The sequence below is a fragment of the Xenopus laevis genome, chromosome 4L (genome assembly GCF_017654675.1).
Source record: "Xenopus laevis strain J_2021 chromosome 4L, Xenopus_laevis_v10.1, whole genome shotgun sequence".
NCBI classification, from domain to species: domain Eukaryota; kingdom Metazoa; phylum Chordata; class Amphibia; order Anura; family Pipidae; genus Xenopus; species Xenopus laevis.
Genome location: NC_054377.1, coordinates 23,083,920 through 23,228,098, shown reverse-complemented (window position 1 = coordinate 23,228,098; position 144,179 = coordinate 23,083,920). Strand labels below are relative to the sequence as shown.

The 144,179-nt window shown below is 40.5% G+C and overlaps 5 protein-coding genes and 1 long non-coding RNA gene across 11 annotated transcripts in view; 2 read left to right on the top strand and 4 right to left on the bottom strand.

Moving 5' to 3' along the window:
* The window catches only part of LOC108713867, a 14,268-nt gene extending 3,852 nt beyond the window's left edge, over positions 1-10,416 (top strand). The window contains exons 2-5 of the mRNA XM_018257542.2: positions 4,594-4,946; positions 7,113-7,215; positions 8,248-8,419; positions 9,581-10,416. Of these exons, the coding sequence (XP_018113031.1) occupies positions 4,594-4,946; positions 7,113-7,215; positions 8,248-8,419; positions 9,581-9,708 (756 nt within the window). The 3' untranslated portion in view covers positions 9,709-10,416. The remainder of the gene's footprint in view (positions 1-4,593; positions 4,947-7,112; positions 7,216-8,247; positions 8,420-9,580) is intronic.
* A 1,530-nt stretch (positions 10,417-11,946) lies between these two features.
* Positions 11,947-22,436, bottom strand: gatd1.L (glutamine amidotransferase like class 1 domain containing 1 L homeolog). Its single transcript, NM_001096427.1, has 8 exons — positions 22,344-22,436; positions 20,140-20,216; positions 19,181-19,286; positions 17,576-17,683; positions 15,503-15,597; positions 14,799-14,892; positions 14,477-14,588; positions 11,947-12,493 (listed from the first exon to the last, which is right to left on the bottom strand). Exons 1-8 carry the CDS (start codon positions 22,432-22,434, stop codon positions 12,487-12,489), a joined length of 690 nt encoding a protein of 229 aa, NP_001089896.1. The 5' UTR covers positions 22,435-22,436; the 3' UTR covers positions 11,947-12,486.
* Positions 22,437-33,742: 11,306 nt separating this feature from the next.
* On the bottom strand, positions 33,743-41,876 carry LOC121402965. The gene is made up of 2 exons (XR_005966905.1): positions 41,331-41,876; positions 33,743-37,356 (listed from the first exon to the last, which is right to left on the bottom strand). It is a non-coding gene; the product is annotated as an uncharacterized LOC121402965 (long non-coding RNA).
* Positions 41,877-52,469: 10,593 nt separating this feature from the next.
* Positions 52,470-93,834, bottom strand: slc25a22.L (solute carrier family 25 (mitochondrial carrier: glutamate), member 22 L homeolog). The gene is made up of 10 exons (XM_041589972.1): positions 93,701-93,834; positions 75,953-76,054; positions 74,302-74,427; positions 71,757-71,812; positions 71,332-71,422; positions 58,703-58,821; positions 58,283-58,439; positions 56,782-56,936; positions 55,990-56,065; positions 52,470-54,008 (listed from the first exon to the last, which is right to left on the bottom strand). Exons 2-10 carry the CDS (start codon positions 75,970-75,972, stop codon positions 53,855-53,857), a joined length of 954 nt encoding a protein of 317 aa, XP_041445906.1. The 5' UTR covers positions 75,973-76,054; positions 93,701-93,834; the 3' UTR covers positions 52,470-53,854.
* A 9,874-nt stretch (positions 93,835-103,708) lies between these two features.
* On the bottom strand, positions 103,709-127,605 carry pidd1.L (p53-induced death domain protein 1 L homeolog). Of its 5 annotated transcripts, none has more exons than XM_018257537.2 (17): positions 127,267-127,605; positions 123,917-124,237; positions 121,693-122,106; positions 121,216-121,422; positions 120,288-120,342; positions 119,839-120,040; positions 118,772-118,858; positions 118,244-118,369; positions 117,787-117,963; positions 115,658-115,805; positions 114,075-114,210; positions 113,829-113,979; positions 110,291-110,414; positions 109,101-109,219; positions 108,313-108,420; positions 107,194-107,399; positions 103,709-106,285 (listed from the first exon to the last, which is right to left on the bottom strand). In XM_018257537.2, exons 2-17 carry the CDS (start codon positions 124,173-124,175, stop codon positions 106,042-106,044), a joined length of 2,763 nt encoding a protein of 920 aa, XP_018113026.1. In that variant the 5' UTR covers positions 124,176-124,237; positions 127,267-127,605; the 3' UTR covers positions 103,709-106,041. The 5 variants fall into 5 exon arrangements, with proteins under 5 accessions (XP_018113026.1, XP_018113028.1, XP_018113027.1 ...); XM_018257539.2 differs by having other exon boundaries at positions 118,244-118,366; XM_018257538.2 differs by having other exon boundaries at positions 127,281-127,605.
* Positions 127,606-132,057: 4,452 nt separating this feature from the next.
* rplp2.L (ribosomal protein lateral stalk subunit P2 L homeolog) lies at positions 132,058-139,543 on the top strand. 2 transcript variants are annotated; one of them, NM_001096852.1, is given in 5 exon segments: positions 132,058-132,109; positions 135,227-135,350; positions 135,732-135,780; positions 138,054-138,152; positions 139,424-139,539. In NM_001096852.1, coding segments are annotated over 4 exon segments (348 nt in total). In that variant the 5' UTR covers positions 132,058-132,109; position 135,227; the 3' UTR covers positions 139,501-139,539.
* Positions 139,544-144,179: the final 4,636 nt, after the last annotated feature.

Sequence of the window (144,179 nt, the reverse complement as noted above, 5' to 3'; positions counted from 1 at the left end):
TGTAGATAGGTAGAAAGAGAGAGGGGAAGCAGGAATAGTAGGGAAAGATGGCAATAGGATGGCACAGCGTTAGTTAGTGTTACCCAACCTGAGACCCTACAACTGCCAACAACAGCAGACAGGAACCGCCATGGGCCGCACCACCACTAAATAAAATACCATTTTCTTCAGTTGCTGTTGCTAGCTTTCCTAGAAACTATTGGGCCCTAAGCAGGAGCCGAGAAATCTTCTTGCATAATACTGCTTGGGGGCCCAGTATGTTCTGGTTATACATTCTACCCAACCTATTTCTGCATGCATTTGACAAGCGTATAAAACCAGAAAATCACCACTTTCATGGTGGCAGGTGCAGTGTAATTCAAGCCCACAAATAGCTACCAATTAGTGTGAAATAAAGCTGAAACCCTAATGGCTCATCGCCTCAGTTAATTGCCCCTAAGTGATGTTTGTTATGGAGAAGAAAAGCAGTTTGGTCAGCTAATATCAAACAGTGATGGGGTTAATCTCAAGAGAATAGACACAACGCCTACATACAAACTGATGCCTCCTCTTAATATTATTCCTTATATATTTCTAAATCAATATTGCCCCAATATGTTACACAAATAATTCATATCAGACCCCTGGCCCAGTGGAACTTACAATATAACGCCCCACCAAAAGAATGTGCACTGCCTACCCGTGAACATCTTATGCTGTCCTAGTCTGCGCCCACCACACCCATACTCCTGGCTGACCACTTGCAGTGAATCGCTAGGGGCAAAAGGTAGCCATACAGCAGACCCCAAGACTGTCCAGGCCCCTCTCTCTTCCAGGGTCTGGTTTGGATATAAAGACTTGGCTTGGCTGAACTTAGTGTTTAGTGTGCATTGTTCTGCACCCATAGAGACTTTCAATTTGGATACAATTTGGATGCAATTTAGCCCTGTAATACAACAGCCAAAAACATTCTGCATGTACACACAGCTTTTTGCTCCAAGACTTGTACCCCATGATTGGTCAAGTATTATTAGGCCTCATTAAACAGACACATGCATGCATCACATATGCATAATATCCTTGTGACCTGTCTTTCTGGCTTACTTTGCGTATTACTCTGTATTGAGGCACAAATGAAAACTTTGTGGGGTTATGTAATAAAAAGCAGGAAGTTTGCCCAGGGGCAGGAAGCATTTACTGGTCAACTGTTTAAAGGAGAACTAAACCCCTTTGCTACCCCCTACCCTACATAGCCCCCCTCTCTGCTCCCTCCAGCCTAGGTGTTACCTTCTATAATTGCCCCTAATTCTTTACTTAACTCTCCTTGCAGATACAGCGCAGCGGAGCTCACAGGTGCCATCTTCTGGCTCTTCATTCTTCTTCGGGTCTTCTTTCTTCCCTTGTGCAATTTCCATCACTTACAGCACCTGCGCACAAACTGGAAAACTGCTTGAACTGCGCATGCACCGATATGCCGTTCAGTTCCCAAAGAAGACCGAAAAGGTGAAGATGGCGCCCGTGAGCTCTGCTGCGCTGACTCTGCAAGGACAGTTAAGTAAAGAATTAGGGGCAATTACAGGAGGTAACACCTAGGCTGGGGGGGAGCAGAGAGGGAGGCTGTAGGGTAAAGGAGAACTTTAAAAGCAAACATCTTATTGGTTGCTATGGGTTACTGCTCCTGGGCAAACTTACAGCCTTATATTACATACAGTATGGGGGGTTTATATATATATATTAAGGATAATCACACAAATGCCCATTAAAATACAACATTGTCATGAGTGGCAACCAAAAAACTATTGGGTGAAAAATGGTAAGGTTGGAATTTTAGACTGAAGGCACAGAAGAGACATTGGTGAAACAGAAGAGAGATCAGATACCTGGACTAAGAGAGGAGCAGGACAAGAACCAGACAAAAAGCAAGAGGTAAGACAGGACTGGCATCAGGATAAGGAACAATGTATGTCTGTATAACGTTATTTGTAAAGCGTTGTTAAGGAGCCACAGTGCTGTACAGTGCATAAAAGTACAATATATACGTATATATAAAAGTATACAGAGGGAAGACAAATCACATCTTCACACCATCCACCTCCACTGCCAACTCTCGTCTCAAACCCTTCTATCTAGCTGCTCCTTACCTCGGGAATTCCATCCATGAATTCCTCCATAAGGAATCCTCTCTCAATCTCTTCAAGAAAAAACGAAGAATCTACCTTTTGGAGCACTAGAACATTAGTCTAACCCTGGTACCTACTGGACAATGCCTTCACCTCATGCACTTTTTCATCTCCAAATATTTAGTATTTTTTTCATTAAAGGTTAGTTTTCAGTTTATTAGCCAACAATTGATTCCGTTCATCTGTTCAAATGTGAATCAGACGAAAACGCTTTCATTTGGAACAAATAGATTGCCGGGAACATAAAGTGAGACAAGAAGAAATCTAGTGAGGAGCAGAGGATTGATGGGCTATGAATGTTAGAAGAAGGGTTGGGGTTGAGAAGTTTCCCTTTTAGGACAGAGCAGAAGGATCCTGGTAGCAGAGTTTAACATTGATTGGAGGGGAGAGAGATGGGAGTCAGGAAGTTAGTACAGACACAGGAACAGGACACAAAAGAGCTGGGCCAGGGACATCCAAGGCAATGCTACTTGGCCTGGTGCCCCAGTCACCCACCACCCTGTGTGTTCTTGGCCTCACCCTTCAAATCAATCCTTAATAGGTTGCACCCAAGCCCAAATAGAGACACAAGCCGCACAGGACAGACCCAGGAGCATACAATCGGTAGCACAGAAATTAGCTAGAGAACCACTGGGCACCATACCCTGAATTCAATCCCAGTGCATGTTACACAGTATACTTATTATAGATTCCTAATGAAACACAAGAATCTGATCTATGAAATAAATACAGGTCCCATCTGCCTTGCAGCCACAATCTCCACTAATAATGGCCCGGGAATACTAATTTGCAATTCTGAGCGAGTCAAAAAGTCATATGATAATCCCTCATCTAATTTGGTTTCCATAAATAGCAGCTCATATTATCATGCGCGGCCTAAAGAGCTTGCATTTATCAACTGAAAATCTAATCTTGTAAATCAGATTTTTTGCATGCAAGTTAATAAGTATGGTTTTGTGCAGTAATGGTCTCTGGAATATTGATCCGTGGTGTTTCCTCCATATACTATCTTTATAATATTCTGTGTATAGCCAATCAATTACAGTCAAATATGCAAATATATAGCGATGGCTTTAAGCACCAGAGTTGCCCCCTTTTTTTGGGGGGGGACGATTGTTGCACAAGGTAGTTAAGACATAGATTGTATAGTTATTCTTAGATATTTCAGTACATACTGTATGTCTAACCTGCAACCCTCCCACTACTGTTCAATTACAACCCCCAGAATCAATTGCATACAAGGGAATTTTGATGTGGTCATCTGAACACTTTTTCCATTTACATTATTGTTTTTTCAGCATTTCCCAAAGCTTCCATGCTCACTGACTGATAGAACTGATCAGGGAGGCACCACGAGACGCCAGGGGGATGCTAGATTTCCGCATTTGTGACATTAGCAGTGTAAAACTGATAATATTCTGAAAACAAAAAAAAATTAAAATGTTTACTGTACAGTGCTCAGAAGAGCTTGTGTAGGGTACATGTTCCCTTTAATTGCTACATGGAGACTTAAAGGGACCAGGCAAATCATTGAGATAACTAGAATGCAGTAACAATGGACTTCCTGATCATACACATGTAACCTGGTGCAGATGGGGGATGCTACAAAGTGGGTCAGGCAAGTGCTGGAAATGAACAGCCATTTTCCAACTGTCAGGCAGAACTAGTCAGGGCTTATAGAAATCCAAGTATATGTAAAATGACCTAAACACTGACCTACATAACAGCACCTTTCAGAATAAAGCAGCAATTTGCAACTGGGGGATCCCAAACTGTTTCCAAATCACAGTTGTTAAGGGTGTCAAGGGAATGCAGGGAGAGAAGCGGGTGGTGGTGCTGGGTATAAATCAGAAAGCGTATGGAATATGTCTAACTGACTTTTCCTTCCATGAGCAAATCTCTGTACCTTAGGACAAGTGTCACTTGGTCAGGCTATTAGTCAGGATATCAGTGTGACTGTTCTATTAGGAGATTATGGAAAAGAACAGGCGAAAGAGATGGGCAGTAGGTGCTAGGCTTGGTCTGGCAATCTGTGGGTTCTGGCAAATGCCAGAGGGGGGGGGTCTGATGCCATAGACAGTCACTATTAAGAGGGTTGGTTGAGGGCTATTTGGCCCTCTGTGTACTTGGAATGCCAAGGCCTATTTTGAATTCCAGTCCAGACCTGGTAGGACCAGTGCTTCAGCATCTTGGGGGTGGGCAAAACTAAGACCAGGTAAAGGACATTTGCAGTTAGTCTTCATTTTTCATTGTTATTTGGCTTCTACGGAATCCCAGTCCTGACCCTAGCAACCGGGCAATGTCATAAATAAGCATGAATAAGATAGCTTCAAGAATGGAAAGATAAGCAAAAACATTATTGTTGTGATACCAGCTCACGATTGGTTTGATTTTTTTTACATAGCTAATTAGCTTCTCTTTGTTCCTCTCTAAGGAACTTTACTCCAGAGCTGCGAACACCAACACAACCAGTGACTGCAATATCCAAAACCAGACTGTAAATCCTGTGTACCATTATCTCCAGCAACCCAGCTTTGTTTGGACAACATACAAGAGGGACAAGCAGTTTGGCACTTTCAGATTCGGCATTGGCATCAGTAAAAATGGCAGACAGGTGGGCAAGACTGTAAGGGACACAATGGTTCCTGCTGTACAAGTCAGAGGTAACGAGCAGGTAAATGTGACAGTGGCCGTAGAGACCAACAAGACTGAGACCTCCCTGATAATCATCTCATGTCAGCTTGTGAATCAGCAGAGTGGGACCAGAACCTTCTTCATCCATGATGGGTAAGAGCTGTATGGAATTTCACTTTTAAAGGGCAGAGTATCTGATGTTGGATAGTGCACTCAGTGTTTCAGCTCCAAGGAGAGTGATTATGTTGGTCAGCTTGGTCAGGAGGTTGTACTTTGCTATTGCAAACCCTAAAAGGAAATCATCCTCCATATTTATAGCGCCAGCAAGTTATGCAGCTCTTTACATTACATTACATCAAAAATTGTTCTTCTATGAACGTTTGCAGCTTGCATTATTGATTAGTTGATTTAGTAAAATATAGCATGCTCTATTCCTAGCAACTTTGCAGTTGGGTTTCTTTCTTTTTTTTTTTTACATTATTTACCTTTCTCTTCCATCTCTTTCCAGTTTGCAAATGCGGGTCACTGACCACAGCAACCAATAACCATTGCTCTGTGAGGTAGAACAATAAGTTATTGTTATTCTTATATTTCTATGAAGGTCCTCTTCTATTCACATTCCAGTCTCTTATTCAAACCACTGCCTGGTTTCTAGGGTAATTTGAACCCTAGCTACCAGATAGCTTCTAAAACACCAAACTGCAGAGCTGCTAATCAAAAAAACTAAATAGCTGAAAACCATCATACTTAGGGGCAAATTCACTAAGATCCGAAGTTGTGCCGGCAATAGCTTCGGCACACTCTGCCGCACTTCGCCAGGCGTAGTTTCGCCAGCGCTATGCAAATTCACTAAAATGTGAAGTTGCACTCAGGGAGGCGAACGGTAGCGAAGTTGTGCTAGCGTTAATTTGGCAAGCAAAGCGAAGTTACGCTAGCGATGCCTAATTTGCATAAGGTGCCAAGTTAAAGTACAATGGACGTATATGTAGCAGCAAATACATTACACTACACAAGCCTGGGAAAGCTTCATAAAATAAAATAGAGTTGTTATTTTGCCCTATACATGTGCCCACTGTATAGTTTAGGTGCCATATGTTAGGAAATGTAGGGGGAAAAGAGGGTGCCCCCAAAAAAATTTACAATCTTTTTCAGCCTATCACCCTTAAAAAAGGAAAAGACGCCAGTGTTTTTTGGGAAAATTTCAACTTTTTTTTGAAGCAATCCCTATCTACTCTATTGCACTTCGCCTGGTCTGAGGTGGCGAAGGCAAGTCTGGCGCAAGAAGTAACGTTCAGTAAAATGCAGAAGTTAGTGAATTAGCGTAGTTACGTCCATTCACCATAGCGCAACTTCACCTGGCGTAAGGGTGCGAAGTAGCACTAGAGTAGGTCCACTTCGCTAGCGAATTTACGCCAGCGCCCGTTAGTAAATCGGCAAAGTAACGAAATGAAGTCACGCTGGCGAATTTGCGCTAGCCACTTCGCGCTTTAGTGAATTTGCCCCTAAAAGTTCATTTAAAAGTGAACCTTTTATTGTTTTATCATTTTCAAGTTATTAGCAGTTTTTAAACTCATATAATATAAAATATTGTGATGTTGCTCTGCTTAGAATATTAAGTTAGTGAGCAGAAAAGAGTCATCTGGTGTCAGTTCTAAGCAGAGCAACATAAAAAAGATCCTTTTCTCAGCAAATTCATTTTTCGGATGACTGTAGGCAGTCGACTGCAATGACTAGCAGGTTCCTGCTAATATCTTGAAAACTAGGAAAATATTATATATATTATAATTTTATGTAAATCACAAGTGTTTAGAACCCATTGAGCAATCTGTAATAAGGGTTTACATGTTTCTTTAAGGCAAAGATAAATGCATTAGCAACTTCAAAGTTCAATTAAGAAGGACTACCACCCTCTCATATTCACAATATCACAGTTAAATATTTAATATCTATTACTTTTAAATCTCTGTGATATTGACCACATAATTACAAACATTGATACAGGAAGGAAAGATGCCCTGAATGGATTACTATGTCAAACCAAGTAGAAATTAAAAATGACTCATGAATACTGAATTAATCTTCTGCTTTAAAGGGAAACTATACCCCTGAAAATTGCAATGCGATTTGTGTGAGGCTTACAGTGAATCCTTCTTTTGTAGAGTCTTGCTAGATATTCTCTTTGCCATCAAAAAAACATGAACTCTGGTATGTTGAAGTACATATAGGATTACATTTCTGGTCACATTTGAATTTGCTTAATGTATGTCCTCATCATAAGAGAAGCAGATGACCGTACCTGTGCCCTGCATTTTACTGTAGATGCCTTGATGAAAATATTGCAGAAGAAATAAGGAGAGAAGACAGTGAAGTCAAATTCGGCTTACGCCTCTACGGTCTCCACTTATCAAGTGGCACCTCATCAGTAGGTATTGCCTCTCCCCATGCTAATCTTGCTTCATGCTGTTCATGGCAACTCACCAGCAGATTATTTATAAGTTAGTAGCACTGGGAACCAGAAGCTTGTTTAGAGCATGCACTGGATGCACATATGAAGCTCTTATATGGGCTCTAGTTAAGGACAAACTCTTTCTAAACGAACATAAAAAATATGTTTTACTTACACAACTTACTCTGCACCCAGATATATTATAATGGGACTACTGTTCTGACCAGCTTTATTCTTCAATGTCCAGTAATATTTTGCGTGCCTACTTAAATTGCTCTGCAGCCCATTACAATGCTCAGTGGCCAACTCCTGCCTTCAAAGTGGCTTCCAAGTCTGCTCCTTTCAGAGTCCTTATTCCCTGCCTGTCTCACTTGGACCACATCTCTGTCCTTTTGCAACTCCACATTGCACTCTCATTTCTCCATCTTATCAGAAGGTCCTCTGTTTTTAGGGTTTCTCCTGATGGGCCAAGGTTCCTTCTAATGTCTATGAAGTGGTCCAAGTCCATATTCACTCTACTTTCAGAGTGCTTCTCACATGGACCACATCTCTGCAGACGATTCGTCCTTGTGAATACTTTTCCAGTCTTGGGATTGGTTCTAACTTCACACTGCACAGTCCTCCATCTTATCAGATGGTCCTCTGTTTTTAGGGGTACTCCTGATAGGCAAAGGTTCCCTTTAATATCTTTTTGGTGGTCCACATTCACACTCACTCTCCCATTGTGACCTAAAGCAAATGAGCATCTTGGTGCTTTCTATACACCAGCTTGCATGACATTTGCTAGTTATATCTTATCAGTCTGGACTGGTTCACAGTGAGAGATACTTCATTCCATACCCGACTTACATACAACTCTTACTTCCATACAGATGCTATTACAAAATAGTGGATTGGGTGCATCCCTAATTATTATTACTACTTACATCATACTAAAGAGTAATTACCTCACCATAAACACTCTTCAGCCCCCCTACTTGACAGTGTTTTTTTTTAATCTTTTCCCAGGTACTAATAACCTGTGAAGTAAAGCTATGCCAGAGCATCAACCAATCACAACCTTGTCCCTCTAGCTGTCCATTGACGCAGCTGGTAGAGGAAACAATCATCTCAGTGCGGGAGACAGGAATTTACCACGTGACTACAAAACTCATCTATGCAGCGAAGGAATTCAGGCGAGGTTAGTATTGTCCATCTGTCACTATGAAGAGGATTGACCCTCCCTTACATGTTATGAGCTTACAGTTGTAGTAATACAAAATAAATCCTATTGTTCAAACCTGTAATAGAATAAAAGATAATGGTCCTTTGGCACGTATCAATATGCAGTTCCAATGGCTATCATGAAAGAGAAGCAAAATATCAAAATATTTGATTCTTTGGAAATGTACTTCCATAGAACCAAGAAGGCAATTTGGCTGATTTATAAGTATGACTTGCTATACGTACATTTTATCCCACTTGTTGCAGAATATTCCTTATATATAGCACATTGGAGGGGGGGTTACAAGATGATGACAGGTGCCTTTATTGGAAGTAAAAAAAGAAAAGGGGGCAACCTACCTAGGGCACTTCCCTATAGAAGCTTTGTACAAGTATAGGATCTATTATGCAGAATGCTTGGGACCTCGGGTTTTTCAAGATAAGAGATATTTCTGTAATTTAAACATTAAATAAACATTGCTTCTGGTATGGGTTCACGCAGCTTAGTTCCTATCAGGTACAAAATACTGTTTTATTATTACAGAGAAAAAGTCAATCATTTTTAAAAATTAGAACTATTTGCTTAAAATCGACTCTATGGGAGAATGGCTTTCCAGTAATTCAGCGTTATCTGGATAACAGGTTTCCAAATAAGGGATCCCATACCCTCTTAAATGTATTACATTTCTGGTGACTATTTTTGTAAAGCTGATTTCCCCATTTTCAACCTGATTTTTTTAAAATGTATTGTATTACAAATGTATTTTATTGTAGGTAGGGATGCACCGAACCCACTATTTTAGATTTGGCGGACCCGCAAATCGTTTGTGAAAGATTCGGCCGTATAACGAACCGAATCCAAATCCGAATTTGCATATGCAAATTAGGGGTGGGAAGGGGAAAACATTTTTTACTTCCTTGTTTTATGACAAAAAGTCATGAAATTTCATTACTGCCCCGAATTTGCATATGTAAATTAGGATTCTGTTCAGCCGGGCGGAAGGATTTGGCTGAATCCGAATCCTGCTGAAAAAGGCCGAATCCTGAACCGAATCCTGGATTCAGTGCATCCCTAATTGTAGGAAACCAAACTCATCCTTTTACTAAATGGCTTTTTTTTTTGTGTTTGATCTGGCAGCTTCTACCAATTACACAGCAGTAGTTGTCGGACTCGTCCTGGGGGGTACCGTTCTGGCAGTGGTGGTGCTGTTGGTGAGAAAATCATTTTCCGGAGTTCGCCATCAGAATGCCACAGTGGATCTCTAACTCCTATTCGAACATATTACTTATCCCAGAGACAGGGCTCCTAACATTACTTAAACTTTTTTGAGGAAGGTTTTATTATGCTATTATTATGTTAACATAATAATTTTTTTATTGCCCTTAATACTACGCGTCATTAACTAGAGGACTGAAAAAGCTCATTGAATAAACAATATTGCGTATGTTGAATATATTGCAGATGAGCTGTTCTCAACAACAAATGAACTGCAGGTTATTTCCTGCTGGGAAATGATTTGAAAATAGGCTAGTATGTGGCCTGTTGAGCATGCCATGGAAATGATTACCCTGTCCTACACGTGTAAATATGGAATGGCCAACAATACCTTTTCCTCTTGTAGAAGATCTGGTTACAGAAATGTTAAACATTGCATTTAGCTTTCTGCATAGGTTAACAACTACAAGCTCAGTTCCAGGAACAAAATGGTTGTGCCACTGCACCTGCCCGGAAAATAATATGATGGGAATAGTGCAAATGACTGATTTAGGGAAGTAAAATGGGTAATAAAGCAAAGACTCCATACTACACCTTGATCTGAGCTTAAACACGAGGGATGCCAATGGCGTGCCACGTATTCCTGAATGACATGGGTCTTTCTTGCAGAGCAATGTGCTACTAACTACCAGTTCGCCAGGTCTAAGGTGGCGAAGGAAACTTTAGCGAAAGAGGTAACATACTGTAAAATTAGTAGTTTAGTGAATTTGTAGAATAACGACAGTTCGTCCAAGCGAAAATGTGCCTGGCGATAGGGCACGAAACTGCGATATCTACGGTCTTGTTCGCTAGGGAATAGTCCTCTATGCTGGTTAGTAAATTGGCGATGTTCCTGCAGATGAGATTTCTGGTGAATTTTTGCTAGCAACGGCCACTTCACCCTTTAGTAAATCTGCCAACAAACAATGACTAGCAATCAGGCAATGCCATGTTTTTTTCCATGGTCAAAGATTGTTAATTCAATGGGATTTAAGTAAGGTGCAAAATGTGATTTTGTTGTGATCTTGGAAACGCAAACTCGTGAGTGACATTTCAACATTTCTGATTCTCCTGAATGTCATGGGTCTTTCACGCAGAACAATGTGCTCCTAACAACTGCTTCCTGCAGACACTCTGTTTCCTTTTCAAGCAGACAACATTCAGGCAATGTCCAAGTACTATGTTGGCACGCTTGAGTGCCACTTTTTTTCCCCGTCAACGTCAAGACACCACAACTCACTAGAGATCCCCAAGTGCAATCAATAGGAATTATGTGAAAAGGGCAAACATTTATCTTATTCAAATCAATGCATGGTTTGCTAGGGTTACCCTAGCAATCAAATTGCTGAAATTGCAAACTGGAGAGCTGCTGAATAACTAATAATAAAAAATTTAAAAAAATTGCAAATTGTCTCAAAATGTCACTCTCTACATCATACTACAAGTTAATTTAAATTTTAAATGTTGTTTTCTTTTTAATACTGATATGTGATTGCCAGGTAAAATCCTTGGAGGAAGGCTGGGAAAGTAGAATCCAAAAAGTAGGTAACGTCTTTACAGATTCCAGCACTGTATAAATTTCAATTTTCCTACCAGCAACAGCCACAAGCATTCTATAGCCCAGCAACCTGCACAAGCCAAAAAAAAAGGTGCTTCATTTTTGATCACTCTGGCATCAGTTCTTCGTTTCTGACCATTTGCTGGATATTTACTAATCTGTAAACTGATGCAATGTACGGTTGATCGAGAAGCAGGTCTGCCGTGGTTTAAGCTTGAGGAGGTGGTATAGGCCTTTGTAAAAATGAGTTCAATGAATAAGGTTTGTGCTGAACAACTTGTTCAGTTTCCATTCAGCACTTCCTAGATGTCACTGCTCTCCACACATTCCCCCGTTGTCTAAATAACAGTGTCCACAAAATGGCACCTGCCTGCTTGCTGTAATTATGAATTCCCAGATTGAAGGAAACAAGATTCAAATAATTTATATAGTGTAATTTATTTTGCTTGACTAATGTGATAAAAAAAGATTTTAAATATTTTTTGGGTGATGGGTCCCCTTTAAGAGCACAATCACAACTCAGTCCACTGTGAATCACTTTGTATAAACAAACTCCTCCATTCCCCCAGCTACAGCCTGTAAGACTTTCAGATAAGAAGCAGCTCACTATACAGAGGGATTATCTGTGGACACTCAGTGTTTAAGGCTACTCAAACGGTTCTATAAACCTCAAAAATCCAACACTGAAATATTTTTTCAGGCACACGTAAGCTTTATTTTGAAGATGGAGTCTCATAAATCTCGATTGACGTATTCAGTTGTTCAAGAACTATCAAATTCATAGCTACCAACAGTTGGTCCAGACTCCATTCAGAAATGTATGTGTTCAGGAATATCAATAGCCCCCAGTTGTTGTGAACTAAACTTCAGCTGAGGATGCTGGGAGTTATAGTACCAAACAGCTACTACACATAGTTTGATATATCTGATGCAGTGCACGTATGTACATTCAGTCTCATCTTCTAACTTAAGCAGAAAAGATGGTGCATATAAGGAACATAACCTTGTTCCCTGCTCAGAACTGCTGTTTAGACAAGATGAGATGGCAGATAATGCTTACACCAGTGAGACAAAGTGCTGGGCAGCCATTAAAAGGGAGCAGATGGGATACTGAAATGGACATTAGAAATGAATGTTCTTGTTTTTTCTCTCTAATTACACATTACTTCTTGGCTTGTAATTGGTCCTCTGTGAATGGTATGAGTGCTGCTCTGCTTGCTCTCTCCCACCTTTATTTCCTGCATAAAAGAACATAGTATTTGTGATATCACTCCTAAAACACTGTGACACTTACAAACACTTCTTGTGTTTCTGCCCCTATCCACCCCTTCCATTATTTGTCAATAAACCCTTAGGGTGTATCCGTTTTCCCCATTTGAAACAATGGCACATGGGGTTGTTTGCTGCAATTATTACTCTCCAGGAGAAGCAGCAACAGTACAGGGAATCATTGCAGATCATACTGCGTAGTCTGCAGCTTACAAATTTTAAGCCTTGGACTATTGCCAGAAATTGTGTTGATTCCAATGTTAAGCATGTCATGGTCATTCCCAGCGCTGGTTATTCAGGGAAAGGTTTAGTGCCTAAAAGCCATATGACTGCTTAATTTACTATATTAAAAATATACTCTCTCTTTATACGTGTGAATTGCCATTCTGCATACCATGACTGCCACCTCACCTCCTTCTTAACTTACTGTCAGAACACTGATTATCTGAGTATCCCTGCTTACCTGCTCTAATCCTATTAGTCACTAAGGCCAAGGGCAGACTGAGAGGCACATTTATCAAGGGTCGAATTTCGAATTCATGTGGAGTTTTTTTAAACTTCCCTAAACTTCCATGAATTTGACTATGTATTAATAAAATCCAATTTTTAAAACTCAAACAAATTTAAATGGCCCTGAAACTCGAATTGATTTGAATGATAAAAACTCGATTTGACTCGGTTCTTTCCTTATGGTCAGTCATTTTCAAATCTGGACTATTGCCAGGTATTCTTTTTCTGTCAATAAGAAGCAACCCATGGCACTTATTAAGGGAACGGTGGTGGTGACAAAAGTATGACTGCATAACTTAATGGATTTAAAAATATACTTTCTCTATATATAATTGCATTTTTATATGCTGCTGGCACCAATTCTTTCCAGTTATAAACCTGTTGTTCCCTTTCTTTAAGTACCCTTACTATCCAAGTTTCCCTGCTTACCTGCTATAATTCTATTCTTCCCCTACTCCCATTACACTGATTATCCTTGCTTACCTGCTATAATACTATTCTTCCTTTCCTGCCAGTACCCTAATTATCCTAGTAACCTTACTTACCTGCTATATTGTTCTTCCCTTACTCCCAGTACTGAGCATCTCTGTTACCTGCTACAATCCTATTCTTCCACTACTCCCAGTACACTGATTATCCGACTATCCCTGCTTACCTGCTATAATTCTATTCTTCTTTTCCTTCCAGTACCCTGATTATCCTAGGAACCTTACTTACCTGCTCTAATATTGTTCTTCCCTTACTCCCAGTATTGAGTATCCCTGTTACCTGCTACAATTCTATTCTTCCCCTACTCCCAGTACACTGATTATCCGATTATCCCTTCTTACCTGCTATTATTTGATTCTTCCTTTCCTGCCAGTACCCTGATTATCCTAGGAAACATACTTACCTGCTCTAATATTGTTCTTCCCTTACTCCCAGTATTGAGTATCCCTGTTACCTGCTACAATTCTATTCTTCCCCTACTCCCAGTACACTGATTATCCGATTATCCCTGCTTACCTGCTATTATTTGATTCTTCCTTTCCTGCCAGTACCCTGATTATCCTAGGAAACATACTTACCTGCTCTAATATTGTTCTTCCCTTACTCCCAGTACCGAGTATCCCTGTTACCTGCTACAATTCTATTCTTCCCCTACTCCCAGTACACTGATTATCTGATTATCCCTGTTTACCTGCTTTAATATCATTCTTCTCCCTGCCAGTACCCTGAATATCTGAATATCCCTGCCAATACCCCTGGCTGTATATATGCTCTAATGTTATTCTTTCCATGCTGCCAACATGGAAATATAAGAAAACACCTGCTTACCTGCTCTGATATTGTTCTTACTGTCGGTACGCTGATTATCTGAGTATCCTTGTTTACCTGCTATAATACTATTCTTCCCTTACTCCTCCTAAATTTAGCATAGCCACAATGAGTCTTGCACAAACCTTCCATTGCAGAGTAGGATCAGATTCTGGACTGCAGGCATTGTGGAGTTATCGTTCTGTCCAGTGATAAGATGTCTGTCCAGTACAACATGGATGGCATCAGGTTCACTGGCTAAAGGCATGGTTTCAAAAAAAAAAAAAAAAAAAAAATTATGGATTCACACTAATAAGATGAATTAAAAGGAAGACTGATTCAACATGATCCAAGTTTACATCACAAATAAAGACTGATTTCTCTGCATGAAGACAACATGTATCTTTTATCTATACCCTCCTGGCAGATGCAGGTGCTCTATGGCTATGCCCATTCTTATACACTTACCACTGAACGTTGCCCCAGAATCCTTTGCATAGTCTTCTAAAATTAATGGCAAACTAGCATATTCTGGCCGACGCACTAGTTCATACACAGATGGCTGTAGGCAAAAGGTAAGAGTGAATAGCCAGACTCCCTGGAGAACATGTTCACAGCATTTGATTAATGTTTGATTACATAATTCCCAATCAACTCTAACAAAGCTGTCAGGTATAACTTTAGGCATACATTAGAGAATTATAGCACATCGTTTTTGGCACCAAGAAATGCTCAGCAATTTATGGGTAAATATCTGGGGTATTATATAAACAATAGATTCCCATTCCAAGACAGAAATCAAGTACCAGATTTCACCACGAGGATATTGGAGATTAGGACAGAACAAATTATACATTCACCTTTGACCACATTACAATTGCCCTCTTATGTGAGAATCAGAAAGCACCAATAAAGTGATATTAAGTTAGAGTGACACCTATACTATCTCACAATACTAAAAAGAAAAGGTTGAGATACAAAAATCTTGCTGGCTTTCTATTGTGACTGATGATTTAACCCTACAGCAACACATGTTTATTTTCCTGGGGTCCCTGTTATATGTGACTATAGGTTGATTTCAGAATCCATTCATTTGATAAATGAGAGACATTTTCATTGGGTCATTTGAATTTGTCAATCATAGGCAATCACGCATAGTGCCACTGACTCACCCCAGTGAGACTGTAGTTCTGAAATACCCAAGACTTATCTTGATTAGTTGCACAGCATAATGCCGTCACTCCATGTCCAATGGCACAGATGGGCTCTGCAGAGAAAGAAAATGCTGGTAGTAAGGCCTAGGCTTCTTAAAGTAAACAACAAAACAAAAACTGTGGTACCGTGTTAGCCAGTAGCAAAAATAACAAATAAAAAAAACAAACAAATACAAAAAGTATTGTAGAAGTGATACCTATATTGGCTAACAATAAAAATACATTGCAAGCTTTCGGAGAACCAAGGCCCCTTCGTCAGGCAAAATACAAATGAAAGCTAGAACGGCACAGCATATATTCTGTTAGATCACTGAAAGGCATCCATGGGCAATAAATTAGGAAGTTACAGATAGATAGAGATCAAATGTAGAGATAATACAATGAATTAGGGTGGGTTGTAAATAGTCCAGGAGTCTGGATTCAGTCAGGTCACATAGTGTGACATGAAACCTAAAGTAAACTGGAAAGTTATACATTTTGTAGCACAATCAAAGTCACTGGCAACAAATGCCAGTGAAAATGGGATTTGCTTCCTTAGCCAGTGGAATAATATTGGATGTCAATCAGGTTATAAATGCAGCCCCAGGACATTCACAGCAGTATCCCTTTAACACCCACAGTATTTGTGAGACGATAAAAAGCCTTAATAAACACATAGCATTCTGGAAACGAAAACAGAAAATACAAGAATAAGGAAGTCTATCATTTAAAATGTGAGGCATTATGGGTAAGTTCACATACATGTTTACCGTCGGCCACTATTCAGTCTTTATTGTTTATGTCTACGTTAGTGATGTGCGGGCCGGCCCGAACTTGCACCCCCCTTTCTGGGTCGCGGACGGGTCCGAGTTGAGCTCTTCTACCTGCTCTCCCTGCCCACCACCTTACACCACCACCTGGCTTCCGACTCCAACTTTTATAGACGCCCCCCCCCCTTTTGTGACATCATCGATGGGGCAGCGAGGGTCTATAAAAGCAACACGGAAGTAGTGCTTGGGAGGGTTCAGATGGAGGAAGGGCGGATATCGGGCGGGTGCAGGTCGGGAAAAACCCAACCCACACATCACTAGTCTACGTCTGACATCAAGAAGCCATTGGGGATTTGATAAGCCAGCTCATGGGTGAATATCATCAACAAGGTCTACCTGAATAGTTAAAAGCTGAAGGTTATATTAAATGGGCTGAGCTATAGTATATATATAGAAAACTAGATATACAGGTATGGGATCCATTATTCGGAAACCCGTTATCCAAAAAAGATCCAAATGACAGAAAGGCTGTCTCACATAGACTCCATTTTATACAAATAATCCAGATTTTTAAAATGTTTTACCTTTTTCTCTATAATAATGAAACACTACCTTGTACTTAATTCTTGTGGAGTTGGACAATATTTGACTACACTAAAATATAGTTTATACCTAGGGGCAGATTTCATAGGGTCGAATATCGAGGGTTAATTAACCCTCGACATTCGACTGCCGAATATAAATCCTTCGACTTCAAATATCGGAGTCGAAGGATTTACCGCAATTCCTACGATCGAAGGAAAAATCGTTTAAACGATTCGAAGGATTTTAATCCATCGATCAGAAAATTGTTAGGAAGCCTATGGGGGACCTTCCCCATAGCCTAACATTGGCCTCAGTAGGTTTTAGCTGGCGAACTAGGGGGTCGAAGTATTTTTTAAAGAGACAGTACTTCGACTATCGAATGGTCGAATGATTTTTAGTTCAAATCGTTAGATTCGAAGGTCGAAGTAGCTTATTGGATGGTCGAAGTAGCCATATTCGACCATTCGAAATTCGAAGTATTTTTTCTTCTATTCCTTCACTCGAGCTAAGTAAATGGGCCCCCTAGAGTATGATTTGCAATACATCCAAAGACCCTTATTAGATTGATAAAGTACATTGGTCTGAGGAGTATGATGGGAAATATAAGGTTTATTGCATTGTAACTTGTTTGCAGAACAGAGTAGGCAGGCACTAGATCTTTAATGGGCTAAATTACAATGTAGCTCGTTCCCCTTACTCTTTTCTGCTGTGAAATGCTGCAGGATCCTCGCTAGGTAGCCGCTGTTTGCTAAATCAGTCAGAGCTCCAGGACAATGTGGGATAAGCAATGCATGATACCGGGACCCTAAGGGAGAGGAGACAGAAGCAAATTACTCAGCATACACATTACATAATGAACTTGAAATTCCTTACTCATTTATATTATTCTTAAAAGGGGCAACAGAAAGTATTTAAAAGGGTTTTCCTAAACAAAACAAACCTCACAAATCACAAAATATTATAAAACAGAGTGTGGATATTGCAAGTTGTAGTTTTGTTTCTGTGTGGGGTGCTGCATGGGTTGCCTTCTACATTCCCAAAATATACACTTTATAGAAATGCAGTGTGCAGCCTATTTCTTTCCACTAGAATAGGAAGTCACCGCTGTCAACAAGAGTAATATGATGCGCCACAGCCATTAGAACTGCGGCAATAAAAAGGCCCTGTATTTACCAAACATTATGGGGATTATTTATCAAAGGTCGAGTTTGTAAGGTTTTGTATATCTCGAAACAAACTCCCAAATCAAATGTTTTCTGATTTAAGAAAAAACTTGAATGGAAAAAAACTCAAATCAGTAAATTTGTGGATGAAAAACCCCAAAACACAAATGAATCGAGTTTTCTGCAAAAAAAACTCTTGAATCGTTCAAATTCATCGAGCTTTCAAGTGAAACCCGCAGAAAAAACCCCCCCGAGCAACTTTAAAGGGGACCCGCCATCCAAAAAAATTATTCAAAATACTATTTTAACACATTAGTCAAGCAAAATTAACTTTAATTACACTGTATACATTATTTGAATCTTGTTTCCTTCAGTCTGGGAATTCATAATTATAACAAGTAGGCAGGAGCCATTTTGTGGACACTGTTATTAAGGCAAGTCTTGCATCATCTCAGAATCTGGTTTCTGCACCAGAATGGGGGACCTGATGTCCATCCCCATGCACTGGTTACACAATTAAATGGTTATGAGAACGGGGGAATGTAGGGAGAGCAGTGACATCTAGGAAATGCTGAATGGAAAGTGAAGTGAGATTTTTAAATGAGTTTACAACAGCTATGAATGCTTTAATAAAAAATAAAATTTGGATTTCATGTTTAATTTGAAAAGGACATTTATTATACAGATTTTTGTGTCTGGATGACAGGTCCACTTTAAGGCTGCAAACATCTTCAAATGGTTGGAAATGGAAGGGACCTATGCCACGGACTTCTACATGACCTCAACAGATTGTAGCCGGAGTATTTTCAGATTCATGCTATTTCCAGCTTCGTGGTATAATAATCTTGAAAAATGTGAGGTTTTTTTTTTTTTTTATTTAAACCCAAACAATTTGCGTTTTGACTGAAAAACACCCTTGAAAACTCAAATTTTTTGGGTAAAAACCTACTCAACCTTAATAAATAACCCTTAAGAGTTTCCACTGAAGTTTTGCTAAGAATGGAACAGGCATAAGTTTTGTAATTGTCTTAGCAACTTTAGGCCCAAAATAATAATGTCAACAAGCAACAATTCACAACCAGTCCATGTGATTCCCTCTGAAATTTGGCTATTCCCTTACGCCATTGATTGTGCCTCACCATCTATTGATTCTAATCTGGCAGGATTGGAGTACGGCTTGAGTTGAAAATCCTGGAACCACCTTGAGTCTGTTTCACTGATGCCCACAAAATCCAGAGCCTTTCCCTAAAGAATTAAAAGGAAAGAAACATGTAAGTATGTAAAACATACTAAGTGCTCAGTGATGCCGTAAGGATTGACCCCAGCTAATTGCAACTTTATTCTGTCAGCAGAGAATCGCAACTCGTGCTGCCAATATTGAAATGAATGGCTACTTCTAGTTAATGACAGGCAGAAGAAGCGTTTTCCAACACATTTGGCTAATGCTAATGTCACACAAGTTTTTCACTGGCAGAATAAAGTCTAATTTCCCCAATGCAGAGTGCTATTAACATTAATGGCAACTCCCTGTAACAGTGTTTGACTTTGGTAGAAATGTGGCACCAATGCTCTCGTTTGATGGGATTTTTAATCCTTTTTTTTTGCCACAGATCTGCCAGATATCTAAAGAGCAGGTTTGAAAATCCTGTTGGAAGAGGAACACAGCAAAGTGGAACATTGGAATTTTCAAGCATGCCTGATAAATACCTGTACAATTTCTGCCCAGATATCTGAAAGGTCCCTTACACAAGCAGATAAGCTGCCAACTCGGGGAAAAACATTAACCCCCTTATGTAATAAAAAGGTATGTTTGCCCTGTACAGTAACCCACAGCACAAAACAAGAGGTTTGTTTTTAAACAGGATACCAGTAAATACCACCTGCTGCTTGTTTGCTATAGGGGACTAGACCTGTTGCAAAGTTTGCACATAAAAGTGATATTTTCTTTTTAAGTACACCTACCCAAGAACAAAATAATATTACTTTTTAAATTAACTAATTGGGATCACTTCTCTGTGCATCTGGGTGGAAACCACCCAAAGTGGACAAGGCTAGAACTAACCCTTAGCCAATCAAAACTTAGAACCTTTTCACTTACCCCTGGAGTCGCCACCTGTAGGTTGAAAGCTGAACTAGCGAGAGTGAAGGAGTGAAGGAAAGACTGAGCTGAGACACCTAGATGAAAAGCATGATGGGAGACAAGAAAAAACAAAGAAGATGTGTTACATTTAGAGACATTTGTCACTCATCAAGATCATAAGTGAATGGCTAAAACAGGTAACTTGTCCCATGAAACTTCATGCAGTACACACATGGTCTGTCACATGGCAGTACGCCTATCACCTTAGGATTTCTAACTGTACAGTCTTCCTTAAAACTGATGGAACCCTGAGAAATCTCTCCACTCAAACCCTAGTGTAAAAACCCTAATAATCCCTCCCTTCTCTTCCACTTCCTGCTCCCTGAATTCCCAAGCTGTGCAGGGGAGCCGGTGACACTCAGCTCACTGCACTGTAGGACAGGAACCAATCAGCAGGTAGCAGGACCTGATAGGGAACTGACGCCTGTCTGTGCTTTTGTGACTGCAGGGCTGTGATTGGCTGCCCCCCTCCTACTGTGCTTCTGGAAGGGACCATTAGGACACACCCACTCCTCATTTGAAACATGGGGGACCAGAGAACATCTATAGGGGTTATTTTAAAGATAATATTAATTTTTATCACCATGTAAAAGCAACATAACTGCCTACAAAATTAGTGTTTTTTTCATTCATCCTATATGTCTCCTTTAACGATTTGCCAACTAGCAAGTTTAATGTAAGACTACAATATCCAGCATGCAATGGGACTGACTTTTGAAGAATTCGGGAGTTACCAGATTTTGGGATCTGTACCCCAGTCTCCAGTCTTGCATTTTCTGGTGACGTTACTCAATTTCAGACAATTTTGGGGCAAAAATCAGCTGGCCACCAAAATGTATAGAGATTATCCTGCTTTACCAAGGTTTATTGAAATTGTATATGTATTTGGGCCTCATGGGGCCCCTATACCTCCTGCCCTCTGATGATGGGTGAATCTGTCCCATTTTGCTTCATGGAAAAATGTAAAAAAGGCATATTTTCATATATATTCATTTATTTTTTAGACTTTTTTCATATTTTTGGGCTACTTTTAGGATTGCCATCTTTTCTGGAAAAAAATACCGCCTTCCTATATTAAATGGTTTTCCCCCTATAAATAACATTGAGCAACATCTTTACAGGCCAGGCTGGTAAAATACCGGCCAGGTGGCAACCCTAGCTGCTTTTGAAGTGAATCTTGGCTAGTTTTGAGCTGGTTTTGTAGCTGACTTTCGCTGGTTTTGAAAATGAGACCTGGCGACTCTGATTGGTACCAGAAGAAGCCAGCTCTTATTATTTGATCTCAGCAGTCTGTATAATTTGGAGATAGAGTGGCTGCAAATGCTACTTGTGCCCCATTTCTAAGAATAATAGCATACCTCCCAACATTTTGGAAATAAAAAGAGGGACAAAAAAGTTGCCGCACGTAGCGCTGTGAATTTTTTTTGACCCCTTAATTACCATGTTCATTTTACAAAATTTGGCAGGTTATAAAAGTTTAAACATATTTCTGTGTTTTTTTCAAGTTATTACAGTTTTGCTAATGAAGGTGAATTGTCTTTTAAGGTGTGAGTCTAACTTTTCCCAAGGGACCTGTTATCTTATATTGTTACAATTACTTATTTGCTGATCTAGATACATTTGAATTGTTACAGATGTATCTTATCTGCTGCTCTGGCTGTTGTGGACTCTCTGCCAAAAGCCAATTAAGTTAGAAACTTCATTTCTTTTGCTGGCTGTTCAGTGCAGAGAGAAAGGGATTTTCCAGTACAAAAGAGGGACTGCGGGTTGAGCTGTCGAAAGAGGGACTGTAACTCTAAAAACAGGACAGTTGGGAGGTATGTAATAGCCAATAACTAAGAAAATCCTTTGAATTCGCCAATCCTGTTGATCCACAACAGGATGAGAAATGGAAGTGAAACATCGGCTTTACTACAGCTACTGAGAGCCCAAAACAAGCAATAATGAATTGGTTGCTATGGGTTACTGCCCAAGCTGCAGACATGCCCATCGCTTATAGAAACAAAGAGTTGAACCAAAGGAATTATAATAGCGGTCACATGAAAATCCCGGATGTATGAGTCACGTGATACTCCCGCCTACATTATAATCCGACGCATATTAACTGGTCTGTGACGTTCTGTGTTCTGTCAGGCGTCCTGTAACCCTTCCTACCGACTTACCTTCCGCTACCGCGCTGCCCACCATAAGGCAGCTGGGCTTGGTGAGCCGCTCAGTGCCGCCGCCACTCACGGGAGCTCCCTGCTTCTTCATTGGGAAAGGAGTCTTCACAGCAGTTTCAGTGCGCATGCGCTTTCAATAAAGCTGCACTTTCAATTATTTGGCATGTGATGGCTGCTTTTAACTTTAGCTTTAGGGAATTTGTTTTAGAGCTCACTGGGACTTTAAGAGACTGGAGCAGGTGTAGGAGTGATGTCATACATGAAATGATAGAAAGGCTTTACTGGCCATATTTGTCAGGGCTGGCAGGCTGATTTTTAAAGGGGTTGTTCACGTTTGAGCAAACTTTTAGTATGAGGTTGAGAGCGCTATTCTGAGACAATTTGCAATTTGTCTTTATTAATTGTGGTTTTTGTAGCTTTTTGTTCAGCAGCTCTCCAGTTTGCAATTTCAGCAGTCTGGTTGCTAGGGTCCATATTACCCTAGCAACCAGGCATGGATTTGAATAAGAGACTGGAATATGAATAGGAAAGGCCTGAATAGAGAGTGGCAATAACAATAAATTTGTAGCGACCCCCATTGGAAAGCTTGAAAGGGTCAGAAGAAGGCAAATAATTCAAAAACGATAAAAAGGCCAACTGAAGGCCGTTTGAAAAGTTGCTTAGAATGAGGCATTCTATGACATAATAAAGGTTAACTTAAAGGTGACCCACCCCTTTAAAGGAAAACTATACCCCCCAAAATGAATATTTAAGAAACAGTTTGTATCATATTAAGTGGCATATTAAAGAATCTTACCAAACTGGTATATATGTATATTTAAGTAAATCTTGCCCTTTTATATCTCTTGCCTTGAACCACCATTTTCTGATGGTCTGTGTGCTGCCTCAGAGATCACCTGACCAGAAATACTACAAATCTAAGGGGCACATTAACTTAGCTCGAGTGAAGGATTAGAATAAAAAAACGTAGTTTTTTATGGCTACTTCGACCATCGAATTGGCTACTTCGACTTCGAATCGAACGATTCGAACTAAAAATCGTTCAATTATTCGACCATTCAATAGTCGAAGAACTGTCTCTTTAAAAAAAACTTCGACCTCCTACTTCGCCACCTAAAACCTACTGACCAATGTTAGCCTATGGGGAAGGTCCCCATAGGCTTTCTAGGCAATTTTTGATTGACGGAAAATCGTTTGATCGATGTATCGAACAATTTTTCCTTCGATCGTTTGATCGAAAGAATTGCGGTAAATCCTTCGACTTCGATATTCAAAGTCGAAGGATTTAACTTCGATGGTCGAATATCGAGGGTTAATTAATTGATTACCCAATGGCACATACTGCTAACAAAGTATATTATTATGAAAATGGTTTATTTACATGAAGCAGGGTTTTACATATGAGCTGTTTTATGCATTATATATTTATGGAGACCTACATTGTTTGGGGGTTATAGTTTTCCATTAACCCTTTAACCGCCAAGCACGTACGGCGTACGTGCTGGCGGTTCAGGGCTCAGGCTGCCAAGAACGTACCTCGTACGTTCTTTTGCAGCTGAGCCCTTCTCTCTGCATCGGCGGCTTTTGCCGCCTCTGCAGAGAGTCAGGAGGGTAGACAGCCCCCTGGGCAACGTGGCTGGGGGGCTGTCAAGTCGGATCTGCGACGCGATTGTCGCAGATCCGACTTCAAAGTAGCAGAAGCGCAATGTAAGCGCTGCTGCTGCTGGCTTACCTCCTCCTCGTCGCACCACGCGCCCAGTCACTTCCTGCTGCGCAGTAACTCTGCAGACACGCTGCCAGGAGTCGTCCTTCGGTTCCAGCGATCCTCCTGCTACAAAAACGGTAAGTGCACTTTTTTTTACACACTTACCTGCACTTACACATACCTACAGTACATTTATACACTTACATGAACATTTTAGTAAAAATTTGTGTTTTTTTATTTTTTATTTTTTTATTTTAGCACACTTAGTCGATTTTGTACACTTATTTACACTTAATTACATGTATTTGCACACTCAGACAACTTTTATTAGTGCACAAATATGTATACACAAAAACTCACAAACAGGGTTTTTTTTTTTTTTTTTACTTATTCATTGTACTGTTTGTTTTGCCTAAAAGCATGTTATTTTGACAGCGTGACTATTGGATAATCGATTTCGGCCACTAATTACGCTGCCGGATCAATTATTTTGTTATTTCATTGATTTACGCTATTTTTGTGGTTTTATTGCAATTTTATCCATGCATTATTGTTCCTTATGTATCTTTAGTATAGTTTTGCTGTTTGGTGCTTTGGTATAGAAAGATTTATTTTACTTAGTTTGATTCGCCAGAATATATGCTTTCCAAAAATATATGGGTTTCTGGGGGTCTTTTTACAGTTTTGGGGTCTTATGGCACATAACGCACAGTTGGGGCTCTCTTTTCTGCAGCTTAGTTGGCTAGCGTGAAAATTCATAGGCATGTTTTTCATTTGGGGTCTGTACACGCCACATACTTTGGTAAATCTATGCATATTGGGCATCAAACTATTTAGTAGACCTCTGACGTCCATATTTAGGGTGATTTTTCTTTATACGTAAAACAGTGTGTGTGATAAATGCGGCAAACTGCAACAATTTTAGGCGATTTTCAGAAATGTAAAAACCTCTGCGTTTAGAAAAGCTTTGCAGTTTGGTGTAGAAAGACGTCTTTATCTTTTTTGGATTCGTCAGAATGTGTACTTTCCAAAAATATATGGTTTTGGGGGGGTCTTTGCTGTTAGGAGGGTCTTGAGGCATATAATATGAAGTCAAGGGTCTATGTTCACAGAAGGCGAATCGGCAGCAGAGAAAAATCATATGCACTATTTTCATTTTGGGTCCGCACATGCCAGCTGCCTTGGTATATCAATGCATATTGGGCATCAAACGGTTCAATTGACCCTTGGCATCAGTATTTATGGTGTTTTAGAATTGTATGTAAGAAATTGGGTGAGATAAATGCGGCCAATTGCAATATTTTTAGGCAATTTTCAAAAATGTAAAAACTGTTGCTTTTATCGCCAAATTTAGGAAAGGCTTGCGGCTTGGTACTTTGGAGTACAAGGACATGCATACCCAATTTGGATTCGTGGGAATGTGTACTTTCCGAAAATATATGGTTTTCTGGGGTGAATGCACTTTTTTTTACCTTTGCTCCCCCCAAAACTATGTATATGTGTTGATTTTGCAGTACCTGAAATGACAGACCATATGGGGGTCTTCCTTTTGGGGCCCCTTTATGCCACGTGCTTGGGTACATCTATACATATTGGGCATCAAACTGTTCAGAGGACCCTAGGCTTTCATATTTGGGGTGATTTGTCTTGATACCTAAAAGTATGTGGGTAATACGATGCTGCAGGGTAGATATTTTGAGGTGATTTTTGGAAATGTCACCTAAATCACCAAATTTAGGAATGATTTGTGGCTTGGTACTTTGGCGTAGAAAGACATGCATACCCAATTTGGATTCGTTGGAATGTGTACTTTCCGAAAATATATGGTTTTCTGGGGTGAACTTACTGTTTTCTACTTTTGCCCCCCCCCAAAACGATGTAAATGTGTTGATTTTGCAGTACCTGAAATGACAACTATATGGGGGTCTTCCTTTTGGGGCCCCTGTATGCCACGTGCTTGGGTACACCTATACATATCGGGCATCAAACTGTTCAGAGCACCCTAGGCTTTCATATTTGGGGTGATTTCTCTTGATACCTAAAAGTATGTGGGTAATACGATGCTTCAGGGTAGATATTTTGAGGTGATTTTTGGAAATGTCACCTAAATCACCAAATTTAGGAATGATTTGCGGCTTGGTACTTTGGCGTAGAAAGACATGCATACCCAATTTGAATTCGTGGGAATGTGTACTTTCCAAAAATATATGGTTTTCTGGGGTGAACTTACTTTTTTCTACATTTGCCCCCCTCAAAACAATGTAAATGTGTTGATTTTGCAGTACCTGAAATGACAGACCATATGGGGGTCTTCGTTTTGCGGCCCCTATACGCCACGTGCTTGGGTACACCTATACATATTGGGCATCAAACTGTTCAGAGGACCCCAGGCTTTCATATTTGGGGTGATTTGTCTTGATACCTAAAAGTATGTGGGTAATACGATGCTGCAGGGTCGAAATTTTGAAGTCATTTTTGGAAATGTCCCCAAAATCACCAAATTTAGGAATGGTTTGCGGCTTGGTACTTTGTAGTAGAAAGACATGCATACCCAATTTAGATTCGTGGGAATGTGTACTTTCCGAAAATATATGGTTTTCTGGGGTGAACTTACTTTTTTCTACCTTTGCCCCCCCAAAACGATGTAAATGTGTTGATTTTGCAGTACCTGAAATGACAGAACATACAAGGAGGGGTCTTCATTTTAGGGCCCCTATATGCCACGTGCTTGGGTACACCTATACATATCGGGCATCAAACTGTTCAGAGGACCCTAGGCTTTCATATTTGGGGTGATTTCTCTTGATACCTAAAAGTATGTGGGTAATACGATGCTGCAGAGTAGATATTTTGAGGTCATTTTTGGAAATGTCACCAAAATCACCAGATTTAGGAATGATTTGCGGCTTGGTACTTTGGCGTAGAAAGACATGCATACCCAATTTGGATTCGTTGGAATGTGTACTTTCCGAAAATATATGGTTTTCTGGGGTGAACTTACTGTTTTCTACTTTTGCCCCCCCCCCCAAAACGATGTAAATGTGTTGATTTTGCAGTACCTGAAATGACAGACTATATGGGGGTCTTCCTTTTGGGGCCCCTGTATGCCACGTGCTGGGATACACCTATACATATCGGGCATCAAACTGTTCAGAGGACCCTAGGCTTTCATATTTGGGGTGATTTCTCTTGATACCTAAAAGTATGTGGGTAATACGATGCTGCAGGGTAGATATTTTGAGGTGATTTTTGGAAATGTCACCTAAATCACCACATTTAGGAATGATTTGCGGCTTGGTACTTTGGCGTAGAAAGACATGCATACCCAATTTGGATTCGTTGGAATGTGTACTTTCCGAAAATATATGGTTTTCTGGGGTGAACTTACTGTTTTCTACTTTTGCCCCCCCCAAAACGATGTAAATGTGTTGATTTTGCAGTACCTGAAATGACAGACTATATGGGGTCTTCCTTTTGGGGCCCCTGTATGCCACGTGCTTGGGTACAACTATACATATCGGGCATCAAACTGTTCAGAGGACCCTAGGCTTTCATATTTGGGGTGATTTGTCTTGATACCTAAAAGTATGTGGGTAATACGATGCTGCAGGGTAGATATTTTGAGGTGATTTTTGGAAATGTCACCTAAATCACCAAATTTAGGAATGATTTGCGGCTTGGTACTTTGGCGTAGAAAGACATGCATACCCAATTTGAATTCGTGGGAATGTGTACTTTCCGAAAATATATGGTTTTCTGGGGTGAACTTACTGTTTTCTACTTTTGCCCCCCCAAAACAATGTAAATGTGTTGATTTTGCAGTACCTGAAATGTCAGACTATATGGGGGTCTTCCTTTTAGGGCCCCTATATGCCACATGCTTCGGTACACCTATACATATTGGGCATCAAACTGTTCAGAGGACCCTAGGCTTTCATATTTGGGGTGATTTGTCTTGATACCTAAAAGTATGTGGGTAATACGATGCTGCAGGGTAGATATTTTGAGGTGATTTTTGGAAATGTCACCTAAATCACCAAATTTAGGAATGATTTGCGGCTTGGTACTTTGGCGTAGAAAGACATGCATACCCAATTTGGATTCGTTGGAATGTGTACTTTCCGAAAATATATGGTTTTCTGGGGTGAACTTACTGTTTTCTACTTTTGCCCCCCCCCCCAAAACGATGTAAATGTGTTGATTTTGCAGTACCTCAAATGACAGACCATATGGGAGTCTTCCTTTTGGGGCCCCTATATGCCACGTGCTTGGGTACACCTATATATATTGGGCATCAAACTGTTCAGAGGACCCTAGGCTTTCATATTTGGGGTGATTTCTCTTGATACCTAAAAGTATGTGGGAAATACGATGCTGCAGGGTAGACATTTTTAAGTGATTTTTGGAAATGTCACCAAAATCACCAAATTTAGGAATGATTTGCGGCTTGGTACTTTGGAGTACAAAGACATGCATACCCAATTTAGATTCGTGGCAATGTGTACTTTCCGAAAATATATGGTTTTCTGGGGTGAACTTACTTTTTTCTACCTTTGCCGCCCCCCAAAACGATGTAAATGTGTTGATTTTGCAGTATCTGAAATGACAGACCATATGGGGTCTTCCTTTTCAGGCCTCTATATGCCACTTGCTTGGGTACACCTATACATATTGGGCATCAAACTGTTCAGAGGACCCTAGGCTTTCATATTTGGGGTGATTTGTCTTGATACCTAAAAGTATGTGGGTAATACGATGCTGCAGGGTAGAAATTTTTAAGTGATTTTTGGAAATGTCGCCAAAATCACCAACTTTAGTAATGGTTTGCCGCTTGGTACTTTGGTGTAGAAAGACATGCATACCCAATTTGGATTCAGGGGAATGTGTACTTTCCGAAAATATATGGTTTTCTGGGGTGAACATACTTTTTTCTACCTTTGCCGCCCCCCAAAACGATGTAAATGTGTTGATTTTGCAGTATCTGAAATGACAGAACAAATGGGGGTTCTTCCTTTTGGGGCCTCCTATGCCACGTGCTTGGGTACATCTATTCATATTGGGCATCAAACTGTTCAGTGGACCCAGGATTTTATATTTGGGGTGTTTTACATTGATACCTAATGATGTGTGGGAGATATGTTGCTGTAGAGTGGAAGCTTTGAGGTCATTTTTCAAAAAATTCACCAATTTCTATAAAACATTATAACTTTAGGAAACAATTGCAACTTGGTGGTTTGGAGTACAAAGATATTTCTACCCATTTTTGATTCACCAGAATCTGTTCTTTCTAGTAATGGGTAGTTTTCTAGGGTAAACCTACTGTTAGCGGAATGTTTGGCCTTGAAATCAAAAGTATGCCGTTTGGGAAGTGTTGCTTTGGAAATTTGGTTGTGTACTGCTTGTAGATTTTGAGCTATACAAGTGAGAAATCTCCATAAAACTATATATATTTGGTATTGTCGCGTTCAGGAGACATAGACCTTTCTAAATCGGCTGTGTTCTCGTACATAAAATGAATGATGTTTCTGATATATGTGATTGTTCTTCGTGCAACATGATTTTTTTCATTTTATTTGACACTTAGAATCCAATATTTTATTAGAGAAGTAGAATTACACCAAAATTCTTGCATATTGTGAAAGTTCAGGTTGTCCTGAAAAAAACAATACATTGTTTTCCTGGGTTAACTAAAAGACCACCCCAGGAAAGGCCCTTAAAGTGAAAGAGTGCAAAATATCTAAAAACTGCTTGGCAGTAGATGTTCGCATCTAGGACAAAACGGCTGGCAGGGAAAGGGTTAAGGGACATATGTAGAGACCCAGACAGCAAGTCGAGGGCAAAAGCACGCCCCTTAGGAAACGCCAGGGCTCTTCAGCGCTTAGACTCTGGGGTGCACATGTGTGGCAGGGCCTCCAAGTCGTGGGAAGGTTAGGCAGGAATTGAGAAAACCCAGTCGGCCGTACATTTTGTGCATTTGCAATATATTTACATATTCAAGGTTGGACTGGGCCAGAGGAACACCGGGAAAAAAAGTCAGCGGGCCCCATCCCTCGTGGGCCCTGCTGAGCCAGACCTGCTACTGAGCACTGCACCCTTACCTCCTGCCAGCCATGATGGCGGCCACAACAAAAGGCACCCAGAGGTGGAGGACTGTTGCAGATGGGGTGGGGGGCCTGGTATATTTTTCTGTAAGGCCTAGTAAGTTTTTATTGTGGTTCTATATGGAGGGCTAGCAAGAGGCCTGGGCAGCTGAGGGAAAAGGTACACAAAGGAGGATTCCCAAAATGGTAAGTAAATCTTCAGTAGCACTTACAGGTTATAAATATTAAGGGGCTTATTCACCAAGGTCTAGACTTAAGTAAATGCCATTGCTATTCGTGGAACATTGATATCTGCCTAGAGACGGTATTACTATGTGGCCTCTTATGACAAGTATGCGAGTCAAGGCTGCATATGTACACATGTATTACTCAGCAAACCTGAGCTGCACCTGCCAGTGCGACATTGTTACAATGGGGTGGGGCTTACAAAAAGGTCAGCATGTTTGTACAGATAACTTTATTTATAAACAACTACTGTACATGAATACGCAGTACTGTACAATTTTACAGAGTAGAAAAGTACACACAGGGAGGACAAGCATAATAATACTAAATTGGACCCTCTCTCTCAGCTGGGCTCTGATGATGTTGGGGTGAGGAAAGGAGTGGTATTGTGCAGTTACACCTCTTCTTGTTTTAATGAGGATTAAAGGATGCCAGAGATTGTTAGAGGCTAGATTACTCAAGTAGTACCAATGTATCAGATGAGGTACTCAAGTACTCAAGGCTAGAGTACTCAAGTAGTACCAATGTATCAGATGAGGTACTCAAGTACTCAAGGCTAGAGTACTCAAGTAGTACCAATGTATCAGATGAGGTACTCAAGTACTCAAGGCTAGAGTACTCAAGTAGTACCAATGTATCAGATGAGGTACTCAAGTACTCAAGGCTAGAGTACTCAAGTAGTACCAATGTATCAGATGAGGTACTCAAGTACTCAAGGCTAGAGTACTCAAGTAGTACCAATGTATCAGATGAGGTACTCAAGTACTCAAGGCTAGAGTACTCAAGTAGTACCAATATATTAGATGAGGTAGAAATGTTAGCAACAAAATCCATTTAAAGATTTTAATCCCTGTCACCACAGTGCGGGTGCACTCACACTCGTCGTTGGGGGGGAGTAGATCTGGGTTGACTGCAGAGCCCACAAGGACTGGGGCCCACCGGGTTTTTTCCCAGTGTCCTGCCGGCCTAGTCCAACCCTTTGTACAGAGTGGAAAAGCTTTGTTAGGTTAGCAGCACTGTTAGCAAACTTCCTTAACCTTCTCTATTGGTGCATTTGCAGGTTCTTTGTGGGGAAGAGTATGATTACTCTGTGGATTATTACTCGCTTAGTGTAATGCTATTTCAGATGTCCACCACCCCAGAGGCTAAAACTTGTATATACAGACTTAGCACTGAGCTCAGGGACTTCATTCTGAACATGAGTATGGGAGGGAGGCAGTTAAATTACTGAACACCCTTTATTTAATAGCAATGGAAGCATCTTTTGACACTTACCTGTTCAGTTCTATCACTCCTGCCACACTGAGAGAAGAGAACTCTTAGCAATTTAACATTAAGTTATGTGGGAAGGTATATGTCCCTCCTTTAAGGTGAGTATCTAAATCCAGAGAAAAGGATGAGATTTGTCATCTCAAATCTTTTTTTGAGCCCATTGACTGGGAGGCCCTGGAAAGTGGAAACTTACACTTTCTTACACTATTATAAGTACTTTGTACTCCTTGTATTTTTCAGCCAAAAAAACTCTGTTGAAAAGTATGAAATATGTAATTATAAGTATATAATTATACATTGTTCATCTGTATTCCTGTAGATAACTAGGGCCCCATAGTGTTACAACCTTGCCCTGACTGGATATATTTATCTATATCACTGATTTAAACTTTTCTTTTTAGCCTCAACCTAAAAAAATAGGCAAAGATGTGCCATATCAGACGCTAATGTGGTCTAATGCAAAAAACTTTCCCATCAGTGCAAGTCAACAGGGAAGATTCAAAGGCAAACCATTTGTGAAATTGGTAGGTAAAACCTGAACGGGAGGAGCTATCAGTGGATAGAACTGTGAGAATTTACTGCAATATTTACAAACGTGTGCTAACCACGAATAATTGCTTAATGTATGTTTTATTTTATGTAGAAATTTTCCTGATGAGACCATGAGACTATTTTGGCCATGGTGAAATGGTTCAAAGTGGAACAACATCATGGACATGGACCAATACAACGGACCTAAGATACCAAATGTCCCCAAGTAACATCTGGATAGGGGTTCCTATACCACCAACCCTTCAACCCTAAAGGAGATGTTTCACCCAACATCATACTCCATGGAAGATATCCAGAATCCATGTTTGGAGAAGGGTGGGCGGTCTATTACTTGCCCACCATAGTATTTTTTTCATTGTAAAAATATAATAATAGTAATATATTATAACATTTTTGTTTTACTGTTTTACAATTCTTCAATAAAATATTGTAATACATAAGATGTGATGTGTGTTGTTTGTATGTATGCAGTGACTTTACTAGAAGATACAAAATCATTTTAGGGCTCTAAATATTAAAGGAGACAGATTATGTAAAAAACAAGAATGTGCCAGTGCATTAAACTCTTTTAGATATAGAAAAAATGTGCTTTTAAAAAGTTGTTTTTCTGGTTACTTAATTTTAGGGGAAAAAAATCCTACTCCATTTCCTGCTGCCTGCTTTCCCAGGCTGTGCAGTTTTGGCCAAAAGTGAAACCAGCACTATATAGTATACATTATTGCCTACAAACTTAGGGGTTTTTATTTCTTCTATATGTCGCCTTTAACAGGCCATTCCCTATTTATTTGTGAGAACAAATATGATAAATGGAGGGAAGGACAATTAATCATAGGTAAAAAGAAGATACTAGAAAATAAAGTTTGTAGAGTGGGCTAATAATTGAGGTTGCAATGTCCTCCACATTTTTAACCACCTTGAATTTGTGGTGAAAAATTCATATGCAGAAAATGTCATCAGATTATGATGTCATCAATGGACAGGCTCTGACTGGGGTGTGCGAGGCCCACCGGGACTGCTACCCCAGGGGCCCACACACCCCCTCTAAGGCTCCTGCCACTCACTTGCTCTCCCACTGCCAGGTTCTTTGCCACTTTGTTCTCCATGCTTATATTTTACATTTGACACGTTTGGGGAGGGTGGGCAGCGTCGGAGCAACTGGGAAAGTCACAATCAAGTCTGGATCGAGGGAGGGAAGGCAGCGGGAGAGGCTAGAATTGAGTGGGGGAGGCCAGATCAGGTCTGGGTTAGCTGGGGATTTTCATGGTGTCCTGGCCCAGTTCGACAGAGAAGGAAAGTCTTTTTGAATAGACAAATGATGCACTAACCATATTAGCTGCCCATTTGACTTTTTTGCAGCCCATCAGCCCACGTGTGGAACCACAAAGAGCCCCTTTTATACTGATATTATCCTCCATTTATACAATTGTGAAACTGAGTGCCAGATGTTCAGATTGGGTGACCAGATGACTGTTTTAGTGAAAGCAATATGTTGTATACACTGGCCTGATGTACTGCATCTTGATCTAAATCATATACACAGACAATGAAGTATTTAAGACTTTATTAGATACATGTTTTATGTCCACATATTCCTGCTAAAAGTGGGGATCAGTTTCACGCATCGCAGTCACACAGTTTCTTATGAGGAAAGGACATGTACAAGACTGAGAAAAGATTAACAGAGGCGCACACTTAAAAACATATCAGTTGATTGTATGAAAGATTTGGGTTGGTTGTACATTGCCCCAGAACCAAAGGCACTGAACAGGATCTGCATTTCTTTCCTCTTTTTCTCTGTATGTAGGGTGCTATGCAGCGAGGTAAATACATGGCCACAAGAAACAAAGTACCACCAGCAAGAACAACATAGTACTACGTTCTGAAATCTGATTTTGCTCCGGCATTTCACAAAGGCTGCAGCTGTTGGTGCTAATATGGATCTCCTACACCATAAGCAAGTGGAAAATTGGGTAGGTCCATTGTTAGGGTTTGATGGCACTTAGGCACAGTAACAAATGAAAGTACTGATACAACTTTATGTTGTGCTGGTTTGTTATATGCTGTATGTATTTTTGAGTAGATACACAGCCTGCCACCTATACTGAAAAGCATGGCCAACTTCTTTTCAACAGCTGCACACATACAATTCTATTGGGCAATAATTTATTATTTACAGAACAAAATTGCCAGAGATTCACCAGTATCTTCAACCAACATTTGCAGAGTTAGAAACTGTTATAAAGGCATTTATATGACCATGCCCCACCCCCGCCAATAATAGTATTTTAAAACGATGGCACCTCTGTTAATTTTTTCCCTCTTGTAAAGCATACGTTGACACAAGCACCAGATGCAGCTATCAGAAGGGCGGTGTCTATAATGGTGGCTGGTTTGCCGTTGCGAATGGAGATCAGTATCTCCATTTCTGCTTGTGATGGGAGAAAGCTAACTACTTTAAAGATACAGGCCCATATTTTTCCTCCAATCTTCAGTTCAAAAATCTGCACCCAGCTTTTGAATGCTGTATATAAATGGAAAACAAACCCTGTTTATAAGTAGTCTTTATCTAGTTTGCATTTTCTGTTACTCATAGCTGCGTCATAGAATATTCCTACTCTACATATTTGTATTCATGAAGTAGGACCTGCTACATTTCTTGCCTTAGCTGTTGACCACTAGGATGCAGTTCACTTAATTCCTATGAAAAAAAGTTTCAGCCAAAGCAATAAATATGGCAGCTTCAAATTTTGCATAAGAAATATAAGGTTGTATGCAAGCTACGGCCTCACATCTCAAGTGATAAGTTAAGATAAAATTAAGAAAAGATAAATACTACTTATATAAATGGCATGTTTCCCTTAAAAACTATTTTTAAAATACATACTCTTGATATATGACAATGCTGTAACAGTTACAAAAATATACAGAAATGTACATCGTACTGAAATCACTGGTTTGTAGAAGAAAGCTTAGAACACGGTTTATGGGGGTAAAGTAATAACAGGCACAAGGTCTAGTAACTCATAACAACCATGCAGATGTTTACAGTTCATCAATGTAGTTGCCATGGGTTACTATAAATGAAGTACCTGTTATTACCCCCAAAGAATATCATACCTCCTGTGTGTTCTTTTGCCCTTGATACTCCTATGAAGCCTTTATGAAATAACTTGTATCTTAACAATAGTTTTCTTTTAAGAGGGTTTAAGTGCAGATGACATTTATCAGAACTACCTTAAAAATAAAGGCCTTAATCTTCTCGTATTTTCCTATTCTAACCACATTATTGCATTTATACGCTTTTGTTATTTTAGAAAGGAGAAACAAACACAGTAGGGTATCAAAGAACAGCGTCATCATTATTTGTCAGTATTGATGGCATTATTAATGCAGGATAGTGATATTTATTTCTAACTCTTATTAGTGTTGTCCCTCAAAATCACAGTTTTATCCCATAAGTGTCAAAGATGCTCTTGTAGGAATATCCCATGGGTGTCTATGAGGACCATTTTGGGTTTTTTTTCCCATGAATTATAAAGGGTTGGGGAGATAGATTTTTTATGGTCTTCCTCAAATCTTTACCAGTGGGATGAAGTTTTTAATGGTTAGAAATTATACAGGGAAATGTAATAGATAGGACTATGTAAAAAAGAATGTACCAAGGATTTATTAGCGGTATAGCGGAGTATAACAATTTGGAAATATCAAGACATTCCTCATGTTGAGTTTTGTCCTCCTTCCCAGTTTAGCAGAACCCACAAAGTTTGTTGATCAAAGGATCTCTCCTTTCATCCTTTCTTTTTATTTGTTTCATTCACTTGGTTGTGGCTGCAATCTACAGATAACTTCCACTGTCATTCTGTTCTACCTGCAGAGTTAGAGGGCCCAACTCGCCACATTTAGTCTAGGAGTCTCCATAAATCCATAGAAAGGATTCCTAAGCAAATATTTCCTAGGGTCCCGTTAATCGAAACCATGGAGAGAGTGATTCAGGGTGGTAGTAGGTAGTAGATAGTGAGTTATCCAAGAATTTGATTAATATTCTGGTCATTTAAACATAATCAATACTGAAGCTTTTGTTCTCCTCAATATTTTTGGCACAGCTAAATTATATTTGCTGTCAACTATAAGCCACATAGGTGCATTTTGGCACCCAAAAAATAAACACTGAGCCTAATGGAGTGTGGTGGTTTGAAAAAGGAAACCATTGCATAATCGAATGTTAAGGATGCAGATGCGGTATGTGGCTAGGCAGTGTATTAGTGATCGGGGCACTGAGGAAGGATGGTCACTGGAATTCAAATGAAGACATTTACAGAGAGAATTGACTTACAAAGTAGAGGTACATTTCACAAAGATTAGATAAAAATTTAGAGGGACAGTTATAAGAGATTCCCCTGTACAACCCAAAGGAGTCGGTGCGTAATATTACTATAGCTGAATGGAGCAAAGTAAAATGACTTATACTATAGCCATATTAAATACAGTGTATTACTAGTGGTGATAATTAACAACCTTATTAAAATGTCATCAATATGGCAGCAGCCAGCAATCTCGTTTTTAGATCCACCTCTTCTCAGATATCTGTGTGACTGCATGTGATGAATAGGTGATGATTCTGAGGCATGCGGCAGCCTTTAGAGAAACTGTACATTTTGGTCCTTGTTCGGACCTCCCTACTTGAACTTCCCTTGAAAATTTCAAACATGCTATTTTTTCCGAGCCAGAAACACAATGCCTACGATTACTGCAAGGGCCGCCACTGTCACACCGGCAGCTACCAACAGAGGCTTCAGGCCTTCAAACCCTGAGCCTTCACCAGTGCCATTAGAGGTATCCTGCTCTTCTGCGTTCCCCTTGTCTGAAGTCGCTGGTGTCACCTGAGGTTCAGATGCAGCAGGTTTTGTGCCATCTTGAGTGGCTGGCACAATCTCTGCCGTTGTTTTCTTTGTTGTGGGATTATGTTGCTCTTTGGTTGAGCTATCTTTCTTCTCTGCTGCTGGGCTACTCTTCTCAGTTTTAGAGACCTTAGAGCTGGTAGATCTAGATTTGGCCTCCATTTTGAACTCTCTCGAGCCCTTTTTAGCTAAGTCAGTCAGAACAGAATATTTTTTCGTATGGTGTAATATTATATTCACAATAGGTTGTCCAAAATAATCTGTCATTGGAAATAAATAATAACATTAAGTACATTTCACTGTGTTCCAGATTAGTATTGAAAACAAAATAAACTTTATTTTGTGCTTGTTAAGAATATCTGTGTGCAGTACTTCAGTTCTTAGTTTACTGTGAGCACACTACTACACTTCTGCTTATTTGCATTTGTATAAATAAAAGTAGGGAGCTAATCTAAACCTGTCCCAGATATTATGCCCCACTATATTTTACTGTTAGGATTATCTCACCCTATGATATTGTACTACCCATCTTTAACTATCAGGATAATCTAAGACTGCCTTTGATACTGTGCTCTCTTCATAAACTCTCAGGATTATATAAAACTAACCCTGGTATTGTGCCAATCATTGGAAATATGATCAAAAAATAATATATATTTTTTTTCATAATGAAAGAAAAATGTTTTTGATTAAGCATTGGAATAATATACATTAAAAATGCTAAAATATTTTTTTAAAGTTATCTAATAGAAGTAAATGTAGAGCAACTGGATTTGCTGATTAATCCTTGGATTATTGGAAGGGTTTATATGATGAGGATTTCCTGTATCAATCAGTTGAATTGAAGAAGCTGCTTGGATGAGTAGTGAAAGTGCAGTTGCTCTAGATTTACGTCTACTAGAAATACCATGACCTGGATGAATGAAAACCTTCTTAGACATTTTTTAGTTATTTATAATTTCTACTGAAAGCAGAATTTGTCTGCTTTTTTTCTGCTCTGTAACATGTAACTAAACCTGCCCCTGTTATTAGAATCCTATCACTATCTTTGCATTATTAACAATGAGCCCGTCCCTGGTATTGCTAATTGCTGAGAAAGCTAGAATATGTGAGCCTGTACTCGACCATCACTCACAAGGTCATGTTGTGTTAGATATAAATAAGGGCTGTCAGAAACTATCTGCTTTAATTTCTGGAATACTCATCTATCAAAGACTTCCAACAGCCACTTATGACTTTATTGATGCTTTTTATGTGCCACTTTAACCAAACTCCCAGTGAGTGCTTCAGTGCTCTGCCATTCACTATCCCTCATGTCTCATTAAGGCTTTTACCAATGCTATAATATTATGAGCATTCTGCATTGTTACTATCAAGACATTACAAATCTAAACATAGTGGATGCTATTTTTTCTGCCATTAATGCCAATTTTCCTCTGCAGGATGGACTTCATGCATGAAATGGATTTATGCATTACACATATGTCTTCTATTAAAAACTAGAAATCGAGCAGTGCTAATAATAGAGTGGGTACAGATCATATTCATGTTAATACTGTAAGTAAAAAGTATATTCATGCAGTATGCTATGTAGGAGTGATAAGTCTAAAGCAACTGGAATTTGGACTAAAGTTCAAAATGTTCATCATTCATTGGAGCGACATATTCAGTACAACTGGATGTATACTGTATATCTCATTTCCATTAAAGAAGTGGTACTCTTTCAGATAAGCCATGGCTTCCTTAGCTCATGGAATGGGTACAGATTTATATAATATATTGGTATATCAGTCATTCAGCCACAGTTTCAAGAATATCCAAAGAATATTCATCATAAATCTCACCCTATCTGATCTTGAAAACGAGCTTTCGGGTGTATATAGGAGTTCAAATGACCATTCTCCCCAATCCTCCTGCCCCACAACTGCTCCAACCCCCCCTTGGAACTATGGCTGTATCACTGATACACCAATAACATCTATGATCTCTGTCTGCACTCATTTCATTAGTTAAATGGGCCTTGACCGAAGGTTGGAAATGCAAGTGGGCCTGGCAAAATGTGGGCAAGTGGGCCTTGAAAATGACCTTCAAGTTGATTGAACTGAATAAGACTGTCCCTGGGTCTGAGATATGTAAGTCCTTGATAGGTAAGGGCCAAGGAGTACTTGTGGATTACTAAATTGACTGTAGCAAAAAATTCATGTCAGAAGAGGGTATTCTTATGCTTACATATTCTTATGGGTTTTTTTTGATCTCCAGGTCTCAGTTTTGAAGATGGTTGGGTCGAGAAGAGGAGTTTAGGGTAATGGCACATGGGAAAATTGTGCATATCAAAAATGCATTTTTGACTGATGGGCAAAGCAGGAAAGGACTTGGGTGTACCAAGGGGGGGGGGGGGGGTAAGATGTCATAGACAGTCACTTTTTATTGGGCCCATGGAGGGCTGTTTGGGCCTCTGTGTACTTCAGACATGGTCATCATTAGTTACCATATAACTATACTATTTGGAAAATAAAGTTTTTAAGGTTACAGGTTAATGTTTAGAGTAAAAAAAATGCTTTTAAGGTTACAGTGCACTTTTATAGGTGTTGGTACCCCCTACATCCATTTTTTGGGATCCGTTAATGTAAATAGCATTTGTTTATCTATAGTGAGTTTGCTAATGGACAGAGCAGAGCTATTCTGCCTAGGCCTCAAGGACCTTAATAGGCCTCATTTGAGAAATAACCTCAGTTATCAAGGAAGAAGATCAAGCTTTCATCCACAATGGCAATTAACGGGAAATGTATTTAAATCTAAACCGACTTGAGTCCTGTTGGGGAACCCCATGTACTCAGATGGACATATCACTATCAGTAAGGATGAAGCAGTAGGCTAGGAATTTATGAATAACCTTTCCCAGAACAGTCAAATAGAGGTTGGTGTCTGTTCCAGCTACACAGATATATGACTAAATAATATTATTACTGACTGAATAAGCAGGATCTTCCAGTTAAAGGATTTGCTGTGATAAACATTACTCTTGCATTTCTTTTGCATTATGGAACCTCAGTTTGTGACCTTCCAACTGTTGCTGAACTACAATCTCACCTTGGGAACCAATGCAAATGCATCACAGTGGTTATATAAGTAACATTAGACAGTAAGACAGACAGTCTGAACAGCATGTCAGCCCACAAGGTCATGTATCAGGTCATACATTTGATTTTCAGTACATAACATTAAACAATACCTTAAATGATTATGAAGAGCTAAGGCTTATGTTGCATGTAGGAGGGTTGAGAAAAATAATATAAATAACACTGAATAAAATATCCTATAACTTATCAACATGTCTGGAACTTTATCTTTACTATAGGGAAATCTACAGAATATTACAGCAATTCCTGAAGTTTTGACCAATAGCAGGTCACTGTACTTTTAAAATAATGTCTGAGCCTGAGAGTTTCCCAGCACCTATCACTATAGGGAGAGTAAAGGGCAAGTAAAAAAAAAATCTCTACATCCCTTGAATGGATAGGCTGTATGGTAGATATGTTTATACAAAATAATAGCCAGCTCGATTTTAAAAGTCATCTTCTGAATCATATTTAATGCTCACTGCCTCTACCTAATATTTGTCATTACCTTTGTTAGCTAGTATAACAAGGGTCTACAGAGAATTGAAAGTGTTAAATGCATAGACATGTGTACGCTGCAGTTACTGCAGTAAGTCACCTCTGCCAATGCCCTTCCTCCAGTTCTGTAAAAGTATCCAAATAAAATGGCATTAGATATTGCGGGGATTTGTGTGATTTGGCTCGATAAATGGTATCCAGTAATCATCATATGCTCGGTGATGGAATTCAATGATATAATAGGTTATACCGTTACTACTATAAGCCATGGATCACTGGTGCATTTTAAGTGTGGGTGAGGATGGGAAAACATCACATAACATTTGCCTACTTAATATTATAAAGAAGATATTGTTTTCTAAATTCAAAATTTGGACAACTGATTAAAGTGTATGAATGCATATACAAGTAATAATTTCAATTAGGTAATGTAGTTCATTAAACTACAATTAATGGCACACTGTGCCCACTGTAGTGGACTATAGATGGTACAGTGTGACACTGTAGCAATACAGAAAAACAGAATATGCTGAAGAAATAAATGCAATGTTAATGCTATATATCTTTATAGTTATTCTTGCATCTATATATGGATATAGCAGATATTGATACATTACCTCTTTGCTTCTTCCGCCTTGCAGCTCAGAGGATGCTCTGCAGGGACCAACCTGGGAGTTTCCCACAATGCATCGCTCCCTGCTGCAGGGAAGAGAGGGGGCAAAGGAGTGAGTGGCCAGTCAGAAACAGCCTGGAATGTACCATTGTACTGTCTTGAGAAGGGGGCTTTTAAAATGCGTGCCCTGCTTTAAAAGCAATAGAATGACACTGTGGGGAACGGTGGTCTTTACATTTGTTTCAAATAGAAATCAATGCACTGGGAATAAATCAATAACGCTCATCCCTACAGCGTGTGCATGACCTTGCAGGATTGCAAGGATAAGGAAAGGATGACTCAGTATTCATGATGTCACCGTGCGTAACAGTTTCCAAGGCAACGGTTGCTTAGCACTAGAACCTGCTAGGCCTGAACATACCAGCACAGCCTCATCAGAGTATTCATAGTACAGACGTAAATAGAAAGAGAGCAATTCAATCCAAATCACCAGGAAATTCATAATCCAGTCCTGCTATCATGATGCCTATTTACAGCATAATTAAGTTGTTTTCCAACTTTAATTAAGAACTATGACTCTCAGCTTGTATTGCCACCTCTTCTGAAAAGCCTTCTTCTTATTATTATCCTGTAAGGGTTATTGGCCAAACCAAACCTTACTGAGCCAAGCGATAGATTTACCAAAGGGGCATATTTATCAAAGAGTGAAGTTAGAGATCACCACAGTCCACTAGAGTGAAATTCAGCCACACTCCATTCATTTCTATGGGATTTATAAATCATATTTATCAAAGGGTGAACTCTCACTTTCACCCATTGATAAATACGCTTTTAAAAACCAATAGAAATGAATGGAGAGTGGCGGAATTTCACTCTGGTGGACTGTGGTGATCTGTAACTTCACTCTTTACTAAATATACACAGAGTGTAATACCACTTCTCTCAATTCATTTCTATGGGATTTTTAAAGGCGTATTTATCAAAGGGTGATAGTGAAAGTTCATCCTTTGATAAATACGCCCTCCACCGCGCCTGCTGTGCGGTGAAATCTTGACCACGCCCATTGTGGCCACGCCCCTAATTACCATTACACAATTTGGCAGGTGATGAAAGTTTTAACACATTTCTGTGGTTTTTTTCAGTTATTACAGTTTTGCTAATGAAGGTGAATTGTCTTTTAAGCTGTGAATCTACCATTTCCCAAGGGACCTGTTATCTTATATTGTTACAATTACTTATTTGCTTATCTAGAAATTGTTACAAAAGTATCTTACATGCAGCTATGGCTGTTCTGGGCTCTCTGCCAAAAGCCAATTAAGTTAGAAACTTTGTTTCTTTTTCTGGCTGAGAAAAACTGGACTTTCTAGTACAAAAGAGGTACTGCGGGTTGAGCTGTCAAAAGAGGGACACTCCCTCTAAAAACAGGACAGTTGGGAGGTATGCTTAGGTGTATATTTATCAAATAGTGAAGTTAGAAATAACCGCAGTCCACTACAGCGAAATTCCACCACTCTCCATTCACTTCTATGGGATATTTTAAAAGAGTATTTATCAATGGGTGAAAGTTAATAAATACGCCTTTCAAAATCCCATAGAAATGAATGGAGAGTGGCGGAATTTCACTCTGGCGGACTGTGGCAATTTTTAACTTCACTCTTTGATAAATATACCCCATTAAATCACGTGACTTCTGGCACACAAACAAGGATGTATAGAAATTCTTAATTGTGTGCACAGTGCACAATTCTCTTTAATCCTTCCAAGCCCTAATTTGCATATGCAAATTATGGTTTGGATTTAATTCAGTATTCGGTCAAATCTTTCACAAAGGATTTCAAGATTTGGCCAAATCCCAAATAATGGATCCCTAGTTGTAAGTCAGCCTAAGACCCGAGCAAAGCTAGCAGCTGCCCTTCTACGTCAATGTTAACCTTTCTTTCCTATTAATAATATTGAGATAAATCATTTATCAGCATCACATGCCTTTCTGGGCTCAGGCCTATTCAGGTGCAGTTTTCAGTAAACATCAAAAGCAGGTGGGTGTAGGTGCCACCATGTTTGGGTGTTGTATCTGCAACCACTTAATACATTAAGTCCTATGTGTTTTGGAGATACTTTGGTGTATCTGACCAAAGCCAATCAGATATTGACCAGGAATTGCATGTTTTGGACACATAAACATGACAATATGCTGCTTAGGGCAATGGCACATGGTAAGATTTTTGTTTAAATATGTGCTACCACAGGCAACCAAAAATGCCATCCCCTTTGCTAAAATTTGAATCACTGCAAGTAAATTACATAGTAACATAGTGCCACTGGAGAGATATGATGGGGTGAAACTCCTCATGCACATCTAAATAGTTAGTAGTCTATTGCACATTTCTTCTCATGTACCTCCACATCCAGGGGCGCTCCGCCAATGAGGCGAGTTGAGGCACTCACCTCAGGCGGCAGCGCCCCTCTGGCTGCCAGGGGCGGCAAAAATGCCACTCCTGGTAACTAAGAGCCGAATTTCCGGGGTTCAACCCGGAAATTCGGCTCTTCTAGTGCAGAGAGCGCAATTGCGCTCTCTTCACTAGTGACGTGGACCCCCCCGACCCCCGAACGGCACTGAAGGTGAGTGCCGTGGGGGAGGCGGGGGCGGCAAATTGGGCAGGATCGCCCCTGCCCACATCTCTAGCTGGGTCACACAAATCAGAAGATCTCTTTAGCCTAAAGTGTGGTTCAGACAGACCTGAATTTGTGTGAATGCCACAAAGGCCCTGGCCCAGGGCGGCACAAATTAACGGGTGGCATGCAGCCCAGTCATTTTCTAAATGTTATCAAGTTTTTAGAATTGGGCGCGCAAATAGTTTAAACCGTCAAGAATTGAAATGCTTGTATGCCCATACAAGCAAATGTGCGCACGGGGGGGGGGAGTAGCATAAGCCAGGGAGCAGAAGTGTGAGGGTTCCAGGCTGGCAAACCAGGACTTGGACTTTGGGCGCCCAGCTGGCAAATCCAGGCCTGGTTCAGTTTAGTGTGTATAAGAATTTAAATTTGGAATGATAATTGATAAATACATCATTATTTTTTTTAAAATACAGAACATTTGAGTACACTTCAAAATGTAGTATTTATGCAAAGCAATCATGCAATTTCGGTTCCAAAGGGGCCACGCTCCCCTCCCGTTTCTAATTAAGTGTAAACTAAGTGCAGTCTTTACCTTGAAGAACCTATTTGCAAATGATCATAGTGGGCAAATTTCATATTCCATACATCTGAAACATATGTGGGTATATGCTCCTAATACTTCAGTACTGTGACATAGAGCAGCTTATTTTAGTTGTAACGCTAGATGAGCATATTAACATTATTGCATTAAATGATTGCATTATTATTGCATTAAAAAAATGTACTGGCTAACTTGCACTAAAAACTGTCAGAAACTGTTATAAACTGCACCAGTTATAGGTATTAATGTGTTTAAAATTACACAATTACATTTTAAAGGGTAGTTTATCTTTATAACATCTCATATTCTTACTCTCTAATTATCCAGTTGGTCTTCATTTTTTTTTATAGTTTTCAATTATTTACCTATTATTTACCTTCCTCTGCTGCCTCTTTCTAGCTTTCAAATGGAGGTCACTGACACCAGCAGCAAAAGCACTATTGCTTGGTGAGGCTACTTTCTAATTGTCTCCTATGTATATTATCTACTGTGGTCCTCTCCTATGTATCTTTTAATCTCTTATTTAAACCACTGCCTAGTTTCTAGGGTAACTTGGACTCTAGCAACCAAGCACAAGGATTTGTGGCGAGGCCATATAGGCCCGGGCCCAGGGCGGCACATTGTGGGGACGTGTGCATCCCCATTCAATGGCACCAGCTGCGCCGGCGCTTTTTCGCCGGCGCGGTGGAAAGGGGAAGTGGAGGCGGGTGCTAGGACCACGCAGCCGTCTGGTCGGACCTCGCGGCCTAGGGGCGGCCGGGAAACAAATCCGGCGCTGCCCAGATTTGTGGTGAAGGCCACAAAGGCCTGGGTCTAGGGTGGCAGAACTTTAGGGGTAGAATGCCGCCCAGCCGCAGGAGCCTGAAGGTAGGCAGGTGGGCGGTAGGATCCCGCGGCCTTGGGGCACCCGTGTAGGAAATCTGGGCCTGCTAGCAACCAGGTAGCAGCTGAAATTCCAAACTGCTGAACAAAAAGGTACATTGTTTAAAATGCACAAAAATAAAAGCTGCAAATTGTCTCTAATGCCATATAAAAAGGTAAATTAAAGGTGACCTAAAATAGTGAGAAATGATGCCTTTCATTTAAGAAAACAGAACACTAAGATGGATGGCTTTTTAACTTCAGCGCTTTCTGTTCTAGAACAATAATTGGGAAATGTACAGAAACTGATTTATGATAATAAATGAAAATATTATATACAGTCTTCAGCTGCTACTATTCATTTTTCACAATTAGCTGCTAGAAAGGCCTATTTGGAAGGATACAGAACTTGGTAAAAATTTCCCCCCGTGGGTTGCAACCAATTATATTAAAAAAAAACACTGGCCTTTCAACATTTTTAAATATTTTCCTTAATATTATTATTATTATTATTATTAACATTGACATCAACCATTGATTTTACTTGACACACCAACATACCACAAACCTCCTCCCCATGTATGGTCAGAGGCCAGTGAGCACATCATTAGACATACCTGCTCTTCTGCATTTTTGCATTCCTCTTCTCTTCCCCATTTACTACTCTTCTCCCATTATGTCATTCTCTTGTCTTCACTTTCCTCTCTCCCTTGTGCCTTTTTCATCTCCCCCTCTCTTTATTCCTACTTGCTTAAAGGGTACCCAGGACCGCCATCAGAAATCGCAGGGTCCCATATGACAAAATTTCCTGGGCCCCCTGGGCTGCACCCACTGCAAGCCCCACCTACAGGTCCGCCCTCCCCACCCCACAGGTCCGCCCACCACCACACAGTAAAAAAACAAAAAAAATATTGGTGGCTAGGGTTCCCACATGTTAATAAAAAGATATTGGTGGTCAGGGCCCCCCATAAAAAAACATTTGTGGCCAGGGCCCGACGATTAAAAAATATTGGTGGCTAGGACCCCACATGAGAAAAAAAAATTGGTGGCCAAAATTGGTGGCCAGGCCCCCCACACACATTATGAGAAAATTGGTGGCCTGGGCCCCTTAAACGTCCATGCCTTCCCAAAGTCAGCAGCTCTCAGAAAGATGGGGGGGCACCTTACCCTCAGGGCCCCCTACAACTCTCCCCCCTGATGGCTGCCCTGAGGGTACCTATTTTACAAAAATTGATTCCTCTATCAGAGGCTGTGGGCCAATAGAATTTGCACTCTATTAGGTTGGGAGAAACAATTGTTTTTCTTCATAAAGTGCCCTCCAAAACGTTAAGCTCTTGGTTTAGGTGGCCATGTTGGGACAATAAGAATAGTGTTCTAGGTTTCGCTCATTATGCGCATGTGGGTAATTTCCCATGCATGCACATAACAAGTGAGCTGGGAGACTCTTATTATGCACGTGTCTCCTAAACATGGCCGCCCACACCGGGAGTTCCCTTGCAGGGGGGCATTTAAAAAATATATATCAACCATAGTGTGGGCTGTATTAGTCTGCACCTCTGCTTGAGGAAAAGATTTTTGGACAACTTTTCATTAAGTGAGGAACTTGACTGTTTCAGTGATGGTGTTTCACTGCTGGAGTTTGAAGATAGAAAAGTGTATCCCCTATAGTTAGTCTAATCCACTCGTTAGGTCTAAAGTGATACCCATACTAAAAAACTACTCTTCAAATTATTCGTGTGAGCTCATTTATTATTGTCAGGGGCACAATCCTGGAGTGCTTAGAAGCAGCCCTACCCACAGTAAATGCAGACTGTGCCGCTGCCAAAGCTTTTATATGGAGATAGGTACAATTCTGTGCTTTGAAGTACAACATGCTGTGCTTGTGTCCGATGCAACTCCAGGGTGGCAAGGAGTATTATGGGCAACAAACATTTGCCCTTATTACTGCATTGATAGCAGACCTACACTGTAGCGATACATATTCTTTTATGATTATACGAGCATTTAAGAAATTGCATTTAGGGACTCATCCTATAATTTTAAATTTGCACAAAGCAAAATTTTTGTTCAGCAAAGGCATAACTTTTCGCATTGCAAATAGTTTATCTGAGGTTTTGAGGTTACTCAGAAAGGAAAGAACATTAGTCTGTGAGAGAAAGAGAACATGGAAATACTGTAGGAATACTTTCCCTTTAAAAGTTTCCAAGTCTGTTTTACAAACTGCACAGAAACGGATACAACATATTTCAGATTTATTATACATGACAATACATCAAACTGTTTTACAATCTATTTTTCTGTAAAACCCTCAAGATAAAAGATTTTTGTATTTTATTTTTAAAGCAGCATTTAAAATGACATTTCATTGTCTGCATGAGTACAGTACTTTCAACAACATGATAGGTTACATGTCCAAAGATGGTAACAGATGTTCACATAAGTAAACAAATCACTTTGCAAAAAATCAAGAACAATTCATTGAAAACAAAAAACACAGGTGCAACACGTAGAGTAAAACACAATCATAAGCGCCAGCGGCTTGTCTTGGGGCCGGAATGCTCTAGTTCAGCAAATGTTTCATTAGAAGCAATTAAAAGTACTTCGCCACCTAAAACCTACCGAGCACCAATGTTAGCCTATGGGGAAGGTCCCCATAAGCTTTCCTAGCTTTTTTTGATCGAAGGAAAATCATTCGATCGATGGATTAAAATCCTTCGAATTGTTCGATTCGAAGGATTTAATCGTTCGATCGAACGAATTGCGGTAAATCCTTTGACTTCGATATTCAAAGGATTTAACTTTGATGGTCGAATATCGATATTCGACCCATAGTAAATGTGCCCCCAAATGTCTACAGTCTAAATTATCTTTTTTTCTAGCAAGGTGCTCTCTGCACTCCAAAATATACCCAGAGCATGCTTAATTCAAATAATTAGAATTTTGTTTAACCTTCCTGATGCAGTGTATTTTGCTTGTTTTGGACATGGCATCCTTGCATTTTATCTCTGACTTGATATTTTACTATTGTAAGTGATAAAACATTTATATAACAAACAAAAGGCAGTGGTAGCATCTTCCTCTCCTCATAAACACACTACACATGTGCTTCAATAACTTGTCCTAACCTCTCCTCTACATGATTGATCCGTTGGTTCTCAAATAACATCTGTCTGTTTTCATGACATTGTTTCGATATTTCTTTGGTACTTTGGGTTTAACCTTAATCCGATGGCAAGAGTACAGTTATTGGTAGAGAAAAAATAAACAAGATTATAAGGATTAAAGTGGGAAAAACCTAATTCGGAATCTACAAATTCTTCAGCAGCTTTCTGGTACAAGTCAGAAACTTCCCCAGATAATTTTGGATTTTTTTAGGATATCCGACAACACAATGCATTCAAAGTTTGAGTCCCTTGACCTCCCTGCTAATTCATTCTGTTCTCTCCCTTCAGGCCAACCCCTTCCATGTGTTTGTGACCATGCACATGTGCAGTGACATCCAATGTGGCCAGGCCTAGTGTGAATGTGTAAGGGCCACAATGGAAGTGATGAATGACAGAGGGTGCCAAATGCAGAGGGACAGCCAGAAATAGAAAACAGGGACATTCAATAGCAGTTAAACTGCAACAAGACATGAATGCATGAAAGTCTGTGAGTCCATTTGCAAGAATGGTTGCATGATTGTTCTCAAATTAGGCCAACATGGACTCATGATGATATTTAGTACTGCGTAAACACTGGAAATGATGTGGCACAATAATGTTCACTTGTTTGGGACACAAAATACAGCACTCAACACAAAAATATGATGGGTGCAGAGCTTAAACTTGGCATTTGACCAGTTTCTGTTGTTATTCTGTCTTCAAAATGACCCTGTGTATTTTGTGACATTTGTATATTTTCTTTGGCTGACGAGAATACACAGTAAATTAGGCCATATATAGGCTAATATTGTCTGCATCTCCTGATCACCTTGAAAGCTTACTACTGGCTTATGTACAGGCAGGCTCGAACTTGTGGAAAGGCCACCAAAAGTGGCCTAGGGTGGCAGGATTTTAGGGCAGGATTTTAGCATGAAGTCCAACCACACCCGCATTGGTTCAGAAGCTCTGAGATAAAATAATATTTTAAATTTCCCATGCGCCAATCCCCAGTGCTCCCGAACTGATGATGAATATTTGTGAATGTGCATGAATGAAGGGGAGGGGACAGGGGTGACGCACAGTAGAGGGCCTAGGGGTGCCCTTTATGTGTACAGGGCCCAAATGATGGCCTCTCTGACTGATATGTTGTTGGGGCTCAACCGGATATCAATTGGGCAATTCCTGATCCATTGGTGCATTACTACTCAAAAAGTATGCACAGGCTCCTAATGTGATCCAAACATAATTGAGGCTCATTTATAAACACTGGGCAAATTTTCTCCTGGGCAATAACTAATTAGTAATTCGTTTTTTCATCCAGCTGCAGGATGAACAATGAAAGCACCTGATTGGTTGCCATGGATTACTGGTTCAAATTTGCCCAGTGTTTATAAATTACCTACATTAGACCAAACAACTGGATCAGCCCTTTTTACCATCATTTTGGTAGCTAAATCTAGCAAGGATCTCATTAGCCTGTATGCTCAACTTAACAGGTTTTGCTATAAACTTGTTTTTTTTAACCCAATTGCAAATAGTTTTTTATCTACTCTTTGTTATTCCCAATAAACCTTCATGGAATTATTTTGTTAGCTAATTAACTTTGATCAACCAAACCGATTGATATATTGGGTCAGCATGGTCAAAATGCCACCCTCCAGCTGTCATTGTACTAGAACTTCCAGCCTAGACATCTGAAAAGCCACAGATGGAACAACCTAAAAACATAGGTCAAGAACAAAACATTCACTAAACATTATATTAAATAAAATATACGAGGGCTAATTTAATAAAATAGGTGCTAAATTGCACCAGTTCAGATCTATGCTCTTCTATAGCAACCAATCAGAGCTATGCACTCATTTGCTAACTTGTAGTAGAAACCGATTTCTGATTGGTTGCTACTATTTATACAATTTAGCACCTATGTTTGTAAATGAGCTGTACAGCTGCTTGCACATTTCACACAATGAACCGTCACATTCATAAGAGATTAGAAATTCACAGTCCTCTATATAAATCTATGCCATTTGTTAACCATTTTACTGCTGCATGGGACTGTAACACTCTGCTTCCATAATCTGCTTCAATGCACTTGAGAAATAAATAAATAACAATATTTTCTGATGAAAGATCTCAGTACTTACTTTACTGGACACACAAGTTTTCAACATATAAAACATTCACCTTCACATTCATTTGGTCTCAACATCACTAACGATTATCACTATGAAAACAAATCACCAAAAAATCTAAAAATGAGTACTCTGTTTTTAGTATTACATTGACCCCCTTTCGTAAGTGCTGACATCAGAGTTGCTGAGGGCGTAATTAATATGCAGTTTTGCCATAATCTTCTAATCAACCTGGTTGATCAATTGGTTGATTTACAGCCATAATCCAGTTAATGATACATATTTGGGACATAGAAGGTCTGATTTAAAGCCCTATCACCACATTTCCAGATTTGCCCCTATACTACCTTTTCATGAGTAAATGGACTGGTGATATCTTCCAAATTAAATTTGCTCCGTAATGTTGAATAACAGAAAATTAAAAGGAGCTGCAACAATTTCTGGCCCATCATGAATTTACTAGGTTTTGTGTGTATTTATAAATAAATAAAGGGCAGTTATCAATACTTTCGATAGGTATTCGATTAGTACCCTTTTTGCAGTCGTTACATTACCACTACTGATGCTTTATCCAACATTTTAAATGATGGCGCAAACCATAATATGAAAAGAAACAGGCTTGCCATGTTCTTCTTCATGCCTTATATTTCACCTGGGCAGAAAATGTTGACAGATCTCCCTTACTTTCTGCAGCACACACTACATGGAGACGTCTCACGTTTTGGGTACTGGGGTACCAAAGTCCTGAAAAGGGGCCAGACAGGGAGTAATGCCAACCTATCTGGAGTTCAGCTGCAAGATGAAGGTGGGATTTGTAATGCTGCTGTAGCTGGAGTGGTAAAAGGTTGCTGCATTAGTAGTCAAATGCCTGCCTACCTATCCCCATTCCATTACTACCATGTGCTATGACTAAATTGCTGCAAAAGTCCAGCTAATAGCAAATTTTATTATAGCTTAGGTTTCCTGTCCAAATGACATCACTGCTATTCATGACACTTACCCACCCAGTTGATTGTCACCGATACACTACCTGTTAAAACTGTAAGCACTATGTACGGTGTTGTGTTACGGCCATCTGCTATTCACCACTTCCTGAAATTATCCCAATCATCACTACTGTCAGCACCACTTTGGCAAGTGTAAGATATAGATTTAGGCATTTTGATCCTTTTTGGGCTTTAAAACATAAATGTGACCTCAAAGCTAAAGAGTAGGAGGAATCAAATCAACCCATAGTGATTTCCTTTGTATTGGTCACCACTGCTATGTCAAAGGCCAGCGGTGCAAAATAAAATATCATAGGGACTTTAGTTTATAAGATCAACTGGGGGAGGGACTGATATGAATAATGTAACTGTGTTGACACTATCATGCTGTGTAAAAAGTGGAGTGAAACATTGCTGGTGATGTTGCTCATAGCAACCAATCAGATCTTTGCTTGTGTTTTTTCACCTTTAAGGTGACCATAGATCAAAGATCTGCTCGTTTGGCAACATCGGCAAACGAGCGGATCTTTCCCCCGATATGCCATTAACAAACATGGCTATATCGGGTGTAATCTGATTGTTTGGCCGTATGGCCGAACGATCCGATTACGATGTGCCCTGGGTTCCAGCGGGATCGGTCGGGTCAAAATCAAACCTGACCGATCGACCAAACGGCCGATCTCCTCCGGACGAAAGATGTCGGCACACGCCACACACGATCCGAAAATCGTACGAATCCTCGATTCGTACGATAGGATCTGTGTGTCTATGGCCACCTTATCTGTTAAAATCTGTGTGTGTATTGAAACGACAATCTTTCCAGGAAAGATCTTTTCCAGGAAAGATCGTACTTGTAATGTCTGTGGCCACCTTTAAACCGTAAGATGAGGGTATAGCATCGCGTGGCCAGAATATTCCTGCATATGTAAATAATTTGTCATATTACATGGCTCTGCTGAAATATTCTCTATTGTCTTAAAAATATCACCATTATCTAGTGATGATAAATAAATCATTGAAATCCATTAAGAAGGCCTGAGTCAAGGTTAGCAATATGGTAGCATTTGTGGTTTTTACTGTATATAGATACAAATTCACACAATAGGGGTCTTCTACAATGCAAGCTACAATCGGCCATTTTAATGCACTTTGTACATTGTGTCCTGCAAGTACCCAGAGGCCTCTGCACTCGTTTTAAGAGCATAGAGTACTGCTTCTTGCACACTGGATCACGTGCTGATTGAGGGGAGGGCAGGAGGAAGCACGTAGGGCCCCACACTACCCACTCCCTAACTGTGCAAATCAGGGAGCTTCAGGAGGTGCCGGCATAGGGGCTCTACAATTAAAAGATCCCAGAGGCCAGATAATTAAAAGAATAAAACAATAACTAAACACTTTATTAAATAAAACTATCTGATTGGTTACTAGTCTCAGCCTGTGCATTGTATGCAACTGCCAGTGCCAACATATGTCTTACATTGGGCATTATTCTGTTATCAGACAAAAGCATATGCAAGGGCAATTTTGCTTCTGATCCTTCTGATTTGCATCTAACATAGTGACCGATGGTAGAAATATTTAGAGATCTGAGGGCACACACACTTAAAGCTCAAGACAAAGCAAGACTGGTGCCGAATTCATTACCAAATTCATTATCATACATTTAAAAAGGGCCTATGTTACAAATCTAATATTTTGGGACCTGGGATTTTGATATTAAAATGTTGATGCCAGCATCAAACTGATAGTGCCTACCCTGTAATTACACCATGTTGCTAGTCCATGCAGCAAGAAAATGGTTATTACACCTAATAGAAAGATTGCTATCTTTTGGTAGACCCATCAACAATACCCCTTTTTGCCAAGTTGAAGGGTAAAGCTGTCTGAACCCCCAAACAGTAACAGGGGTTATTGTTTCTTAACAAGATGGGTTTCCTCTGTGTAATACAGATAAAGAGGTCATTTGATTGGTTGAGGAGTTCTGCAGCACATTAGGACAACTGTGGACCATACCACTGTACTGAGAACTGGGGTTTGATGGGCCAGATTGGCTTATAAAACAACCTGTCATTAATATGGAGAGACAGGGATGTCCCATTATAGAAGGAATGTGGCAAGAGCAGCCAAAATAAGGGTACCTTGAGGATACCCTAAACTAATAGAGGGCTTGTGTACTTGCATCAACATTAATCACGCCGAGAAGGTAATAATCCCAGCAAGAATTCTCCGATTCCAATAAAGTAGATGACCTGAGCGATGCCAAAAAGTGGAGCAATGACCAGGGCTCGGCAGTAAGCTCCCTTCAAGAAGGCAGCAGGACCCTCACTTCTCCAGATCTTTCTGCAAAGGCACAACAAGGGTTACAGGTCCATAATTAAAAATAACAATAGCCTCAATAAAATGAGGTACAGGTCAAAGGATAAAGAGATCACTCTTTGCAGTGCACTAATATATGGTTCATTATACTGTGTATAAAATAATATTCATTATATTTCATCTTTTATGTATAAAATTCTGCCCTTTTCCTTTTTCGAGCTGAGTGACAGACACCCTCCTCAGCTTTTGCCAGTCAGTATCAGTGCAGCAATGTTTTCTCATGTTTTTTTTCCCCTTTGTTGTATAATAATTGTACAGGTATGAGATCTGTTATTCAGAATGCTCGGGACATGGTGGTTTACGGATAAGGGGTCTTTCCATAATTTGGACTCCATACATTAAATTGACTAAAGAATCATTTAAACATGAATTAAACACAATAGGGTTGTTTTGCCTCCAAAAAGGATTACTTTAGTGGTGTGCAGGTCAAGAACCGCACCCGACCCTCCAAACCGACATCCGGCTCGGCCTGCAGTTCTCCCTCTATTTATAGACCCGCCCCGCAATGACATCACAAACGGGGTGGGGGCTGGGGCAGGCATGAGTCTATAATTTTAGGGGCCGAAAGCTAGGTGGGGAGAGCAGGAGAAGAGCCCAAACTGGACCCACCCGTGGCCTGAAGATTTTGTGCAGGAGCTGGCCCGAACCCACGGGTTCCATGCCGACCCGCACATCAATAGATTATATAGACTTATATATTAGTTAGGATCAAGTACAAGGTACTGTGTTATCACAAAGAAAAAAGAAATATTTTTTTAAAATTGTAATTATTTTATTAAAATGGAGTTTATGCGAGACGGGGCTCCTGTAATTCAGAGCTTTCTAGATAACAGTTCCCATACCTGTATATGCAGTCTTGTTGTGAGGTTTCAGAAGACTAATTGGGCATTGTTTTAGAATACCACAAACCACACTATGTTTAAAGTTCATTTTAAGATGAACTACCCCTTTAACAGCTAATTTATGAAACGTGACCTATACGATCCTGCAAAGTAATTTAGATGCATGATTCAGACTGCACTTCATTCTGTCTCCTGTCTTAAATGGAAGAGCTGGCGAAGGATGATTAGTATTTTGCCTTAAGAGATTTACACATCTGCATTTTAAGTCAATTTTTTTTTAAATCAAAAATCTGCTTGTGCCTCCAATTTAGAGTTACTACAGGATGCTAAATGTTATCAAGTTGATGCATGTGCACAAAGGGTCATTTCTATCAAACGGTGACCAGACAGTTCAACACAGTTTGCCAGAGAAAATGAATATACAAGTCAATAGAATGTATTTATCCTGCAGTGTCTGTTCAACCATTAATAAATATACCCTTTAGTACTCATATTAATGGTAGTGATAGTGCTTTGTGTCTGGGGTGGGGGCGCAGGGGGTGGGGGGGGGCCCCGAGGCAGCAGCCCCCAGTCCAGTGGCAGTATCATTGTTTGGACCTGCTTTGCTGCCTCTAGACCAGGATGGGCAGAGACACGGTCAGATTCGGGGAGATTAGTCGCCTGAAGTCGTCTCTTTGGGACAACTAATCTCCCTGAATTGCCTTCCTGCCGGCTAGAATGTAAATCGCTGGCGGGATGGCAGTCAGAGCGCTTCGTTTTCCTAAGTTGCCCGAAGTGAGTAAACTTCTGGCGACTTCAGAAAACGAAGCGATTTACATTCTAGTCGGTGGGAAGGCAATTCAGGGAGATTAGTCGTCCCAAAGAGCAATTTTGGGCGACTAATCTCCCGGAATCTGACCGTGTGTCTCTGCCCTAAAAATACATTAGGATTTTGACTATTTTTTTAATTGGATTATCATTATCTAGTTTTAGGACTTGAGTGAAAAAAAAGACCACATATTTTTACCTAAAAAGGCTCTACAAAATTTCAAGTACCACTGTAAATAGAGTATTTACAGTCTGTTCGATCAGTGTAGTTGTATACCTTATGGTTACATATTTACCTGGCACAGTCTATGATTCCTGAGTAGGTATCTTCATTAACCCCTCGCTGTAATGACTGCAGCCTTGTCTTAATCACTGAAATACAAGCAATGCACACATGAGACATGGTCAGGGGATGTGCACAGAATGGTACAATCCCTGTGTGGGCACAGACAGTATCTCTAGTTACAGCAGGGCATACTTGTGTCATGAGGTGGTGTCTGATTGAGGTTTTCATGTAGCTAGTGTAATGTGACATTCGTGAATACAGATTGGGAAATGGAAGGCCCCTGAGAAGGGATACACAATAGCATTTAAACAAGTCTGAAAACCGGCCAGCTTATCATACTGCCAAGAGGAACACAAAGAGAACGCTCTCATGATTCTTCCTCTAACAACAATTAATTGTAGCTTTGCTAAGTACTTTTTTGGCAATGTGAAACGCTTATATGATCAGTACTGGAAGAATGTGCCCATTTGTTATGCAAAGTAACAATCTAGTCTGAAATATGCAGAGTGTAATGGCATGTTGTCGCTATTCCTAGGAAATATCACAGTGAAAAAATAGGCAAAAATCACCACCATTCTCACTACACATGCACTTGGCTCAATCCTTGAGAAGACTGAGGCAACAGAACCTGCCTGTGCAACATTACCCTAATTCTCTGACTAATGTCTCATCAACCTGAAATGCAAATTTCTGGGATTATTATTCCTCTTTCTTTACAAGCCACGTCTTCTATGGCATTAGCTTATCTCATTTGTCTTTGACAGCCATCGTCTCCCTGACCCACTTTTTTTCAAGGACTCACCATCACACGGATTAACAGCAACAGCAGCAGTGCAACCAGCTGCACAGCCTGAAAGGAAGGACACAAAAAAGGGGGATTTTCCGTCGGGGGTCTTCTGGCCCAGCTTGTTCAAGTTGGCGAAGAGAGGAAAGTATATTATGGAGAAAGGGACATCTCTGAGGAAAGAGATGGGTAGAAACAATTAAAATTTGGACTTGAATCAACAGTAATTAAAGGAGAACTAAACCCTAAAAATGAATGTGGCTAAAAATGCCATTTTTAATATAGTAAACTTATTGCACCAGCCTAAAGTTTCCGCTTCTCAATAGCAGCAATGATCCAGGACTTCAAACTTATCCTAGGGGGGTCACCATTTTGGAAAGTGTCTGTGACACTCACATGCTCAGTGGTCTCTGAGCAGCTGTTGAGAAGTTAAGCTTAGGGGTTGTTGCAAATTATCAAGCAGAAAATGAACTGATGCTACAAGACCGGTTGGTTAAATTCTGATGCTAATTGCACTGGTTTCTGTGCTGCCATGTAGTATTTATCTGTATTAATTACTAATCAGCCTTATATTGTGTCATTTCTATTCTATGTGTACTGTATATTGTGAGTGGGTCCCTAAGCTCAGTAAGTGACAGCAGCACAGAGCATGTGCAGTGAATCAGCAGAAAAGAAGATGGGGAGCTACTGGGGCATCTTTGGAGACACAGATCTTTACTGCTAAAGGCTGTGGTTGCCTTGGGCTGGTACAGAAGCACAAAAAATCACGTACAACATTTCTAGCTACTTCTTTAGTTAAGCTTTAGTTCTCCTTTAAAAGTATTGAATGGTGACATAATACACCATATACTGTTTTATAAATAGGCCGAAGGTTCCCATAATTCATTGTGGACCCATGCTTAATGGTCCAAGGTGCTTGTGATGGACTTCAGGCTGTGTATATCTTGCCTTATAACTTAATGAAGGTGAAAGGCACTTGATGGACTAAAAGGTGGAGTCCACCTGATATTTGGCCCTTTGTTGGACCTAGTAGTACTGATATAGCATAGCATATACCTTGTGGCAAATGGTCAATAGTTAATTTGATATATGAGTTACCTGTTAGGACTGGGCTTCCCCTTTATGTGGAAGAACCAGATCTAACACTGCATAAAAATGTTATTAATGAAACAAACTATATAAATTGGATGAGTGATGTCATAAACTGTATAACATTCCACAGGAAAGCCATGATCTGTCCAAATTAGTAGCCAATAGCAAATCTGTCTGGAAGAATAGGCCCAAATCACTCCTGAACAGTGAGCAAAGCTGGTACATACATACTGTACCCCCAAAATACTTCATCTTTTGTGAAATGGACGAATTTGTTAAGGGAGGCACTGTACAGATACATGGCTGAGCTTCCACTAACCCATGCTTAGGCTGTAGGCTGCAATCCAGGGATACAAGCTTGAATGCAGCAAACTTTTGAGCATTTGCCATTACTTTTTACCTGCCTAGTTGTCTGGACAAGGCTCACCTTAGCAATGTGGCCCCCAGGCCTTTGTATAATCCAGCAATCCCATCGCTTCTCAGTAGCTGCCGTGAGATCTGTATAGCTGTAGGCCGAGCTGTTACGGACTCAGCTACAGCGCTGTTGGGTCCAGCCTGAGACGCCATGAGTTTCTTTTGAGCAGCTGTGAACAGTAAGAGTTAAATACTAACGTGCAATATGAAGGTAAAGCTGTATCAGAGAACATGCATTTTTTTCTCACTACACATCTTTTTGACCTACAATTCATTAGGGGTTATTTAAGAAGACCCTGGACAAAACTGAAGAAATCTATGGGCAATGGTTGACAAGGAGATTAGTCGCCCACAACAAATCTCCTTTTCTGCAAGTGATTAATATCATTAGTTAACTAAAATGAATGGCTTGCTTTCAGACTCTGCATCTTACCGAGCCTCCCAGCATCCTGCAGCTGGATTTTCAGCATCTCCATAGGTGTAGTGACAATGACCTGGCACATCCCTGCTCCACACCCAGCCAGCATCTCCTTCACCAGTGTCAGCTTCTTCCTAAACACAAAGGCATTGGTCTCACCATATGCAATCCAAATAGCTAATAGAATCTTTTTTTGCATGTAGACTGTGTGCCTAAATTTTCCAGGCCTTCCCCAGCCAAACTTAAGATTCACCCACAATTAAGGTTGCCACCTTTCACACAAATTTTTACCAGCCTAGCCACAGGCAGGGGCGGATCATGATGTCACAAGGGGTGGGTGGTGTCAAAAGAGGCGTGGCTATGCCGTAGCAGGGATCTACAAGGCGGAGATTGAGGAAGGGAAAGGGTAAGTTCTAGGCTGGTTGAGGGTTTAGGTGGCTAAATTAAAGGGCATTACAGATTTACCGGCAACTACTATGGTTGCCACCCGGTCGGTATTTTACCAGCCTAGCCGGTAAAACACCTACCAAGGCCGGGGCCGGTATTACAAATTTACTGGCAATGTAGCTGCCGGTATATTTGTAATACTCCTAACAAAAGCCCTTGGCCCACCACCAACCCGCTTAAAACTTACCTTTTCTCCACTTCTGGCCATCCCATGACATGACTTCACCCTCTTTTACATAATGACCCGCCCCTTTTACATCACTGCCTGTCCCTTATACATCACGGCACGCCCCTTTTGTTCCCGCCCCCACCACTGGCCGGTGGAAATTTTATGAAAAGGTGGCGACCCCTAACAACTATATTGCCGGTAAATTTGTAATACCAGCTCTGCATGGGTGGCAACCCTACCCACGATGTGAAAAAAATTATGAGGGGGAGGAAGGGTACACCCTCTTCATGATCAGCATATGCACAGACTGACCTGTGTATGCACCATTCACCAATTGGAAGGGCTATCCAGTGCCATAGATAACACTGGACCTGAATACAGACCTGTAAGTAAAATCATGCAAAGAAATGATGCCCACAAAAAGCTGTACATTCATCCCTTACTGCTTAAGGTTTCCATAATATTGTATGAAACAAATTTTCATACGACTGATATCAACAGAAGACTTGTATCAGTTGGCTCGTCGATCAGGCCGGCCAGAAAATTTTGACTGGGCACCTTTGAAAGCACCTAGACATTGGCCATTGTTAGTGCTAAATAGTCAGATACATGTAGAATTCTGTTGTTTCTACCTGTATATCTGACGATTCTGCTCTACACGTGTGTTAGAAAAAGAACGATCTCGTAATTGTAACGTCTTTGTCTATCTTATTTATGGGGAAATCTGGTGCAATAGCACCAGATGTTTAATCATAAGAGAACAAATTTCTATCTATCGAGCATAGTCTTCCTTACTAATGTGTCTTTTAGCACATTGCACTTAATCTATACTTATTTATTACTATGCTACATGAGTATTTATTATTTTGCTTATTATTACGGGTTTATTTAATGTTTAAATTATTTGTTAGCAGAGTTAAGGTATGGAGATCCAAATTATGGAAAGACCCCTTATCTGGAATACCCCCATACCCCATGTCCCGCGCATTCTGGAGAACAGGATCCATACCTGTATAAATAAAGTTATGCATACATATATTCTATATAGTGATGAAGTTATAGTGCTGAAGAAAAAATCACTATACTGCAACATTCCATGTGAGCAGCAGGTGGCACACTATACAGGATAACACAAAGGGACAGCCTTACTAAATCAGATGAAAACCAGCAAACTTCTCTTGTCCATTTCCATTTCTTAACCATTTTTGTAATAAACAAGTTAGAACAGTCTCAGGGGACACTGACTTCCTATAGCAGGATAATGACTGACATGCCTGTAACTAGAGAAATACAAGCATGTCTGGCTGCCTAGGGCCCCAACTCTTTGTGGGATCTTATAAAGCAATAAGAAAAAGTGGGTTATCCCCTAGTTTTCTTGCAGCAAAATTCTCTACACCCCATTAAAGATACATTTGACCTTGATCATTTATAGTTACAGTGGAACCTCAATTGTACCTCCCCTGATTTTAAGTTTTCCTTCATTTTACATTGTTGTTTTGTGGTCCTGCCTATCTATTTTATGCATAATACATTGCCCTGATTTTACATTTTCCTGGCTTTTACACCATTTTTTTCTGATCCCCTTAAAACGTAAAATGGGGGTTCTACTGTATATTTTTTTTTTTTTTAAAAGGTTTTTATTTTCCGTTTTGAAACAAACAACACACTTAACAACAGACAATGTAGGCATTGGTGATAAAAAGTGCAGTTGGTCATGCAGGACCACAACATATCAGTTTAAGGCATCAAGGTACACAATCGGAGCAAAAATTCTGCCACATGTTAGGTTAAAGTGAGTATTACATGTTACTTCCAAATCTCACAGGATTGGAGCACGCTTATATAAGACTCAATTCGCTGAAAAAGAAACAGTTATATTACATATATGTTCTCCCATATACACGCATTTATTGAGACTCTGGGTCTACTTCAGGACAGAGCTCCAACCAGGGTTCCCAGATTTTCCCAAATTTTTCTGGGCACTGTCTGGCTATGTATGTTAGTTTTATCATCGGGAGCCTGGTATTGATCAGTTTTACCCATTGCTTTATTGTAGGGGGTCGTGGGCTCATCCATGTCATGGCAATTTGCTTTTTGGCGTAAAATAGAAGGGTCTTTAGTAAATACCGCGTTTTATTTAGAGGTGCCAATTCGTCCACCAGTCCCAGTAGGCACACCTCTGGTGTTAGTGCTCCAGGGAGCAGAATTTCATTAGTCAAGTAGGCTATTACCTTGGCCCAGAATCTCTGCACCAGGGGACATGACCAAAGCAAATGAAAGAAATCAGCGTCCAGGTGCTGGCATTTGGGACAGTTCCCATTGGGACTTTTGCCCATGGCTTTGAGCCTGATTGGAGTATTATATGTACAATGTATGATACGGAATTGCACCATCCTATCTTTTGTAGAGATTAGAAAGCTGTATAGTTCCCCTATTGCATCTTCCCACATATCATCATCTAGAGCAGGGATAAGGCCATTCCACTTGTTTTTTTCTTTGTTAAGTGGATTATGGATGGTGGATATTAGTAGCTTATATAGCCCAGAGACCAGCTTTTGTGGATTCGGGTCCCAAAGTCTGTCTTCATGTGGTTGGGTGTTTGTACAGATTACCAGGCTACCAAATTGGGCCGCAAATGCATGTCTGAGTTGGAAGTATCGGTGCCAAGCTATGTTTGGGTGGTTCAGTTTAGTCGCTAGTTGGGTAAGGGTCGGGAAGGTGCTGTTAACTAAGAGATCCGATAGGTGTCTGATCCCTAATTTTGGCCAGTACGCAAAGTCCGGTAGATGAACTAGGTGCTGTAGATTAGAGTTTCTCCATAGTGGGGTATAGGGGGATGGAAGGCTTGCAGCTTTTGCAAGAACTTTAGTGGCAAGCATCCAGGCCCTTTGTGGGCATCTTAGCGTTGGTGGCAGTTCAGGGGTGTCTTTGGCATTCCTGTAGGGTGCATTTCTAATTGCTTCGAGGGAGCCCGCCAGCGTGGCTTGTAAAGCTGTGAGTGTGTTTTCGGGGTCGGGGTTAAACCAGTTATGTATGAATGCTAATTGACTAGCATAGTAGTACATTTGCAGATGCGGAAGGGCTAATCCCCCCTTTTCCAATGGGGCCTGGAGCGTTAGCCGGTTGACTCTAGGGGGTTTGTTTGCCCAAATAAAGGGGAAGAGAACAGCGTCAATGCGTTTAAAGACCTGCGGGGGTATCCATATTGGGGCATTCTGCAAGAAGTACAGGAATTTGGGTAGGTATACCATTTTGAATAGGTTGACCCTACCCCAGACCGTTAGAGGGAAGCCGGCCCATTGGTTGACAGTGGTTTTGAAACCATGTATCACTGGTTCAATGTTGTCTGTAACATAGTCTTGCGTGTTTGGCGAGATAGTCACCCCAAGGTATTTAAAGCTGGATACCCACCGCAGTCCCTGAATCGCATTTGTCCTCTGCGCAGCTTCTAGATTAAATAAGATTGACTTCCCTTTATTTATAACCAGACAGCTGTATGTGCCAAACTTGTCAGCTAGGCAGAGCGCCAGCGTGAGTGAGTCATGTGGATCAGCTAGGAGCAGTAAAAGATCATCTGCATATAGTGCAATTTTTTCCTCCAATTTCCCACATTTGAGTCCCCTAATTTCAGGGGTTTGACGGACCATAATGGCATAAGGCTCTATCGCTAAGGCGAAAAGGAGGGGAGAGAGGGGGCAGCCCTGCCTGGTGCCTCGGGTAAGAGGGAAGACTCTGGAGAGAGTGTTGTTGACTCTGACCTGTGCAACTGGGTTTAGGTAGAGGAGTTTAAGCCAAGCTATGAAGGTAGGGCCTACGCCAAACTTCTCCAGGGTTTTCCATAGGTAAGGCCATTCAACTGAGTCGAATGCTTTAGTGGCGTCTAATGCCGCTATGAGTCTGGTACCACTGTTCGTATGGGTGGCCTGCATATGAGTATATAATCTGCGTAAATTTATAGCCGTACTTTTATTGGGCATGAAGCCTGTTTGGTCTGGGTGGACAATCGAGGTTATAACTTTGTTAAGGCGCTTGGAGAGAATTTTGGCCAGAATTTTGACATCCGTGTTTATAAGTGAAATGGGACGGTAGGAGTCGCAGAGGTCCGGGTCCTTCCCCTCCTTTGGTATAAGCACTATCAGTGCGGAGTAGAAGGACTGAGGGAGGGAGCCTGTATTGTGAGCCTCTAAAAGAGTGGTATGAAGTTGCGGGGCAAGTGTTTCACTAAGGAGTCTGTACCAGGCTACCGGGAGCCCATCAAGGCCTGGGGTCTTCCCTGATGGGAGACTGCCAATGGCGTCTACTACCTCTCCTAGTGTAATTGGGCTGTCTAGATAGGATGATTCTGCTCTGGAAAGGTTAGGAAAGGGGATTCCCTGTAGGAACTGCTCTAGTTCGGTGTCAGAGTATTTGACTCGTGAGGTGTATAAGTTGGCAAAGTGGCATGCGAACATTTCTGCCATATCTGTTGGGTCAGAGGTATATGTGCCTGCGTTCGTTTTGATCCTGGGAATCAGTGTGGATGGTTGGACCGCCTTAGCTAGGTATGCTAAAGTCTTCCCATTTTTATCTCCCTGGTCAAAGGAACTCTGGGCTGCATACAGTAATTTTTTCCTGGTAATAGCCGTTTGTGCTAGCTCTAAGTTTCTTTGGGCAAGTACTAGTGCCTGATGGGTAGCATCCTCCACACTATCACCATATGCACGTTCTGCTTCCCAGACCCTCTCCTCTGCCTCAGCAACAGCCTGTTTAGCCAATTTGCGTACCCCAGCAATTGCCGAGATGAGCGTGCCCCTAGCGGCTGCTTTGGACGCTTCCCAGACCATATTAGAGCTACTGGTTCCTGCATTAACACCCCAATATGCAGTGTAGTCAGATATACATGCCTCCGTCACCTCTGTGCTGTTGAGCCACAGGGGGGATAGTCTCCAAAGAGAGTGTCCCTGCCTTGGTGTAGTGCAGATCAGCAGATGCAGAGGGGCGTGGTCTGACAAGGCTCTCGGGAGGTAACTGGTGTCTTTCACCCACTGTGTAAAATCTGGAGATGCAATGGCCATATCTAACCGTGACAAGGTATGCTTCCCCACCGTATGACAGGAAAATTGTCGTCCCATGGGGTTTTTAAGCCTCCAGATGTCTAATAGCCCTAGAGCTTCAGTCCATTGTTTTAGTGGGCCAGGTTGGTGTGTTGCAGTGGGGTGCCTATCATGTTGAGGGTCCATTACCGTATTCCAGTCTCCAATGATACAGAGCGGGTTGGGGAGATATAGTGACACCTTGGTAAATACTAGGTCTAGTATCTCCCTACTGAAGGGGGGTGGCATATATAAGTTTACAAGTACCATTTCTTGGTTATTTATCCTGCAGTGGAGAACTATGAATCGCCCATAGTGGTCAGTGGTTAGGTCTAGGAGCTCAAATTGTAGGGTTTTACGGATTAGTACAGAGACTCCTCTGGAGTGAGTGGAATAGTGGGAGTGATAGGCATACCCAACCCACCGTTTTTTAAGTGCCAGCAACTTTTGCCCTACCAGATGCGTCTCCTGCAGTAGTAGTATGTCTGGCTTGTATCTGGCTACATAATCAAATACTAGGGCCCTCTTAAATTTCGAGTTCAGACCTCGAACGTTCCATGACATTAACTTTATGTCCCCCATAATAATTCTGGATAATGACTGACAAACTGGAATCGTATTGGTGCTTGTTTTGTGCTCCTGTCAATTCTTGTTGTGGTAGAGTGCTTTGCATACATATGTCTGTTAAACATCAAACAATAGACAAACAAACAATCCCTTCCCTCCCTGCCCACCCCCCAAACCTGGGTGGGCCTATACCCATAACAATTACATGACATGGGGAGTGTTGCTGTGGCGGCCTAAGCAGCGCTCCTTCTTAACCCAGAAACATAGTAATATAACAGTAGTAAGCAACAAATGCAATAATAAATCGTTCAAAAATTTAAATGGGACACCGTATGACACGGCCGCCCATGCACCTGTCGTGTGGACCGGCACAACTCTGATGAGAGTGAGTTCAACATGGAACCTTGTAAGCAATGTGTAGCCCCGTAACCAGGAGTGAGCATTCTGGCACCAGCATTAGTCTCTATGTGTCAAGATGCAATGATTCAATACCCCCAAGTACAAAAGTCTGACAATAAGGGGTCCAGTAAATGTTTATGCGTTTCACTTGAGCATATCTAAGGGCTGGGCCTTGTCAGGCCTGTGCTCCGAAGGTGAGAGCAGGGGTGAGGCCCACAGCCGTTTGCAGGGGTGGTTAGCAAGGGATCGATGTTGGGGGGGGCAGCTTGCTGGGCCACGGATGAGTGTGCGAGGGAAACTGTAGCTTACAGGAGGGGTGCATAATAACAGCTACTCACCACTATGACAGTATGTATGACTCAGGTCATACCGATGGGGCACACTATATGCAGAGAGTCCGGTCTTGAAAGTGTTATTCTTCAGCTTAGTTGCGGGGTGGTGATCTCCCGGGTTGTTTGCGGGTGATCCAATCTTTGGCTTCGGTGGGTGTGCTGAAAATTTGGACTCTGTCTCCTTCCTGTACGCGTAGTTTAGCGGGGTAGATCATACTGTATGGAATCTTGGCATCTCTGAGCCTCTTCTTGACTGCAGTGAAGGTAGCCCTCTGTTTCTGTATGGTCGGTGAATAGTCTGGATACAGTGACACCGTGGTACCATTAAAGGAGAGAGGCCCTTTGATTCTAGCCGCTCGTAGCGCAGCATCGCGATCTCTGTAATTTAGCATGCGGAGAAGAAATGGTCGAGGAGGGGCCCCCGGCGGTAGGGGTCTAGTCGGTACTCTGTGTGCTCTCTCAACCACGAAAATATTGGAGAATGTCTCCACTCCCAGCAAATCTTTGAGCCAGTTCTCTATGAACAATTCAGGGTGTTGACCTTCTGACTTCTCTGGTAGACCTATGATACGCACATTATTCCTGCGTAGTCGGTTTTCTAGGTCGTCAGATTTGTCAAGAGCCGACTTCAGTTGCTGTTTAATCTCCGAGATGTCATTTGGAAGAGGAGTTACAGTGTCCTCCAGTGTGGAGACCCTTGTCTCCAGTGCAGTAGTGCGTTCTCTGATATTTTGGAGGTCATGCCGCAAGAGCGAGAGATCCACTTTTATTTCCTCGAGCTGTGTTGTAGTCGCTGTACGACTCTCCATTATCGCTGCAAGCAGCTCTGACGAGGATGGTTCTCTCGCCTCCTGGTCCATAGGAGGGGAGGCCGGTGATGATGGAGATGAAGTATTATCAGAGTCTTGCGATGGGCCTTGAGATGTTGTTCTTGCAAAGCGTTCAAGCTTCGTTGCTGTGTCCGATTTTTGTTTTTGGGAGTTTTTTCCCATCTTTGTATTCCACTGGACAAAACGATCTACAACCGTATTAATCCGCTTATGAAGACTTGGTTAGTGGAAGAAGAAGGCGTACTTGAGGATTACTGGTGGTGCATGGGTCGACCAATCAGGGTAGCAGGTCAATCTGGCATGATGGAGGGTACAGGTCTACCACTTGAACACCAGACCGTGTTCCATAATCCACTAGTGCACGCAGAGGGGTCTGTGAGCACCATACACTGCGCTCCTATAAGTCCCTGGGCTCAGGTCCAAAGTGACAGTCCAGGAGCAGTGAGTAGACCCACCGGGCCCAGAGGTAGGTATGTCCCGTTACACAGTGGCAGTGCCTGACCCTGGGTTCGTGCTCACTAGAGTCCTTTGGGTCAAAAGGAGACAGGTAGGCAATAGCAGGTGCCACTTAACCTTGCTGGATAGAGGGAGCCACAATGGGTTAGCCGGATACTAGGTGGGGCCTTGGTTGCAGGTGCTGCTGGGCACTTGCAGTGTGGATATTATGTGGCAGTAGGGGGCCCCAGGGGCTTTAATCCACTCACCCCCTGCTGCTGGGCACTTTGTCAGCCGTCCGGGCTCTGGAGTCGGGTTCCGGCGGGGACCGCGCCGCCAGGCACTTGCGCCTGGGGGCCTGGAGTACGCAAGTCCGCGGCTTATAGCGCCGCTAGGCCGCGTCGCGCCCTCGGGCTCTGTCAGAGCAGGGAAGCCCGGACCTGTCGGAGCGGACGCCGGATCGCCTCCCTGCTTTCAGGATGCCGGCGGTAAGTGCCCCACTAGCGTATCTACTGTATATTTTTAACCCATTTGTTGTGTTATAATATTAGCATTTTTTGCATAATAGTTTGTCCTTGCCATGTTCCTATAGCTCCCCTACTTCTCATGGAAAAGCCAGGCTAAGGTTAATCCTTCTGCCCATCCTCCTGTTCTCCTCTTCTCTCCTTGGCTCACAGCCCATAGTGACATCTTTCTTACAAAAAATGCATTCTGTGTTCACTGCTATTTCTGGCATCTTACAAAAATGCAAGCAAAATATAATCCTACACTGAATATTTCTATAATTGCTTCTCGTGATGATATTGGGCCCAGGAAGTGCATTGGTTACAACCAGCATTAGAACCCACATACAGGTGAAGTAGTCCCCAGCTTGGAGGGTTCTAAGCAGATCTTTCTATTCCAACACAACTTTTGAGGCCTTATAGGAGAAGGAAAGTCGTTTACCACTTGATGGTGCCAAATGTTAGACACCCCCAAGTGAATGTATTTATTTACCTGAAAACCCTCTTCCAGCTTCTTCTTTCTTCAAATTTCCCTGGGCATGCACACACATGCACAGTTTAGTTCATCTTTTCACTCTAATGCGCATGCGCAAAGAAAGAAGAAGCCGGAAGAGGAGTGCTCCATAGTGCTCACTGAAATAACCCCGAGGGGTTATTTCAGTGAGCACTACGGAGCACTCCTCTTCCGGCTTCTTCTTTCTTTGTGCATTAGAGTGAAAAGATGAACTTAACTGCGCATGCCCAGGGAAATTTGAAGAAAGAAGAAGCTGGAAGAGGATCGCTCCATGGTGCTCACTGGTATAACCCTGGGCCGGTGCAGTTTTCTGCTGATAGGAGCACTGACCCGGGTTTCTGTAAAGTAAATACATTCACTTGGGGGTGCCTAACATTTGGCACTCCAAGTGGTAAATTACTTTCCTTCTCCTTTAAGCCGATGGGGGACAACATGGGGTACTATCCTCAGCCTGACTTTTACTCCTGCACTATCTACTCCTATAGAGGCACCCTACCTCAAATTCTCCTGTCCTGATCCCTTCACACCGCAAGTGGAGTCCAAAGAGACAGAACCACATACGACTTCCATTTTTAAGACTGGGAATGCCAGATAACCCTGGCCAATTACAGAACTGCAAGGGGAACTTTAGCCTGAAAAAGGAATCAGATCCCCCCTATCCCAACTCTGAAAAGATCCGGCCCTTGGCTGCTAATTAAAGTAAATGTGCATAAGGGATCTTACAAACGGGCGTTTCTTGCTGCGCTCCCCTGCATTCTGCTTTCTTCCGTTCAGCCGCAGGGGAGCGCAGGAGTAAACGCACTCAATTATTGTCAAGGGGGCTGTACTCACACAGACGCATGTAAGCACTAAACGCAGGTGGAATGCGACATGCAGCGTCCCACCTGCGTTTGGCGCTTACATGCGTCTGTGTGAGTACAGCCCCCTTGACAATAATTGAGTGCGTTTACTTCTGCGCTCCCCTGCGGCTGAACTGAAGAAAGCAGAATGCAGGGGAGCGCAGCAAGAAAAAGCCCATGTGCCTCCTACAGCTTGAGAGACATTGCTTTCACCATTATTTAAATGAAGCCAGACTGAAACTGATGGCTTTGTATTGGCTCTTAAGCTGGCCATAGATGCAAAGATCGGCCAGGTTAAAAGATTTCTGTCGGCTGCCGATAATATCTCTGCATGTAATGCCGATTGGGACGATTTTCAGTGGGAGACTGTCACCAGCTTTGCCGGACTTTCGTACGATTGCCGTTAGGGGCAGAACATCAGCTGATCTGCTCTTTTACTACTTTATTTAAACTAAAGTTTAATGGCAGGTCGGGAGATGGGGAAGTCCGATTGTTCGAGGAGTCAAACGATTGGATCTTTGCGTCTATGGCCAGCTTTATACTACAACTCCAGAGCTGAACTAAAGTAACAACTAGTGGTGCAGTTTGGACAACACTGCGATAAAATGTTATTGTGGGCATCTTGCTCGGCTGCTTGTTGGCATTTCTGATCTTGCTGTGCCAAGTGTAGCCAAGAAACACACATCACAGCATGGATCAAAGAAAAGGCTATTAAATATACTGCACTAGTAATCTGGTACTTGACAGCCAGGAGCAGTACATTTTACAATCCACATCAAGCAAGTAGTTAAATAATCAACAGCATCCACGAATCAGGTACAAAGCAGAAAACACATCAGACCTGCAAGCAAATAGATTGTGTCAACCAAAGTGTAGGCAAGTGAAAGGGTGTCAAAGGATATGTTGCACAAGAAACTCAAGTTTATGAATATGTTACACATTAATTTCCTCATTTTTACAATGTATGAAACAAACTGGGCAGCTGAGGGGGAGGGAGATGATGTAATTTGCCCAAGATCAGTAGGAATTGGCACAACACCACCTTCAGCTGTATTCTTGTGCAATGTATTTGCACTGGCAGATTTGCCTACCCTATTTACTCTATAGTGACCTTCATCACTGCAGCTGAAACAGAAATACTTGAAGCCCGGCACTCAGTAACCAAAGGTAGTTGAGTTGGCTCATACACAAAAACATGTTTGGCAGGGTTAACAAATGAGGACTTTGTTCAGTGATGTCACCTCTGTTCTGGATTAAATCTGCTTGATTTAAGCATGGGCACTCAGGCCTTCAGTGAGCCTGGGTGGGAACTGTTTACATAGGCTCTTTATCTGCCCAGATTTCTCCCTGACTTGGTTAAACCTATTAGATGCCTAAATAATTATATATAAATAATCAGATAACAGTTCAGCTCTTGTACCCAAGTTTACTTTAACTGGCACAGGCACCAGCTATTCTGTATGTCTGACAGCTTTCCTCTTTTCATCCCAGTTTTATAAGAAGGCAGATATCTGTGCCTCCACCATTTATCTATTAGCACTGTATGTAACTAAGCCACTGTCCACTCAGGTGAAGGGGCTAATACTTGGGGGCTAGTAATACATAAATAATTCATGGCCTAGATGAAATATACTGCCCAACCTAATGCTTTAAGATCCATATTTAATGGAGCAAATAAAGATAACTTTGTGGTTTATTTACTAAACAGCAAACTGTTTTGCAAATCACAAGATAATTCAGCTGTTTTAGAGCATAAGGGAAAATATTAATATTAAGCTGGCCCAGACACAGAAAGATCTGCGTGTTTGACCAGGTAACCAAATGAGCAGCTCTTTGCCTGACTGGGCTTCACAAGCAGTCAGCCAAATCTGACTGGCCCATTAATTTAATGATTTATTATGTTGGGGGGGGGGCAGTACAGTGTAGACTGAATCCAAGTGTACATGATGTCCTAGAATGGAATTCTCTGCCTAATGTGATCCATATCTAACCAAGACCTGATCAGCAATCTATTTGGGTCAATGCACAAGCTAATGGTCTGCAGATTTGGTGGCTCTTGGCATCTGCTTTCTACCTAATTAGTGACACCTCAACGTGCAGTATATCTGTAAAAATTCTCTTAAAATCATTAGTTTCAGAAGAGCACACTAATTTAATCTAAGGGTTTATTTTTCCTTTAGTGCCATATGACATCAGGTTTTTCCCTGCTAGCAAATCTGCGCTAGCGGAGGAAACACCAATATTCTTTCTGCTCCAACATCACTGTGCATTGACAGGCACTGGATTGGCTTGTTAGTGCACAGCAAAATATGGCGGTTTGTTTGCACAATGCACCCTTCCCTGCACTGGCTGTTCATGTTTTGCCACCTTTGTCATCAGTTCACTGCATTTCAGTATGTGAATATTGCAAACTAAATTGCAAGGCTACAGCTATTCCTCAACTGTAACTACTATAACTACTATAACTCTATGACAGAGAGCTGCACTTCAGCAAATGAAGGAGGGAGGCATACATCCTTACTGTAAAGCTCACTCACCCATCTTTGGACAGAGCTTGTCTGAAGAAGTCATTGGCTGCTAATTTAATGGCCTTCTCTGGTGTAACAAGAGTTAAATTCACAGCAGCACCTGTTGAGAGATTACAAGAGACACAGATTAACCTCTTGTACCACATTGAAAAGATCAGGTTCTAGATTTGGGGGCCCAGTAGGTTCTAGTTACTGTAGGCCATCTTGCACTATGCGTTTGTTATACAAGATAAAGAGTTATTAATGTAGAGCCACTCCATGCTCTGTAGTGATGAACAGACCAGAGGTTAATGCAGGACTTGAGGCAGAGAATGCCCTAGTACAAATGTTACAGTGAATTTTATTACATGTTGACAAACAAATTGGTAACTACTGTATACAGAATCTGGCCCTCTATTTAAACATGGAGATAATGTTGTCAGTCCTTCACCTACCTCTATACATGCCAAAGTATCCTTCAGAACGGATGGTTTTAATGAGGCAATCAGACCTGCAGAAACAAAATTAGCAGACAAAGTTTGACTGGTGCTATGGCTGTGGGCATGATTTGCACAAACAGTTCCCTAAATCGAGAACGGGTGCTAGGCTCCCTGGTCACGGCTCTGCTTCCACCTGTAGCAGCCGCCTTTGGACTCAGGAGGAGCCCTCAGCTACTTAGATGCTGCCAATTAATAAGAGAGGAGCCAAGCAAGAGTTCTGGACGAGCAAAGGGGCACAATCGTTATCAAGGATTTAGGATGGAAGGTAACACCAACTTCAAAAGGATCAAAACGGGATAGCGTGGTCAGGCAGGCCGTGGTCGGTACAGGCAGAGTTCAAGCAAGGTCAGACAGGCAATGGTCGGTATCAGCAATGTGCAGAATAATCAGGCAGGCAAGGGTCAGGATTGGCAGAGTTCAGAGTAGTCAGGCAGTCAAGGTCAATACCAGGGTCAAATACACAGTCAAAAAGCACCGAGGAACTAATCAAACCTAACAACGGGGCATCACTTCCAGCCCAAAGCCCCCTTAAATACGTTTGAATTTCGTGGCACAATGCAATGACGTCACACGCCCGGCACAGAAAACCCCGGCAGTGTACGCCGTGCATGCCATAGGAGTGACCAGCACCAGAGAGGGAGGAACCACGCACCGGGTGTCCCCGCCGGCCAGTAGACCACCAGGGTAAGCATTCATTACAGATCTAGATTGGTAACTTGTTCACTTGCAAACAATTTCCAACTGGCCTTCCATAGTACTAGAGGCTCTCCCTGTGGGCCCTAACCCCATTGGTCCCCAGCTTGGAACAATTGCCATCAGTCTCTCTCCAGTGTTGTTTGCCCCTGGTAGAAGGTTTCACCTTCCATATATATACAGTACAGTATAGGGGGTACATGCACCTTGACTGTTGCTTATTCCATAAACTAATTCAGAAAGGCACCATCAGGTGATTACAAAACTGACAATACTGCTGACAGTCATGTAAACAATATGGCAGTTTCAGTTCCATATAATTGCAGATATTGCAGACCAGGAATGCTCTGGCTCTTACATTACATGTTCAATTAAAATATAGACAATAAACGTTGCCAGTTATCGTAATTATAAATCAGACATCATTTCCCCATAAATATTATTTTCGAATGACTCTTTATCTTGTCCCCTCAACCTTGAAATCATTGCAGTCCTATCTAGCTTGCTGCTACAGGAACTCCTAGGAAAACAAAGGGTGCCGACTCCAGACTATAATTCTGCTATCTTGTGTTTTCCTTCTTTTTGCAGATTCAGCAGTAAAGGATTTGGTTTCAGCATCAGATGACTTGTCCTTTCTAACCACAAGGACACTGTCTGAGAGACATACAAGATACCTATAGAGTTTCTTTCCCTGCACAGTAGCAATGTAGCTGGGATTCTGCATAAATATGTCAGATAATATATAATACTATTTAAGATTTCATATTTTCTAGTGCAATGCTCTTCTTCCCAGCAGAGCTAACAATTTATGTTTGAGGTCTGTGGCATAGAAGGGGGATACAATAAAGTGGCACCTTAGTTGTCAGGCCTCCCAGATCCAGAATCTTGTCACTTAAAGATTCAGTATACTAACCACTTGTGAATTTTAAGGTACTGTCAAACAAAGCTTTATGATTGCTACAATCCTCTCCAGACAGGTGGCAATAGAAATATCTGGCAGTTTATCATTTTAATTAATGGGAATCCTGCTGCCTTGGGCACACCATATTACTGGCGTCCCCTATTTATTTTACTGTGAAACACATTCATATGTAAGAAGAGTTGGGTAGCAACAAAAGCATGAAAAAAAAGTTGCTGGGGTGCCAAATAAGGGCTGTGATTGGCTATTTGGTAGCCCCAATATGGACTGGCAGCCTACAGGTGGCTCTACTTGGCAGTACACTTAGTTTTTATGCAATTACAACTTGCCTCCAAGCCTGGAATCCAAAAACAAGAACCTGCTTTAAGGCTGGTCTGAACTGGGAGTCAAAATAGGCCCAGGCATTCCAAGTACACTGAGGCCCAATCAGCTCCTGACCAGCCCACTAAATAGTGACTTTGTACGGCATCTTATGGCAGCCCCTCTGGCATTTGCCAGAGCCCATAGATTGCCAGTCCAGGCCTGCTTTAAGATCATTGAGAGCAATATCCAAGGGGTAGCCAAGCACCATGTTGCTCGCAAGCCACAGGTTGGGATCACTGTCATATTAGATATTCTGAGGGATTGATGTCTGCCAAGCTTCTATATAGTGCCATAGACAGCCCAGTTATTATAAGTAGAATGGGAAGCAGCCCACAGATGCTTCAAATATTTTAACTGCTGAGGTTCTACCAGAGAGTGTCAAGCTAAGCAGTAAGTTTATAATAAAACACTCAAATTGACCAGGCATATTGCCTCTCGAAGTGGTCGTTGGTGTAGGCTAGTGATGTGTTTTAAATTTATAGCCCAACTTGCAAGTACCATATATTTTTGATCACTCCTACTTACATGCTGGTATACATTCGCTGCCCATTTTGCTGATTTTGTAACCGAGTCTTGGCCAAGTCGATAGGAAAAACGCAGGTTACGCCAATCAGTCCAGCTATACCTCCATTTATAAGCTTGGCGGGCAAACTGTAGAAACAATATGAGAAAGAATCCAGTGAACGCTCTTCAAAGAAACACAGAAGTAGGCAAATCAAGAGATAGCAGTCCTTTATGTGTGAAGATGCACCAATATAGAGGTGGGTGGTGCAAGAATCATTTTTCTTTTCACTCTTCAGCAAACGATACCACAAAATGTGTCCCAGCCCACACACTTATGCTTCTTATCTTCTAATAAAGCGTGTGCGGTGTAAAGAGCTATAGCTTTCTCACACTGACTAATATATTACAATAACCGGGGCCAATCTGGTTACTGTCATTGCAACAATTAAAGGGGAGGATTTCACGTTTCCTATTAACCTGAGGTCAACGCTGCTATAAAAAGGGCAATAGGCAAGGTGATGTGATAACATGCTCAAGTCTGACACATGCAATCAGTTCAACCTACTATGCAAAAATGTCTCTTCTTTTCTTTCTGCCACTATACATACTGGCAAACTGGGTTGCACAAATATTTCATGTTATAAAATATACATTTAGGAGTAATATAATAAACTGATTTTATGCAATACCAGCATTTCTTAGTTAGTGTCCCTCTGAGCTTGGTGCTCCCAGCTTTATGCCAGGTATAGGATCCATAATCCAGAAACCCATTATCCATAAAGTTCTGAATAGACTCCATTGTAACCAAATAATTCTAAAACTTCTTTTTCTCTGTAAATGATAAAACAGTATTTTGTACTTGATCCTAAATAAGATATAATTAAGGCAGATCCCTTTTCTTGTGCAAAGATTTAGAGGTTATTTACTAAAACTCATCTTTTTATTAAACCAAGCTCGACCAAACTCTCATCCATAATTTTATCTTATTTATCAATAAAATAATTTGAAAAAGTCAGGTCGGGAAAAAGCTCAAAACCTAGTGCTGATCACAATATCTTTGATACATGACTTATACATGACCTCGACAGGTTTGAGATGGCGGATTTTTGGATTCTGATTTTTTTTTTCAAGTTTTTGTTTCCTCTAAAAATTCGACTTTGGCCCATAAAACCTTGACCAGAAAAGATTGAGTTTAGTAAATAACGCCCTATATGCCCCAGAAAAATCTAACTGAGGCTCCTAATTAAATATTGCCCTTTTGGCTTCTATCATTTAATATGACTGTCATTCCCAGATACAGGTAGCCCGTGCTTTAATACAAACTAAGGCTAAAGCTTGATCTTGGGTTTATTTCAGGTACAAGAACTAAAAGCTGAACTTTTTATACATGCAATATCGCAAGATTCACTTATGAACTGGTTCTTAATTTTAGACATATCCGTCACAGCTTAAAGGTAAAGGCAGAACCTTTGATTAAATACAGGTAACCCACGCAAATGACCCTTGGAGCCTATTCAAACAAATGCAGAATACAGCTGCCTCAAGGTGAAATTGGGTGCTGCCCATCTTACTGCAAGCTTACAAAACGGTACAAACAGGACTGTCAACTCATTGCACATTAACTCTTAGATGTTAATATACAAACCCCCTACATACATTCCCTGTTACTCACCTGATTTGTTTATCAGCCATTTAATTAGGACCTAACCCAGATAAAAACCACAGCTCCAACCTCCCGTGCAATCAGTGTGCGTTCTGTCTGGCTTGGCAGCTCCTATGGAAGGAAAAGAAGGAAAATTCATGCGCAATAGAACACATGCCTCTTATCCCGCTATCTGTGTTACCTTAAGACTTTGCTCAGGAGCTGCTGTGAAAAAAAAGCCATATATAGAATTTTCAACGGCAGCAGTTTAACACACTTGAATCCGAAAATTTACAGAGCCATTAAAATAAGCATAAAAGCTACAGAAACATAGTTGCAAACTGTCTTACTTCAAAGCAAAAAACTGGGCTTTTTCATATATATTGAAAAAGCTTTTTGCAAAAAAGGATCTTACTCTATAACCTCTACTACTATAACCTCTAAATAACAGTGTGTTGGGAGTTTCCTTAACTGAGAAGGATCTAGGGGTTTTAGTAGATAACAAGTTGTCTAATTCTGGGCAGTGTCATTCTGTCGTCACTAAGGGTCTGGCCACATGGGCAGATTTGGGGAGATTAGTCGCCAGGTGGCAAATCTCCTCTTCTTCACGGCGACTTATCTCCCCGATCTGCTTTCTGCTGACTAAAATGAAAATCGCCTGGGGGCAGGTACTTGGAGCGATACGTTTTCCGTAGTCGCCCGAAGTTTCCTTGTGAGGCAATTACGGGCGCTTCGGAAAACGAAGCACTCAGAGTGCCTGCCCCCAGGTGATTTTCATTTTAGCCGGAGGAAGGCAGATCCGGGAGATTAGTCGCCGCGAAGAAGAGGAGATTTGTCGCCTGGCGACTAATCTCCCCGAATCTGCCCGTATGGCCAGACCCTAAAGCAAATAAAGTTCTGTCTTGCATAAAAAAGGGCATAAACTCAAGGGATGAAAACATAATTATGCCTCTTTATAGGTCCCTGGTAGGGTTGCCGCCTGGCCGGTATTTTGCCGGCCTGGCCGGTAAAAATGATGGTTGATCCCAATGTTATTAATAGGGAAAAAAGATAGGTATATAGGAAGGCCGGTATTTCTTTCCAGAAAAGGTGGCAACCCTAGTCCCTGGTAAGGCCTCACCTGGAGTATGCAGTGCAGTTTTGGACTCCAGTCCTTAAAGGAACAGTAACGTCAAAAAATAAAAGTGTTTTAAAGTAATGAAAATATACTGCAGTGTTGCCCTGCACTGATACAACTGTTGTGTTTGCTTAAGAAACACTACTATTATTTATATAAATAAGCTGCAGTGTAGCAATGGGGGCAGCCATTCAAAGGAGAAAAGGCTTAAGTTACACAGCAGATAGCAGATAAGCACTGTCTGTCTAATGGTGTTATCTTTTATCCATTAGTTAACCTGTGCCTAGCCGTTTTTCAATTTCCGCCATTGCTCCAAAGCAGCTTGTTTATATGAACTATAGTAGTGTTTCTGAAGCAAACAGATCAGTTTCACCAGTGCAGGGCAACAGTACATGATATTTTCATTACTATAAAAACAATTTAATTTTTTGGTGTTACTGTTCCTTTAAGAAGGATATAAATGAGCTGGAGAAAGTGCAGAGACTAAGTGCAACTAAATTGGTTAGAGGGATGGAAGACTTAAATTATGAGGGTAGAATGTCAAGGTTGGGGTTGTTTTCTCTGGAAAAAAAGGGGGGGCATGATTACACACTTTACAAGTACATTAGAGGACATTATAGACAAATAGCAAGGGACCTTTTTACCCATAAAGTGGATCAGAGGCCACCCCTTTAGACTAGAAGAAAAGAACTTTCATTTGAAGCAACGTAGGGGGTTCTTCACAGTCAGGACAGTGAGGTTGTGGAATGCACTGCCGGGTGATGTTGTGATGCTGATTCTGTTAATGACTTTAAGAATGGCTTGGATGATTTCTTGGACAGACATAATATCAAAGGCTATTGTGATACTAAACTCTAAAGATAGTATAGATATGGGTATATATCATTTATGTGAAAGTATGGAGGGGTGTGTGTGTGGATGCTGGTTTTCATTTGGAGGGGTTGAATTTGATGGATTTTGTCTTTCTTCAACCCGATTTAACTATGTAACTATGAAAAGGGGTGCCGATGACACAATTGAAATAAATTAACTTTAAGCATATCATCTATGGCAGGCGGTGCATATTATGATCCTTTTAGTGCAATTATATGTCACAAAAACCCAGAAGGCTGCTAAAAGGAATGGGCTTTGAATATTTCATACAAATGATATAATAATGTCGCAACTTTTCCTTGTCCAAATAATAATTTTGCCCAATATGACAGCAACATTTCCTGTGCTCCATTTTAGTGCCAAAGCTCAGCCCATGTCCCACCCATCTCCACCCACACTTCCCCTGTTGCTAGTCATACCCCTTGTGTAATATAAGGAAGGAATTTCTTAGATGTGTGAAACACAGTGACAGCAACTCGCTTCTGCACCATGTTCCTGATTCGTATGTGATTCTCTAATGAAAAGCCTAAAAGCAGTAAAACACCAATATGGTCTAATTAGTGTTAGTCATTTGAAAATACCACCATCTGTTAATTAGAGATCCCTGTGTGCACAGACCCTCTCATGAGTCACATCTTTCTTACAGAGTTACATTTTGGTTGCAAAAAAGACAATTGTCCATTAAGTTCAACCCTTCTGTGAGAGCCCAAAAATAATTTTGTGCCTTTCTCTCTGAAATCCATACCTCCCAACATTTGAATTATTAAATGAGACACATATTAGACCACAACACCTGTTCTGCCTGCCCATGCCTAGTTTAACCCTGACATGCCCCTGATCTACCTAATTTCCACACACTTTCATGGTCTGCAATGGGGGAGGTATTTCAATTTCACAAGTTCAACCCTTCTGTGCGGTCCCTAAAATGTGTTTGTGCCTCTCTATCTCTCTCTGTAAGTACAGTACATATATAAATATAGAAATACATACCTCCCAAGATTTGAAACATCAAATGAAGCACATATTACACAATGACCCTTGTTACTCCCAGGATATATCTAGATAAACCTGACATGCCCCTGGTCAGATCAATTTCCACCCACTTTCAGAGCCTGCAATGGGGGAGGTATTTTAATATACAAATGTCTATTTCTTATGCAAGGGTTGTCCAAATACCCAAGTAGAGAGGCATTTTGCCTGGGTGCTAAAGGGCCCACTTGGCCAGAAAACTGGTAAAAATACCACTGCCAGCAAGAGAGAAAGGCGGCTGTTCCCCTTCAACATATCTTACAACTTTTCCACATATCGACACACATTCTAGCTGGGTTTTTCTATTAAAGTGCAGTATATCTAAGAAAAAGAAATAACAATTTACATTAGAGTATAAAATTCCTGAGAATATAGATAAGAGAGTCATTTAGACTAGTTATGCAAGTGGTTATTAGTTAATCATGACATTGCCAGGGACACATTAAATACATATCCAGATAACACTGGGTTTCCTAAACTTTCTTTCCAGCTGAGCTGGATTAAATGTGGGCATCAGGTCTTCAACCCAAAAACTGGTTTCAAACGTATTATTGTTATGTCTTGGGTAGCCGAGGATGAGGAGAGTATAACAGTGCTTTATTAATGTCAACAAGCCAAATGTAAGGCTTATACTGACAGAAAATGCGGTGCACTTTCAGCCTGGATCTTTAGTCAGAATTAAGAAACCAGGAATACTGAAACAAGGACAATCTAAATTTACTACACCACATGAAGTGAGACGCCAGCGAGGACCATACACATATGAACTGTCTGATGGACGCATATGGAATGCAAGTCGTCTTGCTCCTGTTAGATATGACTTTGGAGAAGCTCCATTTGATGAAGGACATTTTCCTACTCCTGATGTCAACTGAAATAGGCCTGAAGAAAGTGAACCTATAAGGCGTACTGAGAGAATCAGAAAACTACCTGCATGGACTAAGGACTTTGTGATGTGAAGAATGTATAATATTGTTTTAAAATGCATACTGTTAAATTGTTGCTGTTATTATAGTTGTCCAAGTGCTTTCCTACTATAGGGGGAGCATGTGGTGTTTACATAAATGGCCTGTAGATGTGACTGTGTTCAGACTTATACTGTGCATACTTCCTGTCAGCTTAAAACTGAAAGTGAAAGTTACTGTTGAGAAATGCCTGCATGAGCCTGCTAATAAAGCACTGTTATACTCTCCTCATCCTTGGCTACCCAAGACATATACCCAAGACATAACAATTATGTACTTCAGTTTCATCACTATTAGGATATATTTGTAGACCCACCCTGCCCATAGGTTAAGGATTCCTGAGCTCACAGATTGTTCTGTAAATACCAATATAGAGTTGGCAAGGTGGCTGACTCTTCTCCAGTTGTTGTGAACAACTTGTGAACAATGACAGACGTGGACAGAAAGAAGCAAGCACTTGAGGGAGACACCAAGCACATGAAGGTAACACCAAGAGCCAAACAAGATGTGGAAAGAACAGACAAGGACAGGGACAGGGGAATTGCAGAAGTGGTAGAAAGACTAGGCAAAGAGAGCTATAACTGAAGGGCAGACAAAGAGTACACAAAGAAGAGACACCTTGATAAAGTGCTGCACACCAAAAGATCAAGGACACAAAATGAGAAACAAGCAGATTAAGCACCCAGTGCAAAAGCCACACAAAGCAAAAGTTCCTGGTATATTAAACAATTTATATAGGGGTCTCATTCTCAACTCCCACATAATGCAGTCTGGTATTTATACTGATATTTATTGTTGTTGCCTGTTTTTGATTAGTTATTTACATTCTGCAGTTCTCTTGGGTGACTGACCATAGTAAGCAGGCAGTGGTTTGACAGACAGATTGAAAGAAAATAATATATATGTAAATATACATAATCCTGCTACACCCCAAGAACAAGTTTGCACCTCTCATATAATTCCCTGATACTGCTGATTATCACGCATTTAATTGTAATAAATTTCTTTAATCCACTGAATATACAGAGAAATCAGTGGTGTCAGTTTGCTTTCTGTAGCTCTCACATCCAAACTCATGCCAGGAGGTGGGAAGTGCTAGGCTGAAATCTCTTTGGCTCTTTCATTGTTAAGGAGGGAGGGAAAAGGGAGGATAGAAGGTTTAGATCCTGATTGGCTGCTAAAGGGGTTTATGGGGCGGGACCTGCGTTCAACAGGTTGCTTTGATTAAAAAGCTCTATGTGGAAGCTTTCCTGTGTAATTAACCCCATCGGTGCCTACTAATTATCAGTTTGCAGACTAGTTTTTATTAGATTATGTCAGGATATTTGCCCATTATGCAATCCCAATTGAGCATATTTCATGACTGAAAGCTTCAGGGGTCAGTTCCACGTGTTGCATGACTGACTGCCTCTGTGTGAATGCACATTTAGTGGTTACGTTTACTCCCATAACACTAAGAGCTTTGTATACATGAACCTTCACAATCATTTTAGTGTTTTTTGCTGCCAAATTAAACATTTAGTTGTTTGGGGTCCATATACTGAATTGGGCTCAGACTTGCAACAACTGCCGGAACTCTCCGACATGGAACTTTGTTCCTGACATATTTAGTGCGTCACAATCAGGACCAGCATACTTCCATATTGAATCTGTTGTGACTTGTGGCCTTCTTATACTTGATGTTGATAAAAAAATGTATTCATTAATTTGTCTCTACCTCTTGTAGTTGATCTGCTGCTAACCTATGGGTTTTGACTCCCAGTTGGGTTCAGCAGTGAAGTCTAAAGAGGCCACAAGTTCCTTGCCTACCAATTACAATATTGACTGATTAGTAGTCAATATTGTAATTGAAATTAATTTTAAAGGAGTTGTACAACTTTAAATGAACTTTTAGTATGATGTAGACAATTTGCAATAGGTTTCCATTTCTAATTATTTATTTTTCTATTCAGCAGCTCTCCAGTTTGCAAATTCAGCAATTTGGTTGCTAGGATCCACATTACCCTAGAAAATATGCAACGATTTGAATAAGAGGCTGGAATATGAACAGGAGTGGGCCTGAATAGAAAGATGAGTGATAAAAGGTAGTAATAACAATAAATGTGTAGCCTAACAGAGCATTTGTTTTTAGCTGGGGTCAGTGACCCCCATTTAAAAGCTGGAAAGAGGAAAAAGAGCAAGGCAAATAACTCTAACTATAAAAAAAACAGATAATTAAGACCAATTACAAAGTTGCTAGGGATTGGACGTTCTATAACATACTAAAAGTTACCTCAAAGGTGAACCACCCCTTTAAGAGGAAATATTTATGCAATGGCATGCACTGCAGTCATGCACGTATCATACCTATTTGGGGAAAATAAATTGGTTTTTAACCATTTTGTTGCCCCAGATAGTATCTATAATTCTATTCGTTCTGGAATAATTATTAGAGTACAATTTGTGATGGTCTTAAAAATGCGGAGACAACTCACTTTATGGCTAAGGGTTAGTTCACACAGGGCGTTTTGGGGCGATTTGGTCGCCTGGCGACTAATCGCCTTGTTTTTGCGGCGACCAATCTCCCCAAACGCCATCCCTGTTCCTGCGCCAGCTTTAAATGAAAAAACGCCAACACTAATCACACGCGGCGGTTTGTTTTCCAAAGTCGCCTGAAGTTGCCTCATGAGGAAACTTCGGGCGACTTCGGAAAAAGAAACGCCACGTGTGATTAGCGCCTGCAGTTTTTTTTTTCATTTTAGCCGGCGCAGGAACAGGGAAGGCATTTGGGGAGATTGGTCGCCACAAAAACTAGGCAAATAGTCGCCAGGCGACCAAATCTCCCCAAAATGCCCTGTGTGAACTAACCCTAATACAGACTACAAACATCCCCAATTAGACTGAGATTGAACAAAGGGTTGAAATGTTTCCACAATGGGCCCCTGAGCTACTAAATATAAATAATATGAAAGTATTCAGAGTAAGGGATTGGGAAACAAAAGAGAGAGAGAGCTTGGAACTGCCACAATGCGTGAGACACTGTATAAACAGGATATACCTGTATTTTGGCAAATCCGCAGCACCACTCAAATTTCTGTTGGATCCCAATGAATAAAATATTTATACTGTACTTAATTAAAATGTTTCCAAGGCCTATGAGGAAAAGGGGAAGGCATTACACTGCAGTAGTTACAGAATTTTCTGTTCACAGCATTCTTTGTGGGGAGTACAACTACATCTGAGGGCTACAAATTAGATTTACCTGTTCATGATAAATATATAGATGAATCTGTTTAAGGGTATGTTACCACTTTTTCAATTAAATTAGATACACCAGCTTTATAATGCATTACTTGGCTTGTATACAGTTGCTCTAAATTTCAGTCTCAGAGTGAGTGTCGACCTACACCCAATTTAGGTGACATTAAAGCTACAGTGCAAGGTTATATAAATCACAGCACTCCATCTGTTCCGAAATCATAATGCCCAGTGTGTCAAACACCCTCCGTTGCTTGGGAGCATGCTGGGAGCTGTAGTGCCATGTCTTTCTCTGCGTAAGAATATATGTGAAGGTCACATTTAATATTCATTTAATCATGCTTTTAAAAAAAAAAAAACAGTGATAGAAATGGTAAAAAAATTTAAGAAACCTGACACCAGTTTATGAATATATGGACACAGAGAATAAGCACAATGCCATTATTGTAATGAAAAAATCAAAACTCTCTATTATTATCCTGTTCTCTCAGCCATCAATATATCCTTTTACATACATGGTAAACGGATACTGGACATTATGAAGAACAAATCCATTATCCCCCCCATCACTTACAGTTTAACTTGATAACACAAATATTATTGGGTGGGGCCCGATCTCCCCCTGTCTAGACTCGGACTTGATGCTAAGAGATAGTTTCTATGGAAACCTTCTCACACTACATCTGGTACCCAAGGGATTCACAATTCTCCCAATGAAGTATTAGCACATATAAAGACAGCGGATTACCCTGCTTGTGTAAAGTGCAGGTATAGTACATATGGTCCTACAGATGTGTTTATGAGGAGAAGGAGGTGCACCCAGATGCACTGTAGCTCAGCCTATATTAGCATAAAATATTCAGGCTGTCGGGAAGGAGAATGTGTGGGTAATTACTTATTGCAAGAACATGGCCCTGGTCCCTTGGGGAGGATATAAATACACATGCCTTCTGACTGATGCCGGAGCGTTGATATCTTCGCCCTGTGATTGGTAGATCTGATCCCTGATAAGGCAGCATAGTATGACAATATGACACTAATGTTCCACTAGAGACAAATGTGGCTCATCAACAAACACATTCTCTCTGTGCTACTCTACTTTGCCTGTGGATGGAAGAGTGCCATCTATGTTTTATAGCTCAGCATGAATACATACAAAGTCATTCATACATGCACAAGGATCAAAGGGCTTACATGAAAAGGATTACTGTAAAAAAAAGGAATGAAGTTAACTAAAGCTCTTAGTTCAGCATCTTTTTTGGATAGACATTAGCTTGAGCAGCATTTTTACATAGAGCTCTGCAGATAGCAATCCATATGGCAGCAACATCTGGCAGTCATAAATATCCAGTAAGAGGCCCTTTTACAAACAGCAGTCAGATCTCCAGCTGCTCCCTAAGACTTTTTAATTTCTCTCAAATAAGAGTTTGAAATATGGATGAATAGTTGATTGTATGTACAGAACAAGAATAGCTGCTAGGGTTAGGGTGCTAGGTTACTAGGGTGTCATATTGTCCATTAAACCAGTCAATTTTAGCTACTACACATTGATTTCTACTAAGAATGTCACAGCAGAGAAAAGCAATATGGCTGCTCCCACTCATTAATGCAAATGTAGGGGATAATGAATGGGATTTCCCCAGTGCACAGTCTGTCCAGAGATATGGTGCTAGTTGATACAAGGGGTCTGGGTATAATGAATTCATAACAATTACAGTGTATAAGATTGGACAGTTATTGTTTTTTCTCCATTTGCACAAAAACATCAAAATAATAACGTGAATTCTATTTGACATTATTCAGTATAGCACATTGCTGGTTTGACTTATGTTGGCAGCCTCATAATTCAAAGTAAAATTGAATTCACTTGCCATTTTGTTCCTCTAAAACAATCTTTCATCCTGGGATATTCAGTCCTTTAGCTTGTGAGAATATTTCTATTACATCTGTACCTTTCATCTTTCCTCCAAGCGGCTACAACATTTCATTCTGCCAGCCATTCTTTGTTCATCCGTTCTTTATTTATGTGTTCCACGAGATCTGGCGTCCAGAGATGAACAAAGCACCCTGGGATCTCAATTATCTCCACGTCTATTTTTAATGCACAAGAACATGGTCCAAACTCAGGGGGTGCTAATAACCAGTTCTGTTGTGGAGGGTATTGGATTGTGGATTGAATTAATACTACTGTATGTCACTCTCTGATATAAAACAAATATATATGTGTGTGTATGTGTGTGTGTGTATGTGTAAAAAGTCTGTCTGCCTGTGTGATGTTTCATTTCCATGCATGTGATATATCTACAGATTTAGGGATTGGGGGCTACTGCGTCTGCTGAATTCCTAGGTCCCCATAAAAAAAATATATACCGGTATATATAAATCAGAGATATCAAACCTGCTGTTAACTACAGCTCCCAGGATGCCCTAGCAGAATTTAACTCACACCAGGCTGCATAATAAGAATATAGTACAAGTCGTATACAATATAATGTGTACCTTTATAGTATCCCTTATCTGGAAACCCATCTAAAATTACAGGAACGCCATCTCTCAATTTTAATCAAATTACTTACATTTTCAAAAATTATTAATAAATAAATTAATCCTAATAATAAAACAGTACCTTGTACTGTGATATAATAAATCCTTACTGGAGGCAAAACAATCCCAATGGGTTTATTTAATGTTTAAATCATTTTTTATCAGAGTTAAAATATGGAAATCCAAATTATGGAAAAATCCCTTATCCGGAAAACTCTAAGTCCCAAGCATTCTGGCCATACCTCTATCTATTCCCCACCAAGGGGCCCCTGGAGGCCTAGAGGAAAACATGCTGTCTTACTGTAATAAAAGAGCACAAAGCCAAGCATTACTTTTGTACTTGTAAATTATGCACTGTTTTGCTATTGGTCTAATAACCCATGGTATCCAATAACAATTGATTTCAAATAACAGATCAGTAAATTGTATCTGTTGATCAGTTACTTTGGGTTACTAGATGCAGAATAAAATATTTTCCAGAAAAAATTACACAAAAATCTTATTTCTGCCCCTGGTATATTAGCCTCTGTTTGTGTATATCTGATGGGCATGTGTAGAGCACTACTAGTATGCCCTGTAAATTACTATGTAGCCTCATTGAAAGTGCATGAAGAAGAAATTGTTAGTCTTTCAGCCCTATCATCTGCAACACTAGGAGCTTACTACTACTTATTCCTTTAAATGTGAGCTATCTCTGTTAAGATATTCTCATGTCCATGCAAAACTATCCAAAGGGACGAAGGTGGCACCTGGATAGTAGGTCACAACACACTTGTCTTAAAACAGATGCAAGTGTTGCCCGCACTGCATGAGTTATTTCCCTAGCGAAGGCCACCACTATCAAATAAAAACACATTCATATCTAATTGTTTTTGCATTTAGGCAAATGTCTACATGTATATTCTGCTACTGCTAAAATAACCCTTGGCAGCTAATCAGCCAACAGACTTTTGCAAGTTAAAAATATAAATAATCATGTTGGTTGCCAGAGGATTGGTGAAGTTTGGTACCCATCTACATCAGTCCTACTATATATGCAAATATGAATAAAGATTAAATCAGCAAGGCAGTGATAAAACTAGGGGTTAGGTTCAAACTGACAGACTTTTAAAAATAATGCCATGTTAATTGCTTCTGATAAATAAATAACCAGGTTTTACATTCCATCATATCCTTGCTACAGGCATGGGAGAGAGTTGTTCTTTAGTACAAATGGTGATTGAATAGATTAAGGAATATCTCAGATTTCTTTCCTTATGTCTTACTGCCAGATCAGCTCAGGTGAACAATACCTATCCCAGACTCCACTGCCAGTTAAAGAGGAACTACCCACAACACATTCTTAGCAGCTTTGCTCATTGTAGATGTGGTCATTCAATTTTTTTTCCTTTGGCATCATAAAATGACCAAAGAGAGACTAACAAGAGAAGGGGAACAATTAAATTTGGGATGCAGCAAATCCACATTTTTAGGATTAGGTTGAGTATTGAATCCAATACAAGAGATTCAACTAAATCCTGAACTGAATCGGAAAAAAATACAAGGAAAAAATTGACAGCTTTAGCTGTCCAGTGGTCAAATGCTATCTAAAAGTGTGGACTTGTTTTGGCCAAACGCACCAAATGTGCATCCCACCAATTTTAGGCCTTTTCAATTGAGGAGTAAATTCAAAATCCTGCCAAGAGTGTGTTCCTCTATCAAGCATTAATATGATTGTAGTTAACGTGGCTTAATCATGTTCTTGGTATGGTTCAGGAACTCTGCAAAGGTTTATGAGATTAATTCATCATAGAGAATGCACTCCAAGCAAAGTAACTGCTAACCTGTAATTTTTATCCATGTACTTTCTTATTAAATAGTTCTCATTGCCCAAAACTGCACCCCCTCCCTTTGTTTGTATTGTATAGCAAGGATGTCATCTTTTCTTCTTTTAATAATTACTTAGCACAGATATAACAATTTAAGGGTGTGGACTGGGTCATATCACACTGAGGGTGCTTAATGATAATAATTATAATAATAATTACCAAATACTACTCAAACCTGCCTACCAGTGTGCTGGGTTATTTGGAGGAAAAAAATATTTAACTTTTTTGACATGCGCTTATTCAGTTGGGTTTATCTAGATAGATAAACACCATCTAAACTTGATACCGTGATAGTCTATCTCTAACTTGTAAATACCATTTTCCAACCCTTCTTAGGGTAAGGTCACACTAGGCGATTCGGGGACATTTAGTCGTCAGACGACTAATCGCCTCGTCTTTGCAATCTCCCCGAACGCCTTCCCTCTCTCTTGCGCTAGCTAAAATGAAAAATCGCCTGCGCTAAAGCACATGCAGCGATTTGTTTTCCGAAGTCGCCCGAAGTTTCCTCATGAGGATGGTACCTACAAGTCAGAGAATGGTACCTACAAGTCAGAGAATGATTACCATGGTTTTTATATATTATATATATACTATATATATATATATATATATATATATATATACATATATATATATATATATATATATATATATATATATATATATATATATATATATATATATATAAAATGTATGCCTGTGAAAAAATCTACCTTTTATTTTTGAAGTTCAGTGTTTTTCTAAATAAGCCCAGTATTTTTTCCCTTTAATTCATACAGATAGATACCAAGTAGTTGACTGTACAGGTTTGTAGATATATCAGATCTCCACTAAATTCTACTAATTATAAAAATATAATTGATCTGAATTCTAGCCAACAGCTGCCCCTCTGCAGTCCTGGCTTGTATAACACATTTAAATATGGAATAAAATATGTACTCACACATAAATCTGCAATATATGGTGGTGTCTCAAAAAAGCTGAGGAATACCTCAGTGACCACACCATAAAATTTACAAATTCAGACATGTAGTCTAAATATATATATTTATATAAATATATATATATATTTTAAATACATATATATGCAGTACTGGTATTGATCTGTGTAGTGATCCACGGGGCAGTAAGTACCAATATACATGTTTTTCTTTACTATACTTGACTAGAATTTTTATGACCGTTATAAATTCCACTATAAAGAAGGACCCAGCGGCATAGTAGGGCCTTGTGTCATTCTTTTAGTTCTAGGGCAGAGGTGACAGTCCATTTTATGATGAGTGAGGCCCAATGTAGAACAAAAGGGACCCCATATACTAATATAATTGTCTCATGAGCTTCAAGATATATTTTAAGGTATATTTTCTCCTTTAAGTGTTCTTGTAGCCCTGATGCATCATATACAGAATATATAGCAGTTCTGGCAATTTCTCAGATGTATCAATCTAACTCCCTGAAGGGATGGGGAGATGCCATCTGTCCTGTTTTTTCAATGCAGGTAAGAGCCAAGCAATCTGAAATGAATATAAATAGTTCCTGCTGACTGCAACAAAATCCACCAGTGCTCACATTCCTCCCAAAGCAACACCATATGTACCCAACAGTATGGAAAGGAAGCACTCAGTTACCTAATCATTCTCTAAATCTATTAACCCTTTCTCTTAGAACATTCCCAGTCAACAATGAACACAAGGATAACTAAAGGCCTGCCAGGAGCTATGGATTTATGGATTAGCTATATTTATATCTAACGGTACCCACAATTTATAGTCCTCTACCATGAGGCAGAGTGTCTCTACATTTATAAACCTATGTATAATGACTGGCAACTGATTCCAATCCAATAATTTATATGATACATTGTTGGGTTTGTCCACAGCCCTCTCCTGAACTGATGTTGTGCTTGAAACCTGGAGATCCTCCCTATCTGCAAATAGATATTGGATCAAGGACTATCAGCACCTCCTCTGAAGTACACAATTACTTTACTGTAACCAATATTGTATATTGAGAGAGAGAATATTGTATATTGAGAGAGAGGTGCTGGCCCAGGAATGCTTTATTCCAATATTTGATTTTATATATATATATATATATATATATATATATATATATATATATATATATATATATATAATGAATCAAATGAAAATTGAGCATAGGACTGGCCAGATATGGGATGACTTTGACGTAGTTGGCCAGCTTAAATATATTGCAATATATGGACAAACAATCCCTGTTTTGTTTAAAGGGTAAGGCATTTTTCAGTAGCAGTATGCACAAAATGTCTCTGTCTTAAATATATTGATAATGGGTTGAGTGCAGAGGAATCTTGTATTTGTCTATATATATATATATATATATATATATATATATATATATATATATATATATATATATATAGAAGTGCAAGCGCTTTATGATGACGATGACCATATACCAAACATTTCTGCACAGGGAATGGCTTATGCTTCTTCTTCTGTTCTACAACATACACTAATCATACATGCACTGCTGTGATGCAGGGACCCAGGGAAATCACCTTTGCCGTACCTTTAATAAGGCTTTTAAATAAAACATTGCATTTACGAGTGGAAGTAGTCACTTCATCTGAGGCATTCTGTATGAACAGCTACAGTACAATCTCTTTAATCAGGTATTGCAATCAGAAATAAAAAAAATATTCATCTCTACTTGCTTGTATTAATACAAATATTTAAAGTAAAATATGCTGACCCCCACTGATAAACTGTGAGAAGGTATGTGGGTCCCCTATCTTTCAGTTAGCCAAAGAAACATAGACAGGGCGACCCAATCGCATTTCTGTATAATGATCAGAATGACTGTGCAGTCATCGAGCTGATTGATCCACAAGCCAGTTGATTGGTTCCCCTGTAAATGACTTCTAATAATGCATGGATTCAAGGTGCAAAAATGACACATATATTGGTTTCACGTCTTTTTTTTCTCTCTCAAAGAACATGGTGTTAAAATCACTTGAAATCCCTCCCACCATCACTGCTGCCTTAGGGGATCACATGAATATATCAGTGCAGGTGATTTTTGTGAAAATACTCCCAAGTATTGTGTGAAAATCACCTGCAGTGGCAATTTCAAGTGATAGGCAATAGAGGGGGTAACTGGAGGTGCTTTCATGCATTGTGATGGTACATTTTAGCATGGAAGGTCAAAATCGAGAAGCAACTGTATATGCCACAGCCTTTTACTACTTCAAATTATTTCCCATTTTCAAGCCTTAAAAAGTCACCAAATTAAAAATGCAATTCAATTAAGTGTAAATTACATTGTCTGAAAATTTGCCAAAAGCCTAGACCATATTACTTGCTATGATTTTTTTTAACCAAAACCACAGGACACACACAGCCTAGAGGCAACAGATGCATATGCAGTGCTTCCCCTTTAGATGATTGCATATCCAAGATGGTGGCCAGGGCACTATGGATGGCTGTGGATCAAGTATCCCGGGGAGGGTACAATGCTGTGCAGTTACTATGGATTCACTGAATTCACAATTTTGCGATTTGGCCAAACCCCAAATCCTTCTTGAAAGATTTGGCCGTATCCCAAATGCAGATTTAAACCCTAGAGAATCATGTGTGCAGTGCGTGGTAAAAAAATGTTCAACTTCCTTTTAATGTGACAAAAAGTCACATGATTTTAAGGATTCAGTTCGGCCAGGCACTTGGATTCTGCAAAACCCCTAATCCTGTTGAAGAATGGTGAATCCAGGCCGAATACCGAATCCTGGCTAAATACTGTACCCTGGTTGAATTCCGAATCCTGGATTTGGTGCATCCCTAATTACATCATTAGGTGTAACAATTTATGAGCAGTGTTAACTGGGGCATGAGTAAAAACACTTTGCCGTTTCAAAAAAGTAAAATGTTACCCCATGGTACGACTTAGAATGCCTACGAGGCACAAACCCATTACTCCTAACCGCAACAAATTCAACCTGATGACGACAATAGCTGCCTCCCAGAGTCCACCAACATATGGGTGATTACATTTCTGCTTCCAGGGCAAAAAACGGGCATTTTTAATTATAATTTTAAGTTAACTATTTTGTTTGTGTTGTTGTTATTGTTTTTTCATTTAAAAAACATTAATCTGCAGCACTTATCCTACTCAGGTGTGATGCTGCATATGAAAACACCATCTCCTCATTCTAATAGATCTTAGATCTCACCAAATACCCTGTCTTTTACAACTGTGCATGTAATATATACTGGAAAAATGAACCTTAAAGATCTTTATATAAATCAATATTTTATTGAATATGTATACAACCTTTAAAAGGCATATGAATAATTGCAAAGGTGAAATCATTTATTTATTTGTGCTGGAATTCTAATAAAAAAAAACAAATTGGAAAAAAAAGGGTAAAATGTTTTGCTCTGCAAAATGATCTGCTCTTCCAACAGGTCTGCTCATTATGTTCTGTATTTTGTCATTTAAAAAAAAAAACCAAAGACCTGCAGATACTACAGGTAGCACAGAAATGCTATGCAGATTTTACAGGTAGCAGAATGAGGTCCTCTACTACATTCTCCGTTATCAGTGTCAGGACACCTTTATCAGCCTGGCTTTACACCTCTCATAGAGGCTACAGTGCAGGATGACTGGGGGTAGTTAAATTCAAAAGAAATGCCCAACAGGCATCTTTTACATTATTACCCCACCTGTAGCCTATGGCTGTTGCTGGATGATGGAACATTATATTAAACATCTGCTGGAGGGCTGCAGGAAGGACATTCATGTGTATACTGAAAACATATATAACAATTGTCACACAATAGTACATGTGCTTGGCACTTGTATCCCCCAAGAAGCACCTTTTATAGTAGGGGCAAATTCCTAACCTAATGACTAAAGGTGGCCATACACGGGCCGATAAAAGCTGCCGACAGACCGTGTCGGCAGCTTATTGGCCCGTGTATGGGGGCCCCCGACGGGCTTCCCCGATCGAGATCTGGCCGAAAGTCGGCCAGATCTCGATCGGATGGGATTAAAAATCCCGTCGGATCGCGGCCGCATCTGTTCGTTGATGCGGTCCCGCGATCCGACCGCCCGTTTGGTGAACGCTAGGATCCGATCGTTGGGCCCTAGGGCCCACGATCGGATCAGCCCGATATTGCCCACCTCAAGGTGGGCATATCGGAGGGAGATCCGCTCGTTTGGCGACATCGCCAAACGAGCGGATCTATCCGTGTATGGCCACCTTTAAAGTATAAATTATTATTCACACTTTCACATGGGCAAGTAGCATTAAAGTGTATATTGCACAAGACAAGACCCTCAGTGACACTCAAACACTACAAGGATTACAGATGAATGAATTTCAGTCAAGAAAGTCCCTTTAGATCCTTAAAGCAGAGGATCAATGCCCCGGAGATCAGAGAAGGCAAAGAGCCGTGACCTGCATATTCTACAGATATAGGAAATTCTACAAGTAAAGGTGCAATGCACAGCTACGTCTACAGGGGAATCTACAATGTGCTGCATCATGTGTAGTAGAAAGGTGTAATTTACAGTGGATACTCAGCTGCTGCCTTCCTGGGCATGATGGGAGCTGTAGTTTTTCAGAAGCTGGGCAAAAGGCTCTGTCTTAATGCCAGCTACTGTTGGGCAGCAGCAGAATACAGTACGAGACAGTGAACAGAATAGAAAAGCGAGAGCGCTGGCAGTGACAGGTGCAGCTTTGTGCCCATCAGCTGATTAAGGATTAAAGGGAATTGTACATAGCACTCTTGCAGTGCTAAAGTCACACCATCAAAGGGGTTTAATGAAATGCAATTGTATTTCCTACCATTTCTACTGTATGAATAGACACATCTCCTGGACTGAACAACGTGGAAAGGCTGATCATTAATGCTGCCCGCCTCCCTTGCACAGGCTTCCTGTGATATTAAAGGGACTCCCCCTACCAACCAACCACAGGCACATTATGGGTACAAGGTTCCTCAACTCCCACAAATCAGCATGGAGAGGGGATCCAGGCTTTGGAAAGAGCTTATGAATAATTCATGCAAATAAAGGAAGAGTGGTTTCATTGCAGCCCCACACTCACCAGAGCTGTTCCCTACAAGCAGGCCCATGCCTTGAGCTTCCTGTGACATCTTACCTGCTGGGTGATACCACCGGGGAGAGAGGGGTCCCTGTCACTCTGATGCAGCTGAAATCCACTCTTTGGGCTAGAGGATGAGAGAGATGTGTGGCAGGGAGGGAGACAGAGAGAGGAGGAGGAGGAGAAAGGATGCAAGGGGAGGGGGAGTGCAAGCAGCAAGCCAGCCCCTACAGGAGACACCAGAGGGGAGGGGGGTGTGAATAAGAGAAGTGGAGCACTGGGTGCCCATGGAATTGTAATAAAGGGGTGTGTGTGTGTGCGCGGTGCTTCCTATACATCATGGCTGGCAAAGGTGAATGCACACAGGGAGGTATCACAGGGGAGTTATCATCCTGTGCTCAACTTGCTTACATATGATATCATTACTAAATATTCTATAATTATATAAATGTAATAACTTGCCCTTTGCCAGAGTGCTCATGAGAAGGGAAGGTCTGGGGGGACATAAGCAGGCCCATAGCATTGCCCCAGGGGGAGCAAAATATGAATAAAATGACAAAGTGTGATTATAGGCGTGATATACATCACAGATCTTGTCAACCTTTGGCCTTCTAGTCAAAGCCTTTTGGGGGCATAGTATTAAAAATATTCTAGCAACATCAGGGGTGGTTATAGGTTGGACACTAAGCAGCCCAGTCTTAAAGTGATACCCTGGCCTTATATCTCTTTCACGGATTCTGCGTCATTGGGGAGTGATATTACAGTTTTCATTAAACCTGACCAACCCAAAAAAAAAGGAATGAGTTCAGTTCTGCTTCAGAAACCAGTGTAGTCTGCAGTATGCACCAGAACTCTCTGCTATCCAGCTGGTCAGCATGAATATTTAAAGATACCCAGGGATGAGACAGCAAAGTGAATTGTTGTCAGCAGTTAAGGGGTTATGGGTGTATGGGAGCGAGAGAGGAAGTCTGTACTCCTGTGTGCGGAAGTCAGCAGTTCAAGTTAATTTTTACACAGGCAAAATCTGCAGGCTCAGACAATCTGCCACTTGTCCTTATCAGCTAAGCTGGAAAATGCTCAGTTTGACCCAGTAAAGTGGCCTGAGCTCCAGCTACCTTACACACGCTGCCAACATAAACATATGGCACAGGACGGTGGCACCCTCTGCTGCTGCAGGCAGGACTTGCAGCTCAGTATGCATATTAAATTATTAATGGGCCGGGATTTGTAAAATAGTGAGTGGTGGCTTCAGGTGAGGCAGGGCTTCCATGATGATCTTGCTGGACTATAATTCTATGCAGTCCCAGCAAACGGCTGTAGCTTCGGGTTTTTCTATGGCGCCCCAAGCACTTTTTACTCTCCTTATTGTTCAGGTGAAAAACATGCCCATATTTCGCCTGCTTCACATGCAGATAGAAGGAGTCCCTGGGGTGCAAGTGCTAGAGCACTAAGGGGCAAAAAGAGTGCCCTAAATATGTAATGATAGTGTGCTTCCTGATAAAACATTTTACATGCTTAATTTGTCCTAGCCCAGTAACCCATCTGTCCTTCAGCCTTGTGCTTTTATATGGTCATGGAAATCCTTGGTGACTTATCATATCCTTATATTTATAACAGGAGGTACTTTATTCACTATGTGAGGTGCATCAAACACATACAAATACACGTAGTAAAATGCAGATCTGAAATGGATACAACAAGGCTAAGAATAAAATGGAAACAATAAGCATTTAGGTGCACACAAACATCTCAGATGCCCATGTGTACGAGCCCTTTGCCTACTACCATCCTTATTCTGATATGTGAGAGATAAGTACATTATCATTAGATAGGGTTCCCACCTTTTCTGGAGAAAAAATACCGCCCTTATATTTTTGCCTTTCTTTTCTATTAAAAACATTGAGGGCAAGCATCCTTTTTACCGCCCAAGCCACTAAAATACCAACCAGGTGGTAACGCTATCATTAGATTATACTATCAGGAGTCTTTCATGCATTACATCCCCCGTTGTCTGTTACACTTGCATGGTGCCCTAATAAATATGTTGGGCTGCCTTCCTCAGTACATTACCTTTTTCTTAAAGGAATTGTTCACCTTTAAATTAACTTTTAGTATGATGAGAGTGCATTAGGGCTACAAGAACACTCAAAGGGGAAAATATCCATTGAAATTTATCTTAAAGTTCATGAGACACTACAGTATATTAGTATTTTTAAAAGTTGGTGCATTAAGGGGTTGTTCACCTTTAAATTATTAACTTTTAGTATGATGTAGAGCAGTGATCCCCAACCAGTAGCTCGTGAGCAACATATTGCTCACCAACTCCTTGGATGGTGTTCTCAGTGGTCTCAAAGCAGGAGCTTATTTTTGAATTCTTGGCTTGAAGGCAATATTCTTAGACACTTTGCAATTGGTTTTCATTTTATATTATTTGTAGTTTTTGAGTTATTTCGCTTTTTTATCCAACAGTTCTCCAGTTTGCCATTTTAGCAATCAAGTTGCTAAGGTCTAAATTACCCTAGCAACCATGCATTATTGTGAAAAAGAGACTGGATTATGAATAGAAAGATAAGTAATAAAAAGTAGCAATGATAATACATTTGTAGCCTTCCAGAGCATTAGTTTTTACCTGGGGTCAGCGACTTCCATTTGAATGCTGGAAACAAAAGAAGAAGACAAAAAATTAAAACACTATAAAAAATAAAAAATGAAGGTCAGTTGAAAAGCTGCTTAGAATTAGCCATTAGTGAATTATGCACATACAGTTTCCTAGAAGTTCCCAGAAATCTAATCTTTTCAATCAAAAAAAGGGAATTTTAAAAATAATATTAAAATTCCCATTCAACCTTTTAGCCAAAATAATCATCATCTCCAGTGACCATATTAATGTATTTCCAGACCTGTCCTCAGGCGCCTGCTTATTGCCACCCCCCACGCAACGCAGCAGGTTATTAGGATATCCTCGCAGGAGTTCAGGGAATCAATCATAAGAAGCAATAAACCTGTCTCATCTGCTTATTGATCAGCCTGTGCTCCAGCAGTAGCTATGCCAATAGGCAGACCATCTTGCCCATATTTTATTGGGCCAGACAGTAAAATTGATAAATAATGCCAATTTTAATAAAACACAAAGAAAGGGGAGGATAGGGGTTTTTTTTCTAGAAAATGAGATGTCTCTATAGAAACTGCTGCATTTCCCAGAACATTCTATAAAGCAGTGCAGAAAAACACTGAAGTCTCTCTGTATGGAATGGTATATTATTAATACCATACACACAAGGCGCAGCATACCTGTATAATACACAACAATGAAATATTCATCTAAACGTCTGAATTGTAAATCACCGTGAAACAGCAGTCCCTGAGTTAATGAAAGCCAATATTGATTTTCAGACATTTCCCACTTGTGGCCAATTCCAGGACCTAAATGACGATTCAATGACACTGGATTGCTTAGGGGTCAACATGTTGCTCTGAAGAGACTTGTAAATGTCATCTCAAGGCCTTTATATTTCTGTTTAATCTTAATCATCACATGAATATTGCTGTTACTTATTACTAGTAATAAGGAAGCCTTCTGTAGGGATGCTGAAGTGCCGCGCTGGTACAGAAAGTTCACTGTATAAAATACAAAAGATCTAGGTTCATTTTTCTGGGCAGGCAACATTAGCAGGTTTCTATGATGCTTGCAGGGTTATCCCTGAGGTAAAAATGTGTTTGGGTGGGAGGTCTGGAAAATTCCACTCATCTAATCACCATTGTCACTAGGGTTGGCTGTAACTCTACAGAGGGAGGTGTCAAATTGAATAAATTGTGGATGCCTTGGCACAGAGGCGTAACAAGAGCCCCCCAGGGACGCATTTATATAGCGGCACCCCTAGGCCTTCTGACGTTCACCACCCCATCCCCTCCCTTTGATTCGCGCAGATTTTCATAGTCTGGACCGGAGCAATGGGGATTGGCGCATCGGAAATGTTAAAAACTATTTTATCTCTTGCACATCCCCAGTGTTTCTTAACCAATGTGGGTGTGGTTGGGCAGCATGCTGCCCCCTAAAATCCTGCTGCCCTAGGCCCGGGCCTTGGTGGCCTTTCCACACATCCAGGCCTGGAGCCCCCCCCCCCACTAAAAAACATTTTAGAGGGCCCAGCGCTGATAGCCACTCCCACCTGCAAGTCTTCCGGGCCCTCCCCCGGCAACAGTGGGGTCTACTTCACTAGTTACACCACTGCCTTGGCAACACCCCATTTTCAGGATTTATATGATGGGATTAGAAAGGGGAACAAAATGGTGACTTTCCCTACTGATATTTAGTCTGGAATAAAAAAAAAAAGATATATATCATGCTGTCTTAAAAATCCTGTCAGGCAAGGACCTCATTGATTCCTCTCCCAATGCACTCCTCTCTGCATAGAAGCCTACTGCCAAACGATAGCATCAGCACGGCTTAGCCCACCATTTTCCAAGATATGCTTTATTCGGCAAGGTATCTTTTTCATGTTTGGCTAAAACACAACCTTTATTCCTCTACAGAATTTACCAGCTGGTTGCAAAATGAACTGTCCCAAATAACAGCCTAAACTCTGGACGGTGATGTCAAAGGGGTGGGGTGATGATGTTGAGGCTGCTTATTTTTCAACAGAGGGTCCTTTATTCATTAAATACGCAATTTTTTAATGATTACGCAAGTTTCATTGAGTCATATGATAGAAATGACATCACTAAGCGATTACAACCGATTACATCATTAAGCACCAGTTATAAGGATTTAATTTACAGGATATTCATGGCTATAATGTATTTTATATATATATGAGCGATGCACCGAATCCACTATTTTGGATTCGGCCGAACCCCCAAATCCTTTGTGAAAGATTCGGCCGAATACCGAACCCTAATTTGCATATGTAAATTAGAGGTGGGAAGGAGAAAACATGTTTTACTTCTTTTTTTACGACAAAAAGTCACGCAATTGCAAATTAGGATTCGGATTCGGTTCAGCGAGGCAGAAGGATCCGGCCGGATCCCGCACTAATCTCGAAGCGAATCCTGGATTCGAGGCATCCCTAATATATATATATATATATATATATATATATATATATATATATATATATATATATATATATATATATATATGTGTGGGGTTATGTAATAAAAGGTGCCATTGGTTACTGTTCCCAGGCAAACTTAGTGCCTTATATTACATATAGGGGTTAATGCCTATATGCCTGGGTGCTAGGTTACAGTTCCCTTGAGGAAAGGTCACCTTCTATTTGGAATATATATATATATATATATATATATATATATATACCTCCACAGGCCACACACCTGAATTTCAGGTGCTGCACAAGGTTGTATATTCACACCAAAAAACGAGGGATATGCGCACTCCATCGAAAATGGTTTCTTTATTTCAGTGTTAACAATGACAGTGATAACATGCCCCACCTCTCCCATGAAAAGCTAACATCAATTCCCCCGTGTCCCAAGCTAAACCGGCTGCCATGGCAACCAATGTACTCGGGGGGGGGGAAAGGGGAAGGTGCAGCCAGCATGAAGTAGTGAATCAATTCCCATTCACAATAAACAAAATACAATATACAAAAATGAATTGTTATAGGACAATTGAATATATCACACATTGTTGTGGGTAAAAGCGAAGGACAATCTATCGTGCACAATTCAAAGGACAATGTTTGATAAATCCTATTGAACATACAAAAAGCAATTCAAACAACAATATTCGTTAAATCCTTTAGGTGACTGGGTCCCCAATTTTTTGAACCAAAAGGATTTACTCTGTAATAATATCCTAGATCTGTCCTCTCCCCTCCTCAGCGTAGGAAAGTGTTTTGGTCGAGATATGCAATGTTAATCGCAAATCTATGGGTATCTATACGCTGGCGCAGTGTGAGATCCATTTTGCCAACGTATGACAGCCCACAGGGGCATGTAATTAAATACACTACACTACAAAAGTGGTAGTGCAAGTGATGTGATGCTGTATTTGCAGACGTCTTCCCGTTTGTGGATGTGTAAAACTAGTACCTGGTGTTATGTACCTAAATGACATGCAGGAAGGACATTTAGAACAGCCTAATTTTTTGGGGGGTAACCAGGTGGTGATGGATGATTCTCCTTTATAGCTTTTAACCGGATCATAAATTACCAATAAATCCCGTAAATTTTGACCCTATCGAAAAAGGACAGATTTTACCTAAAGTCTCATCAGCCTGTATGATTTTCCAATTGGCCCTCAATGCCTGCCTCAATGGTGTAGAATAATTATTATAACAAGTGTAAAAGATTAATCCTGTAGCTTTTTTGGTAGTTTTTTGTTAGTATGAGATCCTGAATTTATGTAATGCTGCATCCAATATTTGTGCCTTGTAACCTCACTGTACAAACCTCTCTTTCATCTCAATAAGTGTTTTTCACATACATCCCAGTCAGAATTGTTGCTTAAGGGTAAGGCCACACGAGGAGATTTGGGGAGATTTTGTCACCTGGCGACTAATCGCCACGTCTTTTGCACGACTATCTCCCCGAACTGCCTCTGCGTTTTTCCCTATCGGCTACAACGCAAAGTCGCCTGCGCTAATGCACACGCGGCGACACGTTTTCTATAGTCGCCCGAAGGGAGGCAACTTTGGACGGCTATTGAAAACGCATCGCAGCGTGTACATTAGCGCAGGCGACTTTGTGTTGTAGCCTATGGGGAAAAACGCAGAGGCAGTTCGGGGAGATAGTCGCGCAAAAGACGTGGCGATTAGTCGCCAGGTGAAAAAATCTCCCCGAATCTCCTCGTGTGGACTAGCCCTAAAACCCGGCGAAATTGTGACAGTGGGAGTGAACGTCTCAATGCTGGAGCATGACAACTCTCAGCATGTAACAACGTGTTTCAATCTGTTGTTTTTCTCTCTCTCTCTCTCTCTCTCTCTCTCTCTCTCTCTCTCTCTCTCTCTCTCTCTCTCTCTCTCTCCCTGTGGCATATATTTTAGGCAAACTCAATCTATTGTTTATCAAACAGCTGCTGCCTCACATTTTAACCACAGCTAGACAAGTACTTAAGGTAAAAAGGTACTTAAGATAAAAGCTGCCAACAGACGGAGTCGGCAGCTTATTGGCCCGTGTATGGGGCCCTCCGACCGATCAATATCTGGCTGCAAGTCGGGCAGATGTCAATTGGACGGGACTAAAAATCTCGTCGGATTGCGGCCACATCTGTTCGTTGATGCAATCCCGTGATCCGACCGCCCGTTGCCCATTGTTAGGATCCGATCGTTGGGCCTTAGGGCCCACGATCGGATCAGCCCGATATTGCCAACTTCAAGGTGGGCATATCGGGGAGAGATCCGCTCGTTTGGCGACATCGCCAAACGAGCGGATCTTTCCGTGTATGGCCACCTTTAGTCAAAACAATGGGACCTCCCAACCTTGACTGAACTCTGCAGTAAAAACTTAAGAGGTTAAATTAATGGAACTTTTTTCAGGTATAAATAATAATACTAGGCCTAAATATGACGAGGGAGGGCCAGTTGGGTTTACTATAACTCTACAACTTCGGGAGGGGGAATTTACAAATAAATTGACTATACGAATAGACATCAATCCCAATGAGAAAGGCTTAAAGGGATTTTTATGGTGTCGTTTTTAACTCTAAATTCCACTGTTTACGCTGCAAATAATTCACTCTAGAATATAATATTTCATTCCTGAACCAAGTGTATTTTTTCTAGTTATAATACTGATGTGTAGGCAGCCATCTCAGGTCATTTTGCCTTGTCATGTGCTTTCAGAAAGAGCCAGCACTTTAGGACGGAACTGCTTTCTGGCAGGCTTTTGTTTCTCCTACTCAATGTAATGTGTCACAGTGGGACCTGAATTTTTACTATTGAGTGTTGTTCTTAGATCTACCAGGCATCTGGTTACTGTCCCATTGTTCTGCTGATGGGGGGAAGGGAGGAGGGTGATATCACTCAAACTTGCAGTGCAGCAGTAGAGAGTGACTGAAGCTGATCAGAGCACAAGTAACATTACTGAGGGCTTGTGGGAAAATTACAATATGTCTAGCCCCATGTCAGATTTCAAAATTAAATGTAAAAAAATCAGTTTGGTCTTTTGAAAAACAGATTTCAGTGCAGAATTCTGCTGGAGCAGTACTATTAACATGCCAGTATCTCTTTAACTGAGCTGCTAAGGGTTCAAAGGTTTTTTTTTTTACCACAGCACTAGCCTTTGTTCAAGCTGTTTTACAAGTCAAGTAAGAAATGTTATACCTTTCCTTTATTTTTTAATTTTTCATAGTTGTTTACATTCATTCTGAAACCATCATTCATATTGAGAGGACAATTGTATTCTTGCCTTGTTATGCTGTATCTTTTCTTCTCTAATATTATGGCAAAAATTAATAAACACATTTCTAAAGCTGAGTAATTATTTTAGAGAGTGGAAAACCAAGTCTTAAATCTGAAGTAACAAAACAAGGCGTAAACTTGAAAAAAGCCCAATAAAAGTCATGTAAAAATGCCACTTTTTACAACAGGTTTTAACACCATATCTGTGAAAAAACACTGCTGCCTGAATTTCTCTCACTGCCTCTAATGGACAATGCTGGGTCTAGAGGGATGTCAAACTGCGGTGTACATTTTTTTTATATATCTATATATAGAACAAGAGAGTAGAAATGAATTAGTGCTGTTGCAGCCTATGAACACCAATGAAAAAAGAATCACATTAAATATTAAAGCAGATGATAAATTAATACATGGCTCTGAAGGACTCGGCTCTGAATAGAAATATATCACTCTAATATTTATGCATTATAATTACCAGAGTTGGAAATGCAAGGTTGCATTAAGCTAATATGGGATCTTTGGCTACAACATAGGGGCAAATTTACAAAAGCACGAAGCGGCTAACGATAGCGCAAATTCGCCAGCGTGACGTCATTTCATTACTTCACCGATTTACTAACAGGTGCTGGCATAAATTCGCTAGCAAAGTAGACCTACTCTAGCGCTACTTCGCACCCTTACGCCAGGTGAAGTTGTGCTATGGCAAAGGGACGTAACTACACTTTCAGGGCCGATTTACTAACGGGCGAAGGCGTAACTTCGACAGCGAAAGAGACAGACGCTAGTGGTCATTCGCACTCTATAGCCAGGCGAATTTTCGTTCTGGCGAATGGATGTTACTCCGCAAATTCACTAAGATGCGCATTTTACTGAACGTTACCTCTTGCGCCAGACTTACGTTCGCCACCTCAGACCAGACGAAGTGCAATAGAGTAGTTAGGGCTTGCTTCAAAAAAAAGTCCAAAAAACGCTGGCGTCTTTTACTTTTTTAAGGGTGATAGGCTGAAAAACAATTAGCGGCGCCCTTGCGAAACTTCGTCTGGCGAAGTGCGGCGAAGGCGTCGCTAGCTTACTGAATTTGCCCCCAAGTGTCTTCTGTTCACTGATTCCCAACTAGGGGTAGGTTGGAGTTGTAATTCCATAATATATATATATATATATATATATATATTAAATGTGCATTAAATAGCTTAGGCATTGACTAGACTCCTTCCATGCATCAGCAACCAACCACATATTCAAGTATGCACAGTGTCCACTATACACAATATAGTGAATGGAAGGACTATCACACAGAGTGCAACGGGGGACTATATGGAGCCCATGTCATTAAAGATATTGGAGTCCAGGCAGGTGGTTGGCCGTGGCCCAGCAATGCCAAATCATGTTGGGGGTTGTCCTTGCCTTGGGTGCCAAAATCCTTGGCTTTGTTCTGAACTAATTAGATCTAATTGCCATTGTTTTGACTCCACAATAACCAAAAAATATTCTAGAGCTGTTTCTTAACCTTGGGCCCACAGATGCTGATTTACTACTCCCAGCATACTTTTATTCCTTATAACGTGTTGATGAAATATGGGAATCTTAGTCCGGTGAAATCTGGGGACCCATGGGGTCCTAACATTATTATCTCCAACAATTTTAGCCTAAGGCAAAAATGATATTTACAGAAAACATTAAAATACAAACAGCACTAAAAACATCACTAGAGAAAGGCGTTTATTGGAATGGCAGACATGGTAGTACAGTCATTGAGTTCTTCAACATATCTTCAAAAAGTTTTGAAATATAAATTCCATCAAAATATTTACAAAAAACAATCATGAAAACCATCAATGCTTTTATTACAATGATACAGATTATTTGACAGATTGTATTATTTATGTTAAATTCAATTTCTTGCTCTTTGGATAATGCCAGCATGTGGCAGTAAGAGGGCTATTCTATATAACATACATATTTCATTTCCAGCAGTCCTGCTGCTAACATGGTTGAAAACCAACCTTACAGTCTATCTTTTTAATAATATTTAGAGGTTATAATACATTTATACACTTTTCACTATATATACAACTTTTTAGGCTAATGACATAATGAGTGACTTCCCAGTGCCAGAAAACATTATGCAAAGCACCCAAAAATGGGATTTTATCCCTTTCTTGCACTGTCCACATTAAAAGGCATGGTTTGCGATTGGAGGAAAGCCGAATACAATTCCATGGGTTGTCACAAATGATGTCATAGCTGGCTCATTGTTGTTGGTTGCTCAGTGAGCAACCAAGCTCTCAGTGTGCAATGTGGTTTACAAGCTCATACATTGTAGGTAACAAAGAGATGAAAGAAGAATTCCCACTATATGTGTGAGTACTTCCCAGCAGTCAGTGGCTACACATGGAAGTTGTCAATTTAGGTTTAACAGCCATACAATCTAATTTACAGTATTTACTGTATATCAGGTATCAAATTCACTACCATAATCACTTAGGGGCAGATAGTGTGAATTTAGAACTCAGCAGAAAAACTCACTCACTTTCTATGGGGTTTTTAAAACATATTTATCAAATGGTGAACTCCATTGATAAATACAATTCTAAAGATCGCATAGGATTGAAAAGAACATGGGTGAGTGTTTCTATGGAGAGCTGTAATCTCACATTTTGATAAATCTGCTCCTATATAGAGTGTAGAGCTTTGCAGCTGGGGTTGCAAGCGTTAAAGGATAAGTAACAATAAAACAATAGTATAAAACAGCACATTGTAACTTAAAAGCAATGGCCCACACGTTTTTTTTGGCAGAGGTCCTCAACCTTTTCTACCCATGAGCCACATTAAAATGTTAAAAAAAGTTGGGGAGCAGCACAAGCATGAAAAATGTCCTGTGGATATAAGGGGTGTGATTGCCTATTTGGTAGCCACTATATGGACTGGCAGCCTACAGGAGGCCTACAGAACTCCTGTTTTTTTATGTAACAAAAACTTGCCAAGACTGGAATTCAAAAATGAACCTGCTTTGAGGTGACTGGGAGCAACATCCAAGTGGTTGCTGAGCAACACGTTGCTGCTGAGCCACTGGTTTTGGAACACTGTTTTATAGCATAATCGAAGAGCTTGGATAAAACATGACAAAGCCCATGGGCTAATTGCAAAAGGGCTACTTTTCCAGGCATAACATACATAAATCCTCTTGGGATCCATTACTGTCAGCTGAGAGCTGGTCACAGTAATGTACCTGTGATGCTTGGCAACAGCAGAAAAATTGTAGGCAGTTTGTACCAGTGCTACGTAAATCAACTTTTTTTGTAGTGAGAGCTCTGTACAAATTTGGCATGTCAGTATTACATTTCAATAAGACAGAAGGGTGGACATAATTCTGTTCAGTAGTCCAATGCCAGTAAAAAAATGAAACAATAAACAAGAAGCTGGCTATAAGGAGCAGACAGGGCCATTATTGGGTTAGCCCATTATTTCAGGCCCTGTAGAGCAAGAGAACACTTTTATTAAACTATGTTGCTTTGCAGACTGCCCATTAACAACAAGTTGATTTCCTAAGCCCCATGTGTCAGGTATTTTTGCAAATCTGGTAGCTGCCATTGGTTCCTACCTGCTGCCTTCTAAGTGCACTTCTTAGTTATGGGATGCTAAATCGCACAATTATAGTTACGTGTAAATGTACATATACTGTATTCCGAAACTTTAAATGAAACGTAAATTCAGTTGTAATATGAGCATAAAGGTTGAGGCTCATATTGCGTATGCGTAGAATATCAGAAAGACCTCTGTCAGAATAAAATATCAAAAAGACCTAAATCTAGGTATACAAGGCAAGAGTCAATCATTTAGCGAACTGTCAGCCTAGCACATTTTAGCCTGATTTGACTACTGAAGTGTTGTGCAGTAGACTGCATGTACAGCCCGGTGTGGTCCCCAGCAAATGCAGTTTTCCAACTTGCCCTATCTGTACTTGACTGAGCCCTAATAATATATTGATAAGGGAAGTTATACTTTTTGATCCATATACAAGTCAATAAGCTGCCATCATGACTGGCTCATGGCAATTGCAGAGTCTTCACTGCTGTTCCCTTGGTCTAGGCCAAGCCTGAGGATGGATTGTTCATACTTCTGCTTTCCCAACTTTATCACAGCCTCGATCTCTTCTGCAATGTCCTGTCTGCCACTCTCTTGCATGGCTTCTATCAGTCTCTGCACACAGTCCTGCTGGTCATAGATCTTTCTAGCCCACGAGAACAGCATGTCAAAAATCTGTTCGTCCAGATTATCTCTGGGGGTGCAGAGAAGAATGAAATGTATCTCCAGGGATTTGTTGGTCAACATTTTAACAGAAGGATTATTTTTGGAAATTGTTTGTCACACTAGCTTTCAGTAGTGCCACAACTGTGAAGGATGTGGCTCTATGAAAAAACAGGCATTTAAAGGGATTCTGTCATGATTTTTATGATGTCATTTTTATTTCTAAATTACACTGCTTGCACTGTAGATAATTCACTCTACAATATAAAATTTCATTCCTGAACCAGCAAGTGTATTTTAGGTGTGGTGTGCCTGGTCATGTGCTTTTAGAAAGAGCCAGCACTTTAGGATGGAACTGCTTTCTGGCAGGCTGCTGTTTTTTCTACTCAATGTAACTGAATGTGTTGCAGTGGGACCTGGATTTTTACTATTGAGTGCTGTTCTTAGATCTACCAAAGAGCTGTTGTCTTGTGTTAGGGAGCTGCTATTTGGTTACCTTTCTATTGTTCTGTTAGGCTGCTTCGGGGAAAGGGAGGGGTGATATCACTCCAACCTGCAGTATAGCAGTAAAGAGTGATTGAAGTTTATCACAGCACAAGTCACATGACTGGGGGAAGGTGGGAAACTGACAATATGCCTAGCCCAAAGTCAGATTTCAAAATTAAATATAAAAACATCTGTTTTGCTTTTGAGAAATGTATTTCAGTGCAAAATTCTGCTGAAGCAGCACTATTAACCGATGTGTTTAAAAAAAAATAAAAGAAAGATTTTTTTCCATGAAAGATCCCTTTATTTAAAAGTGTTGTATCACATCTTAAGAAAATACAACTTTTCAGCAAGAACTTTTGTATTGAGAAATGGCAGTACTCATTGGGTGAATGATCAAAAGGCCCTGCATGACATGCTCTAATAGATAGCAATCTTCTCAACCATATTTACCTTTTATTGTAGCTAATTCGATCCAGCTCCCCAGTGCTTAGGCCCAGGTTCCTGCCAATAGTCTTCCACTCATGTCCGATGCGTCTTGCAATGCTAGACAGGTTGGTTTCAGTAAGATAGCCTGTCTCAGCATTGCCTAAATTCAAAGGGGGTAAAGACTGGCCATTTTTACCCATCTCATTTTCCCCATACTGTAGCTTTAGTTTCTAAACACACAGAATGAAAAGTTGTTAAACAGATGTAGACTTGTCTTTGTATATCACCTAGCCCCCATACCACATACCCCCAACTTGCATATCTTAGTTATACATTTTAGCTATTCACACTGCTACTGAGGAAACACTAAGGGGCAGATTTATCAAAATGTGAGTTTAGACCTTAATAAATAAAAACTCACCCACGTTCTATTCATTCCTATGGGGTTTTTAGAAACATATTTATCAAATCAAATCACCCATTGATAAATACAATTCTAAAAATCCCATATGAATAAATAGAATGTGGGTGAGTTTTTATTTATTAAGCTCTAAACTCACATTTTGATAAATCTGCCCTAAGTATTACTGATATATTGTAATTGCCTCTACTGAAAGCATTTCCCCTATAATAATACCCTCATATGGTATATCTTATCCACAGAATTCAGTTGACACCTATATGCCAATCTAGATTGCAAGTTCATTCGTCTTCAAACTTTTACATGGCTAATATAAGTGTTGGAAACTTAGCTATAATTGCTATATCCTATTTCTCAATTTTACAGGCCAGCAGCAGCTAAAGGTCCAACATTAGACAGGACTTACAAGAAAGGGGTATACATATATAGTGAATAAAGTACCCCCTCTTGTAGAATATAAGGATATTATAAGTTACCGAGGAGTTCCAAGACCATATAAAAACACGAGGCCAAAGGCCTTGTGTTTTTATACAGGTCATGAAATTTTAAGATGACTTCTAATATCTATATTTTGCAACAGGGGGTACTTTATTCATTATAATACACAAGTTTCAGTGAGTCATGTGACAGAAATGGCACCACTAAGCTCCAATTATAACAGATCACTAACATCATTTACAGTATAAGGATATCACAATAGAGAGTGAAGGTATAAAACTCACTGGAAGTTTTAGAGGCAGTGTGGCCATCCAGTGGGAATTTGGGCCCTTCCTGTGCTTTGTTGCTTCCTTCGGCAAACCAGCTGGAACTGACCCACGGTAAAATGACACCTGATAGGGCAAGATATAACAAATAAGTAAATAAACCTGGTAATACAATAAAAGCTTGATGAATGTGAATGAATGTGGCTAAAAATGCCGTATTTTATTTATTATTATTGCACCAGCCTAACGTTTCAGCTTGTCAATAGCAGCAATGATCCAGGACTTCAAACTTGTCACTGGGGGTCACCATCTTGGAAAGTGTCTGTGACACTCACATGCTCAGTGGGCTCTGAGCGGATGTTGAGAAGCTAAACTTAGGGGTTGTTGCAAATTATCAAGCAGAAAATTAGGTTGGCCTATAATATAAGCTGATGCTACAGGGCTGATTATTAAATTCTGATGCTGATTGCACTGGTTTCTGTACTGACATGTAGTAATTATCTGTATTAATTACTAATCAGCCTTATATTGTGACATTTCTATTCTATGTGTACTGTATATTGTGAGTGGGTCCCTAAGCTCAGTAAGTGACAGCAGCACAGAGCATGTGCAGTGAATCAGCAGAAAAGAAGATGGGGAGCTACTGGGGCATCTTTGGAGACACAGATCTTTACTGCTAAAGGGCTGTGGTTGCCTTGGGCTGGTACAGAAGCCAAAAACATAATGTACATAATTTCTAGCTACTTCTTTAGTTAAGCTTTAGTTCTCATTTAAGAGGAATGTCCCAAGGAAGAATAACATATCACCTGCCCTTTAACATCCTTCTCTTTCCGGTCTGCTTGGGATGTCATATATACTTCCTTTATGTTTTTCATACGAGAGTAAAAAACAAATACAATTTTGCCATTCACACAATCAGGACGTTCTGAAGAGAAAGAAACAAAAAAAGTGTTAATGTAAATAACAGTTTTTTTTCTTCGTTCTCATAAATCTTGTGATGATAAATCACATATCAGGTGAGTAACTTATAACATATAATGGAGACTCACAGATGATGAGTGGCTGAATACATGCTTGCAAGTAAAGTTTTCTTTAGGCCCAAGGTTGGAGACACAGAAAAGAGCCTAGGGAGTTTTTAGTGTATGTGTATTGCTTGTCTCTTCAACAAGACATTGAAGAGGCCTTTGGCCGTTTATGGAACTAAAGTAAACAGGGCCACCATCAAGGCAGAAAAGGGGGTAAATTCTGCATCTGAAGGGGGCCTTGACCATTTTGCAAAAGTTACGCAAATTGAGCAAGTTAAGTATAAAGTTAAGTTAACATTTAAGCAATTTGGATAATTTTCCCAAAACTTCCATAACTTGTCTAGAAACTTAATGTAACTTACAAATAAGCTTGTGTAATAACTTATGCAAATAATTTCCGTTAAATATTTAATGTAAAAAACTTACATAACCTATGTATCAAGCAATGAAAGGGGGAGAGCAGGGCATAGAGGTGGGTAGGGTTTAATTTATGGCAAAAAAACAGGATAAGTTTACAAACATCATGATTTTTAATCCAGAAATATTGGCAGGTGTGCTGAAGAAATGTGCTAGACCCAACTAATAAGACGCATTACTGAAATATCTGGACTGCAAAGTAGCATTTTGATTGTATGAATGCTACTGCTTTTATGGGCTTTTAATTATGCATAGTATGTGTAATGGCATATGTCTAAGCAGAGATTTTTTTTTTAAATAACAAGTCTGCAAAGGTTTATTTTGCAACAACACCTACTATGCATAATTTAAAAGCCAAGCAGTAGCTACTGTAAGACTAGGGTAGTGGTTGGTGAGCCATGAAGGACTGGTTTAAGAAAAGGAACTAGAGGGTAACAAGACAGAGCTTCATTGACTTCTTGTTTGTATTAAAAATTTGTAATGTTGCAGTACAAACAAGGAGTTCAGTGGCTGGTTTGGGAATCAGGAACCTTGAGAGGAGACTAGAGTCACACCTGAATGTAGCTGGAGACCTTGTTCAAATTCTGCAAAGAATTGTTCTCCCTCCACTATCTCCACCATATCTGAGGGCTCTGGGCCTTTGTATCTGTCCTTCAGTTTCTTCATTGTAGTGTCCACCTAAAGAAAGACAAAGTATTGTCAGCATTTTATATATAGTCGATGGCAGTGTCCATCAGCGAGAACAGAAAAGAATGTAATACACTGAATGCTACTTTATGTGTTCTGGATGCTTTGTATGGTGTCTCTGATCTGCCCTGTGTGCTAGGGTCTGTAATTAACTGGTTATCATTATAATAATCAGCATAAATCACTGGGGAAATGATGTCCCATATGATGTCACATATAAAAAAACAGCAAGAAAAGTGGTGGGAGGGACAGCAACATAAAAGCAAAATGAGAATCGTTATCTAACTGCAACTCAAGTTGGGCCGCGAATGAGCAATGTATAAGAAGAGTGACATACTCTGTCCCACTGTTCTCTAGTATATTGTATAAAATAATTAAAAAATTATAGAGGGAACATCATTATAACAACCTAAACTAACCTTCAGCATCTTGATTGCAACAATCACTACTCATATAAAACAGGTGACAGATATATTATGAGGCTAGACTGATATTAGTTTTTAAAATATTTAACAGTAAATACCGGTCTAGCCAAACAATTAAACAAATTGCCACAGGTGAGTTCCTGATGCCTGAAATAGCCCCTATTACTGCCTGAAACCTGAATCTGTATTCAGGCAGCACTGATTTAGTGGCAGATTTATTAAGGGTCAAGTTGAAAATTCAATTATGGTCAAAACTGTCAAATTTGACTAGGGAATTATCCAAACTCGATTCGAAGATTTATCACACTCTGGCCCTTTAAGAATTCAACTATTCACCACCTAAAACCTGCTGAATTCATGTATAAGCAGAGTCGGACTGAGCCGGCGGGACACGGGGAAAAAACCCGGTGGGCCCCATGGCTCTTGTGGGCCCCACTGGCCCAGATCCGCATCCAGAGCTTTCAGAGGCTTCTTCCTGCCGGCAAAAAATATTGTGCGCGTGAGCGCACGCACGCACATGAGGCAGCAGAGAGCGCCGGCTCGTTGGAGCAGCAGGGGGGGCGGAGGGGGCCCTAGGACAGCAGCCCTGGTGGGCCTCCGACCCTGTGTATTAGTCAATGGGAGAGGTCCAGGGATCAATTTGGAGATGTTTGTAGACCTCCTGACATTCAAGTTTTTTTCGGAGAAAACTCGAATCAAGTTTTTTAAATTCAAATCAAATTCGAATTGAGTTTTCGGATCGTTAATATTCGCCCGAGTTTTATCTGATTTTAGTAATAAAATTCCCCAAGTTTCAATCGAATTTAAGGGAGTTTAAAAGAAATTCGACCCTTGATAAATGTGCCTCCCCGGGTCTGTATAATATAACACAGTACCTTATTGGAAAACTTTTCCAAACTTAAGCACTCCTACTCAAATAAAGCAAGGGAATAGTAAGGGAATAGTAAAGAGACCACAAATATAAATATGTCTCTTTCATATTATTATTAATATGTATTTATAGATCGCCAACATATTTCACAGCGCTGTTACACATTTTCACATGCATGCGTATAGTATTAGTTTTCAATTAGTACAGCATCAAAATTCAGAAGCCAAGGTTAACATCAGAGAATTTTAGGGTTGTGTTTATTACCTTCATTCATCACTATGGCACTTTGCTAGTTTAACCCAAGTAGATATGTATTCAAATAATACCTGTATGTTAACATATTGGTATTAGATTTACAGAAGTTATACCCTTATTAATGTACCACCTATGAGTTATGTTTGTTAATAAAGGTTACATAAAAGGTATTAGTTGTATGTGTTGCTGTGTTTCCTGGGCTCAGTACAGTTATATACTAAATATAATATACTAAAGGGCGAAGTGACTATAGCTTGTGACAATTCGCCAGCGCTACAGCTTTCATGGACTTCGCCGATTTACTAACAAGCTTTCGCTAGCGAAAGAGACAGACACTAGTGGTCATTCGCACTCTATAGCCAGGCAAATTTTTTCTCTGGCGAATAGATGTTACTCCGCAAATTCACTAAGATACGGATTTTACTGAACGTTACCTCTTTCGCCAGACTTGCCTTTGCCAGCTCAGACCAGGTGAAGTGCATTGTAGTGCATATATCTTCCTCAATCTTCTGTCACTTACATCATATTTTTAGTGGAAAAAGTTTCTAAGCCCCAAAAAACGCTGCGTCTTTTCCTTTTTTTAGAGTGATAGGATACTCTTAAACATTTTTTTTGGGTTCCCCCATACATTTTCTAACATATGGAACCTTAACTATACAGTTGGCTCATGTGTAGGGCATTATAATAACTCTATTGTCTTTATTAAGGTTCCCTGGACTTGTGTAATGTAATGTATTTGCTGCAACATATCCGTCCATTCAACTTTATAATTTCCCGCCATATGCAAATTAGCCTGAGCGAAGACCTCTAACTAATTTGCGCTAGACATAATTGAACGCTAGTGCGTCTTCGCTTTAATTGCTGAAGTAACGCTAGCAAAAATGCGCCAGCGCTCCTCGCCCTGGACGCAACTTTGCATTTTAGTAAATTAGCGTTGTCTGAGCGAATTTTTGCCTGGCGAAGTGTTGTGATGGCTGCAAAGCCGTCACTGGCAAATTTTCGCCGCTTAATAAATTTACCCCATAGTGTTGGAAACAGAGATCTGGTGTATCTATAAAAGTTAAATAGAAACTACTGTTTGTATGAAGCCACATGTATCTTACAATTGAGCACCACAAAAGCAGTATTGCCATATAAATAACAACAGAACATTTCTCCTGGCTCAGTAGCTACTCTCTCACTCCATACACAAGGAACATTATATTGTATATTTACAGCACTTAATAAAAGCATACACAGGTAAAATTCACATGCAGACACCCTAGCATGCTGCTACTTAGCCTTTGAAAAGCCTGGCATTCACTGTGAGCTGCTAGAGAGGCTGTCAGGAGAAAAAATACAACGGACATTATAACCAAAACTAACAAATTGTCTTCTAGTTTATGTGCAAATTTGGAATTTCTGTCATGATGAAGAATGAAGCTAAATGTAAAAAATGTGAAAGAAGAATAACAAAAAAACCTCAAATTTTTAGAGATTTATTATACCCGAAAGCTGCTAAATATCCAAATCCGAATATAGTCCATTTCAAACCTGTCAAGGTCATGTAGAAGTCAATGGCAGATGTCCCTGAAATTATTTGTGACATTCTGATCTGTGCTGGATAATCATATAAAGTAAGGGTTTTTGTCTAATAATCCAAAAAAATCAAGTAGTGGAAAATCGTTAAAGTCCAGTTTTCTGAGCATCATTCGTATGATACGAATTGTTGCTCTGATTTTTTGAGAATAATTATTGATAAATGAGTTCAATTCCTTCAATGGAAGGGAGTTTGGTGGGCAATTAACTTGAGTTTTAATAAATAACCCCCCAAAGTGTTAGTGCTGTATTAGCCACGTATTCTTGGGTACACACCTTTTGTTTAGGAACACACTGAAGCAGCACCTGTTCTGGGTCCCTTTTTCTCTGCAGGGCCACAAAATTCACCTGATACATGCGAAGGCGAGTGTATACATTTTTGGCCATCTCACCAATGTAAGTTTTGGTAGTGTACCACAGCCAGTACCTTGAATCAGAGGTAGATCATATTAAGAACAGAGTAAGAGACAATAAATATCAACAAATAAAGCAGATTTGTAGAACTGATTCTGTGAGCCTTACCAGGAGAAATGATCCACTTGGAACCGTGCATAAATATGAGTGATTTCAAATACCACCTGACTTGTGATATCCGTCCAGTTTTGGGCCTGGGGGTCTCCATGTAAAAGGACTAGTCGGGAGCGATCAAGTGTATCGCCTGAAAAGGATAAAACATACCACATAATTCACTAGCAGAGCTTAAAGGAGATCTAAAACTTAACTAAAGAAGTAGCTAGAAAAGTTGTACATTATATTTTGGGCTTCTATACCAGCCCAAGGGAACCATAGCCATTTAGCAGTAAAGATCTGTGTCTCCAAAGATGCCCCTGTAGCTCCAGATCTTCTTTTCTGCTGATTCACTGCACATGATCTGTGCTGCTGTCACTTACTGAGCTTAGGTACCCACTCAAAATATACAGTACTCATAGAATATAAATGTCACAATATAAGGCTGATTAATAATTAATACAGATAATTACTGCATGGCAGCACAGAAACCAGTGCAACTAAAATCACACTTTAAAGGGCATGTAAAGGAAAAAAAATAAAATCCTATTTATACTTTCTTTAAAGAAAAATAAACCTATCTCCAATATACTTTAATTAAAAAATGTGTACTGTTTTTATAAGAAACCTGACTGTATGCAGTGAAATTCCCCCTTCATTTACTGCTGTGAATAGGAATTTTCAGAGGGTCCCTAACTGCTGGGCAGGGAAACAATTATACTTATGAACAGTAGTGGGAGCCCCCGCCTTACTTCCCAGCCATGCAGAACTCAATCAGCTTTGTTTGTTTCCCTGTAGAGCAGTCGGTGACTGTGTAGAGATTTGTATTGGATTTTATTTTTGCCTTTACATCCCCTTTACTGTTTCCAACTCCAGCTGCAGGGACAAAGATCATGGAGCCAGATTTAAACAGATAAAATGGGATTCTACTTTCTCTAGTTGGAGAAAGTTTGTATTAAACAATACAAAAACTATAAAATCCACATTAGATTACATGACAACACAGGACCCAGTGCAGTCTGTATATTCTGATTATTAATCAGTCTTGCTGTATCGGCTTCTGGCAGATATTATTTGACTTGTGAGCATGTGCACAGTCTTGGTCTTGCAAATAAGTATAACAAAGTTACAAGATGGTGACCCCCTGTGGCCAACTTTGAAAGCATAAATCATTTGTTTGATTAGGCTTGTGGTCCAGTAAGTTCATGTTTATGTTTAGTATACAAAATACAGAATTTCTAGCCTTATTCTATTTTAGACTTTAGTTGCCATTTAACAATCAGCTCTGTAGCATCAGCTTATATTATATGCCAACCTCATTTTCTGCTTGATAATTTCGATGACCCCTAAGCTTAGCTGCTCAGAGCCCACTGAGCATGTGAGTGTCGCAAGACATTTGGTGACCCCCTGTGACAAGTTTGAAGTCCTGGATCATTGCTGCTATTGAGAAGCTGACCCTTTAGGCTGATGCAATAAGTTCAGTATGTAAAATAAGGCATTTTTAAACATATTCATTTTTAGGGTTTAGTTCTCCTTTAAATATAACTATTACCGGATAATTTACGGTATAATAAAGCCCATATTTTCCCATATCTGACCTGTAACCCCAGTTGGAAGCGGCAGTTGGATTTTAACAGGACAGAGGAAGTTATCAGATGAGCTCTGTGACAGACACAGGAGAGGGCTGGTTGTAGACTGGGAATCTCCAGTGATTCTTTGCAAATCTGCAGTGCTCACTGGCAAAACCTGACAAGGTAAGGAGCATAACCATATTAAAATGCACATAGTATTAATGTTCATTTGAACATAGTGAACACAGCAAATGAGATCTACAATTTAAAAAAAAAAGAGAAAAATCAAAGAACACTGATTTTAAACGGCACGTCAATCCCAAAATAAACATTTCCTTCTAAATGTAAAATCAGGGAAATGTATCATGGATAATATATAGGTGGGACCAAAAAAGTGAGGGAAAACTTAGGGGCAAATTCCCTAACCGGCGAGAATTTGCCAGCGACGGCTTTGCAGCCATCGCAACACTTCTTCAGGTGTAAATTCACTAGGACAACCCTAATTCACTAAAGTGCGAAGTTGCGTTCAGGGCGCCGAACACGATGAATTTTCACTATCGTTACTTCGGCAATCAAAGTGAAGATGCGCTTGCGTTGCCTAATTTGCATACGGAGGGAAATTATAAAATTACATGGACGTATATGTTGCAGCAAATACATCACATTACACAAGTCCAGGAAACCTTAATAAAGAAAATAGAGTTGTTATATTGCCCTACACATGAGCCCACTGTATAGTTATTACGAACCTTTGCAGGCTATCACTCTGAAAAAAGGAAAAGACTCCAGCGTTTTTTGGGACTTAGAAAAATTTTGCACTAAAAATTGAGGAAGTCCTATGCACTTCATTGCACTTCGCCTGGTCTGAGCTGGCGAAGGCAAGTCTGTCAAAAGAGGGAACGTTCAGTAAAATACCCTTTTTTTAATTTGAGGAGTTACGTCCATTTGACAGAGCGAAAATTTGCCTGGTGATAGAGATCGCTAGCGTCTGTCTCTTTCGCTAGCTAAATTATGCCTGTGCCTGTTAGTAAATTTGCAAAGCTGGCGAATTTTCGCTAGCTTTAGTCACTGCGCCTTACATCAGGGGATGTAAAATTGAGGTTGTTACTTTTAAAACAATGTTGCAAAAGTCTCAATTCCCCAGCAAAGACAGGTCTTTTAATCAGCTCCTTGTCTTAGGGTAAGGGCATACCTGGCGATTCGGGGAGATTTAGTCACCTGGTGACTAATCGCCTCTTCTTTGGGGTGACTAATCTCCCCGAACGGCTTCCCCCTGTCTTCCGCCGGCTATAATGAAAAAACACCTGCCTCATGGCACACGCGACACTTCTTTGTGAGGCAACTTCGGAAAATGAAGCGCCGCGTGTGCCATGCCACAGGTGTTTTTTCATTATAGCCGGCGTAAGACAGGGGGAAGCCGTTCGGGGAGATTAGTCGCCCCAAAGATGAGGTGATTAGTCGCCAGGCGACTAAAAATCCCCGAATCGCCAGGTGTGCCCTTACATTGTATCAACAGTCTGAGCCACCAGGGCAGAGAATAGAAAGGGACAGACACACTTCCTTCGTTAGCAATACAAATACAAATAACGTACAACCATAGAATTTTTAATGAATGTATATTGTACCATAATAGGTAAGGGAGCAGAAGAAAAAAGACCAAAAATCACTGCTATAGAGTGTGCTTGGATTTCACTTGGGTTTAAAGCTGTAACTACTTTTTAACTCAGCAAACAGATTTCTTTTCATTTTTAACTTTATTAGCCAGGCAATCTGCAAGGTGTGTGCAAGGTGTGTTAATGTTAAATGATATTATTATTATTATATTTCTTTAAATTATTATTATTATTATTATTACATATTTATAAAGTACCAAGATATATCACAGTGCTAAACACAGGATTTTGGTTTAGTGCTACCCTATACATCCATTAAGTTAAAATTTTCCAAACATGCATGGACAGGTCACCACAAAGTCCCTGTTTATTTCTAAACTGTGGACAGTAGAAATACAGCAAGATTTTAAGATGTCCAACCTTATTGTCATAGCAAGGACAGAGAAAGAAGAGAAGGCACAAGCAAGCCTTATTATTTCAGCAACAAGAATATATTGTACAATCCAATGGAATGAGGAACAGTATCATTAAGGAAGCACTCACCTGCATGCTGATAGTTCTAGTCTCTTCAGTGGCACCAGGAGGAAAATCAATACGAATGTTCTGGTCTACACTAGAAAACAAGACCTCTCCGTCTTTTGGCACTTGACATTGATCTTTCACTAAACGTGACACCACGAAGAACCAGGAGAAGTGAGGGACTCTGCAGATGGCCAAGTTCTGGGTGAAGGAAATGGAAAAACAGAAAATGAAAGTGAACTACATGCAGTATAACTGCCATATTCATCTAAGTTACACATTTCTGAAGTTTTAAAACCCATAAAATGAAAAAATATAATAATCTGAGCACCTGTCTAATATAGATGCATTAAACGTTTCAATGATTTTTAAGTTATTTGTAAATGTAATTGCCTTTCATCATGCCAAGCATGTGTGAGTGTGAGTGAGTAGGAGAGCACTGTATCACATATTGGGATCAATAATTCTCACTCTGGCTTACTCGCTTTGTGCAGATAGTGGTGGCCAAGTCAGTCCAGTTTTCTCCACTGTAAGTCCTGATCACTACTTCTCTTTTCCGCAGGGTTCTAGGGGTTACCAAAATGTTAGGTACGTCCAGTGAGTCCTGCTAAAAACAAACAAACAAAGAAACCTGATATTTCTGGCAAACTATATGCATTTAGTAAAGAATAAATCTATTTCCTAATTACAAAATACTCTCGCTCTCTCAAAATACAATGACAATAGGATAAACAAAATTCAAACAAAATTTAAAAACTATATAGTCCTGCCCAAATATATATATATATATATATATATAGTCTTTAAATATAGTTTTTAAATTTTGTTTGAATTTTGTTTATCCTATTGTGATTGTATTTATTCGGTAACACATCTTGAGAAAGTTTGTAGAACACAACTGAAACGTCGATGTATACCTGATGTAATATTTGTACAAATTTTGGAGAAAAAGATAATTGGGAGTGCGTGCTACCTTTTGCTTCTTAGTGTGCCAAATCAAATACAGTACCTCTGCTACAATGTCTGCTATTATCTTCCCTACCTTTCTCTTCCGCATAGACCGCTTCACAAAATAGGGGATGCAGATCTCCACATCCTGTAAGACATAAGAGAGGGCAGTTTGAATGTATAATTTACTGCATTTTGAGAAATTCACAATATATAAGTAATTAAATACACTAAATAATATTCATCACTTTGTCTGCCTCTTAAGGTCATGGCACATGGAGGGGCATATTTATCAAGGGTCGAGTTTCTAATTGCAAAAACTTCAACGTCAATTCGGTTGGTCTTATTGAAATCGAGTTTTGACGTTTTTTGGGGGTCGAAGTGGTCCGTAATCGGCCTACTTTGAATTGTACGATCGAAGGAATAGCGCCTTCGATCTACTTTGATTCAAAGTTTTTTTTTGACCTTCGATCTCCCAAACTCCCCCAACTGCCTCCATACAGGTTCTAGGAGGTCCCCCATAGGCTAAAACAGCACTTCGGCAGCTTTTAGGTGGCGAATGGTTGAAGTCGAAGTTTTAGAGACAGTACATGATAAATTTCGATATTCAAATTTCAAAGTTTTTTTCAACTTCGAATCAAAGTTGGACTATTTGATGGTCAAAGTACCCAAAAATTACTTCGAAATTCGAAGTTTTTAACTTCAAACCTTCACTTCGACCTTTGATAAATCTGCTCCGGAGTGTTGCAAAAAAAAAAAAATTGCACTCCCCACAGGCAACTAAGCAAACGTTTTTGTTGAGGTATATGGAAATCATGATATGTAAAACATTTGAATCGCACAAAAATTCCTTTGTTTACATTTTCTCTATACTATTTAATTTTTTAAAGTAGAGTCATCTCTTGTACAGCAGAAAAAAAATCATGTACTTTTGCTAGACAAATGAACAGCCCCCAGGAAAGTTCCTTAAGTTGAAAGAACACAAAAAGTAAAAAAAAATTGCCTGGCTTTAACGCCAATTAAGTACAGAAATTGTTAAAAAAAAAACATGAATGTTGGCATTAGGGGTCATAACAAATTAGAGAAGCCTCTATTTTTCTTGTGTTTGATCTAAAAATGAAAATTTACCTGGTTAAACTGGATATCATGGGGCTGTAACTCCAAAGTGTAACTGAGAAGCACATCATGGTGTCCCAGTTTCACATGCTCCTGGTCAGGTGGAAGAATTCGAAAGTAGATGGTGACATTAGAAGAGACTGCTCCAAGAGGAAAACAAAACTGGGGGCCCAATGGCAGAAACACTCTGCCTCCATCCGGTGTCACTAGAAAGCTAAAAGTAGATATCTAGTTAAGTTCCTGAGCCTAAGTCACTTTTCACTTTCTAATTCATACAGAATAACAAACTTTAAAGAGATTGTGAGTGCTAAGGTCAAATCAAAGGCACAATAATTGATCAGAATTTACTGCAGCTTGTTTCATTCTCCAGTTCTAAACACCATAAATGTAACTACCCATTACAAATAATCTCCTTTACACCCATTGCATTCATTCCTCTTAAAAAGACTACAAGATCATACCTTTTATCTTCAGAGCTGAGGTAGATTTCCTTTGACTTTAAAACAGGAACGTGATCTACAGGGTGGAATGGAAATAAATGAGCTCCATGTAAAACATGCTCATATTTGTTATCAAATTACAATTTTTTTATATTTGTATAAAAATATCACAATGCATTGACTTTTTCCTGCAAAAGGAGTTATCATGATGTTAAGGTACAAGTGTATATTGCACCACATCAACTCAGCACTAGTAGTACATTACTAATAACATAGGTGCCTTAAAAATGAATGCATTAACAGACAACAAAATCAAACAGAAGGGTTTGAGTGTCTGTGCAGAAACAGTATGTGTTTCATGACAATGCAATAAAGTGTGGATACTTCAGAAAGCAAGGTAATTGCAAGACTGAGCCGATGTTACTTTAGCGTAACTGAAAAGCAAGAAAAATTATTTTGATGAATATTGAGGCAAAGGGAGTTACAGAGATTGGGATCTGCATAGAAAATGTATAAACAGGACAGAAGGAGTTCAGAAGACAGATGCAGATGTGAACGAGAGACTTGATTGAAGCAACATTTTGTATGAATCGAAGATTTACTTTTTGGGCTTGTAGTGCGGCGTGTAAAGTAAGTTATAGTACTTTCGATGGATAAAGATAAGACCTTTAATTAACACTGTGGTGGCACAGTAGAAAAGAAAATGGCTCATTTTAGAAATTAAATGGAGAAGAAAGAAAAGACTGGGCTGGGAAGAGAAGAATCAGTGAGTGTTTTGAGAAAGTGGATGCATTTTGTTGATAGTGTTAGCAATGACAGAGAGAATGGTCTATTTGAGGCATAAGTTTAAGGAGCAATGAGCACCTTTGGATATGTTTAGTTTCACGTGTTATTCTATCATCGAGTCCGAAATACAGTATATGACAGCTTGAAAACACAAGATAGTTACCATCGGTTGAAGGGGTTGGCTCAGCAACCCCAATAGGATTTCCCTGGAGCCGTACACAGGGGCAATTCATGATTTCTTCTGGAACATATCGCAGTTGGTTGTTTTTTAGGTCTAGGCATTTAAGGGATGGTAGAACTGCTAGACCGACAGGAACACTTACAAGCAAATTACTATGGAGGTGAAGTTGTTGGAGGGACACCAGTTGACCTAAAAGGAAGTATTAGAATGTAAGAACACATATTGATTTTTCTTTTTCCTGCCTCCAGTTGACCTAAAACACATGAGAATAATAGAACATACAGTATTTTTTCTCTCAAATGAAACACTCTCCAGTTGCCAAAAACAAAATGTCGAAGCGTTCATCTCACTGAAAATCGCATGAATTGCACCCATAGTGCTCCCTTTTCTGTAATATACATGCACATTCTATATTAGCATGTCTTCCAAGGTGTCATGATTTCAGTAATAGAAACTCACACATTGTTTCAGGTAGTTCTGTGAGGCAGTTCCCAGACAGGTCTAGCTCAGTGCATTCCTGTAGTCCAGCAATATCTTCTGGAAGGCATGCCAGCTTGTTTTCTGATAGGTCCAGTGTCTTGAGCTTCCCTAACTGTCCTATTTCTCCTGGAAGGACTGCTAGCTGGTTGGACATGATGGACAATAGTTCCAAATTCCTCAGATTGCTAATGGTATCTGGTAGTGTTCTAATCTGATTATAACAGAGGAGGAGAGAACTGAGACAGGAGAGAGATGTGACACAGAGGGGCAGCTCTGTGAGGCTGTTGAAGCTGAGATCAAGGTGCTGCAAGTTGGAAAGGCTGCAGAGCTCTGAAGGTAGGGAACTCAGGAGGCCACTCTTTGTTTTACCATTTTCATCAAAATCATGTCCACCTGCAGATTTCAAAACAATAATTTATGATTACTGCATGAACACTTGCTTAAGCAGACAACTTTAACATCCGTCATCTTAGTCTGTAAACATTTTAAGAGAGGAGAACACAAACCCAGGACTCAATAATCATTACATGTAAGATTCAATGATTTACCTTGTTACTGTAAGGCACTGCTGGGTATTTAGGAATGTGGGATTGATGAACAAGCTAAAAAACTAATCTAGGGTGTGTCCAACAAAAAAAAACTCTTGTGTACATCAGTTCAACACCAAGCTACATCATAATGCAGCTACAAACAGTATATGAACCCTGAGCTGTGTGTATAATAACAGTATATAATACATAAGAGCATTACATATACAGTGAACAATTTTTTTTACTGTGATCCTTTGATGTCAGAAAGGGTATGCACAGCGGGGCTCATTTATAAACACTGGGCAAATTTGCACCTGGGCAGTTACCCATGACAACCAATCAGATGTTTGCTTTCATTGTTTTCCTTGCAGCTGACTGAAAAAACCTAATCACTGATTGGTTGCTATGGTTGCTGCAAATTTGCCCAGGAGCACCCAATGTGTATTTATCCCTAAATCTTAAAACTCTATGGATTATATATTATAATATACCATTTGGACTTTTATAAGAATACTTGCCTGTATAATTATGCTTTTAAATGGTCACAAACATCTTTGGTGACCTATAATATTCTTGCAAAGCCCAGTTTCCCCCACCAATACTGAAATACTGGGTTTTATCCCTTAAATAGCTGAGAAGCCCTCATGTTGTGTATAGCTGGTCTAAGTCATAAAAACTAGTAATGTGAGCAAAAAGATGCTTGTCATTTGTCATCCGCCTTAAAACTAAGGTCTCTCTTTATCACCTTTGGCTACAGGCCATTCTGGGACTAGCCTATGAGCAATGGGAGGAAGCCACAGATAATGCCTACAATTTCCTAATCTTGGTAAAAGATAGACTTATACAGTACAAGCTTTTTCACCACAGCTACATAACTTCCCTCAAGTTGAAGAAATTTGGTAGGAGGCAGGACGACTTTTGCCCACTATGCAAATCTCCTGGTGCGAATTTTACTCATATGTCTTGGTCCTGTCCCACATACAAGAATTCTGGTCTAAAATAATGGAGACCCTGGTGAACGAACTGGGCACACCACGGATAGTGGACCCAGTAGTTTGTTTGCTAGGGGTAATAGATGAGGTACTACCCACCAATGCAGCCAGAGTCCAGCTACTTACGCTTATGTTCTATGCTAAGAAAACAGTAATTATGCACTGGATGCGGGAACCCTCCCCTCCCACACCTTCTGGAGACGGTTGGTAGACGAAACCCTTCCTCTCATAAGACTAACTTACAAAACAAGGGAGCTTATGATACATTTGACAAGATTTGGTGAGACTAGTGTGACCAGGATCCTCTGGCTAACTAACTTATCCTCTTAAACCAGGATGCAACCTGCTCTAGACCACTAAATACACTTATATGCCGACAACTATAACCTTACGTGATTGTATTCTCTGCTCTGTGTATGCCTGCACTTGACCTGTCACTAACACAATGACACCCTATCAGGCACTGTATTGTATTGTTTGTATGTGTTGTCAAAACCAATTAAATTTACCTTTAAAAAAAAACCATGCCTCTCTGCATAAACTCTTACACCTTTACTTTGAGTGCTATTATGCTAAATGGTGGTAACTTTAACTACATGTTACAGCATTTCCCTGAATGTTGTGCCAGTCCATTTCTACTGCCAGAGGTTCAGCATGTAAATAATCAAACTGCATTCATACCTTTCAGAACCAGGGATTTCAGTCCAGTATATCTGGGAAGGACATTCAGTGCTTGGGGGATGAGCACGTCATTGGTGTTGAGTCTTAGAAATTCAACCAGTTCAAGGTGGCATCTTGGATCGTTAGTCAGCTGCAGAAAAAATCTGCACCCATTTGGGACAACATCAAGAGTGATCCTGTTGTCTGCGAGATGCTGTAGGTAAGGGGCTGGTTCCTCTGCATTGGTTTCCTCCCAGAGGGGATCCAGAATACGCTCCATCTCGCATTGTCAGAACTTGGCAACACGGGCATGTCACAGCTCGCCCAGCGCAGAGGAGGTAACTGTTAAAGCACAGGCATTGAGGAAGGGTACAAAGAGATAGACATCATGAAGAAATTCAGCAGATATAAAATAATAATAATAAACATAACATACCGTACATATAATAGGTAAAAATACGAATTAAAACAGCTAATGTCAAATAATAACCACATAAATATGTGTAAATCTCAAATAATGAGAGGATGGAAGGACAGATAAATAAATGTTTTTTTTATCAGACTTAAAGTATGAGATCCAAATTATGGAACACCATACCAAAGCATCCCAATTAACATGTCCCTAATGTAGCCAGTAGCATGAATCCATTCCCTGAAAACTCGCACCAGTGAAATGATCACAGATTAAGGCCTTTTCATAGCCATTACTACTAGTGTCAAGGGGAAGACACTATGGGGCAGATTTATCAAGGGTCGAATAGTAAATTCGAATTCAAATTTTTGAGTGTCAAAAATCACACATTAGAATTTTAATCCCCCTATTTGATTGTAAATTCGAATGGGATATTTATCTCACCTTGACCATGGAAACAGTCCTAATGCTAATATTCGCCCCTAAAACCGGCTGAGTTAATTTACAAGTCAATGCCAGAGGTCCGTTGAGCCATTTGGAGTTAATAGCCTTCCTGAATAGTTAATGTTAATAGCCTTCCTGAAATTCAAGGGTTTTTTTGGGAGAAAAACTCAATTCGTATGAATCGAATACGAATCAAATATGATACGAATTTAATCGAATAATAAACATTCACATTTTTTCTTACATAACCTCCCAGACGAATTTTAACAATTTCACATGAATTCGAAATTCGACCTTTGATAAATGGGCCTCCCCATGACCATCAGCTCTATGAGAACCAAACAATTACATGCCTCCCAGAAGTGCCATTCATTGGCGCTAGGGACAAAATGGAAAAAACATAACAGTATTATTTTACAGATAATAATAGTATATGATTCTACAGAGATGTACTAATATATGCCTTTGTATTTGTAAATGGTTAGGAATTGCCATCTTATTTTTTTATAAAAATGTGCTTCAGACATTAACAGCACCCCTCTATTAATGACACATCAGTAGCTGGTATTAGTTATAGAGAAAAGACCTATTTTTATTGAAATCATCATTCGCCTCTTATTATCAGGCCCGGATACCGAGGCCACTGGTTCCTAGTGCCGGCACCCGCACTCGCACTGCCCCCGCACATGAACATGCGTCAGAGCACTGGGGATGGTGCGTACAGGAGTATGCATCCCCAGTGCTCCCTTGGATTGCGCTGGGCAGCATGCCGCCCCTAAAATCGTGCTACCCTAGGCCTCACCACAAATCCAGGGCTGCTTATTATTGCGTTTATGGCCCACAGGGAAACATGAGATCATTTTACATTTGCATTGCTTTGGAGTGTAGCGAATAGATGGTACAGTGCACCCCATAGCAAATCTATTTTAAATGCATTACATATGTACCCTAATGCACTACGTATGCACGCCAATTACAGTACTGACGTCTGCTGGGGATCTCTTTCTCAAAATACTTTGCAGTTGCTATAATCTATGGAAAATGTTACTGGCAGTTGCCATTTATGTATAGAAAAATAGACAATTAATATTCTAAGTGCACAGATTTGAACGTATGGGTATTTGTATAGTTGTCTGCACGCATGGCCCAGGGCTGAATTCATCTGACGTCAGATGTTGTTTCTATCAATCGGGGACTACCTAAGGCCCCTCCGACAAGCTTCCCCAATTGATATCTGGCCGAAAGTCAGCCAGATGTTGAACGGCTAGGATTAAAAATCCTATCTGACCGAGGACCGCCTCATTCCGACTGCCCATTATGATCTGATCATTGGACCTTAGGGCCCATGAACAGATAAGCCCGATATTGCCCACCTCAAGGGCATATCGGGGAGAGATCTGCTCGTTGGGCGACCTCAGTACACAACAGTCCCTGTGACCAGCACACAGCATCTATACCCTTTGGATGGACCATGATGCTGTTTGCTTGGTATGCAAAGTATTTCACATGCACTATTTGTACACATATACAGTCAGTGCCTGCCATTTGGATTTATATGCCTTGCTTAAGAAAATCATGCCTATCACCTAAGGTGGTGGTAAAACAGGTTGTGCATGTACGCAAAAAAGCCTGCGTGTACAAACACAAAGCCTTGTCTTTTTTATAAAACAACACATCAATGGCAATATGCATAAGGCTTTGTATTTTCGCTTTTTTTCTGAACAGACCTTTTCTCTCTGTTGAAAAGGTCTGTTTTGTGCTGGCCAAACATATACAGTGTACTTGCTTCACTTGCTCGGGGCCTAGAGTATGTGCCCTAGAGCACCTATAAACGTTGGTGAGTTTTTCGTTATACCGAACAGTAAAGTCTTCCTAGATATACACCTAAGAAGGAATGTATTAGAGGCAGCACTTGTATGTTATACTAGGGACGCAGCAAAGCCAGGATTCGGTTCAGAATTTGACCAAATTGAAAGTCATGTGACTTCAAAGCTGTGGATAACACAACAATACAGTTCAACAATTTTGTGTTCATGCAATTTTTACTAAAATTTTAATATGCAAATTAGGGTTTGAATTCAGTTCTGTGTTTAGCTGAATCCAAAAATTATAAATTTGGTACATCCTTAGCAGGTCTGATCTGGGAGTCAAAATAGGCCATGGCATTTCAGGTACTCAGAGGTCCAAACAGCCCCCACCAGCCCAATAAATAGTGACGGTCTTTGGCACCTTACATCGGCCCCTCTGGAATTTGCCAGAACCCACAGATTGCCAGTCCGGGCCTGATCCTTAGTTCGTAGAGGCACACAACCTCTGTTCGGATCTTAGAATTTATCATCCATCAAATAAGAAGAGCATGTGTGCAACTAGTACAAATCTACACTAAATTAGGTTAAAATTTGATGTCTTGGATTAGTTTTAGCTGTGCCTTTCGTATTTCCAAAGCTTTGCATTTTATGAAATCAAAGTGACTTGCTTTTGAAAGAAAGAGAAAGGAAAGTGCGGCAGTACTCACTGGTCAGTACTCACTGGTGCACGTTGTAGTGGACTTGCAAGGTCAGGGATTCCTTTGTTCTGCTAACTGCTAGTATTTCCCCCCTAATGGAAAGAAAACTGCACTGAGCCTGTTAGACAGTGCACGTCATGCACAGGGATATTGCATTTATAATATATGATTTATATACTGCCATGCTGTTCCTTTTGTAGTTCTGTAACAGTCACTTCAAACTTCCTGGTTACAGCCGACCAGTGACAAGCTAGAGGGCCGGGCCTTTGTTTAAAGACACAGCAACTCCACTTCCTCTCACTAAATCTGCCTTTCCCCCACTTCCCCTCCTTTTTTACCAGCTTTTGTCTGTCCCGCCCCTCTCCACAGTATACTGGGCTACACTGAAGAATAGCTCAGATACATGCCTGGGCAAATCCTACAGACACTCTCTAATTATCACACAGGGAGAGAGTTTTGTCACATTTTAATAGGTACATGGCCTCATATTTACAAGTGGCAAGAAGTTGTTATTTGGAATATGTTGCTTTCAATATGACATCTTTGTGTAAACCTGTCTATAAACTTGTATGTATGTATATTTTTATTTGTATAGTGCTCCTTGAGGGCAAAGCACTGTACAGCATAATAATAAATTAGTAGTAACAAACAAGGGGTCACTGCAATAATAATTAACAATACGTGCATTATTAGAAATAAAATTCACATAAATACAAAATATAATTACAATACAGATTAAGTGCTCAGTGTCAAGGAGACAAACGGCTGGAGGACCCTACCCCATAGGGCTTACAGTCTAAATGGAAGGGTAACATACAGACACAATTCAGAGGGGTATTAATGTGCTGTAGCTTACAGTTTGTTACACTGTCATATAAATACCAGTTCCCAGTTCAGGTGTTATCCAGGTGCTCCCAGAGGTAGTCTTTGAGTTTTGTTTTAAAAACACTGAAGGAGGATTCTCTCTGGAATGGCATTCCAAATATAAGGAGCCGCAAGAGAGAATGGTTTGATGCGGGAAACAGCTGTAGTAGTGGGGGGTACAACCAAGCGGTTGCTCTGAGAGGAGCGGAGGTTTCGGCCAGGAACATATAAACTAAAGAAACAAGAGATGAAATGTAGTTAGGTGCAGAAGAATGAAGGGCTTTGCAGGTTATGAGGAGGAGTTTATAAGATATTCTTTGTTTTATAGTTAGCCATGATAAGGACTTCAGCAGGGGAGATTCATGAGATTCTCAGATGAAAGGAAGGGCATACCTCCCAACTGTCCGGAGGGACAGTCCCTCTTTTGACAGCTCAACCCGCAGTCCCTTATTTGTACTGGAAAGTCCCTCTTTTCTCTGCACCGAACAGCCAGAAAAAGAAACAAAGTTTCTCACTTAATTGGCTTTTAGCAGAGAGCCCAGAACAGCTAACAGGTGCAAATAAGATACTTTGTAACAATTTTGAGACACAAAAACACAGTTTAGATAAGGAGAAATATTTTCAAACTTTCATAACCTGCCAAATTTTGTAAAACAAACATGGTAATGAGGGGGTGTGGCCACAGAAAGGGGTGTGGTAAAAAAAATTGCGCTACATGTGGGAAAAAAATTTTCGTCCCTCTTTTTACTTCCATAATGTTGGGAGGTATGGAAGGGATGTATTTTGTCAATATTGTGTAAGAAAAAGTGACAGGTTTTGACAGTGGTCTGACCGGCCTGGCCGGTAAAAATGATGGTTGATCCCAATGTTATTAATAGGGAAAAAAGATAAATATATAGGAAGGCCGGTATTTTTTTCCAGAAAAGGTGGCAACCCTATAAGATACCAGAAGCTACTGATATCCGTGGCATGATAATATTTCTCCAGTATGTTTTGGCTATAAACAGGAAGATTTAATTTCACCTGTGCACGGAGCTCTCTGACGGGCCCACCCAACCAATATCTGGCTGAAAATCAGTCTGATGTCAATCTGGCATGTTTGATTTTCCCATCAGCTCGAGAACCTTGTCGGCTAATTGATATGTCCTTGATATGTCGTTCAGATGCCTCATTTTCCCATCATTGTAATCCAGTACTTGGCCCTAGGACCAACAATTGGATAAAGCTCAAAACTGCCTACCTTAGGTGGGCATATCAGAGGAAAGAACTATTGTTTGGCTACCTCTCCTGCCACTTGCTTCAGATCTTCTGGGCTTGCACAGAATAGAAATAGATAACGTATTTCTGTACTGCATATGTGCTTGACCAGGGCATCCTGAAAGGTGCTAGGGCACTGGATGAGTATGGTGGCACATGGCTGAGAAGAAAAGTATCTTTTTGCGGAATTTAAATAAGTGACAAAAGAAAAGTACTATACATTTTTGGAGGAAGAGCGCCAGACAGCAGTGATGTGTGGGTCGGCACAGGTCCTGCAGGGTGGGCGAGTTCAGGTCGACCAGTTGCCCACAGAGGTGGCCCTCTACAGGAGGCAGGAAAAATTCTCCTCCATGCAGTTACTCCCACAAGCTCCTCTTGCCATGACACAAGTGACAGAGAGGCGCTTGTTAATATACTCACCAGAGAAGGGGCAGGTCGGGAATGGAAATATAAATTGGTGTGGCGTAGTATGGGGGGCTGAGTCAGGTTAGGGTTAAATATTTTTTGACCTGCATATGAATACCAGACAGAGCCTGAAGTAAGCAGCTAAAATCAGCTAAAAAACTTGTTGTCGACCCCCCCCCCAGTAATTCTATTTTGCATTGTACTTTGAGCTTGCTGGCAATGGGCAGCTGATTTGTATTGAATTGCATTTCTGCTGCAGCAGGTTTCCAGTCTTGGGCTGAAGGCCTTACACCAACTGCATTTGTCTAAATTATTTTATTCTGTATTCTACATTAATAACACATCACATGTATATGTCCTTCTCCTGCACAATGGCACGCCTGCAGCACACATGGTAAACGAAGCTGGGAAATTTCTAAAAATTAGCCCTATAAGTACGAATATGAGGATATAAACTGCCTTCTGGGGAGCAACACAGGCATTCAAAAACTTCCTGGGGTGCCAAATAAGGAATGTAATTGGCTATTTGGTGGACCCTATGTGGGCTGGAAGTATGGTTGCCACCTTTTCTGGAAAAAAATACCGGCCTTCCTATATGTTCATCTTTTTTCCCTATTAATAACATTGGGATAAACCATATTTTTTACTGGCTAGGCCGGTAAAATTGGCAACCCTAGCTGGAAGACTACAGGAGGTTCTGTTTGGCAGTACAGCTGGTTTTTATGCAACAAAACTTGCCTCCCAGCCTGGAATTAAAAAATAAGCACCTGCTTTTAGGCCACTGGAAGCAACAACCAAGGGGGTAGTGAGCAACATGTTGAGCTATAATTTTTCAGAATGTATCAGTTATCAACTGTTTATACTGTGCTTGAATGGCTGCCCCAGTGTCGGACTGGCCCACAGGGATACCAGGAAAACTCCCATTGGGCCCAGGTGTCTGTGGGCCCTCATGCTGCTAAACATTTGGCCTATTTCATTGACATTCCCTATTTCTATGAGAACAAAGAGGTGAAATAGATTAAATAATAGATTATAATATGTTAAGAAAAGAGACTAGGAGAAAAGAGGTTGAGTGAGGAGAGAAAGAATAATAGTACTGAGAGTGGGCCCCTGGTCTAAGGTTTTTGGTGGGCCCCTGCTGGTAGGGTTGCCACCTTTTCTGGAAAAAAATACCGGCCTTCCTATATATTTATCTTTTTCCCCTATTAATATCATTGGGATCAACCATCATTTCATACCTCCCAACTGTCCTTTTTTCAGAGGGACAGTCCCTCTTTTGACAGCTCAACCTGCAGTCCCTCATTTGTACTGGAAAGTCCCTATTTTCACTGAACAGCCAGAAAAAGAAACAAAGTTTCTCATGTAATTGTCTTTTAGCAGAGCACACAGAACAGCTAACAGGTGCATATAAGATACTTTGTAACAATTTTGAGACACAAAAAAAACAGTTTAGATAAGGAGAAATATTGTCAAAATTTCATCACCTGCCAAATTTTGTAAAATGAACATGGTAATCAGGGGGTGTGGCCACAGAAAGGGACGTGGTCAAAATGTCGCTGTTCTACGTGCAAAAAAAAATTTTGTCCCTCTTTTTACTTCCAAAATGTTGGGAGGTATGTAATTTTTACCGGCCAGGCCGGTAAAATACCGGCCAGGTGGCAACCCTAGCCCCTGGTTTATGGTTTTTGGGTGGGCCCCTGTTGTCCCAGTCTGACACTGGGCTGCCCCCATGGCTACACAGCAGCTTGTTTATATAAACTATAGTTGTGTTTCTGAAGCAAACACACCAGTTTTACCAGTACAGGGCAGCAGTACATTATATTGTCATTCCTTTATATACTTTCAATTTTTGTTGTAACTGTTTCTTTATATTTAGAATCAAACGCATGGCTTGCATATTGTAGTCTTGTGTGGAAAATCTGCAGGCTGTTTAATTTGAAAAGCAAAAGCTGCAAATCAGCTGAAGGGCGTTTAATGAAAACATAAATAATTGTTACAGTTAGCAGAGGAATTATGGGACCATGTTAATCAGAGATTTTCAGATCACTTGACCAGGTGAAATAACTGGCGCAAAGTGTAATACAGATCTGACTATCCTGACAGAAACTACTTTCCGGTCACTTCCTGTAGCAGGAGTACTAAGATGGCGCTTGGAACGCATGTGGCGCACCCATTCAGTGTAAACTGGAGGAGCGTCTTCCCTTAAACCCATCCCCCGTTTGCGTCATCTCCCTCTTTCCCACCGGCCCTCTGTAGAGGAAGCACGCGTTGTTTCGCGGCTCACGGTCTTAGGTGAAAAAAAGTGAAATAAAACATAATCAGCAAGGTAAGGCCGGTGTATAACGTGACAGGAAGTCATGTTCTGGGTGCCTATGGGGGAAGCACGTGGGGAATCTGGGCGTGCGGCCGCGTTTTGACTCTCGATGCCACCGGCTGTTGCAGGGCTAGACCTGGATAACTATCTGTGTGCTGGACAGAGGGTGGTAAGAGTAGTATTACTGTCGTAAGTGAAAGCCCTTCTGAAAGGCTATAGATGTTGAGTTATATAGCAGTGTCCAAGCGCTATTACCTCTCACTTGTCAAGAGAGGCCCTGAGTGATGCAAGGTCTTATTCCTGTGTTACCCGTGTGTTTTATTTGCAGAATCGAAAGCTGCTGATTGGCCAAATCCGTTAAAGGAGTTGTGTTCACCTTTACGTTAACTTTTACTATGTCCTAGAGCCTGTCACTCTATAATTTCCAACTGGTTTTACATTTTTGTTTTTTTAGCTTTTTATCAAACCGCTATCCCCTTTACAATTTCAGCAAATCTGGTTGCTAGGCTGTAAATGAACCTAGCAACCATACATTGGTTAGAATAAGAGACTGAAATTTGAATAGGCCATGCCTTGAACAGAAAGGTGTGTAATAAAAAGCAGCCGTAACAATGAATTTGTAGCTTTTACAGAGCATTTTTTTACAGGTGGGGTTAGGGATCCTCATTTGAAAGCTGGAAAGAGTCAAGTCCAAACAATAAACATGTAGCCTTCCAGAGCATTCGTTTTTTTAGATGGGATCAGTGGCCCTCATTGAAAGCTGGAAAGAGTCAGAAGAAAGCAAATAATTTGAAAACTATATAAAAATAAAGGCCAATTGAAAAGTTGCTTAGAATTAGCCATTCTTTAACATACTAAAATTTTACTTTAAGGTGAACTGCCTCTTTAAATGTCTGATGGGTCCAGAACTAAATGTCAGATCTGACAATATTTAAAACACATCCCCTGGGTGGAATATTCCCATAAGAAACATTATGCATTATGATGGGCTTTGTAAAATGGTATTATATGTGGCACGTTAATCTGTTGTAGCAGATTAATTTAGCATTACTAACAATTGGCCCATAGTTTCCTGGAACATTTTATGCCAGGCACATGACCCTCTAAGTAGGGGGAGGCAGCAATGTAAACATTGTGGCTTGGGTGAAAGGGTAATGATTAGGGTTACATTACCCCTATAATAACAGCCATGTATTAAATCTACGTCATGCATGGCTAATCCGCAATTAAAGGGGGTTAGAATTATGTTTTAGTACGACGTAGAGACTGATATTCTTAGACAATTTGCAGTTGGTTTTCATTTTTTATTATTTGTGGTTTTTGCATTATTTAGCTTTTTATTCAGCGGGTCTCCAGTTTGCAATTTCAGAAATCTGGTTGATAGGGTCCAAGTTACCCTAGCAACCATGCACTGATTTAAACAAGAGATTGGAATATGAGTAGGAGAAGGCCTGAATAGAAAGATGGGTCGTATAAAGTAACAATAAATTTGTAGCCTTACAGAACATTTACTTTTAGATGGGGGGGGGGGGTCAGTGACCCCCATATGAAAGCCAGAAAGAATCAGAAGAAAAAGGCAAACGATTGGAAAACTTTAAAAACTAAATAGTGACCAATTGAAAAGTTGCTTAGAATTGGCCATTCTATAACACTTAGTTAGATTAAAGGTGAACCACCCCTTTAAAGGAAAACTATACCCCCAAAATGAACACTTGAGCAACAATTTAAATCATATTAAGTGGCAAATTAAAGAATCTTACCAAACTGATATATTTATTTAAGTAAATATTGCCCTTTTGCATCTCTTGCCTTGAACCACCATTTCATGATGGTCTGTGTGCTGCCTCAGAGATCACCTGACCAGAAATACTACAACTCTAACTGTAACAGGAAGAAGTGTGGAAGCAAAAGACACAACTCTCTGTTAATTGGCTCATATGACTTAACATGACTGGGGGGGGGGGGGGGGTTTAAATGCCAATTTTCTAATAAGGATTACCCAATGGCACATACTACTAGAAAAGGTCTGTTAGGGTATCATCATTTTGAAGAACATTTAGTGAACTGTTGACAGGCTTTAGGTTATTGTTTGAGCAGCAACATTCACATTGTGACTAAAGAACATTGACATTTGTCACTGATACTAAGATTAGATTGTGCTCCATGCTTAAAGGAGAACTAAACCCTAACAATGAATATGGCTAAAAATGGCATATTTTATACACTGAACTTATTGCACCCGCATAAAATTTCAGCTTCTCAATAGTAGCCATGATCCAGGACTTCAAACTTGTCACAGGGGGTCACCATGTTGGAAAGTGTCTGTGAAACTCACATGCTCAGTGGGCTCTGAGCAGCTGTTGAGAAGCTAAGCTTAGGGGTTGCTGCAAATTATCAGAAAATGAGGTTGGTCTGTAATATAAGATGATGCTACAGGGCTGATTATTAAATTCTGATGCTAATTGCACTGGTTTCTCTGCTGCCATGTAGTAATTATCTGTATTAATCACTAATCAGCCTTATTTTGTGACATTTCTATTCTATGTGTGCTGTATATTGTGAGTGGGTCCCTAAGCTCAGTAAGTGACAGCAGCACAGAGCATGTGCAGTGAATCAGCATAAAAGAAGATGGGGAGCTACTGGGGCATCTTTGGATGCACAGATCTTTACTGCTAAAGGGCTGTGGTTGCCTTGGGCTTGTACAGAAGCCCAAAACATAATGTACAACATTTCTAGCCTAGTTCTTTAGTTAAGCTTTAGTTCTCCTTTAAATCATGGATCATCTTCTAAGCATGTTACATTAATGCAGCCTGGTACGCAGGGCATTGTATTTGTTGGCTTGTTTGCTCATCAGAGAGGTTATATGAGGGAAAGCTGTTTAGCTGTCTGTTGTCTTGCTTAAGAGACAGACTGATCTTTGCTGTAGGATTAAATTGACATGACCAAGAGCAAGTTGCTACATCACAGGGAAATATAATATCCTTCTGGTGACCTTTGGGAGCCTTGTGGGGATTTTTTTGTGCGTCCAGACCTAGCAAAGTACCGGGAATACTAAATAGTCTTCAAATGTAAATAATTTCATTAATGCTCCAAACTCTATGTAATGTTGTTGTTTTCCTTCCTGCTCAGGATGCGTTACGTAGCTGCTTATCTTCTGGCGGCCCTCGGGGGCACTGAAAGCCCTACCATTGCGGACCTGACAAAGATCCTCAACAGTGTTGGCATAGAAACCGATCAACATCGTGCAGAGAAGGTGGGTTCATAGTAACAATACAACCCTGTTTATTATAGGGCAAGGCACCCTCAGTGAATCCAATCACTACTTTATTTTTCATGGACTGGTGGTCATTTTAGGAAAAAGGTTATTCCCACATTAAAAGTCTGGTCTTGCTGGACTACAACGCCCAGAATGCGTAGACTTGTTTTATATTGAAGGGTGCTGGGAGTTGTAGTCCGGTGGACCCAAAGGTAAGAAGCAGTGCAATAAAATAGGCATAACCTTTGAGGGTTCGACATAACGAAGTATATGGGCTTTATGATCTGCCCAGAACAGTTGTATTAGGAATAACTTTTTTTTTTTTTTTTTTAAAGCTAACCTCTGCAAGAATTGATTTTTTTTTTTTTTTGTGCATAGGTTGTTGGTGAACTGAAAGGCAAAAGCATTGATGAGATTATTGCCCAAGGTAAGCAATTGTCAACTTCTCTCTGTGACTCAACTTTTTGTTTTTCTCTATTTTGGGGTTTCTGCATTCACCATTGTTATAAGGTTTCCTTCCAGGTAGATGTGTGGGGCAAGCATAGACATTCACTGCACTGTAGCCAACAGAGAGGCAAAATGACAGTAATTATGCAGGTTTTGGTGCACTGTAACTAAAGGGTGTATTAGAAAAGAGCAGAGCTTTAGGGGAGACACTTATTGGATGCTTTTCCCAGCCACATTTATAACCAGTTTATTTTAAGGAAAACTAAAGCTTGAAAAATTGCATAATTACTGGAAAGTGTTTTCTTCCTGTGCTGATAAAATTATAACTTGGAACGGTCCATCCTAGTACCCACTGATTGTGATGTATCTGTTGGGTTTCGCTTGTGGACCAGATCAATCAGAGAAGCTTTTTTTTTATCAAGGGGATTTATTTCATTGGATCTCCTGGTTTGGGTTTCTCTGGACAATCCCTGGGCCATAAATAGTGAAAGTTTTCAGCATAATGCTAGTCTTAAAACCCATTTGTCTACTGCAATTGAAGTAGAAGGGCAGAGTTACATATAATATACTATATAGCAGGGGTCCCCAACCTTTTTTAACCCGTGAGCCACATTCACATGTAAAAGGAGTTGAGGAGCAACACAAGCATTATAAAACATCCTGGGGTGTGCCAAATAAAAGATTTGATTGGCTATTCAGTTTCCCTATGTGGATTGGCAGCCTAAAAGTGGCTCTGTTTGGCCATAAACCTGTTTTTTATGCAATTAAAACCTCCAAGCCAGGAATTGAAAAATAAGCACCTGCTTTGAGGAGCAACATCCAAGGGGTTGGAGAGCAACATGTTGCTCACGAGCTACTGGTTGGGGATCACTGCTATATAGAGTTAGACATTACCTTCATTTGCAATCCAATTACATTGTCCCATATGGAAAATATGTTTATGTAAATATTTAGATTATTTTTTATTGGGAGGAGGGAATGGAGGGTTGCCATTTCATATCGCCTGTCTGAACTCTTTCAATTCTTAAAAGGGTGAGTTGATGGAAAAACATAAGCTGTTTCAATAAGTGTACTGGAATAAGTTTCAGCATAGGCAGGGTAGTAGCCAGAGTGTAGCAGTGATAGGAACCTGCTGTTACTCTTCGGTAAACTGCTGCAGATAGAAGAATTGGAACAGAAAGGCCGGCTTGTTGGGTAGTATGGGTGCCTTAAAGGGCACTTGGTGCATGTAAATTTGGACCTGTTGGAGGTATTTTAGTTTTTTTTCCTAGAAAAGCCCCTTAGCTAGTCCTGGCCCACCACATCAGGGAGACAAGATGGGACACATGTATGTGCACAATGAGTTAGTGATACCTATTTATCCCAAACCTACATCATTATCCGCATGGGTGTGCCCCTTCTAGTGTGGGTGGCTCAGAGCAGGCTTAGGGGGCTTTACTGCAAAAGTGACTTATTTCCTCATAAGCCTGCATCTCTGGTGGGGAAAATATTTTTAATGAGCTAGGTGCCCTTTAAATTTGGGGATCTGCAAGCAGCATTCCCTGGTAGAATAGGGGTTTGTAGTTCCCAGCTGGGTTGCTGACGTCTCCCCTTGTTTGCAAGGCCTCTAGGTCATAGCCAGGCTAAGGTAATGACCTTTTAAACTATTTTCAAGGAATCCCAATGGACAAAGCTGAAATATTGTTTCCTAGAACTGTTCCTGGCAGTGTTGGTTGCTAGCGCTTTGCTTCCCTGCTCCCATGTAACCCCTTGCACAGAATAATAGGAAAAGTCAAGGAAGAGTTGTTGTTGTTTGGAATTACTGCACAAATAGTCCCTGATTTCTAAGGATTGTATATCGATCTTGTGTTACTGCATGGGACTTGTTTTTCAGCGTTTTTTGGAAATAATGCTCGTAGACAGTGTTTCTAGTGCTATGACTATAACCTTCAGGCAGTAGCCCAGAAATATAGATTCGGTGGCATTAGCTCTGAGAATTGTATGTAGTGTCGGCAGATTTATCAAAATTTGAGATTAGAACTCGCCACAGAAAAACTTTCTATTTATTCCTATGGGATTTTTAGAATTGTATTTATCAATGTATTTCACCATTTGATAAATAGGCTTTTAAAAATCCCATAGGAATAAATAGAAAGTGAGTGAGTTTTTCTGTGGCGAGTTCTAATCTCACATTTTGATAAATCTGCCCTGTATGTTGGATGTAATGCATGAGGTTAACTGATATCTTTGGTATTCAATAATCTCTCTTTCTAGGTAACACCAAATTAGCCAGCATGCCATCTGGAGGTGCCGTGGCTGCTGCTGCCAGTGGTGGATCTGCTGCCCCTGCTGCTGGAGGATCAGCTGCTCCCGGTATGAAATAATTTAACTGGGCCTTGGATCTCCTGCTATTGCCTGTTACTTAAAGGGGTTGTTCACCTTTTAATTAACTTTTAGTATTATATAAACGAGTGATGTTCTAAGACAATTTGGAATAGATAATTCTACAACATATTAAAAGTTGATTAAAGGCAAACCACTCTTTTAAGTCTAAAACCCTTTCATTAACTTTTTTGTTGTTTGATCTTGGTATATGAGGATTTGTTGGATAACAGTAAATTTGTAGCCTACAGAGCATTTGTTTTTAGATCGGGTCAGTGACCCCCATTTGACAGCTGGAAAGAGTCCGAAGAAGGCAAATAATTCAAAAACTATATAAAAAAAAAAGTAGGCCAATTGAAAAGTTGTTTAAAATTAGCCATTCTATAACATACTGAAACCAACCCTTTAACCTACAAGTGGCCACTTCACTACTGGATTACTAGGAATTGTAGTCCGGGAGGGAGGCTGGTACAGACAAGCATACTTTGGCAAGAGCTACTTTATAGAGATATTTATGCAGTTGGTAATAGAACAAACCTCTGTACTAATATATGCTGCACTGTAAATACCCTCTAAATTAACTGTCATACTTTAGGGTATAATAATATGATCAAATGCTGAAAGAAAAGTAATGGTAATTCTTAGCTGTCGTATGTAACAGGCAATTGTAAAAACAAAGGGAAAGCATGCCTTTAGATTAAAATGTAAGGAAGTGTTTTGCTTACTATTAGGGCAGAGACACACGTTCAGATTTGACAAATCTTTTTCGGGGCGACAAATCTCCCCGAACTGCTTCCCGCTGGCTAGAATGAAAATTGTTGTAGGGTTGGCACTCTGAGCACTTCATTTTCCGAAGTTGCCTCATGAGGAAACTTTGGGCGACTAAGGAAAACGAAGCGTTCCGATTGCCATCCCACCGGCAAATTTCATTCTAGACGGCGGGAAGGCAGTTTGGGGAGGTTAGTTGCCCCGAAGAAGAGATTTGTCGCCGGGCGTCTAATCTCCCCTTATCTGACCGTGTCTCTGCCCTTAACCCTTATGAGTAGGAAAGTTGCAGTCTGTGGGCAAAGCATGTTTTGCTTGCAATTTTACTACCCAGGAAACAATAAAAAATAACCCTCTAAACATAATGGCCATTTGGGATGATTTTGCTTTGTTTTGTGGATAGGGTTTTTGTTGCAACAGGAGTTGGAGACCTTTGCAGTACATATAAACATTGCGGTTAATACAGAGGACTGATAAAACTGTTGTCTATTTTGCAGCTGAGGAGAAGAAAGACGAGAAGAAAGAAGAGTCTGAGGAGTCTGATGATGATATGGGATTTGGACTCTTTGATTAGAGCTATCACTTTCAAATAACTCAATAAAAGAAATTTATTGATACAGTGGTATCCTCCTTTTATCAGAGTTTTCCTTTTACACACTGAAATTCTTTAGGCATTAACACAAATATATGCAAAGCAGTAGTTTTGAATTAAAATACAAGACAGAGCACCCAGGCAGTTGATTTGGACAGAATACAATCTGTGTCTTAATGTGGCACATTTGGGGCAGGGTCATTATATTAGATTGGAAAAAAGCAGCCTGTCATCTGTATGGTTTTTTTTAGGTCACAATCAGAATTGCGTTCAAATATAACCCTTTTTAAACCAAAATAACACAATTTTGCTAAATATTAACTTCAGAAATAGTCAAGCTTTGTTTTTATTTTAAGACTCATCTCCCTGAATCTGAGCGTGTGCCCTAACCCTTAAAGTTTTTAATTTTAACAGACTCCTGCTGCACAAATATGGAAGCCCCCTCATACAGGAACATGGGGCATCAGACGGGTAATGTAAAAGCATCCGGCAAATACTTTAAACCAATATTATGATGGGTATAAAAAAGGGTATAATTTCTGGTGTCAGTATCTCTTTAAAGGGGACCTGTCACCCCAAAAAAATATTCAAAATCCTATTTTATCACGTGAGTCAAGCAAAATGAACTTTAATTACACTATATAAATTATTTGAATCTTGTTTCCTTCAGTCTGAGAACTCTATAATTATAGCAAGCAGGCAGGATCCATTTTGTGGACACTGTTATTAAGACAAGCCTTGCATCATCTCAGAATCTTGTTTGTGCACCAGAATGGGGGACCCACTTTCCATTCCCATGCACTGGCTACACAGTTAAACGGTGAAGAGAGAGGGGGAATGTGTGAAGAGCAGTGACATCTAGGAAGTGCTGAATGGAAAGTGAAAGTAAGTGTCTGCCACGCCTCTTTGCCTAGGCATAGAGGGGCAGACAATATTTGATAGACAGCTGAGATTTTTAAATGAGCTTACAACAGCTATGAATGCTTTAATAAAAAATAGAAATTGGATTTCATGTTTAATTTGAATAGGACTTTTATTATACAGCTTTGTGTATCTCGGTGACCGGTCCACTTTAAGCCATTACTTATATTTACTATGAACTGGGTTATGGAAAACACAAGTTAAGCTATGACCATGACAGTTTAAAAAAAAAAAAAACGAATTCTAGAACATGTGCAAAATGGACACAGCACTGTTTTCAACAATGCAGCTTTGCAGCAAGGCCCAGGTGTAGGGCAATATGCGATCCAGCCACACAAGTAATTGCCTTGATTCTGTAGCCACTCCGGTAGAAATAAAGGATGCACGGGGAAAGCGCTAGGGGACGACTGAGAATGCCAGCCTCTAGGTGCTCTCAGATTAAATCTGGCCCTGCCCAGAATTCTAGCTTTTTAGCCAACCTCCTCTAAATTGCAGATTCCACAACGTGCTTGTGATTTAATAATGCAGATGCAAATTAGCATACACTGCATATTAAAATTCAAATTTCCTCTACTAAATTCATGTGCCATTGGTGTCAGATGGCACCAATAATAACAGCATGGATAATTCCACACGTTTATGTCTAGGTACAGCGTGCTAAGTGAACACTGGCAGTACCACCTCATGGCAATTTCAGGGCTGTCTTGCATCTGTGAACTCAGTATTGCAGATTGGTGCAATTATGTTATTCAACGTTGCAAGGAGCATGTATAGGCGCAAAGTGGCTCAATTTTGCATTTATTTTAGCAGTTTGTGTTTGCAAATTGGCCTTTTAAAACCAAAAAACTACCATCTTGTCATTTTTGTTCACATGCTGATTTTGTTTCTTTTGCTCCATAATTTAAGCTTTTTTTATTTACAACCATGGGTTAAATCAATAGCAATCTCCGTGTGTTGTGCAAGGGAAATTATTTTGATGACAATGCACACAAGGATCAACTCGGTTGACTCTCACCCTTTGCACTATATAATGTCATATTTAGCCTTTATTTTAAGTAGCAACTGAGCTGAATATCTAAATGGTCATTTACCACTTCAGTGTAGGTGAGACTGTGAAGCCTGTTTGGCCTCTAGATCGGAAGTTTCCTTTTGAACCAACCAGGCCTTTGCCCACTGCCCTCTTCTGCACTTGGAGGGAAGACAAATGCCAACCAAATGTCAAGCTGAATTCTTTGTGAAGGGTTAGATAGACAGATGAGTAGATCATTATTCTTGGTATTCTGCTAACTTCTCTCTGAATTATTATTGCAGTCATAGTTCATAGTTGAGGTTAAAGGAGAACAAAAGGCTTTGTGCACTCTATCTTCAAGCGGCTATTTTGTTCAACTGCGCATGCGTCTGCCCTGGGAAATTTGAAGAAAGAAGAAACCGGAAGGATTGCTCCGTGGTGCTCACTGGTATAACCCTGGGCCGGTGCAGTTTTCTGCTGATAAGAGCACCGGCCCCGGGGTTTCATGTAAAGGTGGCCATACACGGGCCGATAAAAGCTGCCGACAGACTGTGTCGGCAGCTTATTGGCCCGTGTATGGGGGCCCCTGACGGGCTTCCCGATCGAGATCTGGCCGAAAGTCGGCCAGATCTCGATCGGATGGGTTTAAAAATCCCGTCGGATCGCGGCCTCATCTGTTCGTAGATGCAGTCCCGCGATCCGACCGCCCGTTTGCCGAATGCTAGGATCTGATCGTTGGGCCCTAGGGCCCACGATCGGATCTGCCCGATATTGCCCACCTCAAGGTGGGCATATCGGAGGGAGATCCGCTCGTTTGGCGACATCGCCAAACGAGCGGATCTATCCATGTATGGCCACCTTAAGTCAATACAATCACTTGGGGGTGCCTAACATTTGGCACCCCCAAGTGCACAAAGCCTTTCCTTCTCCTTTAAAGGAGAACTTGTATTGGTTCATATAGATGAACAGTAGTGAAGGCCAGGTAGCCAGCTTTAAAGTGTTTTCCCCCAACTTAATATTGCTAGAAAATCTTTACCATCCGCAATTGTTGGCCGAGACACTTGTATTCTAAGCCTTCTGGTGCAGAGAGTCATTTCCACTATAATATTATATATACATAATATTGCCTGCCGACATGGGCGTCCACAGAGGGGGGCAAGAGGGGGCAGTGCCCCCCCCTGGGACTGTGCGCGGTTTTTCCAAGTCCAAACCCGCCAATGGCTAGTTTTGGGCTAGTTTTAATGTGTCGCAGGTTTGGACTTGGAAAAACCGACCAATGCCCAAATAGTAGCACGCACTGCTGGCTGCACCTGCCTGCATGCCGCCAGCCAGCCGGCAGCCGCAGGATAATTACGAACGATACGTTCTTAAAAGGGGCGGAGCCGGAGACTGGGGATTATCAGATTCAGACTAGAGAGGGCTCAGGGGCAGGCTGGAAGAACACGCAGCGAGCATCCCTCAGGAGGAGGGCGGCCGTGTGACGTCATGATGCAGGGCGCGCAAAGCGCGGTGCCACCACGCCCGGCACGCCGACGCCTGGGCCTCTCTGGGTCCTCCTGGCGGGAATTGGTTGGAGACTGGAGTTGGACACGTCGACGACGACACAGACAGTGCTGCTTTGCGGGACTTCTGAGTAGCTGTCTGCGACTGTGCGTTGTGTTTGTGTCTCTCTTATTTGTATGTAGGGCTGTTGGGCAGTATTGGAATCCTGTCATTGCCCGGTCCCCAATAAAACAATATTCGGTTGGGTGTGTCACAAGAGGACTCAAATGCTCCTTTATGTTGTACAGGGAACAGTAGATTTCTGATTGTAAGCCCACATTCAGTAAGATGTTCTGAAGCTCTTCTGTTGCTCTTCTGGATATATTATGTCTTGACTGGCACAGTTTTTATGAACACACATTTATAAGCGCTCAATGTATTCACAGTACTGTCAGTACAGTTATGGGACCTGTTATCCAGACTGCTTGGGAGTTTTCCAGATATGGGATCTTTCTCTAATTTGGATCTCCATTCCTTAAGTCTACTAAAAAAATCATTTATTATTTAAACCCATTAGGATTGTTTTGCCTCCAATAAGGATTAATGATATTTAAGTGGAGATTGAGTACGGTACTATTATTTCACGGAAAAAGAAAATGAAATTTAAAAATATGGATTATTTGAAAAAAAAATGGAATCTATAGGAGACAGCCTTTCTGTAATTCAGAGGTTTCTGGATAACGGATCCCATAGCTGTATCCTTTGACGACATAAACTTTTTGACGTGTACAGGTTACCTGCCCATTGTTCTGTTGCGCATGCGAGTGGCGCTGTGGTTGTGCGCACGTAATTCATTTGGCTACGACCTCCTACTAAGGGGGTTACAGTATTAAAGGGGAATCCAACCCCCTGGCGCTAACACCTCACCTCCCTCCTACCTCTCAACCCAGGCTATTGCCCCTAAGTTGCTACTTACCCCTCTGTCCCCTCCAGCGACGTTCACAGGGGCCATCTTCTCTTCCAACGCTTCTTCCTGTATGCTGCTCTGTCGGCGGCGAATGCGCAGTAGGATGCCGGTACTACTGCGCATGCGCACAAAGTTTCCGAAGTTCAATCGCCGAACTTCGTGAACTTTGTACGCATGTCCGCCGGATCCCGAAAGAAGAGGTTTGAAGAGAAGATGGCCCTGTGAACGTCGCTGGAGGGGACTTACACAGAGGGGTAAAACAGGTGAACAGTAAATGTTATC

Excerpts from the sequence above, each read along its gene's own strand:
- gatd1.L (NM_001096427.1), bottom strand. The coding sequence starts at position 22,434 with ATGAAGAAGCAGGGAGCTCCCGTGAGTGGCGGCGGCACTGAGCGGCTC. Across the intron at positions 19,287-20,139 it reads TACAGGTGGCGACTCCAGGG|GGAAAGGCTCTGGATTTTGT; the intron begins GTAAGTGAAAAG and ends TTAATTCTTTAG. Across the intron at positions 17,684-19,180 it reads CAGATTAGAATCAATAGATG|GGTCCCGGTATCATGCATTG; the intron begins GTGAGGCACAAT and ends CCTCTCCCTTAG.
- slc25a22.L (XM_041589972.1), bottom strand. The coding sequence starts at position 75,972 with ATGGCTGATAAACAAATCAG. Across the intron at positions 56,937-58,282 it reads CTGGGGGCCACATTGCTAAG|AGATGTCCCTTTCTCCATAA; the intron begins GTGAGCCTTGTC and ends CTCTTTCCTCAG. Across the intron at positions 54,009-55,989 it reads GGAATCATAGACTGTGCCAG|AAAGATCTGGAGAAGTGAGG; the intron begins GTAAATATGTAA and ends GTGCCTTTGCAG.
- pidd1.L (XM_018257537.2), bottom strand. The coding sequence starts at position 124,175 with ATGGAGCGTATTCTGGATCCCCTCTGGGAGGAAACCAATGCAGAGGAA. Across the intron at positions 117,964-118,243 it reads CCACTATCTGCACAAAGCGA|AACTTGGCCATCTGCAGAGT; the intron begins GTAAGCCAGAGT and ends TCCTTCACCCAG. Across the intron at positions 107,400-108,312 it reads CACTGCCTCTAAAACTTCCA|AAACTAAAGCTACAGTATGG; the intron begins GTGAGTTTTATA and ends CTGTGTGTTTAG.
- rplp2.L (XM_018256982.2), top strand. The coding sequence starts at position 135,228 with ATGCGTTACGTAGCTGCTTATCTTCTGGCGGCCCTCGGGGGCACTGAA. Across the intron at positions 135,351-135,731 it reads ATCAACATCGTGCAGAGAAG|GTTGTTGGTGAACTGAAAGG; the intron begins GTGGGTTCATAG and ends TTTTGTGCATAG. Across the intron at positions 135,781-138,053 it reads TGATGAGATTATTGCCCAAG|GTAACACCAAATTAGCCAGC; the intron begins GTAAGCAATTGT and ends CTCTCTTTCTAG.